The sequence below is a fragment of the Temnothorax curvispinosus genome, unplaced genomic scaffold (assembly GCF_003070985.1).
Source record: "Temnothorax curvispinosus isolate PA1 unplaced genomic scaffold, ASM307098v1 QBEX01015898.1, whole genome shotgun sequence".
In the NCBI taxonomy this organism is placed as follows: Eukaryota; Metazoa; Arthropoda; class Insecta; order Hymenoptera; family Formicidae; genus Temnothorax; species Temnothorax curvispinosus.
Genome location: NW_020225678.1, coordinates 61,938 through 187,937, shown reverse-complemented (window position 1 = coordinate 187,937; position 126,000 = coordinate 61,938). Strand labels below are relative to the sequence as shown.

Sequence of the window (126,000 nt, the reverse complement as noted above, 5' to 3'; positions counted from 1 at the left end):
CCTCTCTCTCTCTCTCTCTCTCTCTCCCTCCCTCCCTCCCTCCCCCTTTCTCCCTCCCTCCCTCCCCCTCTCTCTCTCTCCTTTACTGTCGAAGGACCGCATCAGGAACATTTCATGTTGTCTCAACAAACCTACTGTCCTACGCGCAGATCATATTAATTGGACCGTTCTGTACAATGCTTTCAATCATTGATTTTGAAACATTCGAGAAAGAAATTGAGAAAGAAAGAGAAGCAATAAATATTGTGACCAAAGATATTAGAAAATTGAAAATAATAACATAAAATTACAAAACTGAAAATAATAATGTTTTTAAACATTGTATATATTGTCACATTATTTTTGTGGCATTATTTTATAAAGCATTTTGCAATTATTATTAATAAAATATTCGCGAAACATTTATATGATTTTAATTCATTGATTTTCGCTATATCGTGAACTTAAACAATTTTGATAAACGCTTCAAATATTTGTTGAAAAACTCTGTATTTGTCGACAAATTTTTGAAACGTAAAGCTTCTATTTGTTGGTGTTATTTAAATATTTCTAATTTATCATATATAACATGGTACACATTTCATACAATATACCTAATATTATTTAATTTATATATCGAATAATTTGTAATTTTAATTTGTTATTATTAATTGTTTTTTAATTCTTATATTTATTAATTTATTCTTGTTAATTGATCTGTGCCTTCTAAATAATCCAAAATTAATAGAAAAACAAAACGTTTGCAAATTTATTTTTTATTTCTCTCATAATTTCGTCTACAAGACAGTTATGCGATAAAACTTCTTGTTTAAATCCATGTAAAATGTTTTTTTGTCATGTCTGCGCAACGTGCATAAAAGAGATATCGGATTTAAAACTATACTGCTTTCAGACTCTCTCGATTTTTATATCTCTTCCTCTCTCTCTCTCTCTCTCTCTCTCTCTCTCTCTCCCCCCCTCCCTCCTCAGTTCTTGATAATAAAAATCTTTCTAAGACTCAAGAGCGCGATAGTATACCGGGATATTCTTTGAAAAATACGTCTTGTATTTTTCTCTACTTGTTAAATCTGTCAATATCGCGTAGTATATCAAGTGAAAAATTTACGCATGAGTTCGTGGTTAATGCGTTAGCGTTAGACGCGTGGCAAAGAGATATATGTATATCTAGAAAAACGCACATGCTTCTATTTCTAGGTTAATGGATACTTAATTCTGTATCGTAAATGTATATAGTGAAATAAGAAAATTGTACGTAGTTTAAAGGCCAGTTTTTTAATCTATACATGACGATGTGCACAATTGGCGTACCGTTCGATGCGGGATCGTCTAATAAATGAGTTCGATCATACTGTATGATTAATTTCGCGTAATACGTTCAACTTCGCGGGGAATGTCCAATCCATTAATATAATCATTAAGCAGGCTGTTCAGCACACTTGACAGTGCTGCGAGCTCGCAATTAACAGCATGCACGAGACAAACGGGGCCGCGGTTGACACGCTTACAAATTAACGTGTCAGCCGGGCGCCGAGAAATGCAGCCCGAGTATAAGCAAAATGGGATCGCATGCCTGGGCACGTGACATACAAAAATTTTCAGCGACGCATAACATCCAGTCGTTACGGATATTGTAAATTTTAAGACACACAAGAGAATACAGTGGCATATTATACACGACCGACGGTATATAAGCATCTCGAGAGCAATATTCATCGGATACGTCACTGCGGTTACAGTCGTATAGTTTCGGGAGTTTCAGGAGTTACGGCGTGTACGATTGAATATGAATAGTTCGCATATAGACATTCGATATCGATATCGATTTTTGACATTGATAATGGAAAAGAGTTTAATTTCCTGGATTGAAACGGTCTTCGTGTACGCGACAGTAAGTGAATAAATAACACAAAAATCAAATTTAAGATTTGCGGAAGATAAACACATGAAAAAACATTTTCGATATCATGTAAAATATTTTTTTGATAGTTTTTATAGTTTCTTTTCAGTAATGCAGAAAGAGCTAAAACTAGTAATGGTTTTTCTTTTACTTAAATTAAAACTACATTATGTATTTTGATTCTGAAAAATATAAATATTATATTTACTTTATTATTAAAATTTCCTTTTTTATAAGCAGTTACACATTTACATACATTTTTATTATTATTAAAAACAAAATTTCTCTTTACCGTAATTTGCTTGAAAAAGCATAGATAAATGATTAACAGTTTGTAAAGAGACTAATATATAATTAATCTACTAAACAGCGAAAGACTAATTATTTAATTAATTTTTTTACATTAAAATGTGTTAACAAAAATATATATGCAATATAATCAACGTGCAATTAGACTTATTAAAAATATTAAGCTAATAGCATTAGCAATACCTAAATAGAAAAATGTTTTAACACATTTTATTAATTTCATTATATTTGCAAAAGATAAACAAAAATCAACACAATTACGTATATTGACTTGTAATAATATTTGGTAAAACTCAATTAAAAGTCAGTATAACATTACGAGGTATCATAATAGAATTAGGTCTTCTATCCAACCTATTTTTCCAATGCAATTTCTTATATTATGAAACTAAAAATGGACATTTTGATTTTTATAACAGTCTCTTCTCATATTTATTGTAGTAAACAAGAATCCTCTTAAAAATAAAAGAATTTAAATAATAAATACACCATCGTACATTCCATCACCGTCAGTAGAAATAGTGCAACCAGACAAATCTCGAAGACAACTTTGAATATACGGATTCGACTTGACAAAGCGAATTCTATTTCAATAAAGAACAGAAAGTTCTGTTCAACAATTTTCTCACTTGGAAGTAATAGCGATATTGTTACTTCGCGTGAATCAACCTATACTTTTTCCGAGCTCATATTTTTTGCTTCTTTTATGTATACTGCAAAAAGAATTTCGAAAAATATTTCTATGATGCGTGAAGCTTTGCATGCATATTTTTAATCTCTAACAGTTTTGCCGGAAAAGAGAAATAATATTCTTTGCGTCCATATGCAAATTCGTCGTTTGCGCGATTACGACACTATAGTAAATGAGAGACGACGCGACGCAACAATTTTAATTCGAATAAACACAAATGTAATTTTTTCTCATGTTTACTTTTCGCAACGTATTTCAATAAAAATTGATGCGAAACTAGTTCGCGTTAGCACGTTCGTTACTCTTAAAGAAACTTTTCAGTTATCATTGTAAATTGCAGAATATAATTGTTTCAACTAGTTCGGAGAACAGAAATGAACTTTTTTCAGTGTAATAAGATTCAATAAAAATAAGTCATACATAACAAATCAATAAAAATTTGTTCTGATCTTTAGCTATAATTTATCTAAATGTGCCGCCAAAAATTTTATCTTATATGTATGTAATCCATTATAGCCGTTTCTTCACTAGCATTAAGATCTTTTCACACGTGACATAAAATGTCATTTATGATCATTTGTCTTCGATATTACGATGGTGGAACACGCAATATAACGTGACGTGACATGCTTTGATCAACGGCGCTCTTATACTTTTCAATCATTTACTATTATCTTTTAATGCCTAATTTAATATAATTAGTTCTAAAAATTTAGATAAATATGAACAGAATTAAATTATGATGTATGTACCAGTGTACGGAAAAATCTATAAAGAAATGTATGTAATATATTCAAATACATTATTTAATAATAATATATTGTCATGCATAAGTAACTACAAATTAATATCTTATACAATTTGCTTCAACATAATCGATAGATTAATGTTTTTATAAACATATATGATGTTGATAAAAAAAATAATATCTATCAATAAATAATGAAAAGAAAATATACACTATAATTTGTATTATCACAGAGTGATAATATACGTAATCAAATCACGGAGAAAAATTATAATACATATATAAAAGCTAAGAGATATAACTCCGTTATACTTTATCTTGATAACACATGACAATTAATACAGCTGCAGTGAATTCAATGCAAAGTTGATGAGTATATTCGCGCTTGTAATTACTACCCTCATCAGAATACAATCGATATGTATTCGCACACGATAATAATGCACGTATTGCAATCTACACACCTAATTCATAATAATGCGTCAGCGCCGGCACTGATAAATACAACATTATGATATATAATATCAAATTCAAACACGATGTGATAATCTCTGAATGTAGAAATACATGATCTTCTTTCCAGATTAATTTTCAATGAGTATTGTTCAAATAACACGTGCAAAAATTCCATTGCTTATTTACACATATATCATTGCATGTTGTAAATCATTTGTTATATAGAGAGATTAAGAAATGTCTCTAATATAATTTGTGTACGTTAATTATATTAGAGATAACGGTTTAATTTACAAGTTCGTAATAATATTAAAAATACGAGAAAAATATAAAACTTGCTATAATCACAATTAAAATAAACTGCCTAACTTTCACTATTTACAACGATCATGAACGTAAACTACGTTTGGTATTTGTTCAGTTTAATATGGAATCATTATCAAACAACTTTGATCTCTATATGTATAATTTACTAATAATGTAATAATAATATTTAGTCACGTAATTAGATACCGTTTACACTTTATATGATGTATATGATGATTCTGTAAAACACTATCAAGTATTTTCACATTTCAATCGACATAGACAATTGTCGCTCCAGTATTAGAGTACTTTAATAAATTAAAATTTACACAACATATGTAGAACATAATCTCATTATTATTCTCCTACCATAAAAAGAGCACAGTTATTTTGCCACTTTAAAATTAAAAAAAATTTTTTTTTAATACTTTAATACTTTGATACTTTAATACTTTATTGTAATCTACATGAATTTCTCTTTAATGCTTTTATATATAAAACATTATATATATATCTAAGATATATGTACATTAATGTGTATGTATATATATATATATATATATATATATATATATATAATATGTAAATCAGTATCATAATAAATTTGATATAAATAGACTACTTGAATTTGATCTATCGATTAAACTTTCCGGTAAGCGATAAGCTGTCGTGAAACAGACGCTATTCCGTTAAAGAGTTCTCATCCTTCTTGTAACTTTTACCGTCATCCACAAAAAGATGTCAACCGATAAGTCGTTACGACTTTAAAATTATTTATTATTTATGTAAATAGATCCGTAAATTAGAAACGACTTCATGATATATTTTAATGATTAATTATAATATTTAACTAACTCATCTCGTATCCCTATAAATTAACTTTGTTTTTACATTCTGCCAGGTGGTGTACTGAAATGGTTTACGTTGTTAAAATGTGGAAAGTTGCTTGTAATGCGAAGAGTTACTTAACTGAGTGAAGTAAATGAGTTCAGTCTGTTCTGCATACTTCAGAGAAACAAACGTTCTCAGGTGCAACTGAAGCTCTCATGTAACAATATGTAGAGTCTTTTAGAACAAATCAGTAAGTTTGTAAATATTTAAACTTTTCATCATCAACGTTCACGCATACATGATCTTGCATACACATACGATTGTGTCTGATCGAAATTGAATTGTAGCTTTGTAAGATAAAAATTAAATAATAAATTTTACAAAATTATTATATATACCGTCAATTAAAATTACTGTCGAAGCTTTATGGCCTGTTATGAGAGAATATAAACCACGAATTTTAATCTCAAACATTCAAATCTGCGTGCTACATCATACATATTGTATATATGTATTCTTCAGATTTATTACATCTAAGACGACGATTAAACACGTTAATATTACTAATTAAGTTTTCGCTGATATTAACCGCGGATGATTTGTTTGCTAGACAATATTTCATCGTTTTTTAATATTATAGGCAAAATCATATTTTTTACGTACCTCGAAATTTTGCCTAACTGTTGATAAAAGCATATATGTTATAATATATTATCCAATGAAAATTCCGCAATTCATAGTCTTTGGTGAGAAACCAAAATTTTTTTCATGAAAATATATCTATGCGTCGTGATATATAATTCGGTGTCATACTAAATTTGGGAGCAATGTTTCGTGAGCCATTGCCTTTCCTTTCCCGTAAAAAAATAATTCTACCTATTCCATAAATTCAAGCTGTGTGTAAATTTGTCTATAATTCTGATTTTTAATAATATCAACGCTTATTTAAAGTATACGGACTGATATTATGTAAATTATTATATTTATATATAGATTGGTTAGGTACGTAAAAATCATTGTGATTTCGTTCAAATCTGATCTGCATGGTTGCATTTCATGCATCATGTTACTTTTAATTACGGAATTATAGATATTTACAGATTATAGTTATTAGAAAAAAATATATCAAGTAACATTAGAATAAATTTTTATAACAATTAATAAACAACAAATTTTTAAAACTATCATTAATTATGCTATTTATATGTGTTTATGATTGCGTGCTTCAAATTTAATTTCCCCCTTACGTCTTTTCTTGAATGCAATCATAAACACAGTTCGAAAAATGTTTATATACGCGTACTTGAGTCTATAGAAAACTCGTAGGACTTTACGGTAACACATATAGTACATACGTGCGGGCAGAGAAAGTACACATATGTCGATATAATCTTCTTATTCTAGAACAGACATGTATCGCGAGACTATTCATCGAATCCGCAAACTAACTCACTCTATCGATGCTTTACCTAAAATTTGCATCGACCGGAATTGGTATCGCTCGATACGTCTCGATAAGGATTATCCTCCTAAGTGTAAATTTACACGGGAAACCAAAAGACCGCAGCTGTTCGCGTGAGCTGCGCAACTGTAGTAAGCGAAGATAAACGTATTTGCTATTAAATTGCACGATTCGCAATCCGGTAACATCAGGTAACAGAGATTCCGCCTATTTTACGAAGCAATAGAATCGCATATCTTTTTGCGACAAATGATTTTCGCGCGAAATAACGAAAGTTATACTTTACGATAGCCCTACGATAGCCCTACGCGCGACACCCGCAATGCGTAGAGATACGTATGTATTTCGCGATGTGCTGCAAAGTATCGGGCGCGAAAAGTACGCGCCTAAATATTATTATCGTGTGAACCTGTGATGAGGGTAATTATTTCCGTCTGCAGCACGCTTCCCGCGAAATGAGCCGGCGCCACCGGGGATGACGCTGAAGTTATGTAAGGCATATATACACTACACACCTATATCCAAAAACTTATTTCATTTAAACTTCCCAAGCTAGCGGAATTGATAAGCGTGAAACGTAGCCGTGATGTATTCGTGCATTTCTACTGTTATGTATAAGGATATGAGCGAGTAGCACGAAACTTGCGAGATTACCGACTATAATTACCTCATTCGAGTGGTCTTATGATCAATTTGATAAATACAGATGCACTTTAGGTGTAACTATTTTTTTGTTTCATGCCTATATACGTAAGTTTAAACATGCAATTCGGAAATTTGGAATTAACAGTATAGGGATACGGTCCAATTTTATTTTCAAAGAGACTCAATTTTTCAATTTTATTTAAAATACAATTATCAAAATAATTATAAATTATTTAGACAAAGTATGATCTCTTATTTAAGTTTCTTATCTAAATTTCTGCTAAAAGAAAACGAATTGTAAGAATTTGTGACTAAAACGATACATTTCGAACACCGTATAGAAAAGCACTTAGGTATTTCCAGAGCTCGTTTACGGCTCGTTGATTCACGTAATTATTCCGAATAATTATGCCGCTATTTTCTTAAGGGTGGAAATACTGTCCACTCTTAAGTCAAGTAGCTAATTAAAGTAACGTTCGAAAAAAATATAGGGAGATGTTATCGAGGGAATTCGTACTTCTGCTTACCTTTATGCAAAAGTTTCGGTGAGAAGTAAGTATTTAGAGGTAGAGACTTCTATTCACGGCGTGACTGTTATTAATATCTCCCGACAGTATCCTTCTGAATGTAAATTGATAAAACTTTACAAAAGTTAACGAAAGTTCTGATTGCCGCGAAACAAAGTCCAAAACGAAATTAGTGACAAACTATTTCCGTAACAAAAGCCCCAGTATATAATAGTTCCCTTTCATCGCGAAAAGCGACATGATACTTAGGAGAAGTGATATCATGGTAGTCGCGAAAATATGTGATTTCGTAGTTTATAAACTTAGTTCTATTACAAAGTATTGCATAATAAATTTAATGTTAATTTTAACGCGACAGAATTTACAATCGAAGACACGTTCGCAATCAACAATGAAATATTCCCTTTATAGAAATGTAAAGAATCAATTTTAATTTGATATAAGAATGGAAAAATATAAGAAAAAATTTTTATTTTAGAAATTTAATTCACGCGTATTAACGTACCATTAGATAATAATTTGTTGTATTTGTATATGATTAGTTTTTACTTTTAAGATAATTGTAAAAGTTCAGACACATGATTCTCTTATAATGCTGAGTCTACAATACGAGTCGTGGGTCGTGGAAAATTAACCAATCACAGTCGAATTTGAGGAGAATAATCGGCTGTGATTGGTAAATTTCTTGCGACTCGCGACTTGCGACTCGCATTGTAGACCCCGCATAAGAGTTTGATATAATATTTAATTGCGTCTTACAACTATTTGAATGTTTTACGTTTCCCATTAACATTTAATAATTACCAGCAAAATTTCCCTGAATCACGTCCCTAAATTCCTAGATTTTTCTATATTTTTGCTATATTTGTTATCAAACCGGAAAACTGAAACATATTTCAAAAAAAATATTCATTGTATCTGCAGCTCTTGCTAAACTTGCCAGTTTCCGTGACGATGTAGCATGTTGGTGCGATCGTTCAGAAAATATCAGGAACTTTCCATGCATAGAAAATGTGAAAAAGTATAGAATACATATTACATTCGTATTACGTATGTTTATACATGCAGTATCATCACTTTGATACTTCTTTTGTGTTTCGTTTCTCAAGTCAAAAATATTTACTAAGTTTCATATGCCGGAATTCATAACAATTTACATCATAAATACATAAGATAAATACATTAAACAATGAGGAGAATTTTCTTCGCCAGTGAATAAATAACAGTATAAGAATTCTTTGACTATAACCGGCAATTTAATTAAAAAGTCAACACGACGTTTCGACTCTAATTCGAGTCCTTTTCAAGTGTATAAATATTCTTATAGAGCAATTCATTCGTCACGACAATGTGTATGCTTGTGTGTTGTAAAGAGATAGAACATGGTCAAATATTAAAAATCGATGATAAGTAAACATCGGCTCGAATTAAACCATGATTTTAATTGGCCTGACATAAAAATTTTACATAAAGAAAAACATGTTAAAAAGAGAGAAATTGCCGAGATGTTTTTAATCAAAAAACACAATCAAACGCTCAACCTCCAAAACGACATCGAGAATCTGCCAGCAATGTACGACAAGTTAATAACGGCTATATAGTCAACCTCTATTTGTCTTAAATATAATTATTGTTTATTACTTATTGCTCATTGTGTTGCTCGTCACCGGGGAGTGCAGACGTGTTCCCTGACACAATCGATTTTTAATATTTGACCACGTTCTATCTCTTTACAACGCACAAGCATGCACGTTGTCATCGTGACAAATGAATTGCTCTGTAAGAATATTTATACATTTGAAAAGAACTCGAATTAGAGTCGAAACGTCGTGTTGACTTTTTAATTAAATTGCCAGTTCAATAGTCAAAGAATTCTTATACCGTTATAAATACATTAAATATCTTTTTGTAAAAAAAATCAATCAATATCAAAAGGTTTACTGTTAGAAACTGACATAACTTTGTCCATTAATTGCATAATGTAATGTTGCAAAATAATACGTAGAAAGCCACAAATACAAAGATTATATTTAAATAATAAATTCATTTATTAAATTGTATCGCTACATTTTTATTGATTGTAGCCATTATAAAAATCACATGTGTTGCAACTGCAGTACACGTGCATTAAATACATCCAATTATATGTTATTTTTCTTTGATGTATTTGTTGTATTATTTCTTATTTATTTAAACTGATTTATTTAAATTAATTCAAACAAGTTTAATATTGGAATATTTATATAGCGTAAAGAACAAAATATCCATATCATAATTTTTATAAACAATTAAATCAAATACGTTTTAAATTAAAGCGTTAATAAATAAAATATTATTCAAGTAAAACTCCATAAAACCATCAGCTGCAGCGATTTAGTTTTTAGATAGCAAATATATAAATTTTTAAATAAGCTTATATTTTTTCGCATATATTGAATTATTATATCAAATTATACATATAAAAGGTAAATGTACCAATGTCTGGACACGTACCTATGTATCTGGACATTTTCATCATTTTAATCCTTAAATACCTAAGTTACAACGCGAATTAAAATCAAAGAATCAAAAATAAAAATATTTTTCTTGTATTATATTTTTATCTTTGATTTCAATTCGCGTTATATTTATTTAAAAACTAAAGTGATATAAAGGTGTCCATACATAGGTCTTAAGTGTCCCGGCATTGGTACATTTACCTTATATATTTTTTTTCGGATCTTGACTCCTAATTTTGTACATTGTGAAATAATGTTACTTTTGTAATTTGCATTATTAATTAACACACGTTTGCGTATTATTGCTATGCGGATGCGACATATCGCGTTCCAAACGGTCGTCGCCGCTTTTAGAAAGCTTCTGTTGCACTTACTCCCTTCTGCGTTTGCCTGCACATGCGAACGCGCTTCTCGGCCTACCGTATTATATTTGTTAGTTTCCGAGCAAGCGGCCACACAGATTTAGAACTTGCTTGGGACTTGGCCAACACGTGACGTGCTTTCAGATTACTAGAATTTGAAGCATTTCCGACGTAATTGCGCGCACGATGTGCAAGCGCAATAGGCATGATGTTATATAATCATGCATTTAAAACTTTACTTCAAAACATCATCGCGTAGCAAACTAATTTTATCGAAATGTGATCAAATAATTGTTAGATAAATTTAGAATACCTTATGTGTTTATATTGTTAAAAAATTATGACAAAAATACGCGAATATAATTATATCCGTCAAAATATTTCTTCATTATAAACTTTCTTACAGTCGATAGGTACATTATTATTTTGTAGATTATTTCACTTTCAATTAAGTTTAATTGTGTTTCCTATACATGTAATCTTTTTCTGAACATATCAATGACACGCGATGATATATCGCGCGCATATAATTTCAAATTGTTTCGTGCAACGAAAGTTATGGCACTAACGCCGCAAAACGGCGTTAAGTGATTTTCAGGATGTCGTTTATATGCAAAGATACACATCAGCGACGAAAGCAGCTCGAGACGATTTATACATTTTTTCGCACAAGATAACATCTATGTATGCATCGTGTATAATAGCGTAGATAGGGTCAGCGTAAATTTATTCTCCACGGATATTTAAAGAGCCCGCTCAACGTCATGCAATATATTGATGTACTAGCTGCGTATCGCTATTTTTAAATTCTGATAACATTTCTTTACTATAAACAAAACAATTGATTTTTAGTATAAATAGATAAGTTATCCCAGCATAGTTAACAACAGTACGCGACGTCGTAGGATATATAGTAAAGAGATAATAGATTTCGTGTGAGATCTCAAGAGGGATGGTATCTCGCTCGTAAAGGGTAGTTCGATATTCGCGAAATCTGTAATCTCAGCCCGCACTTTCGCGCAGCGTGAGGTGTAACAACATACATTACAGATTCGAACGTAGAAATACGGCGTACGAAAATATTTTCCATTCTTTCCTCTCGTGATATCGAAATTTGGTGAAGCGCGATCGGGGACAACCTTTTTTCATTCGATACGGGAATTTGATTACGAGCGCGGTGGTGCATGTGATGTATCGAATAACGGGGGTGCATATGTATCGCGGTCGCGGTGAGCGCAATGTATGCGTGCAGCTTGAATTTTTCCCGCAACCCCTCAAGATGTGCAGATACCACGTCTGTTTCTTTCCCTTTCATCTGATTTTCAATGGCCGTGCACACATCCGGGGGCTGTGCGCGACGGGCGGCGGCTATTATTCCGCGGCCTTGAACACGCGAGGCCCCCGTCCTCGTACGGCTCACGCTTAGGAGTTGCAGCAGGGACGCGCGCGAATGTTCGCCACGTTCGTGCAACATTAAAATCTCGTTTCGCTGAATCGCAGGTGGGACAGCCGGACGTTGCTTTTCCACGGGGGAAATTATACTCGCGTACATAAAAGCATTTTTCTCTGAATTTCTGGTCGCTGAGCATTATTGTTTTCCCAACCCGTCGGCCGGATTCCTTCCGCCGAGCTTTTCAACTCTTCAGACAAGCATAAAGAAGTCTGACGCTGCTGTACATTTTCTTATATTTCTGCGGTCATTTTCGCGAATAATTTTGGCGCCATACATAAATTGTTATTTCTATTTTTGCTTTCTACTGGAGTCGTAAACATATTTATTTGAGAATTTGTAATACAAAGACATGTAATAACAAAATATATTTTTAAACAAGTTAAGATTTTGTGATCGATCGTCTCATTGGAATCACTATTAAAAAGAATTATTACGAAAATAAGGTAATAAAAAATTACATCGCGAACAAAAATTTCATATAAAATATAAGATATCTATATATGAAATATCTTATTATTTATACGTAATGTTATATAATTTGATTCCGTTCCCTGTTTTTTTTCGGCGCTATATTACTTTATTATTATTACATGTCAAAATATTCGTGTGAGTATATGCATACAGCAGCCTTCAGTGGTCGAAACTGTGTCGCTAAAAGTGACTAAGCGCTACCAAGAAAACTCTGCTCCGCGAACAGCATCATAGCCATTTACATCCGTTTATTTATGGATGATAGAATAACTTCAAGATAACAAGTTAAGTAGATTTTACGATAAAGTTAATTTTTATATTGTGGCAGATGCCTCGTTTTTCACATCGAGTGCGGTAGTAATTGTTTTATCGCAATTTTTAAAGGGCACGATCTTTATTTTATATAGTAATAAAAGTGAAGCGAGAACTCAATATCGAACAAGTTTCTCTCTCGAGTTTTTTTTTTTACGTTCTCTTCATTCTCAGTACATTAGATTGCACGTTTATATATCACGGTATTCAAGCACGTTCGCTCAAATTGTTTAGACAAGCACCTGTCAGACGCATATGATGCATCACATGTGTAGATGGAACTCTTAGCGATAATCCCGGATTTATTTGCGGACCGATCTCGAGGGAGAAATTTAGGTCGCTGACTCACCCTCGGCTCCGCGTAGGAGGACGAATCCGCCGAGAAACAGGAAGACGACCGCCGCGGCCGCTCGCATTCCCACACTTATGCGGAAGAGATCCTGTCGTCGGTGCATGATCGAGAGGGATCCACCTGGGATGTCGGTACGCCGACGTGTCTAAAACTTTCCTAGAGCATCACATTCATCAAAAGCACTCGTGCGCGTTCACCAAGATAATCACAGTAATCCACAATCACCGTCGAATCAGCGAAATCGGCGGGAACTCACTGTTTCATCAGCACGATCAGCGAGATATATACTCTTACCGGCACCCCGGGATTCGGCGATCGTAAGAAGAAACTCGCGTCTTATCGAAATTGGCGATCGGAATGAAAATAAGGAGCGAATGTTCGAAAAAGGTGAAAAAACTGGATAAACACGTTCAGCACTTCTGACAGGGAAATTGTCTGTCGATGAGGGAGATTCTCCGTAAAAAGGAAGACTGATAGGAAGAAAAGCGAAGAGAAGAACACGTGCGCTCGATAAACTGATGGGTCTTCCGCTGTTCCAGGGCGTTGACAGCCGATGAGATCTAGCGGATGATCCTCTCCACGGTGAGAGGATCCGCGATCGACACCGACGGACGATCTCTCTTCCGGTTACCGATGATTTCGTAAGGGGAGCCAGAAGAAAAACGTTGATGACGAGATTAGCGGGAGCGAACAACCGAATCAAAGACAGAGTCGCGAGCGACTGGCGGGTCGGCTCGTCTCGAAGCGAGGACAGAGCGGCAGAGGCGAATCGTACGCTTACCCGAAACTAAGCGATTCGCGGTCGTCGGCGCGGCGCGCACCTGTCGTTCCGCGGGTCGCTGCGCATGTCCCTAGCCGAGAGAAGCCGACAACCGACTGCCAGAGGAGCTGCTCCGTTCCTGATGGGGGTGCGGGTGGATGCGGCAGGTGGGAGAGACGCGAGGTGGTGCGAGGGAAGGTCGATGGGGGCGGTTGTATGGCATAGTAAGCCGCTCGAGGAGGAAAGAAGGGACGGAAGCAGGGCAAAGACCCGCGGAGACTCAAGGTGCTCGTGTGCGGATGTCAAATTAAGATTTTCCATACGATCCAGTTCTACTCGAGTGCGCAGAGTCTGGTCTCTCCCTTTCTCCCCCCTCTTGTTTCTCCCTTGACGTCAAGCCAGATTCAAGCCGCAAGCCGACTGTGGGGTAGGTCGTTCGCGCGGATATAGGGATTTCGTTAACTCGTACGGGAATGCGATACGAATGTGCGGGCTGAGAGATCGACAAGATAGCAATATATTTAATTTATTCGTGGTCGTATTATTTTTATTTATAACAGGAAAGAGATTTATTTTTAATATTGAAAAGCGAAGAACAATGGAACAAGTTCACGGAGAATTTAATAATTTGAATATTATATGTACACAACAAACTTTTCGAAAAAAAATATAAAAATTTTTAAATTATAGTCTAAATATTTTAATATTCCAAATACTCTAACAAAAAAGTTTTAGGTTTTACGAGATTATTTAGTATATACTTGAAAAGAAACTTTAAACATGTTTCTAATGCCGGAAATGCGTACTGGAGAAAATTTCGCTCTTTGTGTCAAGCTGTATTTTTTAATGATATTCAATGAAATATACGCTGCTTCAAAATGCACAAAAATCTACTCATAATAGAAGATGCGACGAACGAAATTGTATTAGCAAAGTTGCAACGAATTCACCGAATGACAATTCTGAAAGATCGTCTGCAATTCAAAATTTACTTTTCCTAAAGATATTTTGAATTGTAAATATTCTAAATATTACCAATTTTTACCTATCATATTTTGAATAAATATTAATTTACTTTATTTTATATAAATACATAAAGCATCTTTTTTTCTCTCTGTCCACGAATATGAACACTGTGAAAAAACTTAAATAAAAGCTTTATATTCTAAAAATATTATATAAAGCATTCATTTTTATTATAATTATTTTCTTCGTTACAATTTCATTTTATCTCTCTTTTTCTTTATTTTTAACTATTTATTTGTGAGCAATAAGTAAACTGGCAAATTTAATTATTTATAATATATTTGATGTTAAAAATTGATCAAATAACATCATTATTGTGTCATATCTTCATGATCTCTTTTAATTGCGTTTTCTGACCATTTTATCTGCATATAGAGCGCTTAGCAAAAAGAATAAAAAATACTATTTTTATTAGATTTGAAAATCACTATTTTTTGTGAGTATTACTATTATTTAGATATTTTTCTTTATCTTATTCTATCTGTGAGACCTTTCCCATTTTTTCGTTTATATGCCCGTGTGTTTAATTCCGTATCGATCTCACGTAATTGGTGTGTCTCGTAATTATTCTGTTGTACCGCAAGATACCAAACAGTGCTAATAAATAATGCGTCGATACAGTGAGCTCTATTTTATGAGCTCATTACTGTGCTTCCGCCGTACGTAATAAATCGGCGAAATGTTCGAACGTTTCCAGGATTAAATATCGGTTTACTCTAATAATTGTAATTTGTTCTAACCAATTCATCTTAAGAAGGGTGAATCACTCAAGGTGTTACATGCTAATATTTCTGAAACTGGACGAGATATGAAATTCTTATTTTCCAACGACTATTTGGTATCAAAACGGATGAAAAAATGAACTTCGTAATACGATATCCGCTTCGATATCAAACAGTCGCTGAAAAATAAGATTTTCCTATCTCGTTCAGTTTCAAAAGTATTAACATTTTTAGTGATTCACCTTGTATAATAGATCTATAGAATATTATCTGTCTATAACAACCTATCTTTGATATTCTTTTACAGTTTTATTTTATCTCGACTTAAAATAAAAGATAATTTGACTCACCGATACGATGCGCAGCAGCGGAGTTGTAACTACGTTGTAACCTGGTTGATCTGTAAAACACAAATAATATATCCAAATTACAGCAGTGCCAAAAATAATTAACATTTTAGGAAATAATTATTACTCGCGCGTGCATCGAAATTTTTATTCATTTTTCAACTTAAGAGCAATACGCACAATTTTCGAGAAAGTTTTTTCTCCAAGTGTATATTTTCATGAAACTTTATTTAATATATACGTATAAACGCAAAATTCTTTAGCTTTTACACAAGTAATCCAAGTTTCGAATATAACTATAAACAGTTATATATAAATACCTTTTACCCGGGAAATAATATTCAAATGCTTACCCCGTGGATGCTCCGCTGTCGCCCGATGCTTCCTAAGCCGCTTCCTCCTCTCAGGCTCCTCCGAGTTGTCGCTTGCTCGGCAGTCTCGGCACTCATACGTCACGCACTCGCGAAAACACGGTTATGTCAGCTTTGTCGGCCGCTCGCGGGCTCGCGCGCGATGGATATACAAAACGAATGAATCTCACAGCGTATCGATCCGAGACGCGCTACGAATTTACGCTACGCGGTTGATATGTTACAACACGGGATTAATCGCGACTGTAATTTGCTAATTAATCGCGTGCCAACGAGTGCCGACCGACGTGCCGACCCACTCACCCACTCAGCGACACGTTCCGTTAAGCCGTCGCTAGAAAAAAATCCAAATGGAGTAAGTTATACTACCGCGGCAATTCACGCGGTTGACGCCGCGCGATTCAGCGACTACGTATATGTAGTAGTGTATGTATACAATTAAAACGCGATGTTTCGTCTCTGGGTAATAGAAACTCGATATCGCGCGATGCGAAACGTTTATAACTCCCGAAAGTGTACAATCTGTATATTTTATCTCTCCAAACAGCGACGCTGTTATTCGGATACAGATATGTACATACCTTGCGTTTCGTGGCTCACGTTAGTCTCGTCAATTTCGTGTCGACGATGTTCGGCCATTTTCGGATCGAAAGTAATATGAAGTGACGCGCAGAGCACCGCAGCGAGCGATTCAAAAAGAAGGCTTTCTTTTTGAATCGCTCGATTCGGTGCTCTCCGCGTCACTTCGTACTTTTGATCCGAAGATGGCCGAACATCGTCGACACGAGAGTGAGAAGAGACGAGAGTGACGAGACCGAGCAACGGAGCAAGGTAGGATGTACACATCTATACCCGAATAACAGCGTCGCTGTTTGAAGAAACGGTCGTCGTCCACGATTATCGCAATCTACAATTACATATACCCTCGTGTGCGAATCGCGCGCGAGATATATACCTGTCTCGAGAAACGATCGCGTCGCCGCGACACGCTTGCGAGAGGATTAGGCGAGCGCACGGGTGGATAATGTGTTGATTACGTGACGCTTGAGTGAACGCGAGAACGTTCGCGGTCGCCGGTAGGTATCTTATCGCGAGCGCGTCTCGAGTGATAATGAGACGATACGCGCGGAGCCGGGAGCCGTTCGCGTCGGTTGCCCTATAACGAGTGAGTCGTAGGTCGCGGGCGACCTTGTGTACGTAACGCGCGCTGGGCTGGGGTGAGGGGGTGAGCGAGCACCGCCGCCGCGTCACGCCGCGCCGCGCGCTAGCCGAGCCGTTTCTTCGCGCGTCGCAAAATATTTACTACGCGCTTATGAAATAAACGCCCGCCGAGCTGCTGGTTCCGCGAATCAATCTCGACGATGGATTATTATCGTTATCGCTCTGCGTTTCGCGCCTCGTTTCGTGGGCTCGTTAAAGTGGCGCGTTAAAGAATCAACCGTGCAGGCCTTCTCTCTCGTCCGATACCTGCCCGCGGTATTCTTTCATTGCGATATATATTTCTCGTCGCTCGGAATTGAGTGTAGGTATGTGTCTTGCGTCGCGCGTTAAATACGCACATTGTCGTTCTCTTTCAAACTGAAAGCGCGGAATATTACACGAATCGATTCGAATCATCTAATTCTAATTGACGAAAAATCGTGGGACGTATATCGATTAATATAATTTTGTTTATTTCATGTGATTGCAGTTACTGGTCGGGATTATCGTATAAAGTGCCTTGTCTTCGTGAATAAGTGTTATATGAATGCAACGAAGGGATCTGAGGGGAGGAGGAGGCCTGGGAGGTATCTGGCGACGGCGGAGCAACCGTGAGGTAATTTATTACTTATATCTACATTATTTGTCACACCTGCGAAATTAATCGTTTATTTCAATAAATTTGAATTGTTTGAATAAGAAAAAGATTTTGGCTTATACATTTTTATAAAACCTTCTACACAATAATTTCTTCGGAAATTATACAACTATTTTGTTAAATTGACGATCGTTAAATGAATAAATGAGAGAGAAAAATTCTAATTGCGTAATAATTATCTTTATAAACATATATTATTTTATTATTTTATATAAATAATAATTATACTAACTATATTATATTATTTTATAATGATGCATTATTATGTTATTTTTAATATATATTACTTTGAATGTTATTATAAAATTTGAATTTTATTTTTTGTATTTTGCAGACCAACACAGTAACAGCATAATTACTCCACTGCTGCGCATCGTATTGGTGAGTGTCAATCAATTTTTATTTTAATCTGAAGTAATGTATGAATCTGTATTATATATAGTGCAGATCACAAATCCATTGTCTTGAAATGTATGATAACACAAATTAGCGCAAATATTTAATCCTATAATAAATATATCTTTTATTCATCGCACATATAAAATTGCTTACAGTTAAGAAAATTAGAAAAAAACTGACATATTATTGATTCATACTATATTAAACAACAGAATAAAGATTACACAAATTGTTTAAAATTTATAGAAAATTTAAATTTGTTAGTATAAATGAAAAAAAAAAGATAAAAAATATTTTACAATTATGCTTGAAAAAAAGTTAGAATAATTTTTGCAAAAAAAAATTATTTTTTATCTGATAAAAATATTTTACTCTTGAATATTTTACTCTTTATACGTTTTTTTTTTCAAAGAAAAAATTTCAAAAAAATGAGAACACCATGGAGGAATATGATGCATATTATTTTTTTCTCTGTATTAAATGCATTATAATTAATTAAAAAATGTTTTGAATTTAATGTATAGATAAATAGTGACAAATAATGAAGAAGAAATATAGGAATAAAATAAAAAAATGCTAAACACATTCCTGAAACATAAAGGTTTTATTTTCTTTATAGTTTATGTGGTAGAATAAAAAATAAATCGATGTTTATAGAAATAAGTGAAAGTCGTTAAAATACGAACTGATACAAGAAAGCAATTGTCAATTATTATCAGAGAATTTTTTGATGCATATACGTAAGCATAAATAAAAGAAAGACAGAAAATATTTTACAATTATACATAGTATGTTTTAATCAATTTTTGTTTTAAGAAAAACGGGTTAATGATTATTAATTACATTAATTTTTATAACATATTGATTAATATTTCACAGTCTATCTATCCATACTTATTTTGATACTTTAATTTTTTATTGCTTGATTTAAAGTGACGTGAATTGAATAAATATTTTGTTGTAAAATGAAAGAGCTTTTTATACAGATTGTTTTAGAATTGATCAGTCAGTTATATTATCTGTCAGTTATATATTACAATATTTAATATTGTAATAATTTTATGATAATGTATTATATTTGAAAATAATTTTAATATTTTATATAACATTCTATTATTATATTGCCTATTGGTAATATAACGTTAGAATATTTATATATATCGACATGAAAATTTATAAAGACGTATGTATGTTGTGAGAGAAATTCATAAAAAATGCATATTGACATTAATATTGATCATATGAGAAGCTCGTCGTTTTGGATTTTACGCCGTCTCTCATTGAGCCTCATTAACCATGATATTCTAAATTTTCGATCAGTTTTACTTATCGTAAGGTTATCATACCTTTTATGAGTTTGTGGTGCAGAGTTCAAAATATTTTTCTTGGTAATATAGATAGTTATATCTTATTGTTGAATATTTGTCAGTAAAATAATAAAGTAAACATATAAACAAATTCGATATTACCCGAGCAAGCACATCAGTTTTAAGTAGTCGAGTCTTTACATTCGGATTAAGTGTGTACATTTTTCTCCCAAATTTGAATGAAATTTTCGCGCATAATACTAAAGTGTAAAGTTATTTTTTGAAGGTGTATCTCAGCTTGAATGAAATGGTACTCACTTTGCCTGACACACTTTGTGACACTGAAAAATGTTGTTAAAGCAAAAGAAGATCAGGCAGTAACCACACATAAAATAAGTGCATCCAGCCGTGGATACTCTCTTTCTCGACTGTTGCACAAAATAGCGTCTCCATTCTTGCGACACTAACTGTTTTCTGTATTTCAAATGCTTTCACGAAGGTGTATAAACTGTTGAGGTATTATTTGTGGAAGCGTTGAAAGTCCGAAATGAAGATGCTTCTGTATCACACTTGGTAAGAAATGAACGTAAAGCTTTTTATAATTTTCATAAAAAATAGTTCTTAATAATTCACGCATATTTTTAAGAGACAATTCTGCCCACAAGCTTAATATACACAATATATAGAAATACAAAATTTTATTTTATAAAATCTACCTGCTTTTATATTAATAGTATTAAATCGATTATCCGTTATAACGTATGACATTCGTTTTATTTTTGAAATTATTATCTGTCCAGGTCATGATTAAATTTAACTGAGAACAGAATAAAGACGAAATTACTAGATTAAAAGAATATAGGAGACTTGAATGTAGAAATGTAAAAATTGTTAATATAACTATATAATCAATGTTTTACATAAAATTTATTTATTACCTACGTTTTTATATTTTACATTTTTATTTCGTGCATCAAACACAGACAATACATTAGATAGATAGAATTTATAAAAGGAGTTTTATATCTCCAATTTTTATTATTGTATTATTTTAATCCGATTTAGTATTTATTTATAAATAAGGATAATATAAAAATATTAACAATTAAATTATTCTATCATTTCAAGACAACATATATCTTTATAGAGAATATTTAATATTATAAATTAACTATTTTCTCTCTAAAAAAAAAAAGAAAGACAGATAAATAGATAGATAGAGAAAGAGGGGGTTAGTTAAAAATTAAATCTTTTCTCGCATAAAAATTCGATATCGTCATATGAATCGAGACCTTGAAGAAAAAAATTAAAAAAATTGCAGCGAGATATTTTTGGCACAGGAAATAGATATAAGAAGAATCAAGTCAATTATGATGAACAAAAGGCAAGATGACTTTCAAACGCATTTTGTAGTTTCTTTTCATCATTTCATCTTCCACGTCTTTCTCGATTCCATTATTCTATATAAAGTTCTTCGAACGTACAATACAATAGTAGTTGCTACTTGCATTTTTATTGTGAATGGAAGCTGAAACTATTTCACCATAACTCTATGTGTAAACACACATACAATATTTATATAACAATTGTGATAGTTCATAGACAAATTTTTAATCGTTTAGTTGGGTGTCTCGATATTCAATCTTTCTAAACAAATTCCAGCAAGTTTATATGTTGCATATTCAAATTTTATATTAATCTCTTTTATATTAATCATTTTAATGAGTTACATTTAAATCATCGTTGTTTAGTGATTTATTATGCATTACCATGCACATATTTATGTGTGAAACGCTATTATCTTTCCCTAATATTTCTTTAAAACGTAGAATTTGGAAAGATGCGTTTTCTCTTGCTTTTTTATCTTGTCGTATGTCATTATTCAAACAGAGCTAAAAAGCATCGAAACGACGTTTCCAAAATAGTTTGGCCCAGTCTGTTGGCAATGTCTGGTGCGTTTCCTCCTATTCACCTCCGGTTAAAAACGGCAACATTCACGGTCGAGTGATAAAATTTGTAGAAAGAAAATTCGCGCGAAACATTTTATTCGCAACATACAATAGAAGAATTTTATTTTCGGTGTATATCGCTTTAGTTGTATAGAAAATATATACGTGTAACATATGTGACATATTCGACAAGTACCATGGCAGTCGACATACATCAATATTACGTAGATATTTTAATAAATTTGTCAGATATCGCGTTTTACTTTAAATGATGTCGCTTCCTTCGTTGCGACCCAGAAAGAATCTTTTCATTGTTGTCGGCTAAAGAGACTTTTGCAATATGAAACGCGATGGTGAATGGAAATTCCTATGACATCTGTCTATTTCGAGATAATCGTGCTTGTCGAACCAAAAAACGTTGGGAATGATAATTTTATCAACAATTCTCTCATAATAATTAATCAAGTGACTTCAAGTGAACAAAGTACATATATCACGGCATTTCCCCTTCCTTCGGTCGGATGCAATCTTATCAGGGTTCCCGTTTTTCACCGCGGAGAGAACGATTCTATCGAAATACTGTAGCACGTCGACCGTAATCTTTCGAATCAGGGTGATCCTTAGGGAATCCGGAATGGTAGTGGTGTAATTGTCGTCGCCATAGAAGAAATTCTTCTGAAAATGTTCCAATATTCCGATCTTACCGCCAGCAATCAAGGCCGCTGATAAAAAGTTTCGAGCTGTTCATCCGAATAATTTGAATTACCAACAGCATAATGCGGTTTGCGCATGTAATTTACATGCATTTGTTAGGCGTTATTCGCTGCGAGTATCCGCGTAACTCGCCTATGTATTTGGAGAAATAATTATTGGCAAGAACTGGAATATATATAGTACGTTCGGCAAGAAACGTAAATAATTAACGAAATCTCTGTCGAATTTTTCAGAGACAGTATTTTCTTTGTGAATATTTAAACCAAATCTTATTCCAAAGCTTTATGTATGCCATAACGAAAGAATTGAAATTTTGGTAAATGCTTTTTAAAGTAAATGCACATAATGGTGATAACATCGAATAAGTAACGTTGATAAAAACACTTAACATTGTCTTTTAATGATTACCTCTAGTTTGAATGACGATAATAGCATGGCGTGTTTCACTTTCGTGACTTACTCTCTAATGCTATCATACCCTAGGCCGCACGTTTGCGTGACATTGTCGCATAATCCATTAAATATTACACGGAAGAGGGATGCAAATAATTTACTCTAAACGTGTGGTAATCTCTAGCAAAAAATATTCACTTCGGAAAAGCTTAAGGAAATTTTCTCGCTATCACTTCTATATAGGAATTGATTTATACCGTTTCACTATTTGCGTTTCGCATTTACTGCGATATTAAGAGTTGAATAATTTTATTTTTATAGTTACTCTACTAGTGCTTTATTTTGCTATGAAAAAATGTAAATTTTTTATTATAATGCCAATAAAAGAAAATGCCGTCTGCCTTAAAAAGGTGAAGTAACTTACACCTACAATATGATCAGTTCAATTTGTTCCCGCATACATTCAATTAAGTCAAGATTTCATTTATTCAAGATAGCCAAAAGCGGATAATGGTATTGATCCTAATAATCTGCAAGGTAAGAGTAAAATGCGTAAAATGGCCCTTTATCTTGAGTGGAAAGATCCAAGAGACCCAATGACGGAACCTGATAGAAGAATATTCGATCAATGAGAACTGAACAATCTGGTTATCTCGATCCTATAAGAGCCCACCTCTGAAATTGTCGGCTTTTGTCCATCTGAACCAGTCAGCTAACAAGTCTCTACCCTCTTAACCATTCACGCGACCGATTCGATGAAGTTGCGAGAAAAAAACTTTGGCGTCAGCTTTTTCCAGGCTCAGCCGGGTACGCTTTTGTATGGCACATATTTTTCCATTTTCTTGAAAGTTTGGAATTTTTATTGAAACTGTGCAATGGTGATCCAATAACTTTTTATGTTAAATTGTGCAACGCAAATCTCTCATGCGCAAAAACGCCTTGATAAAAAACTTATGAATGTTATTGAAATTAATGGCATGCTTCTGGTCATGGAATTGTCGCTACGCCGTAACGAATGAAAAATGCGAAATGCAAATGGAACATGTCACGCCATTATTTGATCCGAATGCTCATAGAGAGTTTCTTTTTCGGGAGGATGGCGCGTCAGAGTTCTTGCGATAGTAGGGGAATTTAATATCACGCGTCCTAGTTTGCTAAAGCCGAAGTGAATACTTTTTATATGTAAGAATTATTCAACTATATATGTGTATATATAACTTTCGTTATGTACGGAAGTCGAAAAGCGTTTATGCAAGTTGTCACGCAGATGTAACATTAATGAATTTGATGAAAGAAGTTTTAATATGATCGAATTAGACGATTAATAGTTGAATATACATATATGAGTTTTACTCATTTTAAATTTTAATATCAAACATTATAAGCGTTTTTTTTTACATAATCTTTTCATACAGTAATAGATTCAGAAATACATATCAAAGTAGATATACTCGCATATACGCGTAGACCAAATATGGAAAATAATTGATTCAAAATAATCATATTACAATTTCGTAAATATAATACAAAATAATCTATTTCATATTACATTTACAATTTCAATAATCTGTTTTATTTTACAAGCTATATATATATTCTCATGTTGTTGCAGTAGTTTCCATGTACTCCATGTATAGATCAAATAGAACAATTGATTATAAAAATATATGCATGTATGTATTTCTGCCAACGCGTTTGTGACTTATAATTTAACATCGACTGACATTCCTTGAGTCTATCGACAATATGAACAAAACTAAGTGTTATAACTGGGACTCGAATATCTTTTAAAAGACGATAATGGTGCATTTAATGTAGCACATCTGATATGTTGCCACAATACGTCAAGAGCAGTAGAAATGATCAGTGATAAAAAATATATTTTTAACTATGCTCTAATATATATATATATATATATTTTTTTATCATTTTTATATATTTTTTTGCATATATAAAAGATAAAATTAATAAACATAAAAAATAAAGACATTTTTAAAATAAATTAAAAGTTAAAATTTATACGTAATAACATTTTTGATTATTCTTTTATGTACGTGTTTAAAGAAGATTCCTTTTATCAACGCTTACATTTCAAAGAAAAACTATATTTTATATAGGAAATAAACAAAAATTTTTCTTTTAATTGTACTTTTGTGTAACATCAATTTATTTTACGAAAAAATCCCAAGCATTGTGTGAAAAGCATGTGTAAACGAAAACAGTATGTACAAAGAAAGTATTTTTATTTACCGTTACATACATAATAGATACCGTCTACTAGCATTCAAGTCTTTTAGAATAGAGATACTAGATAAAGATACCAGTAAAGCTTCGCTGCACCAAAATCAGATTACTAACGCTGTGAGGTAGAAACTATTGCGAAGCTGCGATTGCCATCGAATTCGGGCAACCGAGAAAATACTTGTGGAGATATTCATTTGTAGAGTAAGCTCCTATAAGAACTATATCCTGGTATTATGTAAGACGCTTGCGATATAAACAAGTTGAAAATTTACTCAGACAAGTTACGATCAAATTGTTTATATTGCGCAATCTATAAATAAAATATATATGTATATATATTATATACACATATATCTTTTAAATATGGTTGAATTCTTTGGCTTTTGGCAATTGAAATATTCGTGCTAGACTTTAATTTGCGAGAGAGATTAATTATTTTTAATCATTAATCGGACGAGTGGGGTCAGCGATTCATAAACTAATATTCTTCATATATCGCACATAAGGCAATTACTTATCTTCCCATGTTGTTGGATGCCACGCAATGTTCTGTTACCGTAATGAAATAATGCGTACTATAGTTTGGTCGCAATTATTCTTACTCATCCTTAAAAAGGAATGTAAAGTAAAGATACTAATTGTTATCTTTTTTCTGTGATGTTAATTATCTAAATACATACATATTGTATGTTACTTTGTGTCATGAGCCGTTGTTATCACGTCTTTTGACAGTTTATATGTCGTGTGTATTGTGTATTAATAGTGCACAAATTTATCAATAATAATATTTATAATTTAAATGTTAATAAGCTCCAAGATTAAAGTTTATTTAAAGTTAAAAAAAGTTATTAAATTTAAAATGTTTAATTCAGAAAATTGTAAATATATTCTTAAACTTATTTTTAATTTTAAAAAATTTAAATTTAAGAAATTTTAAAAATAAAATTAAAGAATTTTGAATTTTAAAATTAAAAATTCAGAATTTTTTAAACTTAAAATTATGAATAAAATAATAAAATTATTAAATTAAAAATTCTATGATAATTTTATTTATTTATTATTTCTAAATTATTTTTAAATCATTAATCTTTTATCTTCTCTTCGAATTTAGCCTGAAAAATTTAATTTTTGTGAAAATATACAATTGATAATCATCACTGCGTTGCCATCTATTGCAAGCTTTACGTATTTGCTGATATAACTTACAATCAATATTGTGAGTGTTTATTTTAACGGGTAGACTTTAAAAAATAAAATGTTATATTCTATAATAATCTTTAGTTAATGTAATTTCAATTTACTTTTGCGTGTAACAATTAAAAAAAAAATTATTACATACAATATATATACATATAATTTTTTTCTCTCTTTTTCTCTTATAGACAAAGTAAATGATTAAAATGATTAAAATTATAATTAAAATTTATGTTGTATATAAAAAGTTTACTGTGATAGAATTTACTAAGAAAAATCTTTATATAGCTCTATCCACATTGAATATTTTAAACATATTTTACCTACAGAATAAATAATAAAAGCTTACCGTGCACTGTTTAGGAAGGGATTTTTTAGAAAAATCGAGAAATACAATTAAACAATCTAATTCAAGTCTACGTTACATGCAGATATATCTTAAATCTTTATTAAATAAATAAAACAAATTATTAAATAACAGTAATGCACTAACAGTTAATAATTTAGCTTTTTTAATATTTACGGTACAATATATCTACCTATGATATCTATCAAGTTACCGGTAACGAAAAATATCAAACATTGACATTCAATTATCAATAAACGATAACATGCAGTACATATGCTGCTTTTTAATTAAGAATTGCCATCAATATATAATAAGTATATGAATTTATCATTTATATCTCTCTCAATCATTAGTTTCGTTTTTGCTGAAAGAAATATTGATTATTCATTTACTACTATTTGAAACTATTGATATTTTGCGTTATCGACGTAATACATGTATTGTACAGTATAAATTATTGTGTAATATAAATTAGTTATTTATAATTTAAATAGTAATATCACAAATTTAAAAGAAATATAATATCTTCTTCTTCTTTAAGAAAAGCGATTTAATATTCTAGTTATGATAGAAGAATATGGAAATAGGAATTTGCATAGAAATATAATGTACTGTAGCTGTTCTGTTTACAAAGCCGTTAGATCGCATAATAAACTCAATTTGTTTACAAATATGTAAATTTTGGTTTTGAACACGAAGCAATTTTATAACGAATATTCATAGACTGTAATTTCATCGGCATTGTAAAGAAATTTTCTACACAAATACGTTGCTAATAATTTTATAGACGTACAAAAAATTTATTTTTTTAGTTTCTTAATATCGTGTTTTGTAAACAAAATTTATTATAAAAATTTATTTTACATTTAAAACTGAAAAGAAATTTATATTGATTGTAAATTTGATGCTCACACATATTACCTACCTACCTACTTCTTTTGCATTGCAATTGATACGATAAAGGTAAAAGTGATACAATAAAGGAAAAGATACGACAAAGAATAAAGTGTTGTTTAAAAAAACAGCTGCTAGAATAACTTTATTAAATCAAAATAAAAATTTAATATTGAATGTAATGTGTCATAACTCGATCGAAAAAAAAATATTATTGCAACACATTTTTTATACCCACTATTAATTTTTTTATTGGTGATGTATATATCATACATGTACATGTATATTTTATTTTATGCGGAATTTATTTCATTTTTTTAATGACATTTAAACAAATTGAATAAATTAATAAGGTAATAATTTCATATTTAGTTTTGTTTCTATTAATGAATAAAATAATTGTGATAACATAATGAATAAAATAACAAATCAGATTCTTATAAGTGTCGAAGAAATAATAATTAGTAATACCTTTCCCTCTTTTTTTTTATCGCAAAAGAAATTTTCCACTACTGGGATTTCTGTTGCCCGGTTTACCCAATAGCCCCAAAAGGGGAAGACTTTCCCTACCTCCGGGGAGAGGCGAGGGGAGTGCTGGATTCTATGCGCGCATATCGCACGCGATAATGCCCGCATAGCCTACCGGCTAAAACTCCTGCGGATGTCCCTCACGGCGCCTGTTGGAGGGGAACCCCGGGAAACGTTGATTTTTTGGGGTCCTCCAGCGCCTGGCCCATGTTTGGGCTTCTATCCAGAAAGCGCTTTCGCGTTTTCCCGCTCAGTTGAGCTGTCTATTGATGCTGCGGCGGAATGGGGGACATCATCCCAAAACCCGCCGCTCCTCCATCAAGGGTGGTCTATAGTGCGGGCGCGTGGTAAACCCCACCCGCGCGCCCGCATCTTTCCCTCTAACGAGAAAAGATCGAACAAAAAGATCTTTGTGTCACAAGAAAACACGATACGAAATATTTGTACAAATATCCAGTTCCAGTTTATAATATTCCATATTTAATTTGCACATATATACTTTAACATTTAATATGTAATAATAATCTTACATGTAACATGTAGTCTAACATGTACTTAACATGTAATAATAATTATTAGATTCTTAATTCTTAGATTCCTTATTTTTGTACATATTATACTAATTAATATAGATATACGCTAATTAATTACAGACACACACCATAAAAATATAATGTATTTGCCGGTGCAGAATTCTTTATTTTTCCCATGTAACAATCGAGATCAATATTGTATCGCTTCATAAACTTGTATAAATAATTTCTTTTTATTTTTTCACTACGCTTTATAATGATTTAAATTATTTGACAATAATTTTGACTTCTACACATATAATTTTCTACAAATAGCAATATACATTCGTTTATAACTATTAATACTTTAATTTATTCGACGGAATGTAATATTTATTGGTCACACACACAGACGATATATCTTATACTAAAATTCTTCATAAAAATTATAGCTAACTTTACTATTATTAATTATTAATGTTTTATGTTCAAATTATAATTCTTTTTTTTGTGCATGATTAAATATAAATGTTTTTTTTTAAATAGAATTTTATTCGCGAAACAGAAATTTATTTGTGCGACATTATCATAAATTGTGTCAAGTAAGCGTGTCACTTTAGTATAATAAATATAATCCAAATATTAACAATTTTAATTATTCGTAACTGGAATATGAAAATTTTTACTACTTTTTGCTTCGAATGTCACGATTAAATATATCAGCAATATCAGCGATTCAATCTGAATCTCGAATTGTAAGAAAATGCCATTAAAATATAAATTTATTTAATCGATATTAAATAACAGAATTATTTTATATTAAATATATACAATATATACAATAATGAAAAATATGACGTTGTTATCGTGTTTAAGTAACTAATCTATCGTGTACTGTTGATTCTGTTGTCGAGATTCGTTGATTCCTTGACGTTGATGACTCGTCAATACCATTTGGATACGCTGATAGAGTGATAGTAGTTTCTTGCTCTTTAATCGGAGTCGTAGATCGTATATCAGCCGGCATGATAGAGAGGCGCTGCACACTTCGTTCGCGACGAGAATCACCCATGTACCTTTTTGAACTGACCAGTGAAAAGCTCTGCCCGCCTCGTCCGCGCGAACTTAGATCTGACGATCGTCGATGTCGTCTCCGCATTCTCTCCGTGGCGCAACACAAGTATCTGACGCAAGTTAAAATTGTTTAGATATGGTCAGTCAACTGAGCGTATCGATTAAGCTATTGTTAGTTTCGGTCAAAATGGAAGGAGCGCGGTTAAATTTAGCCTGATTTTTCGTTAGCCGAAAATACCAATTTTTTGCAGATTATTGAAGCTAATAACACGTAGATTAAGAATATATAACTCCATAAACTTAAGCCTCTTGTGATTTTGAAACAAAATGACCCAAAAGAGTTTCAATTTTCTCAGATGACCTCACGTTTTTGTTTCTTCCCCCTTAGTCTCTAACTTCCTGATGGAGACATCGTGACTGCTCATCAAGTTCTCATGGGAAATGAATTATGAAGTGGTTTCTCGTTACTTTCCTCATGTAGGTAGGGGAGGGGAGGAGGAGAGATTTTTTGCGTGGCGCTATTTTTATTGGAATTGGAACTCTTTTAGGCTATTTTGCTCCAAAACCATAAAAGGCTCAAGTTTATAAGCTACGTATTCTAAATCTGTGTGTTATTAGCTTTTATTAATCCACAAAAAAATTGGCATTTTCGACTAATGAAAAATCAGACTAAAAACCTATATAAAATTGGCAGCACTCTTTTGAAAGGTTTTCACTTACGGTTTAAGAAAAGAAAAAGAAGATTTTGAATTATTTAAGTGAGCTATGATGTGTTACATTTTTAATACAAAGACATAACTAGAGAAAAAAATTCATTAATTTCTTAAAGTTATTTTTGCAAGAAGTTACTATTCGTAATCCGCAACGTTTGACAGAGTTAATCGATTTGTCGCTGCTATGATAGATATTACAACTTTAAATTTACCTGTCAAAGTACTTTCTAAAAGTACCGCTCACGAAGTAGAGAGCGATTGGGTTGATGCAACTATTGGTGTAAGCAAGGCAAAAACCCAAGATACGAAAGTAGTGCCAAAATGCATTGTAATCCTCTAGCGCAGTTGGATGGATATAAAACCACAGCATGAAAACGTGTTGTGGTAAAAAACAAACAGCAAACACAATGACGAAAGCCATCACCATCTTTGCCACCTTTTTACGGGCCTGTATTTGCCTTACCTAAAATACAGTGAACATTAATATCCGCACAAAAAATACACAATGTTTACTGTATAAACTAACTCGAGACTAAAACAATGTAGTAAATCTTGAACTGATATTGCGCACGGATGATAAGACAGAATTTAGAAATAAAGATAGAAATAGATAGATATATATATCTATATCATAAATAGGAAAAGAGGATTTAAATTTTGATGAAACGTCTTAGTATTTTCGCATATAATTAAATTGTAATTAAATGTATGCGAGTTACCTGGCCTTGTACTTCGCCGAGTATATTTCTCGTACTGCGTATAAGATGTCTGGCCATCAATATATAGAAAACGGCGATGATGCTGAGAGGTATAACATAATAGATGAAGAAGCGACATATTAGTATCATTTTTGGATAGTTTGGTCCAAATTCCTCAGGAAACGGATAACAGGCCTGCAATTATATGACATATATGTGGTGTGTGTGTATGTGTTCTATATGTATATATCAAAATTATTAGGTTTTTACTACACAACTTATAAAATAGACAAATAGAGAAGTACATCATTTGTATTAACAATTTACATATAGCTGTCAGTGACAAATTTAAAGGCTAGATCTAAAACAGGATTAGTTACGAGCAGGATAATCCAACTTACGTAAAAGCTTATGTTTTCATTGACCTGGAAGAACCTGAGATACGAAAAGGAAGCCGGAATCGCGCATATTATGGCCAAAACCCAAATTAGTCCCGCAACAATCGCAGTGAAGCGTGTTGCTCGTCTTCCACTACCTGAAATAAATAATCAGATAATTTAATTACAATACTTTATTTCTTATTCTTATTTCTTAAGAATACAAGTTTTATTTGTTTTTATAAAAAATATTCTATTTTATTTAATAATTGGTATTGAGAAAGATATCTGTTATCGTTATAGTTTTATACCTGTCACGTGCAATTTTCTCATTGGATCTACAATTGCGAAGAATCGGTCCGCTGACAGCGCAGTTAATGTAAAAACCGAAACTCCAATCGATATGTCCTTAGCGCATTCGGAAAGTTTACACAATGCTAAACCGAAAGGCCAGGAGTCCAAGATGTATACCGTAAAGGTGAACGGTATGCATGTCACTATTACCTATAACAGAATGCAATGGGAAATTAGATTCGATTACAACTAAAAGCTCGATGTAGATTTTATTCAATTTATATCGTCAATCATCTGTTAAGTTAAAACCTCAAATCGAAATCTGATATTTGAGTAGTCCGTACTGTGACAGAACAGACCGCATTCGTCGATACCAGATTTTCTTGTTAAAAAGCGGCAAATATCTGTCATTGTAAGTTTGTGTAAGCTCATCGCGACACGTACCACATGTAACATTGACGAGATTGTGTAAGCTACTTGTTTGACAAAAAACGAGCATTTTAGACTCTTGGACGGCCAATCATCGAACAGGGAAGCTGTCGTCTGAAATTCCGGGATTGCAGCTATAAGAGCTGGTTAATATTAGAGGCTAAGAACCGTCTTCAGGTCGCGTTAACACTGTATTGTTTGGTATGCATGATGTTACCAAGTGCACTAAATCTGATAATAAACTAACACTTGCTGTCCATTGCAAATGCAAAATGTTATATATATATATATATATATATATATATATATATATAACATTTGTATGTATATATATGTATAACATTTTGCATTTGCAATGGACAGCAAGTGTTAGTTTATTATCAGATTTAGTGCACTTGGTTACATCAGGTAGAAGAGCAAAATCGATCGGTTTCAGTATGACGTCGGTATAGATACATACAGTAGCGTGAGTCGATTCTCGCACCGTCGCTTCACGGCGAATCCTATGTAATGTGGATAGTTCGACTCACGCCTCTCAGCCATGCATACCAAACAATACAGTGTTAACGCGACCTGAAGGCGGTTCTTAGCCTCTAATATTAACCAGCTCTTATATCTGCAATCCTGGAATTTCAGATAACAGCTTCCCTGTTCGATGATTGGCCGTCCCTGAGTTTAAAACGCTCCTTTTTTTTTGTCACACAAACAAGTAGCTTACACGATCTCGTCAATGTTACATGTGGTACGCGTCGCGATGAGCTTACACGAACTTACAATGACAGATATTTGCCGCTTTTTAACGAGAAAATCTGGATTGACGGATGCGGTCTGTTCTGTCACAGTACAAACTGATCAAATATCAGATTTCGATTTGAGATTTTAACTTAACAGATGGTTGACGATATAAATTGAATAAAATGCAGTTTATATGTGTATATAAAAATATGTTACGTACTAATAAATCCCCCAACGCCAGCGAGAGGACGTACGTATTAGGTACGTTTCTCATATTTCTGTGTCGAAGGATCGTAAGAGCCAGTACGCCATTTCCAGTGAGGCCGATTATCAGGATAAAAAAAAAGATGATTGGTACAAAATACGTTTCTGGCCGCTCGCTGAACGGTATATATTTTTCTTCCTCGCTAATATCTTTTGTAGTATTTGCAAAGTCACTGGCTTCCGTGTAATTTGTTATTAATGCCAATGGAGTTAATCCTGTTGTTATCATAAACATTGTAATCGAGGAGGATGGCGAGGCACTTGTCGCATATGGCCACGACATAGCTATTCCGTTCCGATTCAAGCACTTCTTTGCCGCTAATGATTCTCTTTACATTTTGATCTTTCTTATTCGTTATCCAAATAGAGCCTCCAACGTCAATGACAGTTACATGCACTAGCTGTAAAATGAAAAGAAATTAATGATTTTTATGTACAGAAAGCTTGAAACTAATTTATTTATTATTGGTTTATGTTCTGCTAACGCTAAAAAGCTTTATTTTCAATATATAAGCACATAAAAGAGACAATGTTCAAAGTATTATGTTAAAAACACGAAATAACATCATCGATAATAATGTGAATAAATAACGTTAAATACTCCAGAATCGGACATTTATTAAATTGACTGTGTGATTATAATCCTTATAATATTATAATTAAAATTATAAACTCTGGTATTGATTATAATATCTGACGTGATGTTGCAATTTATTACTACTTAATGTATTTTGTGTTGAACGCATAAAACATCAGATATTCCAAGTGTTTTATACACATACAAATAATGTACATATTTAAAACTTAACAGATAATAAATGAGACCAAATGGCATAATATATCTTTCACGTTTTATTCTTTTTAATTTTTTCTCTGCAACATTTTGTACTTTTTGCATATTGAAAGCACATAGTTTGTTAGCTATAAAAAGCAATATTTATTTAAAAATTACAAGATAATAATATTTTATTAGAAATATAAGTTTTTTTGAGAAATATCTAATGAATTAATTGATCCTCTCATCTAGGTAGAATTGCACATGATATGAGATATATATGTCTGGATATTAAGACAAAAAAAGAAAAAATACACACATGAAAAGCAATATTTCAAAATTAACATATTTTACATTTTTAAATTAACATTTACATTTTAAATTACATTTTTAAATTAACATATTTATTAATCCATTTTAATTAATATATTTATTAAAATCCTTCTTTATCACATATTTATTCTTACATGTATTAAGTGGTTTTTGAATTTGTTCTTTTGATTAATTAATACCATATTTATTTCTTCTTTATTTTTTCTAGTTTTTTTTTTAATTGGTAAGTTTATGTAGATCTTTTTACATGTTGTTGTTTTTTTATATATAAATTTAATCTTTTAAAAAATCTTCTTATTTGTGCTAATATCAAAATTAGATTTCTTTGGAACACATATTTAAACCAGAATATAAAAATTTGAAAATTTTGGTAAAATGTAATTAAATAAATACAGTTTTTACAATTGTAATAAAGTACTTAGAATTCTATACATATGAATAATGTAAGACAGTTTACGTGACTGTAAAAATTTACTTTTATTATTACTTATTATTACTTATATTAAATACTAAACTAAACTAATATTATTAAATTTATTTATATTATCAAAAGTTCAACTATAACAATATGTATCCATAATTATCGCTTGCAAACGAATGCAATTTGGATGACACGTGTCAGAAATGAACTCGTGAATTTCTCATTTGCTTTATCGTCTTAAAAAGTTTTTAGAAACTAATCAAAATCTAAATCAACTTTTGACAACTTGTTCCTGTAATCAGCTTTATATCCTTTAAATCCTTATTGGTAGATCGTATTTCGCGCCTGTGAAGTAAAGTGAACTACATAAAGTGAGCTCACAAAGTTGTTTGTGAACGTATTACTCGTAGTGCTCTTTTGAAATTTGTGATCCTGTAAGCACTTTACAGATCGTCGCAATTTTCGATATAGTTTTAAATGTTAAATGAGTGCCGTTACAGCATTTCACGAATCACGGGCATATATCGTTAACCTTTAATCGATTACCAAATATTTCACATAGGAGATATGCCATTGGCTATTGTGCAGGAATATCAGTCAAGCAATGATAAGGTTAATCCTCCGATACGGATTGACAAATTGCTAACTGAACCTTTTGTACAATGTTGTGTTTCAATGTATTACGGCTGTTTCTCTTGATAAAAAAAAGTTGATAAGTCTAACAATAAGATGGAAGACTGAAACAAAATTTACAATAAATTTTAATAAAAGCTAAAATAATAATTATCCTTACAAAGAAATATCAATTATTACAAATAAATTACGAGATGTAGAGTAGAATTATTATTGATTAGGATCGATAAATCATAGCTATATATATGTTTTGCTTCAAAAAGTTCAATTGGCCATGGGCCACGCTATTCTCCGTGTTTTGCTTCACTATATCATTCCCCATTTTTGACCTGTCTTTGCCATGCCATTGTAAACTCTGAGCTTTAGCTTTAGAAAGGATAACTATGACGTAAAGATGGCGAGTTGTGCAAAAAAATAACGTAACAAAAGCAAAAAGGCTTTGTATCAAACATCAATCAGAAATGTTTCCCCCGCATTCATGTGAATCTTTGAATATATATTTATATATATTAAGTAGTTATATTTAACGTTGACATTTCACGAACTTGTTCCACAAAAGCGATGTGACATTAAACATAACTCATCGGATACTGTACATATACACTGTTTCGTTCATGAGTGACAGTGTAGTAGTGTACGGATGAAGGGATTTATAACTTGCCTGCCATAAATCCGATCTAAATTTAAAGGCTGTAAACAAGACTAAGAAGAGTAGGATAAAATAGGATTAGGATCTATGTACCGGCAAATGTACCACTTAAGAGAGTGCCAAAATATTTCGTCGTCTGTAGCGTTAGTGTGTAACTATAATAGCGAATTTGGTTGGACGCACCAATGCGCACTCAGTGCACATTAACGCCATCGTACACCAATTAACCTAAAGTGTATGCTTAATACATAAATGTATTAAAACAGAATAAATTACTTTTACTTCGCCAGTCAAATAATAAACAACAATGGAAATATTAATTGACTCTACTGGCCATTATAATCGCCAAGACAATATAATGGCCAGTAGAGTCGATTAATATTTCCATTGTTGTTTATTATTTGACTGGCAAAGTAAAAGTGATTTATTCTGTTTGAATATACACCTTTGACTTAAACATTTTCGCTGTTTCCATCTTATATATTATGTCTATTAAAAATAATTTACTACGCCAACCAAAATTGTGTTTCAAGTCTGACGATTTCTTTGGCGCACAGTTACTATGGTTGGAATAATATTGTTTAGTTTAATACAGCTTATTGCGATAAATATTACCACATGCCTCACTGGTCGAATTGGTACGACACTCTTCACGAAATGAGGGAGGTTTCATGCAGGTTCAAACCCTGGCTGAGGTAATATTTCTCGCAAGAAATTTAATTATTTAAATGAGATGCTTATATATAAGTATCAAAGATTACATCAATTTATATTGATTAAAAAAGCGTCTTGACGATAATCGAACCAAATCGTGGTCGTATTGTCTTGGCGATTATAATGGCCAGTAGAGTCGATTAATATTTCCATTGTTATAAATGGATTAAGTCACGAAATCCTCAATATTCTTTATTGTACTATTTGGTAAAATATATATTAGGCATTTTATCAGTCGAAATATTTGCATTTTACTTTAAATATTAGAGATTAAATCAGTGTACAACCACTTTAATGTGCATTGAGTGCGCACTGGTGCGTCCAACCGAATTCGTTATAAATAACAAGCAAAATATACAATCGGAAATATGAAACCACATCTTCTTCGAAGTTAGAACTTGAAGAAGCCTTAGGTACGAGATTAATAAAACATTATCGCTCCAAAAATTAAAAATTATTCTTCAATAATTTAGTCTTCACCCTCACTTATGTATACACATATTTTTTCATTGATTCGTAAAAAATGTAGCAGAAATTAAGATGAGGCAAACTCAGCGGATTCGATTCCATTGGAGCATATATGATTTGGCAACATTCCAGTAGTTGTATTGCTGATTCTAATGTATAATACTTATGGATGGATTAGAAAAAGAAAGAGCAGCAGATAGTAGCAAACTGCATGCGTGCTATGATAAAATCTCGCGAGTAGAGAAACTAGCTCTCTAATTCTTACATCGAGCACATTGCATACCTAATGTAGATCCATGAAAGCAATGCATTGTGTATAGGCCTATTGATAATATTACATCTCGTTTGGATACAAATTTCTATGATTATTACATATTAATGATGTTTTCACGACTAATGACACAGTTTACATGCGTATTGAACGCGCGATATACTTCTTTTTCTTTTTAGCTTTAGTTATTCCTAGATATCAGTTTGAAAGAAATTACTTTCTCTATCTGTCATCCGTGATTGCAACCGAATCATTGGAGAAAAATCAGTAATCGAAAAAAAGCGCTACTCGACTTTATGACGCTTGTAAAAAAATGGATGACTGAGCACACTTGCAATGATTCTGAAAATATGCCGCGCTCATGTGTAGATATAAGACCTACGAAAAAATTAATAAAAAAATTAATCAAAAATTAATTTAAAAAACGCCGCTCTAGAAATGCCGAAGTTTTTGTTTAAATTTTAATGCTGTACTTGCGATAAATAATCCATGGCTTCCACGCTTTTTATTTGGAGCATAGGAAAATGTTTGTACGTATGTGTAGGCGTTTTCATCAGAGGAGCGATATTTTCTGTTTTTGCGCGTTTGATTAAATTTTCTATTTCCGTTACCCGTCACTCTATAATCTTCGCTTCTCATTAATTTATCTTTTCCCGACAACTCCACTCTTGAGAATAAAATAATTGGTGCAATGGTAAATGTGACTTTCTGCATTGGCATTTTTCATTGTAATTATAATTCTAAAAATATTTGCATACCTTATATTAACATCAATTTATACGTCAATTTCAAAGAAAATGTAGGGCAAGGATATTTATTTGTACAGCCGCTCTAGAAGAGACGTAATGCAAGGGATCTTGACATGGTCTAATCACATTTCAGACGACTGCACGACTTACGAATACGACTTTAAATTTGAGATGGAAAAAAGTTTGAGAACTCTTCTTTTTGTACAAATAGCTCACAATTGAATAATTATTTAGATTTTTTTATTTAAAACGTTAAATAAAATAGTATATATTTCCTTACATATAGTAAATAATTTCTTAGAGATAATTCAGTAATTGAATACAAAATATATCAAATAAATTAACATACCGCATGAATAAGATTTCTATAGTACTATATTTATAGTACTATATTTTCTCACGGATAAAATAATTTTTCCCGACAGTCGTGGAATATCTGTCGTTGTCGTATTTCTTTCCGAGAACGAAGAACACTTCCACGTGTAAAACGCGAAATCTCGGCTAGTGTCGTAAACATTTTAACGGCCTATGACGAGATTCATTTTAACCGTTTCCCTCTTGGAGAGTATCATGGACCAAATGATGGCTGTTAATTGGGTTGAGAAAATAATCAAATTCAGACACATGGCCTGACGAATTTGCGGTAGGTTGGACTGCCTTCATTGCCGTTTACCCTATAGCGATCAATCATTATTGGAAGTTACATTTCCGTTTACGCTCTAACTCACGAATACAATGTCTACATTTTGTTATCATATTTATAATGCAGAAAAAAATGTTATCGCAATACTAAATGTACTGTGATGTCAACACATCGCGGTATTGAATTAATATTGATATGCTTTCTGCACTCTGCTCACATTATGACATTTATTCGATAATACAGATTTCCGCTCAAGGCTATACTTCGAAAACATTTTTCCTTCTTTTTTAAGATGATATATTGATGATTGGTTCTGCGAAATAGATTATTGCAATTCCATATTGTGTTTTATTTCTTGTTAGCCATTTGCTATTTCTATACGATAAACGTATGCTTATTTTAAGAAAACATAGAAAGGAGTAGAATAATTGTTAAAAAAAATAGTGAGTTATTAGATTATTGTTATATTGAACCGAATGTTTTTTCTGCGAAGACATTAGACAGATTTGCCGTGTGCCGCGCCGTATTGTTCGAACTCGCTCTCGATCGATACGAGGGCTAAAAGAAATTTCTTTTCGTCAGCCCTGAGGGTGATTTCCCTCCATTTACGATCTACCTGACCTCGTAATAACTCAAGTATACCCATACTGTCGCAGGTGGCAAGCCGACGCCGTATTGGCGGTTTCCGTAACTTTTGTAAGTGAAAAAGTTCATGCATTGAAGTTTAATTAACCCTACAATTAAGGAGTGTTAATGATGTAGACAGAATTTTGTTCGGGCATCGAACTTGTTTTAATCGAGTATTGATAGAAAGATATGCACAACAAACAGCACAAAAATATATAAAGAAAGCATATGCAATTCTGTTAGATATTAATAAAAGTATATTCTTCGACAAATTGTTAGTAAGAATTTATTTGATATACGACGGGTAAGAAAAGTATTTTTACACCTTGTTTATTCTGGGATAATGTATATATGTCTTACACGTCAAATTTTTCTTTTCTATATAGCAGTACGAATTCTTATTCTTATGACAATTGATTTAAAAAATGTCAGCTTTGTTTTATCAGAAAAATTATATTATTAAGAAAAAAAATCGATTTTTAACATTATAATATTGTTCTTTATTGTTAAATAATTGTGGTTTTCTAGAAAAATTCTTATTTTAATGGACTTTATGGAAAGACAGAAAATCATGTCAACCGTCCTACACAAGCGCCTGACTCGGTATTTTACCTAGGCATCACATGTGTACAAGTGACACACATACCAAGTGATTAATCTGTAAATTTAATCACAATTTTAAATAGTATTGCATATCAGAGTTTAGCCAATCCAAAAGTGCCCGTGAACGATACTGCGTTGAGTATGTCGAATGAGAAATTACAAGAATTTATATTGCTAATATCTCTAGAGGAGGAAATTTACAGTTTAATTTACAGTTTAAAGAGCTTTTTGACAAGCAATTTATAAAAATTAAATCGTACATCGTAGCAATTACCAGAATTCAAGCCTTTCGGTTTTTTTTTCCAAGATAAAGTTTCAGTTTGTCGATTTAGTTACAATGTTTTTTTTTTTTACGGAACTGGATATTTTTAAATGTTTTTTATATCCCATGCATGTGAATGTATGCCAGATGGCCCCGTCGACAGATATTAGATCGTATAAATCTTTTTCTCAACTAGACACTACACAATTATCAACTAGACACTAGACAAACTTAGAACAAAATTTTAATAGCACCTATTAAAGTTATTAATAACAATTTGTATATGCGCATAAAATAATATTTAAATATCGCAAATATTTTAAATAATTGGCAGCTAATTACTTGCAAAAATGTTGGAACCGTTATTTTCGAATTTAACAGAATATTATGATTTGGATTATATGTATATATTCGATCAATATATGCAGTCATTCATAATTTAGAGTCATGATAAGGATTGATGTTCTCTCGTCGGATTTGTTCGGATGTAATATTTACCAGGAAATGTTTAAGATAGTACCTGAAAATATATTCTCACTAAGTGAATACCAAATATCGTGACCAAATGCATGCGTCAAATATCCGTGCGATCGTATATTCGAGTGCTTCCGAACACGTACGCAAATTCATTCGTGCGTTCTAAATGTCACAGCACATATTGCTGAATGCATATATTCGCTTGTACGCATCATCGCGATGTATATGTCTCGTAGGTGTGGACTAATAAATGCATTTCGGACTTATCACGGATGCGTGTAACATCCGAATGACCAATGGCTATTTCCCTACACCACGGCGCGTAAACGTGCACATCCCGCTATGAAATATTTATGCCGACATTAATCGGTGATGTTAATTGAGCAGTATTTATCGAGTATACACGGCGCGTGCAATCCAGTTTATCAATGGTACGGTCTAGTTCATAAATTAAATCGTTTCGATCACTAACAATAGATACCACACATAGCGAGTAAGAAATATAGGTACGTTAATATTAAAGTCAATTGAAAATACATCATACATGATCGCGATATAGGCATTGTGAGGTAAAGAGAGACTGCGAATCAGAATTCATAATCCCGTGAAGCGATAAGACTTTGATGTAGCTACTTTCATATAAAATATGTAGCGAGCAAAGTGTTAGCTCAAGATATTTGAGAAAAGAGGAAGTGAGGCCATTATCACGTTTTGAATATATTGTCGAATATAGGGGAGACCGGGATTGGTAGGCTATAGGGGCAGGTAGACTATAAAGTCCGTATCAGACTACGCATTGGGATTGGGATTGGATTGATATATATTTAATCAGTTGTTAATAACTTTACATAAATGCGCTCCCGATCGCGCCGAAATTTATCGTAGAAACAAGCATTCCTTCCCTTCAATTGCGCTAGACGCGACGTCACGGTCACATGTTGTTACAAAATGATAGGTTTATTGAAAAGTTGACTACAAAAGTAAATTTTTTTTCTCAAAAATTTTTTGTTTTTACACTTTATGTAGCTACAAAAGAATAAATGTCATAGCACTATTTTAGAATTTGTTAGACAAGTGATTGGAATCAGTTTTGTTTAGATCCATAAATATTTAAAGATTAGGTAAAGGATTGAAATAAAAATGGCTGTTTGCGGCAGGTTGACTTTTAATTTACTTTCCTACAAATGTAAAAATTATGTTTGGTTATAGGACGAAAACAATGAGTGACTTAAAAACAATCTTTTTGCTTCCTCATAGAGGAAGCTTTGTTTTATATAATGTTTTTGTTTTTAATGTAGAAGAATTGTCAGAATTGTTATTTTGTTTTTAGAAAAAAATAAATTTTTATATTTTACTTTAAAATTACTTTTTATGATGATTATTTTAGAATTTAATTCTACGTGAACGTGACAATGATATTCTTTTTATATATGTATTTTATTAAAAATTAAAAAACTGAAAAACTGGCCTACCCCCCCCCACAGCCCCAATCTTCCCTACATACTTTATCGTGTGCATGCGAATAATTGCTTTTGTCGTAACAGTAATTGCGGAAATATTTTATATAGGGAGGGGGGCGCTTTCAAAACTTTGAGAGATCAATGCTTACATTATAATTAACATACTAATATTAAATTCCATGAACTTGAGATAGACATATTGCTTGTGCTGTTCTCTCAATCGGTTTTCCCAGCGCTGACAAATATTGTTTCTCAATACAATAATGCCAAAAACAATACACCGTATTACATACGCGGTACGATGATAGATTTCTCTTGCATAATTTGACTAATTAATGTTGCAAGCATCAATGTAAACAAAAGCTAAAGAATGTTTTACGAAGGTCATAATTGCTAATTAAGCAAGCTTCAATTCAAATACTTGTTAAAACATCCATTTGAAGCGAGATAGAAAATAAGATTATGTCATTCATCCTTATCCCTGACGTATCTTGCTTTAATATTCAACATTTTACACCATTATATAAAAAGCATTTGCACAAACTATCTTATCTGAAATAATTTTACATAAAGCAAAAAGATATTATTGGAAAATATTCCTGTCAGAGTGCATTTTTTCTTTGCATTGGAACATTTAATAAAGTGCATTAGTAATATGATTTTTCCTTCTAGGTAGAAGTTATTATAAACAAACTTGATTATTTTGGGCGGTAAAAAATTGAAGAAAAACAATAATTTAAAAGAATAAAACGATCCGTTATAATATGTGTATGATCGGAGAATTTATACGTTTTACATATTAAATCGTTATCATCCTTAAGAGGCTATAGAATTATCTTCTATCTCAGGAGAGTTCTTTAAATTATTTCTTGAAATAATTATGATCCTTTAAATTATTTGTTGGAATTAAATAAATTATAACATGAAGGGTAAGCTGATCCACCCGTGATATACGATCAAATTCGATATCTCTTTTATCTATACTAATAAAATATTTTTAAACGTTATTCTTTTAATATAATTCAATTCCTTTCAATATGTCTAAAAAAAATACGGTTCTAAAGAAAGAGAACTAAAATTATATTCCTTTTTTTAGAGATATCCCTATTATGTCTTTGCATATTATAAATATCTTCATAGACTTTATATTTTTCAAATTAGTGTTATAAAGCTAGCAATTTATTTTGTCCCAGAGGCGATACAAGCGTAATTAAGCGAAGCTAGAATTCCAGAGAAGTTTTCATAAAATATTACTCATTTAAATTACGTGACAAACATGATAGTAATGTTATATACATAAACTAATGTTAACAGAAACAGCAAGTGTACTCATAATCGGATTACATTCTCATTCTGCTTTCTTGTTATCTCTTCGAAGGCAAATTTTCCAAGCCGCTCACCAGAATTGTCGCTGCTCGTTTATTGATTTATATTTCTGCAATAGACAACGACGTTCATGCATTCATGAAGCTGCTACATAATAAGGACTTGCATAATTAGAGTTAAAGATTGAGATATAAAGATTCTACGTTAATCGTGTCTCTCTTACAGTAATTAAAAACTTCATTACGTTTTTTATATTACAGCATCTTGCTACAAAAAGATCATAAGTGCAACAAGTATGCATAATTACAAGGGTTTTAGTATTTATATAAAGTCTTAATACGTTCCATGCTGACACAGGTCCTTTGACATAGTTCCTTTTTAAAACCTTGTCTCAAATATTTTCCTGTTATTTTTTCCGGTTACTCACAATATAAAAGAAGAAAATAAAACTTTATACAAGCACATTTATGTATTTGCATTGGAGCGTACGAATATTATGCTGCGACCGGAAATTTAATTTTAGAAAAAAAATATCCATAGATTTATTGACAAATTTTGAGATAAAACTCGCGATCAAAAATTTATTTAAAAATATAAAAATATAAAAATTTATACTAATAAAATATAAAACTTACTTGTCTACTAGTAATATGTCTACTAGTAAGTCTACACTGAGAGAAATGTTTTGTTGAGTTTGGTTGTTGCAACAAAACATTTCTCTCAGTGTACTAGTATATTAATAAGGAAAAAGAATTATTACTAAAACGTAGAAGTATCAAACCATTTACCTCGACAAATTAGAGACTTGTTGAAGAATTAGGTTCTAATGGTAAAAATTTTACAAAAAAAATTTTGGAATTAGCTGTATATATTTTGTATATTGCCATAAGTATTACATAATAAAACATAAAATATAAATAAATTTATGAAGTTTTTGCTTGAGAAAAAACCAGAGAAAATAACCACGTATCATTTGCATATTTTTTGTATCGCGTATACTTTTCTTCTATATAAGAATCTAATTATGTAGTAATGTAGTACGCATGATATAAATGTAAAAGTGCAAACTATAAAAGATGAAACTAATGTATATCTGTGTACACACACATACATACATACTACACATAAAGAATGTGATAATTTTATTGTAAAATAAGTTTTATTATCTACTGCTTAAATACACACACACATACGCGCGCGCGCGTGCATGCGTATACACGAAAACTAACTCTCTTTAAGATAAAATTGTCACTTTGTTTAAAAATAATAATTTTTATACAATTTTTAAAGTTTTTTTTACAAACATTTGCACGTCTATTTTTACCTCTAATGCAAAATGCTTAAAATAATTAAGTTAGATACGAGAGTTGTGTATTGCCATTAAAAGTGATACCCGGCTCATTGCCACGAATAAAATGAACGGTTTAATTAGAAGTGAAATGCGTTTCGCGTCCGACGTAAAAAAAATCGACATAAACCACGTGGATGAGAACTAGCAATAGAAAATAGTGTCTGTCATTGGCACAATGTGGTTTTAATAATTGCTCTCCTGCGGCAACCGTCACATCGACTTTAATCTATTCGCACAGTGTAACCAAGAGCATAGGTCAGGCATATAAACCATTGAGTGTAAATTTCTCTCTCAAAGGGACTAGCGTAATTCTCCTTCTCCTCTTCGCTAGCATCTGCTGTCATAGGGCATAGGGGCTACTATAAAAGTAAAAAAATACTTGCTTTTTTTTGCCGTTATGTCTTGTGTTATCCTTTAGATATCCTTTAAAACATCTATCTACCCACTCTTCGCATTATCACGTCAGGAATAATGTCGCGATAAAAGTTTTCATGGCCTCGACGGCACGTGTTCAAGCTATGCTGATTAAAAGTATTATTTCTGTAATAAGACATCCATGTCTAGACATGTATAACCTAAGTTTTCTGATGTTTTGACGAGCTCGTAGCATTTTAGTAGCTCAAAATAAAGGACACATATGTACTTTATTGTAGAGTTAGGGATCAAAATAACAGTTATTGTGGAGACTATAGGAGTGTCGTGTATAATCCTAAACATGTGACGACAAAACTCATAAAATATATATACATATAAAAGAAAATTTGATTAAAAATTTTTTTAGTATTAAAAGCATTTTATATTATAACTATATCGCTCATTTGTTACAACAACGACATGATTTAAAAAACAAAGTCAGTGAATAAGTTTAAATGTTTTAAATCATTAAAATTTTGTAATATTGTTTTTAAATATGATTTTTGTGTAATAATAACTAATTGTAAAAGAATAAAAGTATCTCTCTAGCTTTGTATTAGCTTTGTATTAGCTTTTTATTCAATATATTGAATTTTCTTTCATTCTTTAGCAAACAATTAAAAAATGACAATTTTTTTTAATTATGTCGTTGTAGCAAATAAGCGATATATGACTTTAAATCTTACAAACAAATTTAAATTACTTTAAAATTTAAAATTAAAAAGTTTTGAATAACATAAATATATAAAATAGCATTTTTAAAAATAAAAATAAATTTAAAAATAAAAAATGTTTTTATCTTTTTGCTTTCTCGTAGAGGAAGCTTTGTTTCATTGTTTAAAATAATATCTATACTAATTTCTAAAGAAATATAATTTGGTACAAACATAAGTATTTTAAATGTTTTTTAAAACACTTCAGAGAAGAAATAATTGTTCCTTCTTTTCAGATAACTATTATATAATTTTTTCAAGAAATAAAATAAGATTTTTTTGCAAATTGATAACTTAATAATTTTTACACGTATATTTAACTTGATTATTTTGAACGCAAATATTTGAAACAAAATCTGCATATGTATCAAATGCACAGCAAAATTAAAGATTAAGTCTAGAAACTGCATGAGAGAGCACTGCAACATATTAATGGCTTACGAGCTTTTTCATTGCCAGTCTGTCAATTTGCCTTTATTTATTACTGCCTTTTTCGCTGTATGTTCTATTTACCTCTGAATTTTACATACTCTTACATGATTAAAGTTAGATGTAATTTATCTTCTATATAATAAATAAAGTAACTTTTGCATAACTTTTATACTAGATTTCATTGTTTCGAGCGTTATTGCTTTATTCTATTTATAAATATTATAATGTAAAATTTATAATATTTTAAATATCTATATTACAGTAAATCTGACAAATTAAAATATTGCAGTCCAATAAAGGAAAAATAATTTTAATTGCATTTAATGAATGACAGATATAAATATGTTAATATTAATTTCATGATAATTATAATTTGCTGTAGCGATATCGATACAGTAGTATATAGTATTAAATTCTCTAGCTTGTGTGAATAAAAAATAAAAAATAAAATTTAATTAATACAAATGTTAAATTATTTAATTGTTTTTGTTTTATATAATGTATATTTGTCCATTATCTTCTATTGCATATTATATTCATATAATATTCTGTATATAATATCTCATAATTAAACATTTATAATTTACTAGCTTAAACTACTCGGCGTTGCCCGGGTTCCTTTTATCTGGAACAACTGTATTTGCGATAATGCGAAAATTAAACAATAACATATTGAAATTAGTTCATAATGATATATGTATAATTTTAACTTTATATAGTATTTCTCTTTGTTCTACCGTACTAATTGTAAGTATATATAACATGTAAGTAGATAGATAGAATAGAAGATGCACTAAACTAAATTACCACATGAAATCAGGGACATAGAGTAGAATGCCTAGATTTCATGGTAGCCTATATTTTGCGCAGAGGTCTAGAGAATAGCTATTAGTAACTATGCCAAAATTGGTCCAGATTGGTCAAAGAATTTAGGAATGTACAGAGAACATACATGCAGGCATACAGACATTCTATTTCATACATATAGAAGATTTTATATATATATAGAAAATAAATAATAATATTATATCCACATAAATTTTAGAGGCAAAAATTAATTTTAATATTGATGTTTTTCATAAACAAATGCAATGAACAACACTCGTATGTATCAAGTTAAAGAAAAATAACTTACAATTAGAGAAACAGTTTTACGTTGTGTAAATATTTCTTTCTTTATCCTTCGTTCCGGCAATACATTATTGAAAGTTCGAAGTATGTTTTGTACTATAAGGTTTTGTTCTTGATATTTGACGTTATAATATATTGTTTAAAAATATATATACATATATACATATATACGTTATCAGAATTTTTAATTCTTCTGAATTTATATTTTCTCTCTTTTATTTTTAATGTTATAATTTTAATATATATTAAAATTAATACAATTAATGATAACATGAAAAATTAACGATCAAACTGAAAAGAAATAAAAATATAATTATGCATTGAAATTACATTATAATCAAACAGATTAAATTATAAAAAAGTATTATTTTGAAATTTATTGTCAAAATTGTTTTGTTAATATTGTTGCTTTAAAATAAAATTTCTTTAATCTAACATAATTAACGAAAAGTAAGTAAATTGCGATCTCTTAAGGAATAATTTTATATTATTATTTCATTCCTTCGCAATTTTATATTATTATTAAACAAGTTTCTTAAACTTTTACTTAAATTTCAACTTTGTAATTATAAGATATTAATAATAAATAAAGTAGATTATTAAATTACAAAGAAGGATAAGATATATACATATTAGGGGTATTCAAATAAGTTAGAGTTTAACGGTTTGACAGGTTATGTCGGGTTAAAGTTGGGTAAAAAGTTAATTTTTACACTTTTAACCCAAAGATTAATGTGATAGGTTAATGAGTTACTTATGTATTTTGCATAACCTTAAAGAGTAGCGCGCCCAAAGTTAATTAATTAACTTTTTACTCGACTTTAACCCGACATAATCTGTCAAACCGTTAAACTTTAACTTATTTGAATACCTCTATTGTTATAAAAAGAATCGGTTTAAATATAAAATATACTTAAAGTAACTTTTAATTCTTCATTTATTGTCTTTCTACGTAGTAGATTAAAAAACCTTTTCCACTTTTATAAAAGTATGAAAACTTTAGACAAGGATTACAGTTCAATGGAAATGGTGTTTTACATGCTGTGTGATGATTTGATAAATAATGCATTATTAACTTTTAATTGCTTAAACAATTGATGTGCATTTATTTAAATTGCATATTTTACAAACAAGAGAAAATTAGTAATTTTATTACGCTAGTTTACATTTGCTTAATACAAGCCGTTTAAACATGTCATGTAAAAAAAAATCCATGCAGCAAAACATCATTATCCGTATCTCAATGCTACTGTGTGCTCGTTTAATCCTCTTAAGTATTTGTTATTTGTAGAGGAAGATTAATTGTCTAGAGTAATTAATTTTTTTTTCCAATTTCTTATTCTGTCAAGTATACGACAGTAAATAAGTTACTTAAATTCTATATTACAAACAATTAAAATATATCGTATATTGTGCAGCATTATTAAATAAGTGTTTTTTTTTCTAATTCTAATGTAATACTTAATAGGAGCGAAATTATTTATATAAATAGTCAAGATATAATTTATAGAATAGAATTGAATTTAAATTGTTTTTTTTCTAGTACAGTGTAAATTTTGATTCTACAGTTTTCTATCTTTTTCTTTCAAATAATACGTGATGAAAATAACAATAGCGGAGATCCATCTGAAACTTATACGCCGTGGGAAAGTCACAAAATATTAATTCAATATTTAATATACATTTTTACGAGTGTAATAAAAGTGCTTTTTATGTGCATCGATCCGTCTTAATATGATTCTCGTATTAATTTTATTTTTTATTATTATACAACATAACATATGTATCTATCATACGTCAAGTTTAGTATTGCATAATTATATTTTTTTCCATAAAAATATCAAGCTTTTAAATCTCAAGTTTATGTGTATTTGCTTCCTATATTTTTATATATTTTAATTCTGTTTTTTAATAATAAGGATTTTTATCCTTTTTTACTGTAATCTTACACAGATTGCCATCATCAAATTACTAAATATTTATGTTAATTTAGCGTTAGCATTTATTTAAAGGGTAAACGTTATCATAAAACTTTATAATTGGAAATTTTTTCATAAAACTATGAATGTGCAAAGCCGGTTGTTGAGAATTATATTTTCAAACTAGGAGCTGTGATGTTTATCATATGCTACCACTAGATATCAATAACTATAAACGAGTAAAGCAATAGAGATTTTTTATTTAATTGCACAAAGTGATTCTATCACTTTTTATAATTATTTAAAAGAATAATGTTTAAATTCCTAAACTGTTGACTTAATACACATGCAGTAAAATTGTGAGATGTATAAAACTATGCTATATGTTATAAGTGCTTTGATCAAATATTTAATCGTATATAGGCACGCATCACTGTTAAATGGATTGCTCTAAATAAATAAAATGTAAATCCAAAATCGTGTGAGAAAAACAAATTTTTTTATTTCTTTGATTTCGGCACAAAACGTGCTATAATACATTAAAGTACAGATAAAAATAAAAACTTGCGTAATTATTACATATTAGGTACATAAAAAAGTAAATTATTCCTATATTTTTTTCTTTTTCAGTTAAATATTTTATTATTATAAAATGCAACAGAATCTGCATACATTTATTCTAAAGAGCAAATCACGTGACGGCCGGACATTTTGATAGAACAGTGCCTCGCGCTGTGATGGATCTAATGCATAAATCAGATTCCATAATACTAAAATTCGCATTACTAACTAAAAAGGATGGCAGGAATTTTGAAGATTGAAAACGCAAATGAAATCAGCCGGCGAAATAAAAGATCTGTAATCTTTAAAGTAATTACACTAATAACACGATGATACAACCGTAAAAAATACAAGATAATATTTAAATTTTTGAAACTGAATTAATTTTTAAACGTTTACCTCTCTTTTCATTGACTAGAGAAAGAATTCAAATTCCAGAAATCTGTCGAGGCATGTTTGTATATTCAAATTGATTTCGTGAATTCTATGTGACTGTAGAATCCATTCCGCGAATTTAAGAGAGTTTATTGGAATATATCATGCATGTGCTACCAACTGAACAGATTCCGAACTTTTATTGAGGACTATCGTTTGCGAATTTGGAATAATGTGCGCTCATATATGACCAACGTTTGAGCCAATATATTACTTAAAAAAAAAACAAGTAGAATGCAATCCGAAGCGGAACGAATGATAAAGAGACTAATTTAAAGTCAGTTTTACAATTAGAAAGTAAATTATTGAAGTTAAAACGCAATATAAATATTGCGTGAAAAATATTATTGTCGATTTTGTATCAATAACGATCAGCAAAAACATTGTTTCCGCAATAACACACAATATATTTAGAAACGATAACTCTTCTTATACTGTCTTGCCATAAAGGTATTGTCAGCAACTTAGAATTCATAACGGTTCATGCTATCATCAACTCTTTATTTACACAAAAATATCAGTGGTCTTTTAAATCAAATGTAAATAGCGTCTTGCAAACGTTATTTACAGTCTTTTTCGTGCAGCAATTCCGTTCTTGGAAAATTGATCGAACATGATGCACGTGTTTTATACTCGTAATGTTTTCGGTATATCATATAAATAGAGAATTGTGATATTTTTCTTACTATGGAAATTCATTCGCATATCGTTGCATGCAATATATTTGCTTTTCTTCCGGTTCGATTTGCAGTTAATATTTGTGGCCGATATTTGAAATTCTATCAGTAAACAGTATAAGTTACCTCAATTTTATGTTTGTTCAAATTCTCCCTTCAAAAGAAAAAACCATTGAAAATAGCACGGATTTCTATTGTAAATCAACGACAGCAAAAGTTTGCTTTTCTTTAGACACATTTGCAATAATACACACTCCCCGTTATTGATTATAAACCGCGGTACTTTATACTACGCTTTTTACATTTGATTTAAAAGACCACTGATATTTCTGTGTAAATAAAGAGTTGATGATAGCATGAACCGTTATGAATTCTAAGTTGCTGACAGTACCTTTATGGTTTTGGTGGTTACAAAGTAATTCTCAGTGCTGTCCGCACTCTATTGATACACGACGCATTTCCGATATTGATTTACACAGAACAATATTGAAACAGAAATATTTTATTTCTTAATTTTACGATAAAAGTTTTGAATCTTATTTGGCGCGTTCTATTTGGCACTGCAGGAAAATGTCGTGTGCATCCGAGAATTAGTGAATTTGACAGGAAGTTAGTGTTAATTTGTTAGTGTTAATTTCCTTGACGTTTGTTCATTCCAAGGTTCATTTTATGCCCCCGACGGATCAACAGACTATATAACGTTGAGGGAAGTTACGCATAAGAGGATGTGCACCAGATATTAAAATTCATAATTAAGACAAAGTATTCTTTCTTCACACGTTATAGACGTTGTGGCGATTAGAAACTAAATTGAAACTGATGCGTAATCACCGTAGATTATACGCGGGAAAAATTAAATTTATTTATTCTCATTTTTCAATGCGTTTCGATCTTTAACTTTTGCACGTGAGATTGATGTCGACAATAAACCACAAACTCAACGAGGAACTCGATGCCATTCACTCTCATTAGATTTTGTGTCAATATATCTTACGGTTTCACCATTATGATCCTCGTTACTGTTATTGTCGTCATTAATCCCGACAACGTCAACGTCGTTTTCCTTCCTGTACGATTTGTGACTTTCCGTGCTATATGGAGCAATAATTGTTCTATGTCATATTGGCTTACGTCAGAAGCTGACCGATTTACGATAAGAAGTAGATCCAGATTCGGAAAATATTGTTAAGATATTAAAACAAAAGCGAACAAATTACATATTTGTTAGCACAAAAGATTCATTATTTTTCTATTAAATTTTGTATCAAATAAAGCTAGAAAATCGAAGTTTTTTGGAAAAAGAAATCGAAAAATTTTCCCCTAAATGAAAAAAAACATTATATTGTTGTCCGTGGTGACCATTTTGTTTCAATTTTGTTAAAATATTATTTTTAACCCTTCGTCCGCATAGATGGGTCGTTTTCGTCCGGGCGAAAATCAAATGTAGTTGTAACTTTTGCAAACGCGTAGAAATGGCGCCACTGCGCATCCGTAAAAAAAGTTATGCTCCCCGAGAACCCGCCTACCGAGTTTCAAGGCGCCAGACCCCCTCCAGCCGTCACAGGAGACACGTAATTCTTGAAAAAACGAGGTTGGCGACGAACACTTAAGCACTTCATTTCAAAATAATTGCATGCAATATTTTTTTTATGAAAGGTACGTTTTTCCCCTTCAATTTCTTTTTTTATTCATTTCGATATCTTTATTTGTCTTAAAGTTATGATTTTTTTAGTAAAAGATGATTTTACAAGTTGTAGTTGTAGTTGCTCCATTTCTTAAATAAAAAATATGTGAAAAAATTAAATTGCTTATAATTTTATGATTGATACTTCAAATTGAAGGTTTGAATTACCTCCATATGAATTTTTTCAGATTTTTTGTAACACTTTAACACTTAAAAAAAAAACGTCAAGACGAAAACGACCCACCTATGCGGCGTAAAGGTGCCAAAAAAACGTATGCGGACGAAGGGTTAACTTTATTTGACAAATAAATCTTTTACACCGACTGTTTTTCATTACAGTATATCTATGTTTTCTCTTGAACGTATTATACATTATTCATAAATTTTGGCATACATCTCAACATTTGGCAAACATACCGCTTGTTTCCGCTAAATATCGATTCGCTTTTTCACTTGAAACAATTTGGTTGCATCACGCATTTATGACAAGAGGATAGTAACTGATAACAGCTCATCATAACGTTAACCTTCGAACTTTTTATCCGGTGGATCAATCCATTATCCCCCATAGTTATGTCTATGAATAGAGGGTACGTTTAAAGTTTTATCATGCGTTGGCGGTACATGCTGCTAAATTGCGATACGAAGTTCCGTAACAGTGCAAGATGATGGAGGTGCGAATGATGGTTGCAACCCAGTAAGCAAGAAACATCAAGAAACATTTTAACTACATTGCAGCAACGTTGTAACGTTAATGCAATATAGTTAAAATGTTTCTTGACGTTTCTTGCTTATTATACTGGAAAATTTCCGATTAGAATGTGAACTGTGAACACGCGTCGGCAAAAGTTCTCGCGTTAAATTGGCGCACTCTCTTGGGATTTGCGTGCAAATTCGTTCGACGCGCGTGATTTTCCTGAAATATTCGAGGAGCACGAACGCGCGTTACTAGGTTTTTCGAGAGCTACGCGTCGACTATTCTCACATCAGAATATTAATGAAAGGTAATAGATTCTCAAAGTAGCGCGTGTTCGAATCGTTTCTGGATTTACGAAAGTCGTTCGTAATACTCGATCTTAATCGGATATCAGCTGAAAATACGCTGAATCGATGTGCTTTCGTTGATGGGAACGCGAAAAAATCGAGCGTTAATTTCCACACACCACATTTCGTACATTTTCTAACCATCCGCGTTATTTTCGCAAATAAACGATAGCTATGTTCCGTTACATGAACACACATCTCACAAGCAATTTATGATCCAAGTGTACTTGGCTTTTTTAATTAATCGTATATTCCATGTATTTAACGCGTTTCGTTAATGTTACGATCCATCAATAAATACTCTAAATTGCTTCATTGCGGGAATGTATCAATGCAGCTTGCATAATATTTAATCAACGTATGCATATGTATATATAGCATATTAGTACGATCTGTAATATGATTATTATATATGTGAGTCTTCTGTCTTCATAATCGCGTATTACATGATTTTCCGTTACGTTTTATTCGGATACAAGATATTTAAACGAAAAAAGGAGAAATACATTATTATCGTTGCGGGTTTCATATTAACTTAAAAGTAACGAAACATTTTTTACTGCGTCGCATGTCGACATTTAGTGGATTGTGACAATGAGCCAGATATATGTTAACGAAGAGAAAATATCACGAAGCTTGTGCATTTATATAGATTTAAGGCGTTAAGTTTTATAAAACGAGATGATTTAGAATAATCTATAAAAATTGTTAAATATTATTTTTAAATATAATTTCTAAATATTAAATATATATTATGAAGGGAATAACAAGCACATATAATGTTATATTCGATTGAGTATACCGTAATTTGTATGAAGTGCATCGAAAGATAGAAACTTAAACGCACCCCTGAGTACTGCACAACAAGAAATAGAACTCGGTTACAACATCGAAGAGAGATTGTTGTTATGGAATCACCTCGAAAAAATGTCCTTTATGCACGGAAAGCTTTATAGAAGTCTTGCAATTTAGAGCTGATTTAGCTTTTGCGAGAACTTAGCATTATGTTATTAACTTGTCTCTCTCTCTCTCTCTCTCTCTCTCTAACTATAGTATTTTAATAACTGCCATCTTAATTAAACCGCCTCGATTTAAAAGGAAAGTTTGAAGCATATTGCAGAGAATATATATTCAGTGTAAGAGCCCTCTCACACAAAATGACGTAACCGCATATGCGTAGCATAAAACTGTCTGGACCAATGAGCATCTAGCTAAAAGTCTTGACTAAACTTGATGCCAGATAGCTAGATGCTCATTAGTCCAGACAGTCTTAAGCTATGCATATTAAACTATGCTATTTTGTATAAAAGGGCCCTAATCGTTCAGTTACTTAATTATTCGTGATACGTAAACTAATATTTTACAGAGTTTATTAATTTTTATTAAATCTAAATTTTTAAATGTTTTTATCCGTTTTAAATATGATAAAATAATTTTTTTTAAAATTGCATACTGGACAAATGTTTAACGATATCCTACCTATCCTGCAACTAAATCGAGGTCTCTGTTTAGCAATCTACGGTTAATTGAAGATTATGGTAGGGATAAAGTAAGTTGATACATTTGCGGTAAAGACACTATTCTAGTATTCTCATTATTTCATAGAATATAATAAAATAAAAAGTATGATTTTTGCCTAGCAAGGCTAATAAGAATAATGGAAAGGATATAATGTATAATATAATTTCATGCATTTTTTGCGATAAATTTTTGTAAAAAAGAAGGTGTAAAGTAAAGCAAAAATCGTGCTAATGTTGTTACATACCTCTGTTTTCAAGTTGAATTTTATTACAGCGAAGTTGAAGTAATGGTATTACAGCATGCTTTAATTAGTGAAATGTCCTAATAATAAAATCTATAGAAAATATCAAAAAATAAAAAAGTTTTTAGGGTGGTAAATTAAAATGACGCCCTGTCTAATTATAAACATATACGAAATCTTTTTGATTGTATTGTAAAAGCAAGGTAAAACTAATTCAACTAAAACAACTTATCAGAGATAGTTAGCAAATTTTTGTCACGCAAGAAACAGATTGCGTTTAAAAATTTGTTTTTAAATTTTTTATGATAATGTTATATTCTTTTTTAAGAATTATGCATAAAAATAATTAGTTGAACATAGATAATGAGTAGAAACACGAGACTGACTGAAATAATGAGAATAGTGTCTATTACCGCAAATGTATCAACTTACTTTATCCCCATTATAATCTTCAATTAACCGTAGATTGCTAAGCAGAGGCCTTGATTTAGTTGCAGGATAGGTAGAATATCGTGTTAAACGTTTGTCCAGTATGCAATTTTTTAAAAAATTGTTTTAACATATTTGAAACCAATAAAAACATTTAAAAATTAGATTTAATAAAAATTAATAAACTCTACTGTGAAATATGAGTTTACGTATAACAGAAATAACAAAAATACAGAAATACAAAAATACATATAATAAAAGAATAAGTATGTTATAATTAGTATAAACAGTTTTATTAATAATTCTTTAAAACAGATTTTGTATCCTCTCCGATATCTCATTGGAAAAATATTTAGAAATAAAGTATTTATAGTTATTGAATTTTAAAAAACTTTACCCGTGCAAATTATAATATTCAAAATTGTAATTAAAAGATGTAATTTTTTTACTAATTCCTTTCTCCATTTTGATACCGATGATGCGTACTATTGTAATTGGTAATATGATGTACAGATGTTTTAATTAAATTAACAATTTCGTTTGGTTAACGACAAACAAATCGCATGAATTAATATATAGTCTCACTGTTTGGTGATAAAATTGCATTATCTGTATTCGCCAATCGTGGAAATGAAAATTTGTGGGAATCAAAATTTGATGCTAAAGCAAGATACAAATACTGTTGCGGTAGTATTATATCTGTGAGATGTTTAATTATTTAGATGCAAGTCTTTGTAACGAAATCGTTGACATTCTTAAAGCACATTTGATTATAAAAAATATAGTTCAACAAACATAAACTTAAAGCGCCTACATCCTAAAACAAAATGTAAGTTATGTAAATAAAAGGTTCCTTATGTGCAGTATATATCTCTGCTTGCTGCAAGAAAATCTGGTCGTCTGTATGTTTCGTGAAAAGAGGCTGTTATGAAATTACGGGAGAGGCTCTTACCTTAACAAGAAATTTCTATCGACCGAATTTCAATCTTTTCAATGTTGTCAAAGCGGATAACGTGAACAAATACTTAGTTGAGCAAAGCTACTGACGGAAATAGTGGCGGTTGTTACACATTGTATAGTAACATTTTTTAAATACATTTATGTTATATGTGTTATGTATTATGTTACTTTTGTTTTCAATTATCCTCATAAATTTATATTTTTATATTAATTTATATACTGTTTTTTATAATTACTGAGAGAATCTCAGTGAGATATCTGGTTTGAAAATAACCGCATTTCTCTCTCTGCCATTTAAAGACTTACGCGGAATGTTTTCTAGAAGTTATGAATTGCCAGAGCATCAGTCTTCGTTCACGCAAAATTTTTTTTTATCCAATTCTATTCGTATTTTCAATTCAATTTCACATTTTGTTGAACCGTGCTCACGTTTCTTCTCTGCGCACATAAACACGATATCGAAACTGTCATACCGTATAGGATGAAGTACAATAGAAACAGCATTTTCCACGTAACTTGGATCTCTACGTGAATAACACATCACTATTTTCAACAATTTTTCAGTAGTGTATATGAACGTTTTGAGCGATAACATGCTAGGATTATGTTTGCATGGAAAACTGCAGAAGAAACAGTCAAATAATGAATCGATCAATGTAATACGCTAGATTTTGATACGATGTGATTTACTTGATTCATAACTATGTGGCTATGAAATTTAATTTAATGCACATGTACCTTTTTTTCTTAATCATAATATTAATTTAGAAAATTATTGATATGCATTGTCTATATTATAGAAATTATACGTGTTATGTGTCATCTATTAATTATATTTAGATATATAACATAACTACGTGATGCACATTATCTTCATCATTATATATGTGATATGATTATTTTATTATTTATAATATTATATTAATTATATGCATTAATAATTCATAAGTCATTAGAAAAAAGTATGTTAGTAAAATAAGTACTAATATGAGCCAATGTAGTTATAGGTGTGTAATTATTTATAATAACCGTAAGTATATTAACACTCAATTAACAAACATCATTTTTTAATTTATTAAACATTTTTTAAATAATATTGTATTTAATTTAAAGAATTTATGATATAATTTTTTTTAATAATATATAATAGATCGGCAAAGTCATACGTACGTATCCCTTATGTACAAAAATTACTCTTTTTATCATTTTTTATGTAATCATATGTACAGATCTTCTTATAATGTGTTTAAGTTAATATGCGCTCGCATAATTATAAAATTATTTTATGAGGCCAATAAGTTACAATATACGTAGTAGATTAGTATAAAAATTCTAATACGCAGGATTTATATGAATAAATATTGCAAAATATTGTGAACAAATTTAATAAAATGGTTTACGAAAGCGAGCGATTGTAAATTTTGTTTGACGTATTTGATATTTTGTGTCGATATCAAACATTGATAGTATTTAAATGCCACAGACATACGTGAATTTTTGAGGGCGTATAGCTGTACATTTTTTAACTATACATTTATATAACATATTTATATAACAGAAAATTGACACATTTTACTGTGATGCAAATGTAAAGAATTTGAATAACAATTTTAAATACTTAATGTATTATCAATTAAATTTTAAAATACACATTATTTTACAAATACAAACATTTTAAAATTATAATTAAATATGCAAAAATTAAATACTTTATGTTATTTTATGTTAGGAATATACGTTATATATGTATATTTATAAAAAATTACAAAATATATATATTTCTTTTTAATTTGTTATGATATATATATATTTATATTTATATATATATTTATATTTATTACATATCTCTATATATTTATTCATATAAATCCTGTGTATTAGAATTTTCATACTAATCTACTACATACTTATATCAGAATTTATTGACTTCATAAAATAATTTTATAATTATGCCATTACATATTAACTTAAACACATTATAAAGGGATCTGTACATATGATTACATAAGAGATGATAACAAAGAGAGTACTTTGTACATAAGAGATGTATACGTATGACTTTGCCGGTCTGTTGTATTATATTATTAAGAAAAATTTTATCACCGAGTTTAGTTTTTATATTTATTTTACGTGTCATTGCACGGCTTATTCAAAAAGTTAATTCTTTAATTTTGTATTTAAAAAAAAATCTGGTTATAGCACTTCTTTTAATGCAATTTGCGAGTTAAAAACCTCAATATTAGAATAGAAAAGAAAAAAAGGGAGCAGTGAGTGAGTGAGTGAGTGAGAAAGAGAGAGAGAGAGAGAGAGAGAGAGACGCAGAGAAAAGAGAAAATAGAGAATGTAGAATTAGAAAATAATCTTTATTTTATATTCAAGTATTTAAATAAATGGCAAGTTTAGGGTTTATTGTAATATTTGAAAATTAATTACATAAATGTTTAATATTATGTGACTTTGATATTAAATTCATTAATGTTAAATTAATTTAATGTTAAACATATATGTATAACATAACAACGATTAATCAAACTTTGGCTAACAAAATCAATTCTTTTATTAAACTATTTGTAAGTGAAAGAAAAAAAAGTTTGGAAATCCTATATAAACTATCCTATATATATATATGTGTATGCATATAGGACTACTATTTAAACATATTGAATCGTTTTATATCCATGATTGAACGGATAGCGGAAATACAGTACAAACAATCATCACATGAATAGTGAGTAACTCGTGCATAAATCCATTTTAATGGCAAATGTTTATATTGCTAAAATTTCTACCACGGAAATTTTGAAAACGACAAGCATATATTGCGAAGCCACAAAATATGTATATTGATTTATATTAAGTTTTTGTTTTCTCTTTTATACAAAAAATTTGTATAAATAAATAAAGAAATAAGCGATAACAACATTAATTTGACAATTAAAAACGGGAAGCTAAATTTTTTTTTTTGTATTTGAGAGATAGATGTGTATCTTATTTTTTTATCATTTTTACGTATTGCATTATCATGCAACTTTTACACTCGTTTTAATCTTACCTTTATGGATGTTCTAAGTTTGAAGCTGATGAACACGTTATAATACACGAAATAGATAACATTTGTTAATCGCATCACACATTCATCGTACTTTTCGCGAAGTTTACTCTATGAACTTTTAACAATCAAGTTTATCCCGTCGTAAAGTTCAATGGCGCGCGAACAGAAATTTCGATCTGTGTAAAAAAGAAAACAAATGTCTTTAAAGTCAGTTGTGTTGAAAGTCGATGTAATCTCAGTGAATTCAGACGTCGATACTATTGACGTAAAAGCAATCTGTATATTGTCACGTAATAAAACGCGACAATGCACATAAAGTATTCTTGCGGCAAAATCTCTGATTCTCTGCAAAATCTTGAAGATTGAATTCACTGTAAATATATATCGATTTTAATGTGCTTTTGGTCCTTCAAAAATCCATTATCTACCACGTATTTGCGGATATTGATGTTCGCGATCGGAGTCGAAAATAGAACAAACACGGAGAGAGCAATGAGACCGGAAGGAGAGACCAACCGCGTCGACTCGACACCGCGATGCTACTGGCGACCGCGGCTTCATCCGCGCAAGAACGCATCGTCTGCCCTGTGCGATCCACCACCCCCCGGACACAGAATCAACCCTTGCCCAACGATTTACTCCTTCTCTCTCTTTCTCTCCCCCCCCTTCTCTCTCTTTCTCTCTCTCTCCCTCTTTCTCTCTTTCTCTCTTGCTCTATGCAAAGTACAGATCGAGAAATCCTTTATCTGAACCAATATCCTGTTCACTTATGACTTTGTAGTCATTGAAGCGCATCATGCGACGCGTCCGGCACAGGAATCAATATTAGTTCACTAAACTAAAGATCGTTTATTATCGCAACAACTTGAACTTAGAACTTGGAATTTTATTCGAAAAGCTAAGAAGTAAGAACAATCAATCTAGACTTGCCTGCTCTTTCACTTGCTTATATCTACCTTATTATACGATTGCGCACTGATTTCAATATTAAAAAATTGGACGATATCGAGAAATATACACTTTTATATTTTCCATATTAAGTTTTTTACTTTTTAGATATATTTTTAGCAAATAATTGTCTTTGTATTTAAGAAACTATATCAAAGCTAAAATAAAAATTAATATAGAAAGAACAAACGTTGTTACAAAATAATTGAAAGTAATTTAAAAAAGTATGGAAGTTATCTGATTTCTTTATTTTACGAAATTCGAATTGTATATAAAACTATTTTATTTTATAATACATAACGTGAAATTTACAGATAACTTCTATTATAATTTTATTATAATAGAATAATTATAACATTTTTTCAAATCAAATAATATAATTAATAATAATTATGATTTTTATTTAAACTTTTATATAGAGTTTTTTTATTACAAAAAGACAATTAATAAAAAAATATATATATATTTTCACTAATCAAATAAATGTGATAAAATATTATATAGATTAAATAAGTTTTATATTATACAAAAGAAATTTTTATTTTAAAGGTCTTTGATTTTAAACATTTAATGTTGCCTGCTCTTCTTTCTTGAAAAGTTTTGTAGACTTAACTGTTTGTATCCTTTTTGTTTGTACTTTTCAATTATATGTATAAAGAATCAGCTTAATGTCATTACAAGTTTATATTAATCAGCTCAAGACAAAAAGCAAATTAATACTACGATTGAAGCGTGAACATTTCAATTATGATATTTTGAGTAAAAAGTGCCATTATTATGCATATCAATAAAGTGTCAAATAATGCATATTGCATCTAGGGTGTTCAATAAAAAGATTGTAATGCTTGACAACAGAGTCAAATCAATAAAAGAACACATCGTCGATAAGAGGACAATAAATGTATTTGGTTCATTATTAATTTTAAGACAATCAAATATGTAGGTTGACATCCATAGCTCATATAATTATAGTAATTTATTAATAATTATTAATTGTATTACTGCAATATGCTAATATTTTTCTTGGTAATTATATTTAGTCATAGTAATCACATTTAGTCATATTATAAAAGTGCACAAATATTATGCATTATATCATCTCAAATTCCGTTTAATTCTTTTTTTGTCATTTATCGTTACAATATAAGATTTCTAATAGTACCTATCGACTGTCCTAACACTAATAATTTATAATAACGTATTGCTTATCTTTATATCCGATATGATTATATATTTACGAAACTTCGTATTCTGTTCTACATTTTCCATTAATTTACGATCAATGTGACAAATTAATTAACGAAGCATGCTTCAATATTACATTTAATAGAAAGTTTATTGGGAACTTGAGTTGCCTAAGTGAAATTTCTTGAAAATTAATACATTCATAACGTAGTTCTATGAATAACATACATATTCATACACTGATAGAGAAGACAGTACGCTTGTAATAAAGTTTTGCAAATTTCTTTATAAAAATACATAAATATAGCTTGTGAAAAAAAATTAGTGTTAAATAATATGAAGATATTACATTAAATGTTATTTATTTATAATTTTCTTTTATTACAATAATTTAATTTTGAGAAAGGAAATAAAAGAGAAAGAGAGAGATTCAATTAGCAATTTTTTGTAATTTTAGAAAAGTATATGTATTTGTTTTTCCAATAAATAAATAAACGAGAAAGACTCTATTTTTATATTCGACAAGGTTTGGCTAATGTCGTGACAATTTGACCATTGGTTTTGGTGAATTTAAAAAAAAAGACCAAAACCCATGGTCGAAAAAGTCTTGACGATTAATCTGACCAAAACCAATGGTCGAATTGTCACGATATTAGCCAAACGTTGTCGAATATAAAAATAGAGTCTTTCTCGTTTTTGTAATTTATTATCATGTTTTAAGAAAATATATATTTCTTGCGACAGAATTTTAATTATCATTTTAATACATGAAAAAATAAATATCATATTGTTGTGTGTGTAATTAGTTGGAAAGAAAGGATTTATATTCCTGTAGCATCACTTTTTTTATAATGACATGTCCTCGTTAGAAAATTTTTCTATCTTGATATTTTTTCTATCTCGTCTTGACATTTTTCCATTATAAATATGATACAAGGTGAAATAATATATTTTTATCTTAATTCTTGGCGGTAATATTTGGAGTTGTTACGTGAAGTCGATTATATTCAAGAAAATATGTTTGAAAACGAAAAGTTTATTTCGCGATCGATACAATACAATTAAATAAGCAAATTTTATTGATTTTTTATCTATTTTAAATGTATATTTACTACACCAAACACGTATTTATCTCCGCGGTGTAAAAAAGTTAAAAATTTTAACCTACGTATTTTTACGTGTGTTACAATTTTGCGATAACGTAAGATAATGTGCAACTAAAATGTATGTACGCACGTGCCTACGTAAAGTGATTATTACATTGCAAATATTTCATTATAATAATATGCTACTTCTCTCGTGTCTATATTTGGCATATGGTTACAACATTACAATGTTGTGTACTAAGTAAACATGCAACACGTTCGTACATAACACACAAGCAATATGAATTCTCGCGCTATTCATATAACAGCAAGAGTTATAACAATAATTTCATGCACTATATTGTCCGACAGTAACAAAAGATTAAAAAAAAATTTTTATTATCTAGAGCATTCTTTTGTCTTTAATAACAATATAACATTTTTTTATCTCTCTACTCTGATTAATTAATCCTCATCTAATTTTATTATATGCGTCTGCAAAATTTCCTTTCAAGTTTAATATCTTTTAGCTGTTTATATTACTGCATTGAGAAAAAGTAGATTTAATTACTAATATTATCTTCTCTAATAGAAGACAATTAAAACTGCTTTTCGAGATATTATAATTAATGATGTTGAAATTTATTCTCGAAAATTTAAGTCAATATTGCGAAGATAAAGGAACGTTCTCTATGTGAATTTCCTATTGTACTTGTGCAAATTAATATAATTTAATGCAAGAAAAATTACCGTTTTATTAGCAGATATCGTTAATTATTTTTAATTGTAATTTATATGTCACATATTGGGTTGGCAAATAAGTTCGTTCGGTTTTTTGACTGGTTTTGACTGGAAAAAACCGAACGAACTTATTTGCCAACAGATTTTATTAATCCTATTTTCAGCTTTTTCATATTTTATTATAATGTATATTAACTTTTTTACAATTAATTTTATATCTGTAATATTATGTAATATAAATATAAGAGATTATTGTTTATTATATAAAAATCCAATACTTTTTTAAAGATACAAATTACATCAAGTTAATTTATATGATTATAAATACGATTTTGTATATATATAATTTGGTTCTATCTTTATAAAAATCTGATTTTCAAAACTTTCATAATAATATTTGAAATAAAATATAATAATAGTCATAAATGACATATTTTCATAAAAAGAGATAACTAATTTCAACATCGTGTCGGATATATTATTTCTGAGAAGCAAATGTCATAAATGTCGAGATTCTAAAATACATTGAATGAATCTTTCTATTTATAGATCAATAACATGAAAAATAGCTCTTAATATAACAGCCTCGGTATAATATCATATTGATAGAAGTTTTTATATTATAAAAAAGTTATACATTAATTGATTCTGTTCTTATATTACCACTATAAAGAGATCTCAGCGGAATTGGTTGCTAAGAGAAACACGTAACGAATCGTTATCCTTTACTCCTACGTTTTTCTCGCGAGTTTCGACAGAACAGGTATAACTCTTTTAAATACATAAAATACTAATACAGTGATGGATAAAAAGAGACACTTTGAAATAACAAGTTATGTGATGTTAAAAGATAAAAAATATATTTTATACCATTAAAAGCGTAATATATCTCGTATATTAATAATATGTACATAAATAAATTTTAAAGTTTATGCTCAAATAAACATACAATTTCTTTCAAATTTTTAAGTATGTAAAAGAAGAATTGCAAAAAACAAATCATTCATTTTGGATAAATGTGAAAATGTATACTAGGAAAGATTATAATCTTTCCGAAAGATTATATGTATGTGACAGATTAAAGTCTTGTGAAATACCGACTGTTTGAAATTAAGCTATAAAATTGACATTTCTATTTAACATTACGTTTTAAAACATGAAAATATCAGGCTATTTGTCATCTCTGAAATTATTGCAGACACGAAAAATCAATAAAAGTTATGCGATGATAATTGCTCAACTTCTATATTTCGTACATTTTGTTGATATTCTTTATAACTCGATAATGCAATTTTATGGTCTAGTTGCTTCACGGTATTCTCGTGCCTGGATAAGTTCAACCAATTAACACGTTGAATGTCGGACCTACATAATTCGCTTGTTCCTCCGTCGATGCCGGAGTGAAATTTTCCCCATTATTAGATCCATATCTTGATAAGATATTATATTATGTAATTAAGTTATGCATAATTACCATGTTTAGTGTATTTATTACTTTAGAATATTACTTTAATATTGATTATATTTACAGAACTACCACAAATGTTACTTTTTACGAGTTTGATATGCATTTTGAGTTTGGTAGCCCCGGTCCTGGTGCGATAAGCACATTTAGGGCCGATTGTTCCAACCTATTGATAAGCTAACTAATAGTTAAATCATATGTCTATCTTTGTTTAATGTAAAGGATAAACAAAGACATATATATGATTTAACTATTAGTTTACCAATAGGTTGGAACAAAACCGGCCCTTAATATGTTAATATTATTGGCTAATATAAATATATAATCGGAAGCTGAATTATTCTCTGAGGTTGCCATGCATAGCATGTTTAATGAGATAGTTAATAAAAATTTAAAAGCAGGAAAGAAAACAGTGTCTAATAAAACATTTATTGAGAAAAAATATTGATTCAGCGCTATTAAAAGGAAATCTGAACTTATTTCTTCTAGATTTTTTATTTTATATTACGTACATATTTTCTCTTTTCAAAACAGTAAGGAAGTCTCTCAACCTTAACTTGACATTTGTATATTTTCATTTGCTCCTTTTTCGTGCTATTTATCCGCATTCGTATATTTAGCTTCAATTTACCAAGGGTAGAAGAATCGTGAAAAAACTTACCTAGCGTCCTAATTAAGTTTTATACGCATAACATTGCGTTCATTTTGTCTCGACCTTTCCTTTACCGTATCACAAACATGTTTACGTAAAATATTTTATGTGTAATGCGTTCACTTTTAAAATATGCTCTCTTTAATCACTGTAATACTGCAAACGGAGAAGCACTATATACAACGTTCGGTTAAGTATTCCGATAAAACTGCGCTCATTATCCCCGGCCGCTCTTATCTGAAAGTAAATGTACACGTGGATTCGCTACACATAGGCCATCGTGCTAATCGTTCTACGCCGGAACTCGCACTCGAAATTAATATACGTCTATACATCGAAAAAATACCTGAAGCTTTTTAAAGCTAAAAAGCAGCTATTTATATCATATCATTTAAACAGATATGACATGACTCACATAAAGATTTCCGGGATAAACGAATACACGTAATATGTAAAGATAAAATAAAAATTTATTCATAAATTACAAAATAATTGTACTTGTTGGATGCTTAAATTAAAATAAAATGTATTTTGTTGAAGAAGCCAGCTTGACAAAAAATCGATAGAAAAGTTGCTATAAAAATTAGTTTTTAAATAAAGATTTTATTAAATTTTAAAATAATTATTATAATAAAACTAAATAATTATGTTCTTAATTTTATTTGTACGAATGCTTGTTAGTTTCAATTCAATACAATTTAGTATTATTAAGACATATATAGTATTAATAAGACAAACGAGAGTTTTATGTTGAAGGATAATAATGAGTTTTTGCAATACCGTCTTTCAGATACCGTAACCGTGTCTGAATTGTTCAGATACATTCACTATGTATATAGCTGAACAATTCGAGATACGGTTATTGTATCTGAAAGACGGTATTGCAAAAACTCCCTAATCTTAATGAATTCGCTTTTATCTCTTACGTTAATATTGTGCTATTATTATAACTGCATATATATATAAAGAATGCGTTTGTTTCTTACCCCACTCACGTATTACCCCACTACAATACGGTATCATACACAAATGTCTTAGCAAAGGTATTTTAATAAAAAGTACGTAAATATACATTTAACTTAAAGATTTAGTGGTAAAAACGTAATAAAAAATGATGTCTAGAAAATTTTGGATCTAGATTGTATATACCATAAGTAGAGCAAGAAACATTTGAATTTATCGAATGGCATTTTGTACAAGCTCTTCTAAGCCGGCTGCGTCGCCATTATCGATCGTTCCCATTTGGTTACAGCTGCAATGCTTTTTTCACAGCGGATAAAGTAGTACTTGAGTTACTAAAAACAATATCTTATTATTATTTTAACAACGACATTAATAACGTATTATTACTAATAGATATAATGTTATTTTATAGATTGTCTAATTAAATATCAATATCTGTAAACAAAAAAATTCGAAAAATATTTTATTATCTGACTAATGTATATATTTTGTTTATGTATATATTTTATTATGTTGAAATGCAATAATATTTATTCTTTTGTTATTTATACTTAACTTCATTAATAATAATTTATAGAAACCTAAATATTCTTCAAGTTTTCTTCTTAGTCAGAGATACATCCTACAGGTGGCAACATTAACTATTCCTAAGATTTCCTGTATTAATGATTAATCCGAATAGTCATATACACCTTCATACACATATTCTTAAGTGGTAAAAATTTCAGAAAAAGTTAAAGCAAGACACAATCTAATTTAAAAATGATAAAAAGAATAAGAATTACAGACGTATACATGTATAATATAGATTGAGCAAGATTAAAAAAGCTAAAGCTAATTTTTAATTTATATTTTTTAATTAAAAAAGATCAAAGATTCTTCACACATTAAAATATTAAATCATTAGACAATTTTTTTTTCTTAATTGTGAAGTAGTTTTTTTATTAAGTTGGAACTCTGATGAAACAGTTTTTTTTATGAAAATGCTAATATTTTATTAGGTTGATTTAATTGGGGTAATACCCAATGTATAAATATAAAAACAGTTGTATTTTGTTTGTGTTTATATAATAGCTTTATATTTTATTTTACAATAAAATAATGCGAAGCCATACACAAGTTTAAAAATTATTTTTTACGGAAAAAATACTTTTTTGTTATATGTATTAAGCGCGAGAGATCTAATTTTAATTAACTAGCATGCAAGGGAAACCAGTGTAATTTTAGGATATTAAATTTATTGTGTATTTATATAAGAACTTAATAATTATCGATATTATTTCGTAATTTTCCTTTTTGCAGATAATAAGCTAATAAAGAGCTAATGAATCTGTTTCAGATAACATGGAAATCAAAATATCTACTTGGTGTTAAATTCGATAAACTCTTATAACATGTCTTAGCTTTAAAAATTAATTGAATAAAAATATTTTTAATGTACTTGATGTTTTTTCTATATTTTATTTTACACAATAAAAAAATGCAAAGCCATACACAAGAGTTATTATAAAAAAGTATTTAAAACTTTTAAATACTTAAAATTAGCTTTTGGAAAGAAAGATTATCATAAATAATTGAGGTATTATATTGAATGCATTAAATAAGTTTGATATCCTGGAAATGTATTAATTTCCTTCGTTAGTTAATTAAAATACCAAATTTTTTAACAAATCTTTCCTCTTGTTTTATTTTTTGTGAGAATATGTCTAATTAACTGCATGAGTATAAAATAGTTATTTATTTAGTTTTGTTATTAGTACATATATTTCGTTCATGTGCGTCTGTACGTATGTTCATGTATATGACCCTTTTGGAATTGTAGTTATGAACAGCTCTGGTGAACAGATTTTTCTACGCAAAATGTTTTTACTCAATGCAAGATACAATTTATTGTACATTCTACGCTTTTAACGTAAATTCAGTTTTATTCGGCATTGTAAATGTTGCATTATTTAAATATTATTTTCTTGCGTTCTATTATTCTCTTACTTTTACTTTCTTGTATTATTTTATAAAATGCAGCGCACACAATAAATTTTATATACTGGCATACAGATTACATAACGTGTTTTTATTAACTTGGATTTTATTGTCAATGACAATAAATGATAATTTTTCAAAACTCGGGCACGTGATACGTAGTAATATGGCACGTAAACTTGTGGCTGCATTTATATACGTAAAACTCGATAAACTATTTGTTGCACCTGGTTATAAATTAGAGTTAAGGGGCTGGATAAAAATGTGTTTTTTAACGAAACGAGTTATATCTATTGTCAAATTTATTTCCATCAGATTTAAGCGAAATGCCTAGATATTTTTATATATATTATGGTGCTCTACACTTGTTAAATAGTCTCAAAAAAATAGAATATCTTAATAAGAATAATGGAGAAAATCCACAAAAATAATTGATGAAGATTAATGAGATCATACTATAATTTTTATATTTTTGACAATATTGAATAAATATTCATTTGATTTGTTTACTGTAATATATTACTCTTTTAGCATCGATAATACTATTGCAGAAAATTAGAAAATAATTGAAAACTAATTTGTAATTCTCAAAGAGGTAAAGCGTTGAAATATTTAAGCAATCGTTACTAAAACAAAGAAACTGCAGGTTGCCGATTGAATATCGCAGGTTAAGTGCGCGATCCTATGATTGTATATACCGTGTACCGTATAAAATTGTACGCAGCGCGTTGAAACGGTATCTATTTACATGAACGCTTTACCATTTTCGCGATCCTTCGTCCAACTAGTTTCTCGATATGCCCGAGGATACGTGACCATTTTATTCTCTCCCACACCTCTTTTTCGTCGTATATTATAACGCTTTGAAGCCTCCGAAAACTAGGATAGCAAAATGATTGCGTTCTCTGCATCACGGTACGTTTTATGCAATAGATGTATCTTTTACGAACAAAACTATATATATATATATATATATATAGACAAAACGTACATTTTAAATCGTTAATCATTAAGTTGCCTTACAATATTTCTTTCAAAAATAGTTAAAAAAAAATTTTATTATATTATCCAATTTTTTACTTCTCAACATTATATCAACACTACTTTACTTTTATCATTCACATCATCACGAGTCATAACTGACTTTAACTAGAAACATTTAAAAACATAGCATGCTCTTTATCGATGATCAGTTAGACATTTAACGCCTTTCATAACTTAACTTTTAAGTTCTATGAAAATAAATTGCGAATTAAGCTGCATTAGTAAGCCTCGTTTTTTACTTTGCTTTCTTAACTGTAAGGTACTGTGATATCAGAAATGAGAAATCTTTCGTACTAATTTTTCTGAAGACAATTCTTTGTTGAAGAATAGATAACAATTATGGAAATTGAAGTATTGTTTGCTATTGTTGTCGCAGGTTTACATATGCATCTGTTTGATTGCATCTGTTTGATTGCTCAATATTTAGTTAATACAAATTGCATCAATAAATTAAATACTTTGTCGATATCGAATGACTTTCAATTGAAACACAGTACATTCGTAAATTTAAATCGTAAAACATTTCTATTCGTAAATTTGTCTTGCAAATTGTTTGCTATTTTTATTTGAAAAGTTAATAACACCATTAAAATTACAGTGAAAATAAGTGCAAAGTAAAAATAAAAGTGCCTTTGTCAAGAAGACAACGTTATATAACATTTTAATATATTAGTTGCTTTTAAAAGGTTAATTATATGGCCGTTTCAATAAATAATCATAAGACTATTAATAATTATTTTGTACTCTTTGGCAATGATAAAAATTATACTTAGAAAATGTTTTCAAGAGACTTATTTTATTTAATTATCTATTTATTTAATCAAAATTTTCAATATTTAGTATTCGAATAGTGTGTGAAATTAGTTTTTATTTTAAATTTTTATTGAAAAAGACATCGTCAACGCGTATTTAGAGACTATAATATTACGTCTGTAAAAATTTTACACACAGTAATAATCCAATCTATTTTAAATTAAATACCTATCCAAATAAGAACGTTCGATTTGATGCGTAATATCTAATTGTCAGATCCAAGTGATACATTTTATACTGATTTATTTTCGAGATGAACTTTATAAAGTGCTATTATACGCCGGGCACAGTATCTGACACATACGAATTGATATTTTAATAGTCCGACTTTTTGTCACTTTAAACTATGAGCGAAACTAAAGTGTAAGTTTTCATGGTTAAAGCAAATAATAGAGTACCGCTATATACATGTATGGACATATATAGTTCTTCCTAGTTTAGGTCATATAGTCTCGAGACCTAAAGAAGCCGAAGTAAACAGGACGTTCTTCCAAGAAAGAAATCTCTGCGTAAAATCTTTATTGTTGTAACTTTTTTGCTTTTACTGACAACAAGCTAATCATAAGGTACCTAATTAAATACTTGTGAAAGGTACTACATACACTCGCGTAAAAATGTAAGAAACACATAAAAGATTTTATATTTTTTAAACTTTGATTGGAAAGGACATCAGTAATTGTAAATAAACAAACTAATCATTGTGTGAAAAATACAGATCTGGAAAACATTATACACAAGCATAAAAATAGAACATGCAAAGAAAACTATTTGCTACAAAAAATAAATGTAAGAAAATATATTTAATCCCTAATTATATCATGAGACTATAGTGAATTAAATTAAGAAATTAATTTGTATTCTGTAAATTTTAATGTAAGATATTACAATATTAACTTTATTTATAAAATTACAGAAGTTTTTTAATTTAAGTGAAAGAATATGATTTTTTAAAGAATGTGGAACGAGAATCTCCGAGACCAATCGTTTACAGAAAATATGAAACAGGGTATAAATTAAAAATTCAATTATAAATTGATCAGTTGCATAAAGAAGCATGCTTCTACATAGTGAATATTTTACCTCATGTTTTCCTACGTAAAACAGATTTTATAAATGATTGGAAGCAATAACACATTTAATACGGTTTATCCCGTATAATCTCTTTGTTAAAATAGCTTAGGAAAGAATTTACAAGAGAAAATACTATGAAAAGGAAAAAGAATAAAAATACTGGGAACAAAATGTTTGTTATTACAGCTTAAAGTTTAATATGCATGATTAATATGCATTATTCCACATTTCATAATTTCTTTAACTTTCTGATGAAATGCCCCCCGCCTCAAGTTTACAAAATATTTATATACATAAAAACAACTAACAGAAGTAATTAATTTAGAGGAGTGTTCTCTGCTGAAAATATAAAGTATATAGCGTGCAAATCCAATAAGAAAGGCTTTTTAATCTCATTCCATTTTTCTTCATTTTCCAGTTAATCTATATGTATACATACATATATATATATAAGTAACAAAATTACGTCAAAATGATTTTTAAAGAATAATTGACGCATATATTGTTTTCTAGGTGTAATAAAAAAATCATCATATATTATGTCCGCCGATAAATTTAAATTTAAACTTTAATAAATTTTCAACGTTTTGTAGAAAGCTTATTTGTATTTTGCATCTTTTCCTGAAACACAAGAATTTAGAGAGGTTATTTATTATATAAAACAATTCTTTTATGACATTAATCAACGTTAATCTTACGATACATACTCGTTAATTAATAGTTTACACGATGATATAGAAGAAAAACGCTACTGTTGCTGTTGTGTTTTTTTTTTGTAATTACAGAGGCTTTGATGAATTTAAAGTTATGCGTTTATTAGCGAAAATTTAATAGCTCTTCTAATTATTGATTTATTCGGAATTAAAGCAAATTATACATGCTGCAGACACGTAAATCGATGATAACATTTAATTTTTCAGTTAATTTTAAAACGGATGTTATTCGCTCGTTATTCACTTGAGCATATGTCGTAAACGTAACTCAAAGTATGGAAAAGTTTGTTCAAACTTGTTGCCCTTTGACTTTTCACACGTGATAAATCTGAGGTGAGACGTACGTTAATGCACGTTAATATACTGCGTTCTCAATTTCTCGACGTTTTGCTTTCATGGCAAGGTCTCGCAAGTTGGGTAAATAGCACATTATGGTTTGTTTCATATTTAAGAGAACCAGCATTTGCATACACAAACGTCGCTAAATAACATCTCTTTCAGAAAATATAACTTGTTTCCTGGGCAATGGATATTATATTTTTGAAATAAAATGTTAATGAATTGTATAAAAAAAGTCTCTTCAAATTGCTTTAAAGATATTATATAAAATCTTTCGAACTATCCAAATAATTTAAATAAACATGCATTAAACTATTTTCTCAAATAATATTTGTCCGTCTCTTTGTGTGTTTCTTGCAAATATTCTATCACAACAATTATTAAGAAAGAATTTTATTTATATCGTAAAAGTTGGCGTAATAAAAACCATCATTCCGCGTTAACTATCTTTTTATTTCATTGATTGATACTATGATGATTGTGCGAATAGCATGTTCTTATTAACTTTTAATAGACTATATCGTTATTGGAACATCACAAAGTATAGGTACACAACGTCTTACGATTACACGCCGCTCAGGCACCATGCCACAGCTAAAATGCCTTGTTTGTTTTATGCCCGCTTCTATCTGACCAAACGGCCGTAACGATCCGCAAATAACTCACCGAAATCCTTTTACTTTTTACTCAAACTAGACTAATACACTTTAGTTGTTGCATTCTCTTTAGTTATCGTTTCTCAAACAAGTTATTGTAATAGAAAGAATAATAAAAATAATTTTACATTTTTTATGATATAACTACGTGCATTTGACAAAATGTTAAAGTTTGATTAATTGTAAAATTGCAAACATTGTGATAATTAATTGTCAATTTACAATATGATAAAGCGCTTAATATGTATGGTAGTCTGAAGCTACCAGTTCTCTTGTGCATGAGCACACATAATCATATTTGTTCAAGTTGATAAATACATACAAATTGTAAAATACATACATACACACCAAAGGCAATATATATTTAAAATAAAATTCCGATACAAGTACACTACAATGTACACAGATAGTTTACGTCAACTTGTTAAACAACATTGACCATTCTTGTGCAGAAGAATCGATTTAATTTACCAAGACACGTGTTAGAGCTTAGCATGTGTTTTAGCAAATTGATTCCAAGTCCAATTGAATTGATTCCAAGTCCAATTTTAATAAAACTATTTTAACTCAACTAATACTTTAATTTTTAAATCTGCATATTCCATTTAATTATTATTTTCAATTTTTGACGGAAAATGGATATTGAAATCTACGCCAATCAATTACGCAAACTCTATTATTGATCGATCTCACTTATTAAAACTCATGGATACTCTCTGACGTGAAAAATAAATATAGCCAATGGAAAAAGACCAATTCGCAAAAAAAGAAACGTACCTACGCATGGTTTGCCTTCACGTCCTCTCGCTTCTATTCTTGTCTATTTCCAATGGTTCAACGTGTAAATAATCAATCACGAGCAATCAAGGAAATCTCGAACTAAATCTGAAAACCAGGACGTTCAAAAAATCAGGATAAAAAACAAGTATGGAACACTGATGTGCACGATTGCAAAATAAAGCAGCGAAGAAGACTATGTGCTTTGATATTCTACACTTGAAGATTGAGACTGAAAGAAAAAAAAATTGGCGACGATACTGGGAAAGTATAAGTGCATATGAGGACTCGATGTAAGTACGACTGATTCGTTAGCTGTTTCACTTACCATGGGAATTCTAATTGAATTCCAAGTGGATTTGCAAATGAAACGCCAAACGGCCAAGAGCAGTAGTTTAGCGACAGCTGATCGCGTTTCTAGAATATCTTCGCCGATGTCCCTCGAGTCAAGGGAAAACTTTACGATTGCAGAGTTTAATATGAATAATTTGTCATTGACGATACGGATTATTCAACAAGTGGGATCAACGCAAAAATGTCATTATCGGGGGTGAAACTTATTCTCATCTGAAACAAGATGCAAATTATATTAATTGATAATTTAAAAAATTATTTTTTAGCAACTTAATCCTGATTCCGTCCGAAAAACGCAATATTTAAACTATCTGCGTAAAAACTTACAAGAAAAAATTCGGGATAAAAATACTTTGATTAATAAAATACTTTATAACTACTTTATAAATACTTTATAATGTGTACTCTACGATAATCAAAATAATCAATGTATATAAAAAATAATGTTCCTATTGTTCAGTAAAAAACTACAAAAATGGATCTACAAATTTTATCTAAAACTATTAATCAGATTGCAATTGCAGATTGACATTTCAAAATTAAATTATAATTCTTGTGTGATATATCCTTTTTCATACATGCACTCTCTAGATTAATATTTTTAATATAGTATAATATTTTTACACAAATAAAATATAAATTATAATTTTTATTTCTCTCTTTTATACGGGTAGAAGTATGTGAAGAATATGTTATAATTAATTCATAAAATTTTTATAAAATTCATAAAATTTTATACAATATCATTGTAAATTATACAAAACTTAATATGTCTACGATGTTTGCATTTAAAATTAATAAAACTAAAAGAATTTTTTGTTACATTAATAAAAGTATTTTAGAAAAAGTTAATTTTTCTCAGACTTAAGTCAGAGAAAGATTTCTCAATTCTATTAAAAAGGAGCTTTTTAGTAAAGCTTGCTACTTACTTATGTAAATTCGATTTATCGTTTTATCCTGATAAATAGTTTAACCAAAATTACACAAATCAACTAACTAATGACACATGCAGTTTAGTAATAATAATTATATTGCATACGTCAGATTCTTTTTGTTAATTGCTTTTCCCAGAAAGCAGGATTTTCTACGCCCTGAAGACTGGTAAAGCGGGAAATATGTAGAGTATGATGAGATGAAGAGAGAAAGATGGAAGCTTGGTTGCACCGTATTTTGCGACTGCGTCGAATGGACGTGGATCCTCCGTGAACTCCAGATTCCCTTCAGTTTACGCTGCGCACCCGATCTGATATCCCGAATTGATACCCCGTTGCTATACTTTACAAATTCATATTATACTTTCCTCTGTGGCGTGAAACTTTTATCGTGTGTTTGATTAACATTTACTGAAGAGATACTTTCTTTTTAAATAGATACAAAATTTCCGATCTCCAAAATTGAAATTAAAGTATCAGTGCGGAACTTCTTCTTGGAAAGAATCTCTCGATTGCTCAGGTATATGTTACTAAACATTATAAACTAATATTTTATTAAAATTTAACACAGTGATTACGTTCTCTATTTTGTGTATAATTTATAGTATGTATAATTTATACTATGATAGTGATAATTCCTAGTTCGAGTTTGTTAATCTAATTTCTTAATTGTATTTGCAATTGTAATCTCAACGACATAAAATAATAAAATAATTAAAAACAAGAAAATATAGAATAATTGTTGCAGAGACATAATCAAGAAAATCGTGTTTTAATAATAACCGCTAAAACTTAAGTTAGTTTTCTTTCGAAAAAATGCTTTAGTTTTACAAAATGAAAGATTGAAGAAGAAACTTGGAAAGTAAATATATTTTAAAAATTACTTTTTGTTCTTAATATCTAAATTATTGATAAGATATTCGAGCAAACAAGATAACTGCTCCTTAAACGAAATTTTGATTTTACTTAAATTTTAATCATGTTTGTATCAAATGCAAAAAAACTTATAAGATCAACGATAGTGTGAACAGTGCGCTCAAATCGATTTTTTTTTCTTACGTCAGATTATATGATTTTTATAAATTCTTAACAAATTTTTCTAACTTCTAATTTTTTATTTGTGTATGCATGTATATATTTTTACAAGTACGATCTATAATATCATGATACTTTTTGTGGAAATATACCTTATAAGAATTTGATTTTTCTATTGTATTCGTAAGAAACAATATTATACATTTTAATATATACTGCTGTTGCTTTGTTACGTATAATTGTTTTAATTTACTCTCTTAAGTAAATTATAATAAAATATAATTAATAAGGAAATGTCATTATTTGGAGTTAAATTTTCAAATATCCGTTACAATTTAATATAATGCATTTGATGATGTATCTATACAGTGTCAATTTCAAGCTTCCAGTTTTTAATTGCTAGTAAAATATTTCTTAATTGCTACGATTTTAACAGACAAATAAACTTTGCTTAATTATGAATAGCTAAATTAAGTATTGATTGACATTTCGAGTTTATGTATCATTTTCATTATGTTGGTAGACTGAAGATAGAACGAAGTGTGCGATAAGATTATATCAAAATCTGCTACATTTACGGATATTAAAAGCACATAGTTATGTTACGTGTCCGCACGTTTTTTGATATCCGCATTTTTATATTTTTTAACATCGTTTTGATATCGTTTCTATCTCTGATTTTATATACTCGCGTGAGATTTTTGAAATAAGTGTTTGTTTAAGGATATCTGCATATATACGCAATGAAAAAAAAAAAAGAATTCAAATAATGGTTTTGAATTTGTTCAAAATACGTATCATTATTATTATTCTTTACAATTTAATTCGTGCTAATACCCTAGTATGCTCATCTGGATGAAACAATTAATGCAGCAGCGAATTTATTGTCGTTTTAAGTTATAACGATGTAAATAAATAAAGTCTTTGTCTTTTTCTATCAGATAATAATATATATAAAAGGAATTGAAATAAGAAATTGAAAAGAAATTATCCAAATAATTTAAATATTTTTTTTTACTTTCTCGCGCACATAATTTTTCCAATTTTCCAATATTGAACATCTTCATATATAATTGCAGCTTTTGAGAAATTCCTTATTCAAAACAGTACAACAAATATTGTCTCAAATATTGAATTTCTTAATTACTTTTAGAAACAAAACATTATAAGTTTTTTAAAGATTTAGTAACTTAAAATTAGTCATTTATTATATCAAATAATTATTTATTGACTAATTTACTGATTAATTACTTATCAAATAATGCAGAAATATGATAAAATCGTATTCAAATTAAAGCTTTAATTAATTAAACAATTAATTAAAGACTAATAAAGATAAGTATATTAATTTATCTCTAGATTTTCCTGCGCTAGTATATATAGAATGAGGAAAAGTATAAATATTTGCTATAAATACCCACAGGTACGATATCAGTAACTAGTTCAATATTAAGCAACTTTAGTGATGCTTTCAAGTCAGTTGCAACGATCACTAGGTATATGGTGCCTGACAAACAGAAAGTTTCGATAGACCCAAGACAACATAGTTAAATGAATAGTTGCTATCACTGTTTGATACATGCAATTTTCTTTTGATCGTTGTTACGCGAGAGTTTCGATTGTTCTATTACTCTGTTCTACCACTTTCTTTATAGATTCCGCAGCACGTTCTTGCACGTCTCAGCACATTTTGAAACGCAATTTAAAACAAAGGTTTTAACGCTCTTTATTATTAAAAAATCCTCAAAATATCACACGCTTAAATTCTTCAATTGATTTTTAGAAACAAATTAAGAAAAGATAACATGAATTATGAAGAAACATTCAGTTTTTTAAAGATTTAGTATAAATGAAAGATTAGTATCCATAAATAAAAGATTTAGTATAAATTAATAATTAATTACTTATTAAATTAGTTATATCTTTTGATAACAAATGACATTAATTATATAAATAAAATGTGTTATATTTTTAACAGTAAATAATATCATACTTAATAAATATTATTGAGATTGTTAACTTAATTTCTAATTTTTAATACTTAATATTTTAATAATCTCAAAAATATGATTATTTTTTGCTTGCATTTATGACTACGAATTAATCTCGCGAGATTCAGTCAGCGGATTAAGCGCGTTAATTGCGAAGACATTCTCAACACTTTGTTGAATTTTTGTTGCTGCATTTTTCTACTGTACTAGATGGGTCTAGGGGTCACTGGGGTCCTCAGGGAGACCGTAAATATTTAATATTGTTACATTTATTTGGCACTCTTGTGTTATAAAGTGAATTTGAAAAAGAAATAGTAGATATAGTAGCAAAACAGAGAAAGTTGTAAAACAAAAGAGAATGGCATTATGATAAGTGACTTAGGACACTGCTCGAGTGACTTCATACTAGGAGAATTTAGTTTAGGTTTACATAATAGGAACGTGACGTGTAAAGCAAATTCATATTCTGAGACTTCGGTAGGTAGTACACATTAAATGCTGCTCGCTATCTTAACAGAGAATACGTTATTAATGTTATTAATGACAGAGTGTTCTGTTGCATCCTAGAGAATGTATCTAATCTTCTCTCAAATTTCTAACGATACTTAAAGGTAAAGCTATCGACCGGCGGTCATTACAATAAAATATTATAATTTTAGATAAATATGATCTTTAATAATAATTAATACATTCTAATTATAACATGTAGCCAGCGATCCTAATTATCTGCGATTTAATAATGTTATTTGAATTACATTAAAAAATGTGATAAGATATACAAGAAATATCTCTCAATACACTTAAAATTTAATTTTATTTGCAGATTAAATTTTTTTAACACGAAATGGTTTCACTTTGCTTTAAAATTTTAATATTGCTTAATGAAAATAGCTAAAATATTTTTTTAATTATATATGATAATTAATTATTTAAACAAATGTGAGTAAAAGGATATTAGGAAAAGAATGTTTAATCGGGCAATAATAAAACTATTTAATTGGTAATTAATTGCATGATATAAATGTATTTTAAGAAAGTAAAATGTTTTGCGTATTTATATGCGCGTATACCTACAAGAATGAAGAAAATGTATCAAGTAGCATATGGAAATCTCGCGGAATCGAGGTTACGCGGTTTTTTATTGTTCGCAGTTGAGAGTTTGATCCGACTTTGTATTATGAAAATACCGTTGGATTTCTGCTCGTATCATTAGTTTTCATATAATTTCGATTGTAAAGTCTAGAAATAATTGTACGTAATTCCTTCAGAATAGAACGGAGTTCTCTAACATATAAGATGGTTTCTGATAATAGAAAATGAACTTGTGAGCATATATTTATTTATACACATGTATACATCCTTTATTTTCATCATATATATCGTGCTACGGAGGTACTAACTTTTGATTTGTCGCTCTCGTTGCAGATTCAATCTTTGTTTGAGAATGTTTCTTACTAAAATAGAGTTCAGTTTTCTTATTGAAATAATAGAGTTTTTCTTATTATATCTTTATTAGAGTATCACATATTTTTACGCTTTACGTTGTATATCGTTTTGTTGCACAATTTTTCTTCCTGTTACAAATATTTCGTACAAAGTAACAAATTTTAACTGTCAGAGAAATTTTAAAAACATGTCACAGTAAATTTTAAATTGTTGTTTGAAGTGATGCTAATAATATTGCCTGATGTTTGCATATCTTGCTTTGAAACATTATGGAGAACGCAATTAGCTATTTCTTTTATATAGATGCGATTTGCATTTTTTTTAAACGCATTGCATTTATAACGCAACGGATGTCTGCGTATGTAAAATTATTTTTTAAAATACGATTAAAATGCAACCACCGCTTGCATGAGTACATAAATTACGCTGTAATTTGATAATGGAAATTGTCTCGTTGTGCATATGTTTAGCAACTCTTGCAAAATGTATACAAAGCTCCTTCACTAAAGCGCGAATAGTATGCAAATTGAATGATTTGAGAGATTCTCCAGTTGCCAAGTGACTAATGGATAATGGAAAATGCTATTTAAGACCACATATTATTGCATATCAAATTTTTATTCTTTATCAAAAGCGCATGGCATAATCAAGAAGAGGGAAAATGATTTAATTAAATGTAAGGAAAGTCTATTATAATATTATTATATTTGCTATCTTCAATAATATAATGAAACACATACAAAAGAAATTTATATTATATTTACAACATCTTGTGTTTACAAATATGTGCTATACAAATATAATTCGTAAGAAATTATACCATATTGTACTGCGTTCTCTAGGGTGTATAGCCAACTAAACTACAATAGAAAAAGAAGTTATATCGTTGAAAATGGTCTCTTATACCGTTGCTATAAGCGGTTCTCTATTACATTTCTTTTAACTGAGCGACCTTATATGTCCCTACGCAATCTCTGTGCGCACAATCAATATAACGCAACATGTGTGAAAGCTGTTCTTTCATTTCTATCACAACTTTTAGAAATTCTATTTGTCATCTTTTGTTAATATTTTCTAAATTTCTTTCTTAATGTAATCTTTGCGCACACGTGGGGTTTTTGCATCGTGAGTAACATTTTTGATATTATATAGAACATTTTATATACAAATCTAAAGAGAGAAACTCTATCTATAATATATAAGACGTATTTCATTTCTTTTTCATCAAAAAGTTTGACACATGACGACATATTGCAATTGGCTCACGTATTGTTTGACTGCGAATACTAGATGAGCTTCATATATGTTACTGTTATTAAAAGCGACAATGCAGCATTGACAAACAAAATGAAATAACATCTCGTTGCCATGTTGATCAGTGCGTTTTAACAGAATTGCCATCGGCACGATACACTTCGATCGAAACCATTGGAACGCAATGTCACCTTTGAGTCGATTGCACTTCATATCGCAGCAAACTGAATTAAAAAATTCGAAAACATCGCGTCTTTATTTCCTATTACAATACTTTACAAAGGAAATGAAAATATAAAGTAAAAGTACAGATTAAAGACATCGAGGATCGACTCCGAGTTTATATTAAGCAGAAATTTATATCAAATTGGTCACAGAATTTATATATATAAAAAACTGCAATGGGATGTGTATTCTTATTCACTGGAAATACCATTCTCAATTTATCTTTCCAGAAAAAAAGGAGAATCTGTTCGTGAAGTTACGGAAAGATTCCTCTTTAAATTCGTATCTCTTTCTTTCAAATATTATAATAATTCCGATGGATTTCTCGGCAGAGAATTGAATACCTATATACTCGATGCTTTTTTTGCGCCTCTTACTTATACATTTTATCCAATAAAATTTCATTATCTATTGAGCTCGAATTCTCACGGTTTTCGTGCCATTGAAAGACGATACGCTCGTATCAATGACGTTCATGCTGGTTAACCACTGAGCTCAGTTTGGAATTGGTTCCTCGTCGATTCTGTCTTGATAGACATAAACCGTAATTCTAGCAAGAAAGTGGCTTGATATGTATTGAGTTACCATTGTTGTGTGCACAAATTAGAACAATAGCATTAAATCACAGTGTCCTGCAAACCTTTGACAAAGCGATGTGGGGTTCACCGATGCATATATTTAACTCATTGTTTACAGTAAACATATAAACAGCTTGCTCTTGAATTTGACTGAGGTGATATCGCTGCCGGTCCGTTTGTGCAATTTGCGTTACAAATACAAAGATATGTTTATACATATACCATATTGTAAATAAATAATGCAGAGAATTACAAATATGTTAGAGATTCCAATCCAATTAAGAGAATGATAATTATATAATTATTAAATGAGCATATAAATGTGAAAATGTTGAAAATGCAAATTAAGAGACAAATAAACGAACGTATATTTATTACTATTTAAATTTGTCTTACATCTACATATACATTTCATATTTTCTTTCTGTGATGCAAAACGGTTTATAGTGTCTTATGGTAATTTTTAACAATTTCTTTCAACGTTTTACAATTCTTTTATGAGAATTGCGTCACATTGCATTAATTTAACGAATCTTTGTGTTAAAGGTAGTTAAAAATAACAAAATGTTATTTAACTTAATGTATTGATTTGAATTTTATCCTTTAATAACGTAACAGTGTAATTCAGTTAACTGCTTTCAATAACGCCTACACGAAATAATGTTATTAGATTTAACATAATTTTCCAAGAAATATTCTGATAATAAATTGTAATTATATATATAATTATTTCCTCCGTGAGAAAATATATCCCAACATTTCACAGATTAAATTAATTAATCAGAAATATGACAAGAATTAATATTAAATTACTACAACGGGTAATATAAGCACGTAGAAATAAAAAAATAGGAAATTGTTACCATATATTTTAAATTGTTTCCTTAATAGTATCTGGGCTGCGTTCGGAAACTTTACTTGGGTGCACACCAGCGTCGTTCTGTCTTTGTTCCACTTTGAATAAATAACAAAGATATAGAACGACGCGGTGTGCACCCGAGTAAAGTTTCTGAACGCAGCCTTGGTAAGGTTTTTTCATGGGATTACAAATATTTGTTTGTAATTTAAATTTGCGAAGTCTGATTCTTGATATAAGTTTTGCTAAACAAGCTATTTAACGAATAACAACAGAATACTCATCTTTAGACCCAAGTCTTTCAATATTATTTTTGCCTAACCGGACAAGAAGAAAAAGAGACTTATTGATCATGACCTCATTATCTCGGATGACTTGCCGTACATAACAAACGTGATTAATAAGACTGCGCTCAGATATTGTCAGTACTGAAAATCTGTATTGTACGTCACGTAAACTATTATAGATTTTCAGTACTGACAATGAATATCGGAACACAGTCTAATTGTAAGTCAGATCAGTCATCTCATATGTAATTCAATATTTAAAACATTAGACTAAAAATATTAAACAAAAAAATTTCATTGTAAAATAATTAAGTATATTGTTAAAATAAAACCAATATAGACACATTGCTAATGTTTCGATTACAAGACAGATTTTTAATTAATAAATAATTAATTAATTAATCGAATATAATTAACTAATACTTCATTTTTCAGCGAACAATGGTTTCAGAGAACACAAAGAAGAAAAGCTTTTAAAAATATCACGTCTAACAAAAGCCGTAAGCGATAACAATATAGAGTGACTTTAAATTCTCTGTGATCTTTAAATTGTCGATGACACACAGCGATAAAAGATACAAAGATTGCATTGCTGTCTTTGATGTGATATAAACGAATGAAAATATTTCTGTTTACCCGGAGGTGGGAAATAAATTTAAATATTTTAAAATGAATGCAATATAACATTGCACTGAATTAAATTATCATTATCAGTATAATATTCTTGTAATAAGCAGACTATTATAATTTACTTTTTATTATATTTTTGGCAATTTCTTTAATTAAAAAGAATCTATCTTAAGTTTCTGTAAGCATGAAAGATAATTTAGCGATGCAGCTTTACATATTTACAGCAGCGATATAAATTCTAGTAGTTACTACATCACTAAATCACTTCTTTATCCGACAATAATCTCGTAAATCTTTTGCGGATTAAATAAGTAACAGTTTGCATGTTCAGACACGATCTGAAAAATCACGGTTATAAACATTCCGCAGAAAGCTTTTATATTGTAGAATTATGCTATTTAATCTTATAGATAATTGATATATTTAAATATTAATCTGCATTTAATCAACTAAAAAAATATCTAATGTATATAGTGCGAAGTACGGTACAATTACCCATAAAATGTTTTATTTTATTTTAGCAGATTCAATAAGACGTGATTTATCGATTTAACTTGATTTACGTAGTTGTAGTTAAAAGAAAGTTCAACTAAAGTACGAAAAAGAGAAAAATAGAAAAGCTTCATACATCCATAAGAAGCTTAAGGTAAGTTTCTGGACGAATTACGCTGCTATTCTCAGAGTTAAAATTGATTCGTAGTTCGCAAGTAGTTGGCATGTAACTTATTGATAGACCGTAACTTATGTGATGGTGCTTTGGCTAATGAAAGCTCGGGTGCACATAATAAAAGCCATGAGAGGCGAAACTGAGAGGTGAAATTGGTGAACGATGTACGAATATGCCAAAGTTTCGTAAATAATTCAAAAGTTATATTAAACTCACGTCGGTGGCTGAAAGTACATTTCCGGCTTTTACTCTTTGAATAGCAACTTCTCCATTAGCAGAACACTTTTTTGAACATTTGCAATTCGGTATGGTATAAACAAATTATTCTTCCAATAAATGTCCATTTGGAAGTTTCCCCCTTCTAAAAATTGATTACAATCAAATTTTAAATGTACCCCTAGATTAAAATTGTAGGTCAATGAACATATGAATATGCTAATTGGATCAATTATTCGGCGACAATTTGGCGGTGTAGGGTAGAATAACGGGGGAAAAGCTTTAGATGTTTACTTCAGCAGTGCACACTGTCGATATCAATGAAGATGATTCTCATTATGCTGCATGGTGTTGTTACAAATTAAATGAATGTGAAAACTACTGTATAACTTTAAAAAAATAAATATATTAATATAGCAAGATAAAAATTTATGCATATAAAATTTATACACATAGAAACAGTTGTGTTATATAGTTAAAATAGTACAAATTATAATATATCGATTATAATGTAGAAAATGTTTATCATATAAAATTTTAAGAATTTCAGCAGATTAATTTATAATTTACATTACATTATGTGCAGGGTAACAGATTGCTAACATTTCTAACAATTGGTATTGAATTGCACGCTTGACATATATAATGTCTCTCCTAAGAGATGAGAAAATTTCATACGGAAGTGTATGAGCGACCTACTGAAAAATAAACGCTTTCAAGGTTCCTTTGGAACTATTTGGAAGCATCGATTTTCAGTTAGAAACGTCAAGTAGCACTGCTGAAAACATTTTCTAAATGGTTATTAGATAAGATAAAGTCTCAAGAGACTTTACAACTCTAGAAAAGTCAGACGATAAAAAACAAGGATAAAAAACAATAATGATGGTCAATAATATTCGTGGTATTAGATTACAAAATATTACAAATAACGTTGAAATATAAGAATTAATTTTATTGCGATGATAATTGATTATTTGATTTTTTAATTAAACACATTATTCTTTGCTTATCAAATATTTCATACTTTATTATAAGAAATATATGGCTTCAATAAATATGGGAGAATAATTAGTATAAATATTATTAATCTAAATAATATATCATGTCAAAACAAAGTTAATCCCAATTTCAACAATGAAAGCGATTCTCGAATGTAATTTGTCAATATGCAACGTTATATAAGGTGGGAAGTGCTTTGCCACGTTGTCGTCGTGGGCAAACACGGATCAATATTTTTTTCAGGTCTTTCGCTGAAACTTCTCGAAATTGTGTTAATTGTCGAAGGCGGTTTTCGTTAAGATAAAATGACCGTGACCGGATTACTTTTATCTTTTTATTTTTACAATTTGTCAATCAGTGTCTTTTAATTTTGAATGTCTGTCTCCGAAAAGATGCTAGCTCTATGGTAGCAAGTAACAGAGAGAAGCGTAAGAGAAAATTATAGGCAGTTGGATGCTGGTAACAGGATAAGGGGTAAATATGGCGACGATGCACGATAGTGGTTATCCGCATCTATATATCTTTGATCGAGGAACATCGGAAGTTCCTTAGGTTGTGCTATTTCCGCGAAACATTATGTTCCTCGAGGGATTACTTGCATCCCATATTTATCTTCGCCTCTTTGCGAGCGATTAATATTTTTTTTCGAGCACGTACGTCAAGCCTTTCGTATAAGGCTAGAAATTTATATCGCAGGCGCTTGTAAAAAACAGTTGAGTGTCGCGTTTAACGTAAAATTTTTCTGGAAATATGAAACGAGAGATGTGAAATTATAAACTGCAGCAAGAGTATAAAATATATGAATAATGGCGAGTGTGCGATAAGATTTTTTGTAATCTTTAATGTAACCATTTTTATACATATTCTTTTTCCGAATAATATATATGTTCGACATTTTTATTGTAATTTTACGCGTCCTTTACGCGTATCATCTCTGAACTCAATGATCTACAGAATTTATGAAGAGATTCCACTGTAATGGTATTTCTCATGTATAAATCAATATATTGATCTCACGTTTCTATCGATTTTCTTCGGTTTGAATATTCTATTATTGTATCTACTTGTTGTAGCCACGTATTGTGTCCAGACTTAATAGTCTCCAGCTTCTGATTTCTGAAGCTATTATATACAGCTTCAAAAGCTATAGAATATATATATGTATAGCGATTACATGTTTTGAGATTATAATTATACCGGAACATAAATTTTGAAACTATGTCAGCATTAATTTATCACTCTTCTTTGCGTGTAGTATCCTCAACTGATCTTTCAGTATTTTTCTCTGGAATCAGTTACATCATAGCACGACCATGAAATGCCATTAATGCTTGTCTAAGGGTTCTAAAGAATACGCGACAACGACATGAAAAAAGAACAGAAAAAAGATACTGTGAAGAATGGATCAAAGTCATTTTATCTTAGATGGATTTTGGAAGGAGAAATTTGAAACAGCGTTTTCACATTCTCGTTTGGTTAGGTATCTACTCGCTTGCTAATTTTTTGAAATTAGGTTACATTAACTATTTGTCAGGCAACATTGTCTTATTATTACGGACGTCAATTTTTTAATGAAGGAAAATTTAATAGATTTTTAGATTGAACAGAGATGATTAGATTGTACAAAGTGCGTAACATCATTTTTCAAATTTAATATGTAGGTACCTACTATGTACTGTAATGATTTAATGTAATATGCATGGAGTATGCATGAGATATTAAAATATTCATTTCATTTTTTCTCTTGATCCTTCGTATCTCACTTTGACGCTCTTTGTAAAATTAAATCAGAAAGATAAATTAAATAGCGTAAATTAAGTAAATTAAATATATATATATAATTGTTACAAATAAATGATAATAAAATACTCGCGAAAATACTTGGAAACTCCCTTTCATTTTTTATTAACAAAAATTTATGAAATACAAATTAAAAATAAGCTTAAAATAATTTAAAAAGTCTTTATCTGTTTATCTTAAAAACCGAAATAAAAATAATTCTTTTACTTAAAAACACTTTTACTTGAAAAAACAAGTAATAAAATTTTATCATAGATTACTATTTATAATTTGCATGCAAAATTTGCAAATTTCTAATAACTTTGTTCTATTTATCAGGAAATTGAAGTCCCAGAGTATCAAATAGAATAAAATAGCTATGTAATCGTTAGAAAAACTGTGCTAGTATAAGTGTTATAAAAACTCTACGTATATTTTTTGTAATTATGAGAAGAAAACATTTAACCATTTAACCGTTCAAACTTTTTTATTATTTTTAACTGAATTTGTTCTAGGTGTGTACGTTGTACATTATTAGTATTACAAAATAACTGAATGATGTGCAATACTTCTGTATTTTGTTCTATATTTAGAATAACTAATTTGATCAATCAAATCACTTTTAATCGATCGCGAGCTATAGCTATTCTTGAACATCGAAGAAATACTGTCACACATTCTCAACCTATTTAAAAAATGCATATTTTATTACAGTATTCTTATTTGACTATTTTTATCTCTTGTTAAAAGTTGAAAACTTTTAAAGATAGTAAAACCGAATAAACAAGTAAATAAAAATATTTTAAAAGATAGAAATTATAAATAATTTTATGTTATTTGTGTGTGTTTCCTTTAATCTCTAAATATTCTTCAAAATGCATGAGAAGTATATCATATTTTGCTGAACAAACAGTTGCTTCAAAACGTGTCTGGCAAGAAAACATGCCTTTTAGAGAGAAACCGCTTCTCGTAGTTGCTTTCCGAAAGAAAATCTTTCCGCGAGCAAGTTTACGTTCGTCAAAGCAACTTTATCAATTACTTTAAATATTTTCAAAGAACTTTTATATAAAAATCTAAGATGCGTTGATTCGTGTTTGAGTTTATGTTTAAATAACTAAACTCGCACTTTACAAGATATATCCTCCTTTGAAATATATCAAATGACAGAATTAGCAGTAGCTTAACTGTGTTCTCAAGAGAAATTCCACGAAAACGGAGTAAGAAGGGTTGCCACGAGGACAGTAGTTCGACTGTTGCCTTAAACTTAGCGTCACACATATCGCTCGTAGCGATTAAACAAAATCTAGATAAAAGGATTCACGCGCAAAATACTACCCTTTTACTACTCTCAGTTTTTATCGTTTGGCGTCCCATGGAGAAGATCCGTTATTAAAAACTCTACTAAATACGTGCGATTTCCAGCTGTTGACGATGCGAAAGCACGATTATTCAGATTATTACGAGAGTGTTTTCGTCTAAATGTAGAGGATTATATACAATGGCTGCACCATTGCTATATTTTACTACGTTCAAATTGCACGAGGTATTGTACCCAATAAATATCAATGCGCTGTTATATAATAGTGTGTGTCGGATATGTGTACTCAAGAACGTGTATTTCATCCCATTCTCTTGAGTATATTACTCGTATGTCGAGCGTGCCCTATGCACCATGTACAAAATTAATAGTCGACAATATATATATTAAGTTGACATAACGACAACGTGGGCGATGGATGTCTCACGACTGTTGTTCTATAATAAAGAAATGAACGTTGATTTTCTGTCGTTTCATCAAGCGACAACACGGTTCAACGCACGTAGCTTTCATTCCGTTTCTCTTAATAATTCACTACCGTAGCTTTTCAGCGGTGCGTTCGTTTCCAGCAATCCGCTCTGCTTTAGTCGTTGTTACTCTTTTAGACTTATTTGAAATAAATTGTTTTTTCATTTCGTTCACGCTTCTTGAAGCGTGGATAAAGTAAATGTTCGAGCAAATGCTTCAAAAGCATACGCCTTTTTCCTGTAACAACTTGCAGAATGTGATGACTGTCACATCTTCGTTTTTCTCGAAATTCCCGTTCCCTATTAACCATTATTTTACAAGAAAGTAGAACAATAAAAACGTAGCCACTTTATTTGTATCGCGTATTTTTTATCGCGCTCCAGCTTCTGGAAAATTAATCTGCCATAACCAAAATTAAGTAACATTATATGCAATTTGTAAACTGATCTATTTATCGATAATATTTTTTATCGAATTCAACAGCCGTTTCTTTTGCTACATTTGAATATTTCTGCTTTAATGTCTATATCTTACGTGTCTTCTTTGACGTTTTTATTGTTCTACTTTCTTGTAAAATAATGGTTAATAGGGAACGGGAATTTCGAGAAAAACGAAGATGTGACAGTCATCACATTCTGCAAGTTGTTACAGGAAAAAGGCGTATGCTTCTGAAGCATTTGCTCGAACATTTACTTTTCCACGCTAAACATCAATCTTCTTTTTGTGGCTTTATATAAGATCTTTTACTAAACTGGAAGTTTATCGTTTAACACAGTGAAGTCGAGTCTGACAATAACAATATATAATATAAAAAACCATGAATTTTTGTATCTTTTAAACAAATAATTTTTACGACTTATCGGATTCAAACATTAAAATACGAACGTTTAAATCAGCAATTCGAGCGGCTTCCGAAATATTGTGCATAGGAGGAATATTACGAAGTATAATTTAATATCTCTGTAAATCGCACAACCAATCGCGTGATAATCAATAAATGAAAGCTTATAATAGAATATGGAATTTGAGATCCTTTTCACATGGATTACTTCGACAAGTGTTCATATAGTTGCGGATTAATGGAACGTGACGTCATTGGGGATCCGTGCACTTCTTGCGATAAACAGAATAAAATTGTAGCCAGAGATCCGTGCAATATGTCGGTCATTCGGGCACACTCGTGTTGTTCGTCTTTTAAAACAAATTACAATTTCCATTTCTACTAACTTTATATTTCGAACGAGTTTTCTGCATTGCACGCAAGAAGCAATTCGAAAATATCATAATGAAAAAGCTGTCAGCAGCAGTGGCGGTAAGACCAATTCTCTGAGAAACAATGGAATAAATTATTGGATCCGCCAGTCTGTAGATAAAAATAATCGAGATTAAGCGACCTAACTGGCCAATTTCTATTTATTCGTCTCACAACGTTTCGACCCCGATTGGGTCTTTCTCAAGTGAGATTATACTTAATTACGCAACAATAAATCATGCGTCGCAAGACGTTGCGCCCAAACCACATCATGCGAACGCCACGCTAGAACGAATAAAATATGTCAATATAAGTATGTCAGATATAAATTATGAAAAAGTGGGAGACATATCGCAAGTACATCGTAAGAACTTACATGTTAGTTTCGACCCCCAATCGGGGTCGAAACGTTGTGAGACGAATAAATAGAAATTGGCCAGTTGGGTCGCTTAATCTTGATTATCTCTGAGAAACGTTGTCTTTCCTTAAGTATATGTTTAACGCTTGATATAAACAGCCAAAAATGTATACGGAAACAATCAAATACTATTCTTACAAATAATACATATATGTATATATAAATACATGTAAAATCCTGTACCATAACCAGTATGTTTATAATTGATAAATTAAAAAAAACTACTTGCTGTTAATTGTTATTTCTTAATCAATATTTTTATTAACCAGTTTAAGTAATAGAATTAATTAAAAATATTATTTATATACTTGAAAATAAATATTAGTCAAAATCGATTATTGTATATTAAATGATATTTTAAAAGTGAAGTCTTTGTGTTATATGAACATACGTCATACTCTCGTCATCACATAAAATGTCATAAAATGTAATGAGATATTTTTATCTATGAAAAATAGGTCATAGGTTACTGAGATTTTGTGTGGGTTATTAAACGGATATTACACCGAATATTTCGAAATTTCGAGATTGACGTTAGCTCCCGGTCATTCTTTTGACTTTTACCGTTATCACGCACAATCTCTGTTACAAACAAAAATAGGTTTTCAAATGTTATCAGTTTATATCTAGCATGAATAATAAGATTAAATTCTAAACGTTTTGAAAGGATTCAGTGCAATTCATCAATGCCAATGTCAGCTTTATTGATTACGATTCGATAACAATTAAGAATCCTAATTTTTTAGAATCTCAATTCTGGAAATAGTGGAATAAATAATAAATAATCGCGGATATACGGGATGAATGCAAAACCCAATCTTTTAGCTTTTTTTATACGTGTCAGAACCAGAGAAGCGTGCGCGTAGCTTTTATCAATAGCATACACATTTTATCGGCAATTGAACCGAATCTAATATCCAAAAAGCTACGTCGTCAATATATTGTCACATACCTTTGCTTCGACATTTATCCACGTTTCTATGGCGTCATCATTTTTGAACTCTCTACCAACTCACATATCTCACGTATTCCCGAGCCCGTTGTCCGCCGAAACTCGCTTCTTTGTTCACCGAGTGCGATCATAGGACTAGGTCATGCGGATTTCCATGTCATTTCAACTCCTTAAGGCACGCGGAATGAAATTGCAAGTTGTACCTTTTGAGCTGCAGTTTCGCATAGAGCTATGTGAAATTCCTCGCTAACACACGTCGAAGAAGTAGCCTGCATAGAAAGAAGAAACTTATATGTCATAGGTACGTGCTAAAAGCGATACATTGCAATTCTCAAAGGCATCCTTTCGTCTCTATACATATTCACAGCACATAAATTGATGCATACAATGACAAATAGTAAGTTAGCTCGGTAGTATACTCAGTCCTGTCATAATGCTCATTCTGGATTCGTCTATTGCGTCTTGGTGAAAAGCGGCGTGACAAAGATGTTAGCTGCTGAGAACTGTTATATAGTTGTGTAGCAATTTACTATGCGCTACTCTGAAAGGTCATACGCTTTACGTCAAAGTCTTGATCTTCGAGGCGTGATTATTTGAACTAGATACGCTCGAAACTTCGTAGTTCATAATCGTTACGTAAATAGTATAACTATCGGTTTAATACTTTGTCGACCACTTGGAATTGTCAAATGATAGTTTTATTACAATCTATAACTTATGAACGATTTATTAATATAAAGTCGACAGGTGACAATTAAACTCACAAAAAATTGTAATAAATAAAACGACATTAACCATGATTTTATCTTTTTATCAAGTTGAAAGATCTTTGAAGGTACTGATTCCCTTGAAAAATATATACTATCGTAAGATATTAAAGTTTGATTGATTAACTAGTTTTATACTCTCTTAAACGGATACTATCGATCACCGCGCACTTGGTTGAATAGAAAGTAAGTAAGAGGCAGCCGATACAGGCAAAGTTAATGACAAGTTAATGACCCTTCTAATCCAGATTACGATACAGCAAAATTAATTACGAGTGAATAATATTGATTGAAACGTCATGGAATAACGAAGATTGAAATGACTACAAGTGTCGCCAAGTATACGTAATGCAATTAGCTCAATTGCATTTATTTTTATTTAAAAAAAACTGTGTGAGTAAGTGGTTAACTTATAAAAGGATCAAGAAACATCTCGACATCTCGAAATCTTTTCTGTAGAGGCAATATCCATGATAAATCCGCAAGAGCTTTATACTGCTACAAATGGCGTCATGCTTCGTGAGAAAAATTTTGCACGAAATTTCACGAGAAGAATGAAAGATTGAGCTTCTGTATATTATATAACTAAAGTTGCATACAAATATAAATTTTGTAGTACACACACAATACGCTTGCATTTTTTAAATAGGGAAATCCAAAGTCTATTTGAAAATACGGTTTAAAGTGTAAAGATACGGTACTTATAAACTATAAAAGTATACAGAATGTGCATTTTTTAAAATATAATTAAAATAATGACTACTTTAAAGTTACAGCTGTACTGCTGTGCGATAAAAAGGTAAACTCAAGAATGCATCCTACAATTGCACACTATAACATTGATATAAACAATTTAAATAAAAACTGCGAAATCAAGTAATTAGTCATTTCTCAGTTTAAATGAGTAAAAAATATAGAAATGAGTAAAGAATAGAAATAGAATATATATGTATATATAGAGGGGTAAAAACCGCAATGGTGTAAGTCAAATTTTAAAAACTATTTAATTTACACCACTGTGGTTTTTACCCCTCCATATGTAGCAGATATAATAAAAAATTAATAAAAATCTGCCTAACTCATTTTTAAAAAAAAAACTATAAAAAGCATATCTCTCACTGCGAAATTTATGTTATTTTTGCCAACATTTCAGAATAAATATTAATTTTAAAATAAAATTTTAAAGTGATTCCTTTCGAAACAGATGTAATCGTTATTTAATGTGAGTAAAGCAGAGATTTTATACGTTACAATAAATACGATGAAAAATTGTACATAATATATTTATCCGGGTGTAAAAATTTGGTAACGTACGTTGCATCGCATAAAGGCATAAAGATATAGTCAACAAAACATTTATTATTATTTACTTATATCACTTATACATATATAATATTTTATTCTTATTACGTTATTTTTGAACTTAAAATTTACTCTATTTTATTAGTTTAGATCGAATAATTGTAGTTCTTTACGCAACTGATTAGCTATTAAAATTATCTATAATATATTCCAGAGATTTCTTTCTACTTTTCTTGAAAGTTGATCTATAATTTTAAAGAAGATATGTACAATTGCACAACTTGTATAAAATCTTTTTAATTGTAAACCTCGATAACTGTAACATGTTTAATGCAAGTTTGTGGCTAACGCAATTAGAATATCGATCGTGTCGTAATTACCTATAAATTAAAGTAGCCCTTTGTCATTTGCTAATATTGATAGCAAATTGCAAGCACTGATTGCGTCATGAAAGTAACAAACAATTCGATTTTAACGTGGCCTATATTGTCATGATCGATTTCTGATTTGCCCCACTATCATACCTATCTCCATATGTGGATAAATGAGATATTTCCTTTGAAAATGGCACAAATAAAATATTGAATTCTTTTCTAAACTGGATATGTGCAGACATTTTATTTATATTTGGATTTGACTTAAATTTATCATCATTCAATATTTACTGACGTTCAAATATATCTCGAATTTACGTCAGCTTTACAAACTCGTTGACTGCAAAAATAGTTTTTTATTAAAACAGACACAGAGATAAATATATATATATACACATCTTCATATCGTTTTGTTTCCAGAATAATTCACTTTAATAAATTCTTTATACCCTTTATAGATGTGTGCTTTAAAGGTTACATGTTAATAAACTATGTCATGAACTTTGTGGCATAAATTCACAGATATTTTATGCGTATCAAGTTCCAATGTCGACATTATAGTTTCATATGCGTTTTCTTCCGCAGCACGTGATAACAGTGCTATCGATGTAACGCGAATTTGGATGGCACGTCGGAATTTACGTTAAACTTTGTAAACGAAACACATTCCTCCCGGGGCAAAATCGATGAGAATTGCGTTTGATTCGACGAAATTACCGTGGAAATTGAAGTTGTCGAGAATACCTATGCCAAGAATATTGAGCGCTGTGGAAGAGAAGTGAATTAATTTCGAAAAGCGACAAATCGTTAAATCGTGCCGTCCTCGCGATATTGCGTTTATCCTCAACTAAACGAAAATATTTCGTTATTACTTTCGACTTCACTTACTCAAAGAGATATACAACTTCAAAGCTATCAGAAGAGCAATGAAGAATATCTTTAATGTGTTGAAGAAAAAGTATAATTAATTGATTAAAGTTACTTTTTTTATGTTATATTGTACGGGTGTGTGCATGTAACTCTTTATTAAAGTAATTTAATAGATTTAGCTAACAATTAAAATAATTAGACTAAGCAATTTAATATAAGTATAAAATATATTTAACACAGTTGTAATTAAATTCCTAATTATAATAATTATTCTGAAATCGTATTTACAATTATTTTAGGGCAAAAAAACCATAATTGAAGAACTTAATAGCAGATAATAGGTAATAGGTAATAATAAGTTTCTTATAAAAATGTCATGACAGATTAACATTAATTTTACACAATAACACATTTTTATTATTAGATGTGTTTATTCCTGCAGTATATACAATTCTTTTAGTGCAAAAATATATTTACACAAGCTGCAGAAGATAGATAATAAAATATGTTAGTTATGTGGATGTGTTTCTTCAAAGTTCAATTTCGCTTTTGTATAGTGACATTTGCATGAACTGAGCAAGGTCAGACAGAGATAAACGTGAAATTCCCTCTTGGCGAAGTCTTCCGTCAATCGGAAAAGTTATGTCATTCTGTCGAAGTCGAATGAAATTTCTCATTAGGTTTCAAGTAGCTGCCTACATTCGCCATGGCATAATGATGTTAAAACTTTCGACGACGATTAAATAAAGTACAGGTGCAATGAGAAAAAAGAAAGGTACACTAGAGCAGATACTTATGAGGAATATGAATATTGTATATATTATATATTGGAATTTTTGCTATATAATTACTAAAATCTGTATGCCTTTATCTACTTAGGGCCAGTTTCACCAACGTCGATTAACTGTGACTTTCGATTCTCGAGACGAAACTCTTCGTCTCTTTCTAATTGTCCCCCTTAGAAACAGTTAATCGACTTTGGTGAAACTCGCCCTTAGTAGGTACGGCTCATGTATGTTAGTTCAATCTCTTTTGCTACGTTTAATTAGCATATACATTATCGATTGGCACTGTCAATTGACACAAACGTAATTAAACGGACCTAGAAAGAGCTGTAATCCGCTTTAACAACTGCTGAACCGTTTACGTGGAGGCGCAATATCGACTAATGTGAAATCGCAATTGCTTTGTAATTCTGGTGGAAAGATGTGGCTTTACGAAGAGTTTACACTTACAATTGGATCTGATTCACGGATAAATATTATAAACAATCATTTATATACACTGCTTGATTGGTACAGTATTCGCAATTATCTTTAGGTTAAACAAAACCTACGTGAGAATGATAAGTTAGAAAGATGCGACATAAAATAAAGCTCGTATGTAAAATTGTTAATAAAACAAACTAATGTAAAAATAAAATAAATTATAAATGGAGGGTTAAAAACCACAGTGGTGTAAGTCAAATTATATTTTCTCGTGTGCATAGATGCAATCTGTACAATATATAAATTGCATCTATGCGAACGAAAAAAATTTTTTTTTAATTTGACTTACACCACTGTGGTTTTTACCCCTCCAAATATTAATAAGTAACAAAATATTAATAAAAAGTTCTTCTGAATAGAAGTGCAATAGTAGTATACTCTAAAATATATACATAAAAATGACAATTTTAACAATAATAAAAATAGGATAATCTTTTCTTATTGTTTAGAATTAATTGTTAATTATTTAATTGTTTTGCATAATTTAGTTAATAAGTAATAACATTATTTACTATTAATGTAGCTCTTATAATTGTGCTATCTTATATATATCTTTTATAAAATTATTCTATAAGAAACCTTATATAATATCCAAACTTGCCTAAAGTTTACTGTACTTACGACAAAGTAAAAAAAAAAGAGACAGATGGTTGCAAAGCTCTCGCCTGTAAACAAACTGGGAAAAGTCCAACAACGTAGCGTAATGCATTATTCTAATTAATTAATGTTTGCAAGACGACGTCAATCAAAGTGAGGTGTAAATATTTCCGCACGATAAAAGCAGTAACCGAAGATTATGTCAACGGAAGCTGCGCTGTATATAGAATGCACTTTCTCCATTTGACGCATTATCTTTATTAGGAGAGAGAATAAACTAATTATATAAATCGAAAATCATTTTCCTAATTAAAGACGAGTGTGGAAATCCCACAATTGACAGTGTACAGGTTGACGTACTGCGTGTTACCACGTAAGTGCAAACCGCAATCATGTGCACGTTCAACGCAGTTACTGCTAGAATTAATAAACACGAAATAGCTCACGCTATAATTCCACTATATTTATCGCGTAACCGTAACGCATCAGCGAATGTATTGAAATCAAATTCGCCACGGACTTTAGTCTCGTAACAGTAATTTAAACAAACTAGCAAAATTTGATTTTCGCGTTCCATTACGCCATTAATTACTTCTGGCAGATAACAATATATTGATCAATCAGTATATCGTGCCGGTGAAATATATTGCACGTCATATATGAATTGCATGCATGTTAAATATTACATTTTGCATACTTTTTTGAAATATGAATTTTACATAGTACTGATCTACTGTCATCACAATCCCAATCAGCAATTGCAACTAATATATATATATAAACAAAACCTATGTCCTGACTGACTGACTGACTCATCAACACCCAGCCCAAACCCTTAAACTTAGAAACATGAAATTCGGGGAGTATATTCCATGACGTATGCACCCACTAATAAGGGAAATTTAACCCCCAACGGATGAAAAGGGGTAAAATGTGTTTTTAATGCGGATTCCTCGACGGGCAACGCCGGATAGAAGCTAGTTTCTATAATAAAGCTATTTAATTATGTAATTAATTTACTTTGTTCCACGCAATAATAGAATGTATAGCTTCGCACGTAATCCTCAATTTGAATATAAAAGTTAACTGATGTCAAATTATAATCAAAATATTTAAAATATATTATTTATAGCTATATTTTATTGTTAGCTACATTTGTATAATTATAACGTATTTTATCATAGCATGGCGTAATTTGTTGAAAAAATAATCTTAACAGATAAATATCAATAAAAATTTTATTTTAAAAATTGTTTATAGAAATAATTTTGCAAAATTATATAATACATATGCATTTTTCTAATTAAAAAATTATGTTCATTAATCTTCTTCAAATATACTAGAAAATTTTTAAAGCGTTAAATCTGATGCAGTTTTAATATTAAATTTTCCGGATTTTAAACATCAGAGTTCTCTCTCTTTGCTTCCGACTAAAGTGATGTTTGACGTTTTCCAGCATGCGTTTTGATAGAGTTTCCTATTTATAATCATACGTGTGTTAAGCGTTAAAGTTTCGGCGCAAAGAGGAGGAAGTTATCATAAAATTGATCGTAAGTCTTATTATCGGCAGATGCTTTCATGCAATTTGCCTGCCAGATATGTATAAGCGAACTGAATATTTCTCGCTGAGCTCCAGCCGGATTAAACAGAATTTAAGTAGTTCATAAATAATAAAAGTACATGTTCAACTGTTTAATCACGATTTTTATCGAGAATGCAGGAAGTTTATTAATAGCCGCATATATATGGGGATTGATCGGGGAGAATCTCCTTCTAAAAGTAAATTAGCTTGGGTCTTGCGACGCGAAGAATTCAATAGAAGAAATGAATAAAAGATGACGAGACAAATACGTCGTATGTAGTTGTCTTATTCTTTGGCCTAAATTCAAAAGTCCGAAGTTTAAACTTCATTGGTTAAACAATATGCTAATGGAACACGTTTTCTAGATATTTTTAAACAATGTATTTTTAAACACCTCTTGAATCAGAGTTTTCTTTTTTTCTATTGTAATACTTGTTTGATTTAAATAAAACTTTGGGAAAAGTACCTATGTCATAAAAAAGATATTTTGTGATAACTTTTCAATTGTTTTTTTTTTCACTATAAATACATAAACGGAACGCATTGCCAACTTGCCTCTTGTGCCAACGAGCCCCGGTCTCTCCTATATCTGCAACGCCGATTTTAATGGTTTAACTTTGATCTTGTCATCGCGTATAAAGTTTACTTTTAGAACTTTCGAAACTTTCGAAAATACATATAACTTAGTCGATATATCGCAAACTTATATAATACAAGCTTAAGGGAATTTAATCTGCGATGTGAGGTAAAAAAATATAACGACATCGTGAAAGCTAGTTTCACAAAAAATTAAGAGAGACATTTTAATAATACGTGCAATCAATTATGAGTTTTAAACAGATGTAAAAAATATTTTTTTTAATGGCAAAGGTTAATCGCTGGGGATGAGAATATTTTTATTAACAGCGTATCTCGTTTAAATAAGACTACACGAACATATACATGCATGCACATATTTTCGTGTACTCTGATACGATCGTTATTATATATTACTACATCAGGATTAATGAGAATTTACATTTATCGTCATTATAGTAGATAGACGCAAATTAATATTTTATTATTGCATTCTTCAACAGTACTTAAATTTTGTTAGTTATTATTTAATCATAGTTACTTAAACAAAAAGAAGAGAAGAGTTATTTTTTTTTAAGATTCCTTTAAGAAAAACTAAACAATATAAATCTAAAAATAAAAGTTTGTTTTATATTTATTCCACTAGGATCGTTTCACTTTTTAATGCTATCTAATTTATATTTCACGTGTGTTCGACAGTATTACGTTAGAAAATACAAATAATTTGGAATGATATGATAGTTCAACAGCCTTTATTATCAACGAGATGTTATTACAATTTCCGAAATATTTTTCTCTCTGTATCTCGAGCGTTAGTCAATTTATTTAGAGAATTATAAGTCATTCGCTCGTAAAAATCAAAGTTGCGTTTCATTACACTTCATCCGATCGTGAGTTTGAGTGCCTATTGAAGCATTATTAATATATCCGATAATATACAACACATTTTGAGTTTTAAAAGATTAATTACATTTTTACATATTGATGTAAACATGATTTTTAATGCATATTAAAAGCTATTAAAATGTATACGAGGTTATATTATTATGCTATACACACAAATACATAAACATACATTCAAGGAATTTTTTTCGAAAAGTGAATAAATAATATACTTGTATCTATGTATATTTTATTAACTAACTTGATCAGTGATGTGAATTTATATTTATATGTATGCATATATTAACAAGATCGATACCTACCTACAATTAGAGATGTGTAAGCGCGCTACTAGAATATGTAATAAATAATCATCGAATTATTCTACCATACATCAGTCGAAATTATCCATTTAAATTGATTCGCAAATGTCGCACTTTAAAACTTTAGTACTTTGAAATTTGAGGTGGAATAATTTTGAATGTTCTATTATGCACACACTGACGCTAAGGTGTAGAGAATCAAATAACCGTGTCTTAAAGTTTAACTATTTATAACAAACTTATATAATAATGAAATGGAACGTTTCGCGCGCAGATGGCATAACAGAAGCGAATTAAATTATTAAATTTACATCAACTTTAGATTAAAAGACCGCCATTGATCGGAAATAAATTTTGCGAGTTATATCAGAAAATAAATTTTTCTTGTGCGGTTGATTATATACTCGATGTACAATAAGATCAATATTTTCTGTAAGTATTTTTCATTCTTGTAATGTAATACATTACAGGCTCATTTCATATTATTTACGCGAAAATTTATAATCGGGAAGAGGTGCGATTCACGGACTCCAGTGAATGTCGTCGTATTGTATAAATTTGCAACTCCTATAATTAAATCATCTAATACAATTAAAACTTCTAATCATATTTTCAAAGTAATGAATCTCCTTACACGATATTCGCAATCAACCTGAATAAGCAAACTCAAAGCCTCTTGCATCATGTGCATTTAGCTGGTTGATTTTATAGCGTATGTAACATTATCTAAATGAACACGTACGATATATGTATGTACACATACATGGCACAAATGTACAACTCCAGTCCGTTCTACAAACTAATCCCTTTTATAAACAATATAATGACTGCCTAATTGGGCCTATAAATATAATAGACTGATAATTAGATTAATTTTGTGCTCATACTGATTTATATTTAAACGCGCGAGCTAATATGTGAACATTATGTCAGATTTTTCTATTCTTTTTTTCTAAAGATTATTTATAAAAAGGCACAAACATTTTTTAGTTTAAAACATTTTCCTTAATTTAATGAAATAAAATCAGGAAAATATACGGTCTTTATATTCTATTACAGATTTACGCAATATAATCTAATGCAGACGTAGACCTTATCTTTAATCGATTCTATCATTCTATCTGCGATAACCATATGCGATTACATCTGGGATAAAAAACATCACGACAAGGTATAAATTGCAACAAAAAATCCATTTGTCGTATTTTTAGAAAAAAAACTGCATGCAACCGATAAGAGATTGTAAAACATTTATCGTGTTCATCATTGTCGGTTCAATCTAGATGTATTTTATTACGTTGTATTTCAGACTGATTGTATCGTTTCGTGCAATCTAAATTTTCCGTTGCCATTTATGGTGCGGAAGATAAGCTATACCTATATTTATAAAACGCTATTAATAGCGTCTCGTGTTTTAATTCATAGGAATATTTTTTTACGATTAATTGCAGGAAAGAAAGGCAAGTCACATATTATAGATAAAATGGTGCATTAATTTTTCTTATCACAATATTTTATATGTTTGCATGTAACATAATGTGATTATATCTCCTAATTCAATACGCAGTAAAAATCGTTTGTTATAATTATTCTGTTTTCTTTTTACTTGAATGCGATATATGATTTAAACGCAATATTGCTCCTTTTTTTTATTCTGCAGTCGCGCTCCGATTTCTTCCTTTTATATCAAGAGCATCAGCAATGTCAGAAGCAACAAGAATATTTCCTTCGTTACAGATGGTGATACCAGGTGACGTTTTTAATATAAATGCAAGCTCCATAATGGAGTACGAATATGATGATTATGTACCATATTCTCAAAGAGCTGAAACTTACATCGTACCCGCAATATTTTCGTTAATTCTGATCGTGGGCGTAACAGGAAACGGTATCTTGGTTCTCATTTTGCTATGTCATACCAGTATGAGAAATGTACCAAACACGTACGTGCTGTCTTTAGCTCTGGGCGATCTGCTGGTGAGCACACAGCTTTGCGCTTGCGCTTTCTTTGCTCTCGAAATTCTCTCCGGTTCAAGAAGAGTAAAAATTGTTTGAGATAAATAATTCTTTATCTTAAATATAAGAGAATTGTATAAAAGAATAATAAAAATATTTTTTTTTTCGAAGATAAAAGCAAGACATACCTTTTCCGAGAAATAAATTTTTCTAGAAAAAATATTACCAATTAAAAAAATATATATATTTATTATAATATATTTTAATATTTAATATATTTAATATAATTATATATAGCTGTTATATGTTCAACAGTTTCTGTCCTCAAATAATCTTTACTCACAAGAGAGAAAATATAATATGTCTTCTCAGTATATTTATGATCATTCTGACCTTCCTGGATAATTTATCATATCTTTTATGATAAATTATTTGATGGCAAAATATCATCTGAATCGAATTTAGGAATAATTCATTGTTACAGGTGATTGTGACTAGCGTACCTTTCACATCGATTCTTTACACGATCGAATCATGGCCATGGGGTTTAACTATCTGCAAACTATCTGAATGTGCTAAAGATATTTCGATTGGCGTGTCGGTATTTACTTTAGCTGCTTTGTCAGCCGAAAGGTAAATACCTGAACTAAGAGCCTTATCGTGTCGTGCAAATTAACTCAAGAAATTAAACAAAATTTTACTTAGCTGGATGGCACTACGAATATCCGTAGCTTAATTTAGTTCTTAGTCAAGAGAAGATTAAACTGCAACTTCGCTCATAATATGTCCAAGTGTAAAGTCTGCTCCTGAAGCTAATTAACGTATGCCGTGTAACTCATTTCGATGGACGTGCAGCATTACTGTTGGACATTGATGCAGATATCGTTGAATATTCTACCGTTAATGATCGACCATAAATTTTTAATAAAGTTAAATATGTTTCATGAAAATAATTTCAATTACCTTCACGACATTCTTTTCTAATATTAAAATTTTATCTACGTTAAATGAAAGTTTAATTTACGTAAAATCGATAAGGCACGACGATCAAAGATATGCAAATTATTATACATATATTAATTATTTTGTTTGTGTCTTGAGTAATTTATCATTGAAGTGAACGAGCTTCTGCCGCTTATGATATAATCCATTGCCGCATCTTCTCACGTTCTCATAGATATTGCGCCATCGTGAACCCTATTCGTCGCCACATGGCGGGTTTAAGCGCAAAACCACTTACCATTTTAACGGCATCCCTTATTTGGGTCTTAGCGATTGTCTTAGCTATGCCCGCCGCGCTCTTCTCCTACGTATCATCTATACCATTAAGTGGAAACCACAGCATTTTAATCTGCAACCCTTTCCCCGAAGAATTTGGTAAGCCATAACGCAATTCTTTTGGACATAATCCCGAATGTCACGAAACCATTATTAGAAATATGTATATGCATATGTAAATTGTAAAATTTATAATGAAACTTTGAACGATCTCTATGATGTCATTTTATCTCCTAGAAAAAAAAAATCAAACTTTTTCAGATACAAATTATTAATGGCAAAATATTAGTTAATAACTTTCACATTTTTGTCATTTTTGATGTTGAATATAGCTCCCTCTATAGATTTGGAGCCTTCATCTGATATTCTGAGCCTACATATCATTGCATATACATATACATAATATTTTATCTCAATTCATTGAACGATGTTAAAACTAAATATGTGAGAAAATATAAATTTTGTAACACTAAGGTTACGCAAAGACAGACACCGCGTTATGTGCTTTTATATTACAGGGGACGCCTATGAAAAAGGGATGGTACTATTTAAATTTTTGACATATTACGTGATACCGTTATGCGTGATAGCTGGTTTTTATTTGGGTATGGCGTGGCATCTAGCATTATCAACCAAAAACATCCCAGGCGAACTTCCCTGCGGTAATCTTCACGTTGAACAAATAAAGGCGCGCAGAAGGGTATGTACATGAAAATATAATTCATAAAAATTCAAAATGTTAAACTCATGCTTCGCGCGTATATACCATTAAACAGTTTTTATAATTTAATTGCTCTTTATTGGATGATATTGTACTGATGATTTCGTTTATTCCTGCAATTTAACAGGTGGGCAAAATGGTAGTGTGTTTCATAATCGTTTTCGTGATATGTTTTCTACCGTATCACATATTTATGCTGTGGTTCCACTTTTGTCCCACGGCCCGTGACGACTATGATGATTATTGGCATGTCTTCAGGATAATTGGTTTTTGCCTCAGTTTCAGCAATAGCTGCATCAATCCTATAGCTCTCTACTTAATTAGCCGCACGTTTCGTCGACGGTAAGTATATGATGTTTTTGCCCAATGTTTTTTGACTTATAAATAACAAATATCAGTAAATGTTAATTATAATTACAGATACATTATTAAGAAATCAGCTTCTTTTAAATTTGATATAACAATTGAAAACGTTGAGGAACAAAGTCGCGTAGCATTACGCGAAACTTACTTTACCACATAAAACTTACCATTTTTAATTCTGAAATAATCTCATTAACTAAACTTATTATGTTAATAGAAGAACATTAATTTTTCATTGTAATGTTTCGTAAAAACTTGTCAAAAGTTCTTAGCAAACTTTTCAGCAGGAAGATTGTATACATATATATTTTTTATCTTTTTCTCTAGCAGGATATAACTTTTTTCTGCTTATAAAATATATGTAGTATTACCCTTCTTTATTTATATTAACATATGAAAGTGTCATATATTTAAATAAAAAATATATATATATTATAAATTTGGAAAAATAAACACACTATCCAGAAATCTATTTTATTTTTTAATATATCATGGTAATGTGTTTTTAATCTACTCCACTTCTATTTTTCTGCCATAGGTTTAATAATTATTTATGCTTCTGCCTACCGGGTGGCTCCGCTATCTGCGGTAGAAATCGAATGGAAAGTAGTACAATTCGCAAACACGGTGCTTTTTCACAAAGAAGTCGGCGCATGTTTTACGAGACCAGTTTCGGTTCCACCTTCCGAAGACGTACTCAAGAATTTAATTCAACCGGGGTATTTGAAAGGGCCAGCATAGACACGACTAACAGTAAACCCACCGTCGGCGATCGAGAATTGCTCTCGTAAGTCATTTGATATAGATATACATATACATAATATATAATATTAATATAAAGTACATAGTATAAATAAACAGATCGCGGATATCAATGTAAATTGCAGTGCAAATACCATAGTCGATGGACAAAAGCTTCATTAGGATGGTTGCATCTACCGTAATACTTAATGCTACAAGTTTCTCATTACAAGGATAAAAAGAAATGCAATGACAGATCTCAGAGATTTTTATCCAAATCAATATTTCCATAATAACCATTTCAAAGATTATGGACGACCGCTTGTAATCTCTTTACTTAAAAAAATATTGGTTTGAGAATACATGTATGTTGCAATTTTTCACTTTACACTGTACATCTTTGAAACGTTCTTCTTCAAATAATATTTGCGAACTCAAACTGCAATTCTTTTTGTCGAAAGACTTCTGCCAAGCAACTAATATACTTTTTATAGCGTCAAACTTTTCTTTAAAGATTGGTGATGTGATCAAATAGAATACCGGAAGGTAATGACTTGTTAAGACTGTAACACGCGTTTAAAAATAATTTCTTATATTTGCAAAATAAAATCTTTCTTTACTTTGGCCTAATTTATAAAAAATAATAATAAAGAACCAATAATACTCATCTTTTTATACGTGTTCCTGTTTTTGAATGATTGCAGAAATATATTAGCATGTATGAATTTATTCTTTTTCATAAAAAACATAATGTGTGTAAAGCAGTATTGTAGATATACCTATGTATGTGCATATTTCTTGCTCAATCTGCAACTTATCAGGGTTAATAAGCTTTATATGTTTCTCTTATTTAATAGAATCACAAAATTTTTTATCTTTCTGTGAAATTGAAAGATTAAGGATTAGTCTCGCAGAATCATTAATTTTTAATAAATAAATAAATAAATTATTATTTAATAAATTCAATAAAATTGTATGAGCAATGAGAATACTTTCGTTTATTACGCGATAAATAAGTGAGCCATAGAAAAGTGATTAAACAAAGTACAATGAGATACGATCCGATAGTTATTCGTTTTATTATCTCTTTTGTGGCGGTAATTGGCTCGCCGAGTTAAATTAGATCTTGCTGCAGACATTTTACGAGAAGAAAAGCGTGAAAACAGCGTGAAAAACACACGGAACAGATGACATGAAACAAAACTCATTTTAAATCTTGATAGCTCAATTAAACTGTACGTGTATAAGTACCCAGCATTAGTTATATATTTATACATGTATACAAATATAAATATAAATATTTTCTAAGTACACTCATTAAATAAAATATTTTCTTCTACGCTCGAAAGTTTGTAGTACCTATAATATATTGATGGGACTACATGAGAGAGAGATAGAGAGAGAGAGAGAGAGAGAGAGAGAGATGCGAATCGATGCTGTGAACTTATAGAACAGTAAAATTCTGTACTGTATCAAGCTTTTTATTGTCGTTTTGCTTATATTTAAATTAGATTTATAATGCGATCACTTAGTTGATAATGCATAAGTATTTTGCAAAATAATCTGAGTAACAAGAACATTCATCAACGTCTAAAATGGTTATATACATTGTATATTATATAAGATATTTCAAAACTGATCCATTATATTTTCAGATATATAAATATTTCGCTTAGAAGTATCGCATACATTTTGCAAAAGGACCCAATTATAGGATATTTTGTATGTTTTTCACATATTTTATGTTCATGTGGCTAAACTGTATACTAATAAAGATAACTCGCTATATATAATTTAATATAACAACATAAAATAATCATGTTTTTTCTTTTGCGTGAAAAAATTTTATGAGAACGTGCACATGCAAAGATCACTCGGTCATTCCCAAGTCGAATAAGAATAATCGATGCGAGACTCCTCGGCACGGCGCGGCGCGTGTAACGTACCCACTCGCACGTGCCACTCGTCGTCCATTCCCTTTAACGGGGCACGCGCAGGGTAGAGAGAGAGGAGAAAGGGGGTGTCTTGCATCTGCCGTTCGTTCGGACCTTTATACGACGGTTGAACAGCCGGATTTCGAAGGGGGCTGGGTGATAAACAGACTCCCTCGCGTGACCCCCCCTTATTCGACAACGGTCGTGAAAATAAGGGGGTTGGTAGTACGGGAGGATCGACGTTAGTCAACAGTCGTGTCCACTGACAGTCCACCGTAGCGCGCAGCGTATAACTAATAACAGGGGTACCGTTTTCTCGTGACAAAAAGGACGCAAAAAAGGTGTTTCTTTTTTTTTACGAAAAAGAGTTTACTGGAAAAACTTTGCGCGGCACGAAAGAACAATTAGTGGGCCTGCAAGCACGGAGAACCTCTCAATACCTCCGGCAGCACTAAATAACAAAGCTGATACGACGGATAACCGATACGAAGTTAAGGGACAAACTTGTAAAAGCGCACGTTTCTACTCGAAGGCAGAAGCGCGTAAGTAACACGAGGTATCATTACTTCCAGACGATAACACAATAAGACGATAATCCAAACAGATACCAACTTTGTAGCTTTTATTACGAGTCGAGTCCATATGCGTTCACATTTCATGTTAATTTTTTTATGAAGAGTACAATATTGTTATTGCATAAAAGTTTGACGAAACATGTTAAATTGGTTGCTGCTACAAAGTCACGTATTAAAAAAATTAAAAAAAAATATTTTAAGTAATATTAATTCTTACAATTAATTAATACAATATACTGTTTTCAATATTATTTGGCGTAATAGATATTAAAATCGGAGAACAACTGATTAATTTGATGCAACCTTATAATGGATAAAAACAGTTATGTTCGAATATAACGGATATTATACGGATATGAGTAATACATTATCTCTCAAATAGCGTTTACAATGCATTATCGACATGCACAACCTGTAGCTATTATTACATGTATTAAATTTCCGTTGGTTATAGTACTGATAGTATATCATACAAAATTATGAGGAAAATTAATGTGGTCGGATGTTCAATTTTTAATATAAATAAAACAAAACAGATATTTTAATTAAAAATAACGTTGAACATTATTATGGTTTTATGAAATTTTCGAAGTTTTTCAGTAGACATTTATTTATTACAATTAATCACGAACACAATTTCTAAGGCTTCTTAGTTTCTCAAATTTATTGAATTACAGATGGACAAGCGCTGAGTCACAGATCATAATGAAGAGATATTCATCGGTAAGATACTTTTAGAATAAAGATGATATATACTTTTGTGTAAAATAATACAGAATGCGTACAGAATAATATTACTATATATATGTGCAGTACATTTCTAATAAGACAGAAATAGCGATGTGCATGTTTAAAATTATAAAAATTTATAAGTTATAAAGAAAAATTTTTTAATACATTATTCAACGCAGGCACCTTGTTTAGAAGACGTTGGCAATGACGTTAAAAGAACAAAAGGAATGAAAGAATACACAGTAAGTTAAGGTTATTAATTATCTGATTATATAGATATATATATTACCAATAATATATAATTGTAAGTACGAGTTATAGCTTGATTAAAAATATGAATAGATATCGATAATATTGTTTTAATAAATCAATAAATCAATAAATAAAGAAGCTATTTGTCAGCATTTATTGAGACACTTAACAAAGTTAGACAATGCTTCTTGTGTTCTTCTTTGTTCGCAATTATTACATTTAATAAGCAGTATAATTGTTCATCTTGAAAAATTATTTTATTTTAGTATATGAAATAAAAATTGTATTCATTTTCAAGTTGTATTTATCTTCTTACAAAATCATGAAGGCATATAGCAATTTATTATACCAGAGACAAATATGATCTAAAGTTTCCTATTTCTCTCTTTCTCTTTACGCCTGTCGATCACGAAGTCATTTTTGCGATAAATGAGGTAAAATTTTTTCTATATAAATTTTACCAATATTCGAAGTTTTATGAAATTTATAAAGCTTTAAATAGTTTAAATAATGGAATTTTATTATATTTTGCGTTTAATCAATTAAAAAAGTTTGTAAAACATTTTAAATCTTTTTTCATTTTGTCACACACATATATCAAATCGCAATATAATTGTATTTGATAGTTTATCTTTTAATATAATATAGTATAGATCGTTCTGGCCAATTAATTTATCTGTAACAAAAGCTTTTCAATTGTGACAGAGGCCGGTGTATTATACATATAAAGCAATATATACGCTTACTATATTTTTGTTAGATTTCCACACGGAATGCGTAAATTAGAAAAAAATTTTACATATTTTAGATTATTAACACAATGCAAAGGCTTATTTTTCTTTATATTTTAAATGATTAATTAATGAAGTATTATAGGCAGTTAATAAATTATTTAATAAGTATAAATTATCAGTTATATAGTAGATAAAGATCGATATCTGACGTATTAAAGATAAAATGAAATAATATTGTAAAAACTAATTTTTAACGTGGCTAGAAATGTGTCCCATATAGTATTCGAGTGTATATGTATCTCATCTTTCTACAGGATCCAAATACAAGAGAATATCTCCAGTTGGCTTTAGCCAGAGTTCTAGAATTACAACGAGAGATCAGGGAAGGCGCATACATCGCAGAAACTGATAATGGTGATCAAGGTAATGCAAAACTCTTCTCGTACTTTATATCCTTTCATGCATTGCGTAACTTGTACACTCGAAATCACCGGCAAAAACTTTTGCAACATTGTGCAATGGAATAAGATGACATTCCAGACCTTCCTTACAAAGTTTTGAACAAAGCTCGTTTCCTTTGCCCAATATATTACGACAAACTTTTTATGTCAAAATGACTTATTTGAACAATTAGTTGTCATAATGAAATGACATTTTTATAAAACAACATTTATTTCTCTATTGCTGATAATGGGAACAAGTAAAGATTGGAGTATCCATAGGGCTTATATCAATTGTCACAGATATCTTGAAAAGTTCTGCATGAAATTAAATTCCGTGCAGTATAAGAATCATATGGAACGACGTCAATCCGTGTGCAACTAGGTGGAAACCATTTTCGTATGATATCTTAGCAATCTCGTCAAATTCACGCATGACTCTCAATGCGACATGACGGCATTTCCGTGTCGTACGCGTGATATATAGAATAAAATGTGACTTGTTTTATTTTCCAAAAAATTTTGACGACTTATAGACAAGGCAAATTATAATATCTCATAGATATGCGAAGAAATTTTTTGATAAAAATTTACAAATTAAAAATTTAATTTTTGATTGTTAAATACCTTTATTTATTTTTTTTGTTCTTTCTATCTCCCAAATCTAAAATGCAATTAACCGTAATACAAATAAATATTTTGGCAAGACATTTTATGCTTTCGTGTACGTATGAGTTAATATTTAATCCTTATGATCACAAACTAGCAATCGTCAAATTTATTAAAATATTTCTGTTATTTTAGACGCATCGGGCAGTGATGAAGATTTAACAAAAGAAATCCTTAGTAAAGTATTTCAAGATCTACCCGGGACACCCAATTCTCTTGCTAAAATAATAGACAGGGAAACACGCTGCAGAAATCACCGTATGGATGCCGTTCACAGTAAAAGGATACAATTACTGGGTTTCGATACTTGTCGGAGAATGGCCCTTGAGTTCATGAAAACCATCATGCAGGAATCACGAAATAAATCCTCCTCGTTAAATACGATCGGACTCGACAATCTTCAACGAAACGAACCGTTGCATTCGGAAGGTAGAATTCTAGCGAGTGATTTTCATAAACGGGAATCGAACGCGCAAGAAATTCGAGCGAGAATGTTGAGAAGTTTGGATTTGCATTTGGCCGCTAAACAAAGAGACTATACGTCCAAATTAATGAGATCGGCTATTTAATATTGCGTACGATACGTTCAAGTGAAAGCGGATTGTTGAGTGCGGAAATTTCCAAATTCAATATATTCTTCAATATATGCCGTGTTATTGGCATTATTAATATAATGAAAATTCAGCGTGTATGTTCATACGATATCTCTCTCTTTACTCATTAAAATGGTATCAATATTTCCTTCATTCGTGATAATTAAATAGGATAAGAATTATAAATGTGCATTTATTCAATTTTGTTTAAAAAATTGTTTTAATTTTTAATATTTTTTTATTTATTAAATTATTTCGAGATTTATATACGAAATCTCTAAATGAAATCAATATTTTAATTTTAGAAAAATAGCTGATCTCAGTTACTCACTTGCAGTATTTATGAAAACCTATCTAGTCATATGTGTGAAATTTGCTAGTCATAAACTTACATGATTATTCTGCAAAGTTATTTAATTATTTTATATAGTTATATCTATATACAATTGTATATCTATATACAATTATATATTTATGCTTATATGTATACCAGCGGTACTATTGGTCTTTAATATTATAAGAAAATTATGAGAGAGTACGATCGTAGTTCCCTTTGCTTATGATAGATATTAATAAAAGAAAGAAGTAATAAAAATGTGACTTTTGGAATTGAAATAATTGTAGTTGTGATTTGATTCACATTATATCTAATTATATTCTTTGCCGATTTTCAAAGAGTTCCGCAATATTTAAAACTTAAAGTTCATGAAATTCTCGGAATCGCGTTTTTTTTTTAATTCTTGGAAATTTCCATTTTTTTTAATACTATACGAATCTAAATAAATCAATAATTTTTAATAAACAACATTTTAATTATAATTATTTATAATTTCTACTTGAATTTTCCTTGTTTTGTATTTACCTTTTTAAATACAGAATATAAATTTATCAATTTCTAAGAATCGATTTTAACAGATTAGAAACTTATGCTGCCTTATTATAATAAATATAACCATAATTTTTTTTATATTAAGGATATTAAATATTTTCCTAATACTTATGTTTGATAAATGATTAAACAAGAAATGTAAAGGACAAATTTTGTAAAAAAAAGTTTATTCAGAGTGTACAAATAAAAAATTCTAAAGTTTTCAAACTATGAATAAAATACATCTTAACCATATACATATTACAAATTATAATTTACCTCTCGCGGCGTTCAAGCGTGTATAGAGTCACAAAATGTGTAGTAGTCGAAACATCGGAAGATCGACTAGATCGACTTGTTATTCAAAGGCTGCGGTCGAAAACGTCACCCGAGTGCACACAAGTATACTCCCTTCTCTTTCTATCTCAGCGAGTTAGAAGGAGAAGGGAGTATACCCGGGTGACGTTTCCGAACGCAGCCAAAAAAAGGAAGATATACATAGCACACGTAAATTGTTTTCCCTAAAGCAAGCAAATTATCGAACTAATCCTCGGAAGCGCGAATGTCAGATTCGTAGCTTAGCATCGCGTTGAATCCTGAAGAACTTCGTGTTCACGTCTAAACAAATATTATGCGTGTTTATGCAATAAACTATCCTAAAATACAACGATAAAATATCAATGGATCAACGACCTTTAAGGATTAATTTGTGTACGTTAGTTCGCGAAGTTTCCCTTGTTTAGCCGGAGTAACGTTTTAGTTACGTAGGAAATTATAGCAAACTCACAGCAGGACTTTGAATTCTACTTCACGAATTTAATACAACCCTTGATTTAAATCATCCAAAATGCATGTCCGCTTTCCTGCGTATATTATATTGCATTTATAAATATATGCTAAAAATAACAAGTCATTTTAACAAGTCTGTAAAATAATATACCGAATTTAAATAGACGTAATTTACAAATGTATATGCAACAGAAGAATTCGTTTCGATAAAAAGATTTAGTAGTAAGGATAAAATTCTCTATCAACACGTTTGAATCATTGTATACAATAATCGCAATAATCATCTCGCAAAAAGTTTATAAAGTTTCGCAAAAGATAATAAGCTCTCTTTCTCATTGTTTGAAGATAGCCATAATTCATAACAGTTTTAGCTAATAAACTAGTTTATGTCTCCGACAGTGATGATAAGTGATTTCGGTGTTAAGATTCTTTTTCGATCATTCATTTCGTTGCAAAGAGTTCATCTATAATTAAATATCTGTATATTTGTTTATATATAAAATAATATATTGAATATTTATAGATTATTAGAAATTATGAATAATTATAAACATACTGCATTGCTGGTCAAAATACAAAACGAATTAGTCGCTATAAAGAAAGTAAATATAATTACATCTAATATCTCTATCGTTTATAAAAATATAAGTTCTTAGAGTACCCAGATAAATTTTTTACTGTTTTGATCGTATCATGTAAAAGGCCGGATAATTAAGGCTCAAAATCAATCGATATATGCAAATTATATTTGTCGATGCGCATATATCCGAACGTGTCTATTACTTTTTACGTCTTTCGATATAATCGTTAATTCGATGACACTCAAGCGATAAAACGTGACGATAAAAAAGATTGTTCAATTTGATAAAAATGATCACACCACGGAATAAAAGTTTCGTAATATATTTTGAGAGAAAAAGAAATTTTAAAAATGCTGAGATACGAAAAGATACGGTAATTTATATGCGCGTCAACCACGGTGACAGTATCTACGCGCTACTATTTCTCTATCACAAACAGTTTTCAACATCAACTCCCCATTTCGTTCTATATACAAATCTGTGCGTATGTTTAGCACAACAGGTAATATGTCTCAATCTATGAGCTACCATGAGCGTACTATGGTTCGAATAATGCTATAAACTATCGACAAAACTATGAGTCCCGCGATACGTAGAGGGCTCGAGTCATGGGCTTCCAATTGCTAGCTATCAAAAAGGGGTATATTATCCTACCGGGATATCATAGACCTATTGTCAACGTCGGTCCGGGCGTACACATAATATTGTCGACTAAGTATCAAAGACATTTATGCCATAAAATCTGCGAGTTTCTCTATTACATAAAAGAACTCTTGAAATCAGTACAGACTTTTGCATTCGCACTTTGATGTAAGTAAAATTAAGTCAAAACGCATCGTGCCTTTGCGAGATACTACGCGTGAAGATGAACAAAATCGTCTCATGTAGTTGCCATTACGAACATCAATGACGACAGTGGTCTAATTTTCCTTCATAATAATAGTAAATTCCAGAATTACAAACAAGTAAATAATCTTTTATAGCGCCGCGAGTATACAGCTAATTATTAGGGTAATTAAGCGAAGAAGAATGCCTTGTTTCAATTGTGACGTAAATCAACTCTTGAAGATCTTATCAATCCTTAATCTCAAAAAATATATTATAAATAAGATTTATTTATATAAATTGATAATATATTACCTTTTTTATTTTATTTCCTTCAACCGATTGTAAAATTCTCTGATACCCCATACATAAAATCATGTATCGATCGATTTGTACTACTGTTCTCTTCAGGGCTCAAACTCGCGTCGTGTTTCAAAATTTGATTTACGTCACTTTCGAAACGGGTCGCTCGCGGTTCTCTTAGTGCTGCTGCACGAGAGTAGGCCCGTTGCCGGGGTTTCTCCAGGGGTCCGGTATATCGAAGTGCGCTGGAACGGTGAGCAGAGCGTCGGCAGCTGTACGGTCGCCGCTGCAGTTCTTCGGCTTGACGCGAGTCGTGTTCACGCACTCGATCGGCAGCTTGAAGAACTCGAGCTTGTAATTGTAACCCTGGCTGGTGATGCAGATTATCGTGTGCAGCGGCACGTCCATGTAGGGCAGCTCCTCGGGCTTCTTATCGAGGAAGAATCCGATGATGCAGCGCAATATCGCCTGATGTGACACCACGAGAACGTTGTTGGAGCGTTGCAGCTCGGCAATTACCGGCTCGACGCGTTGCATTGCGTCGATGTAACTCTCGCCCCACGGATAACGATAACGCAACTTGTCCTGATCGCGCCAAGCGAACTCCTGTTACAAAATTAAACGTAAGACATAAGAGACAGCGTTGTTATTATGTCACGGTTGTTTCCTACGATCAACGGCTATTGTTGATAAAAATTAAATTGCTCGAACTTAATTCCGAATTTAACGTATGATTCGAAGCTGGAATATTTTTAACTGGCAATCAATATTTTATTGCTCCATTAGGTTTACTTAAAGATGACAATTACCTGCGGATATTGCTCCTGCATCTCTTCGTAAGAGAGGCCCTCGCACACCCCCGCGTGAAGTTCATTCAAAGCGGCCACGTGCTCTTGAGGGGCTTCGATACCGCGCGCCGTTGCGATCGTTCTGCGAAGGCGGCTGGTGAGAACCCGAAGATCGGGAATATGCATGGCATTGAACTTGTTTGACAACGCTTGAGCGTAACGTTCACCTCTGGCGCTTAATACCGTGTCGCCGCCGATTTTACCGACCACGTTGTACTCGCTTTCGCCGTGCTGCAATATACAATACAAAAATGTATAGTAAAAGAATGTATAGAACGCGAAGAAAAATAGAAAACGAAATGAGCAACAACGGCAAAATATAATTATGGGATATTCTATTTTTCTTTTTCGGCAATTTATATGTCACAATGTAGAAAAACGCTACAACTGCTTACTCTCGAGAAGTAAAGAGTGTGGGGTTTGAGGGAGATGTCTCCGAGGTATCCAAGCACGTTGGTTTCAATATGACCGGACACTTTACAAGTCTCGATATCCATAGTACCGGTGTCGATCTTGATCCTGGGATAAGTTCTGTCATTCATAGGTTCATATAACCCAGCGTAAAAAGCAATTTTTGAACGCAGATCCTCCGCGGCCAGAGCGGCGTCCACTCCCGCGTAGTCAGCGCAATGTCTCACGATTTCTTGTTGGTTGTACTCGAGGACTTCGGCGTCGTCGCAGACACATTCGATGAAGAGAACGCGGTAACCGAGCTGGCCTGAGAAGTAATCGTAGACCTCCGCGCGTTGCGCTCGTGTAATCAGCATAGCGTCCAGGATCTTAATACAGGGAGAAAGAATAACTGTGTGATATACAATGTCATCTGTGAAGCTACCCAAATAACAATTTACTTAATTAACTGCCATGCAATTTTCTGCGATACTTATAAGTGCAGTAAAATAATCATGAATATTATCCTCGAATAATGCTAACAGAGAGGTAGCATTATTCGAGATATTGCTGTTTACAAGCGTAATCTCGTGAAGAAACTACCAATATTCTTCTAGATACTTACCGCTACGGTATTTCCAGATGTAAGCCATGCCGCGCAATCCTGCATGGCATCTCTCTGAGCGAGAGCAATTAACGCATTGTTTGCCGCATTATCCGGCCGGAAATATTCGTGTGATATATGGGGTTCGAATCGTTTCCTACGGTAATCACTCACGCGGAATACTGAAACAAGATTTAGGGAATATTGATTTAATCTCTTGTATACGTATATACGTTTAATCAAGATAAAAAATTAAGCATATGGCTGCAATAAATCTCTTTACATCGTATAATAGATTTAATAAATGCTTGCCTTAAGATATGTCATTAAGTATACATTCTTACCTTTTGTGGTTACACCATTCCAAATGAGTCTGCGAGCAAGGCTCTGCCCGATTTGGCTTTTTCCGCGAGCCGGTAAACCGCAAATGGCTACGACAACTCCCACAAATTTGCGCGATGACTTCGCTGGTCCTGAGATTCTCCCTGCGACCTTCTCTTTGCCGGGATCTAAATGCAGACAATAAAGCATTCAGTACTCTATTAACGCTTAGGTAATTTATGCAAGTACTCTTTCTCGGATTTAATACATTAACGACTGAAAATTATTTTACGGCGACTATAATGTAAATTTCAAACATATTTTTCTCATTAATGTACACAATTGTAAGCATTTATTATTATTCTGATCTATTGCATATCATATATTTATAATCTTTAATATAATTAAAACAAAATTGAATTACATATATATTAGTATTTGCTTTAGTAATATTAAAATTTCTGTAACTTTATGCGAATTGCATAATACGCAATGGATAAAGAAGTCAAATTTTCTTTTCTTCCGAATAAAAAATTTATCCCGAAACAATATTATACACATATTTGTAAAATGGGTTTTCCCGTCTCCAATGTTTGCCTCAAAATGTCGTCAGTAAAATTTTTAAAAATCACAGGATAAAAACTAAATATAATGCTGTTAGTCAGAGTTCCTTTGAATGAGACATTTTGTTATATACTAGTGCGAATATTTTGGCAATATATATCTGAACACGCGTCATGCTTATAGGCACGAGCAGTAGTAACATGAGAATGGTATATACAGACAACGTGACTTTGGACTTGCAGCAACACTACTAAAATCCTCTTGAAAATATCAGTGATCGTAAAATGTTTAAGTCAGATATGCTACCGAGAGTTATAAAAATACATTCAAACTGCAAAGCGTGGAATAATATTGCATTATTCATGAATTTTTATACTACATTATACATTTGCAAAAGCAATAATTTGTGTGAAGTATATACTTCATAAGCATGCCGTATGTTATGAAATACACATTATAATATGCAGAGAAACAATTTCGCACTATGACTATCCATTTCCCATTGACAAAAACTGCACGTGTTTGTAAAGAAGACTACAATTGATTCAATGATCGGGAACTAAAACATTCATGCAGTATTTTTTATAAAAACTCACGAGAAAATCACAAGTTTTTTACCAATAATATGTATGGTAATTAAATCAATTAGTCACGATAAAAACTCAATTCAAGTTTCTAAGCATTTAATGTGTGTGTAAACAGATCACATAAAGATTTGTTGCGTATCAAAAAACAAGAAACAATTATAGTTTACAAAAATATGTGTAATCTTATATTAATTGAAATTTATAGAAAACAGATATTCTAAAAATTAATTGTATAATTGTTAAATATTAAAAGTGCATTCTTAAAATTTTGTAACATTTCTTTCACGCCATATTTTTCAAAATTAATCAATTTTATAACAAATTTTAAAATTAGCAGATGAGTATAATATCAATATTTAATTAATTCACTTCTTTTACGTATGAAAAGCACGTGTAAATTATCTTATCTAGCTTATATCTGTCTACAGAAGTATACGGATTAAAGATTGACGAGAGCGATATTCGAGAAAAGAATTAAAATTTGATTGTTCTAGAGAAACTTTACATATATTTAATAAATACTACGACGTCGAGTGAGCGGGCAATCAAATATATATGATGCCTCATGCCCCACTAGAAACACAGGGTTTTATATTTAGATTCTAAATGCGCGTACACTGGGCTTTGTTTCGGCTTCTCCACACGTTACCGAAGCCAACAATAATTTACCCTTTAAACGCAGTAAAATTACATTTTATTTTCGACAAAAATAAAATATTTATTTCTCTTCCCATAGATTTTGCGAATATGTAGTGAATATTCGCTATCAAGTATTTTTTGAATTTACATAAATATTAAAAAACATCAATCATCATATTAATTAAACCACAAAAATGTAATTAATACACTTGATATAGCTTTATAAATATTATTAATTTTTGTTATGGTTCGCGGGTTCCACGAAACGGAAATAACAGCTTGAGATTCTTGAGAACCTTTATGTTCCAAAAATAAAAAGCATTACCTGTTCATATATGATAAGCTTATCTCTCATATCTGAATTCAAGATGATAACGCACATGCATAATGACTATCCCTTCTATTCGGAATAATATTATCTAATCAATGCTATCAATAGATTAAAATGTACCACTTCAGATTATTATACGCGTAGTGTGTGAAATAATTTATTATTCTTGTACATGTTGAAAAACGTTCTATTATATATATTTTTATTTCGTATAATGTGACTAAAATTATTTATTATTAATTAAAAATAATTGATATTAAGTTAATATTATAATATTAAAAAGTTTAATTTTTAACTGATATAAGGAACAATCTTCTTTATATTGAAAAACTTCAGAAATTTTTCTTTTACAGTATTTAACATTTAAAAAATATTATTTATTTAAGTGTAAAAAATAGAAATAATTTTATAAATAAAAATCTTGGTATTACATATTTGGTTTGAAATTATATTTTAGCAGAAATTTTATTCAAAATTTTAGTATGTTTCATGAGATTTAATATTATTCGTTTAAAAATTTACGACGTTTAATTCCATCGATTTGTTTCCTTAGTCTCTCTTATATTCGCAAAAGAATTTTTGAATGTAAGAATTCGTAACAATTTGGAAATTCCCTGTACTTGCAAAACTTAAGAGATAAGACACGAATACGATTTGGTGGTGTCTGACGACGTAGTGATAAGTTATCGATTCCTCAATGCCAGAATGATAAATTACAGACACATTTTAACATGTAGGTATTTATCGTATATTTTCAGATAATATTTATACATAATATTTGGCTTATAGAGGAATAAAAGTTTCTCGATGTCATGTCTTTTTCGCGCAATTCAATGCAAAAATATATTATTTAATATGTAAATCTCAGTGTTTTATGTATCTTGTAGAAACGTTGTTACGTATCTAATGGTTTACATATGTATTAAAATTTTAATTAACATAAACATATATATAATATACGACACAAAGTAAATCATTTGTATCAAAAATTCTTTTATGAATTATTTTATATTTATATTATGTTTATTATATTTCTTGTAACAGTACACATTCTCGCGTTAATTTTTTTATTTAATATGGATAATTTTAATGAAAAGTATATTGTTGCATATATAAAAATTGAATGTCATGAAGTAGGATGTGACGTACGCGTATAAAAAGGAGGAATTACCAGTCAATCAATGCTTACACACACATTCGCATTTATTTATTAAAAATATCTTTTGTAATATATTTTAAGTGCATTCAATTTCCTCTTCGATACGTTATGCCGATTGTTTCACAGAATTATATTCCAAGACGGAATCGTAAGAATCCGATACTTGCGTATAACAATGACGTTTGTAACGTGAGAACAATGTCGCAAATAAAAGTACGGATGTTGTAATAAAAGTCAAGCACACATTGATGGGACAATAACTGCTTGCACATCCTCAAGTTTGTATTAATGCGTTTGAAAAAAGATAAGCAAAATATTAATTATTCTTTCATGTATCGATGATCTGTCCAAGCTGTTGTGTGTAAGGTAATGAAAATGATGACGATTAAATCCGATCGCATTCATATGTTTATTTATACCCTTCATAATTTTAGCCAGCCACCTTCTTTCGTACACAGTACAATATATAATTTTAAGGATATACTTTCCACATTTGAAAGACATGAAATATTCGCTGCCGTTAATTTTACGTCGAAAATAACGAGTAAAGAAGCACAAATGCAATATAAGACGAGCAAGACCGACATTGCGATATACCGAAGACGCGGCGACCTCAATACTCGAGTCGGTGTTTTCCTTTCACTTTTCATTTCCTTTGAATTTTATTATAAACCGGCTTCTAACACAATATCAGAATAATTCGTAGGATTCTATAGAGAGTATATTATTTACAAGATATACGTGTTGTGAGCGTGTTTATTTTTTTTACAAACGAAAATTGAGAAAGAATGAAAGGCATGAATTACAAGTTTTTCTTTTTCTATCTTGACATGCGGTGAGCGTAGGTTTTTTTCAAATGCTGTTAAAACGAGTCAGTTAATGTTGATTGTAATAGTAAGCAGCGAGTAATAAATGCACATGCATAAGATACAATAAAGGTTACTAAAAATGCAAACCTACACTAGTTAACAAAATAAATATTAAAACAATCATGTTAATTATACATTGCACAACTCATTTAAACAGAAAATCTATAAATTACTATTATTTTTAAGGAAATTATGCTAGCTTTCTACAAGACAATTGTAACATAAAACGGACAGACAAAAGTTGTAATTGATAATTATTTTAAGAGCACGCTTACTCTTTATAATAAATATTTCCCTAGACTTTAGACTTTTTACAATGTAAATTTAAGATAAGTAATACAATGACATCTTGACATTTTGAGTATACGCTACAGGTTTATTCAAAATTCTTTTCTTCGGAGATTACGTAAGTTAGATGGTGCCATGCAACGAAAAAGTGACTGATAAATTATGTATCCTATTTTGTGTATATATGTTCGCCATACAAAGCACTTTGACACCTTAGTTACATTAATCGCGTAGATAAGCACCTTTCCATGATAAGCAGATAAGCTCCGCAATATGAAAGCAAAGTGTTCAAAAGTAGTGATGTAAAAGAAGACACACATATTACGTAAGCAGACGTCTCACACCCCTTTGGCATCAAGCGACTCACCCCGCGCGGAACTTTACCTTGACGCTCTTCCGCGTTGGGGGCCATGATGGTGTTGGTGGTGATGGTGGTGTCAGCGTTCAAGGGTATCTCCGTGTTAGGCGTCTGCCTCACGGCGAGATCGCTTTTTTTCTCCTGCAGAAGACCGGCTTGCAGGGCCAGTTTCCTGATCGTGAGACAGTAACCCAGTAAGGGAGCCGCCAGCAGATCGAAACATGCGGCGACCCAGGGCATAACCGAGAAACCCGTATTACGTAGAACAATCGGTCTTCCGGGTATTCGGCTCTCCCTTTCCTCTTCTTTCGACGACGACAACAACGAAATTATGATCGATTTGAAAATAATACCGAGGACCATCGGAGCAAATAGGAAGCCCGATTTACGTGGAGCCGCAGCCGCTCCAAATAAAAAGAAACCCGCCAACGAGAGCGAGAGCCGCCTCTACTCTATCGCGCGGATCAGCCGCGAATTGTCGCCTCCAAGCCTGGGCTCGGCTCGCCGCGTCTCTACTTCCTGGGTCAAGCTCCCGGCTAAAGCTCTTCCGAGAAGTGGTCGCTGCTCGTGTGCCGTATTATAGATAGCAGGTCCTCCCTCATTCCAATTTGCTTTATCCTCACTTCCGGAGCCAGTTTGCGGGCTTCCTTGGAATTTGTCAGAGAAAAGACCGGGTCTCTACTTTGCGGCGTGCCGTGCGATTCCCTCTCGCTCGTGCCCGTGCCTCCCGATACTATCGACGACGATGTTGCTGCTGCCGTAGCTGCTTAATGTCGTTGCTCGTTGGCGACAGTGCGCGCGCGCGCAAACAAATACGCCCGCTGAAAATTTACATAGTAATAGCGGCCACCTCGCTCCGATTTCACCAACCTCGCGTTTCTGCTCTGCGAGATGCGCTTAGAATTTGAGCCGAGGTCACTGTTGCTCAGATCGCCCTTCATATACTTTTCTCTTTTCTATCTCGATTTCTCTTTCTCCCGCGCAGTCCTACTCCTCTTCGACGGAGACTCCGATCGGCGTGCGCTATCGATGTAGGCGTTCAAGCAGCCGAGGGCCAGAAAAATGTCAGCTGATGCTCACCGCGACTTCTCGGTAGAACTCGTCGATTCTTTTCAGCTACGGTTTCTCGGCTTCCTCCTCGGGGAACGCGCTCTATCACGTGAACGATGCAAATATGCCCGACGTACGGACGAGAATAGACTCGGGTTCTCCGCAGGATGCGACCGGTCGATACGCACTTCTCTCGGCTCTCCGACGACTAGTAGGTCTCGTTCCGACGCGGCTTTTAGCAGCATCGACCAGAACCCACGAGCGAACAACTACGTTGTGCGGGCCAATGGAGAAACGGCTGGCCCCTCTACCCACGATAGCGGATAAACTTGCCCGCGATGGGCGAATATCCGTTTTTCCTCAATCGCGGATATTTATCGCAAAAATCACGCGAACAATGAAAATTTTACGCTTTCCGCAAGATCATAAAAAATGGGAAAAAGTCTTATCTCCTATCTGTCAAGCTAGTTCTGTTGACCTTTTGTCATTGATGACGTCTTACTCCTACAACTATTTTACTGATAATGCCCTGCTATCGTGTGCGATACGAATTTCCAACTGGCGGAAGTAACGGTTTTCGGAGATTTAAGCGGCATTTCCTTTATCAATTTTTGTTCAGCGTTACCACACCGTAAACTCGACAGCTCACGCGACTGATGATTGCTCTAATACATATGTTTGATTAGCATCATAAATTGTATACGTTGCGCCTGATGAAACCGGCTCTCCGCATTTTTCTTGGCGGCTCACGCGTCCAAAGTCCACGGTTGTTTTTCCTATTTTCACGTAATCGTTTGGCAAACGACAATCCAGGCGCGTGTATTCGGCGTCATTGAGTTAAATGAAGAGATGCCGGATCAGTAATGTCCTGACCTGCCGGGTTACATCACGTGTACGCCAATATATGGAGCAGCTTCTTCGTATAGACGAAACGTGAACTTTGGAACCTGTTTTGGTGACGCGTCGAAATAACGTCAATCTAACTGAAGAAAAATGGCTCTTACTGAGAAATCCTTTATGTATGTACTGTGGATTAATATTAACACGGAAGTATATAAATAATGCAACTGTGTGCACGTGTTTACCTAATTCTAAAAAGATACATCATTTTCGTGAATATTCTCATAAAATAATTAATCGAAAAATTGTTAAAGAATAAATTATTAAGTACTATAAATTTATAAATGTATATATAGTTATATTTCATATTTTATTATATTTTTTAGATATATTATATATTTCAGTACGTACGTTTTTCTTCTAAATTTTTCTAAAATCTAGAAGTCAATACATATTTTTCGTACATATTCTCGTAAAGTATAAAAACTTTGGGAAATAAATAAATATCTATAGATATATCTTGTTTACAATGTTTACAATAAGCTACTCGCGCGCGTAAATAATGACGCCAAAGACACCAAATTTTTCTCGTTACACCACGTAAGTAAACGTCACATTCTTATAGTAATTATAATTTATTACATGTGATAAGGGGAAAGTACATCAAATGTGTATCTGCACGTGATAAACGCATCTCAGTTACGTGATAGAGGTCACACATGATCTAGTGAAGTTCACAAAATAAATTTATAAAACTGCAAACCGTCAACTTATTCCAGAATGTTCCGTTGTTATTCATTAACATATTGCAGAAATGTAAAATTTAATCTTCTATGCATATAAATGCAATTTTTTATTTTAAAAACAATTTTTAAAAAAATTGTTATATTTTATTCCCGCAAAAAATTCCCGGAAATAATGTGATAAAAATGCGGTCAATATAAGTTCTATACATTGGTTGAAATAAAATTCTATAAACGGAATGACATCACAAGAGAAGTCGCAATAATTTTATTTGTACATATAAACATACAGATTCTCGTGAACCTTTATGAGAATTTATTGATATAATGTGCGTTATTAGTTAATGGTCAATTTGAATTCCAGCATTGTCAACGATGCCAGACTAACTGGAGAGATGGTTAGCAGGTCTGTAGACAGATCTGTCATGTCCCTGAGCAGATTCTTAAATTACATATTTGAGGAAATACTAATTACATACTTGAAGAAGGGGAAAAGACTTGGTTTTATTATGAATCATTGGTTTAGGTCCGTTATTTAGACACGTTATTAAAACAAGGAAAGTTTATATACTTCTAACGCATCTACAATGAATTTTACAATTAGTAATCGGAATGGAAATCCCACTGTGTAACTCTTTCTGAGATGAATCTAACGTCAACAATATAAAGGAAATACTCTTCTTCAGCGATTTATACATTTTAGAGAATTAGCAAAATTAATAAACTATTATATCTTTCAAAGGATTCTAATCCAGCATATTTTTGAATCAAGTTATATATAAAATATTACAAATATATTTTTTCATCTATAGTTATTTTGATTAATTGTCAGTGTATATCTAGTACCTATATTTTAAACACAAATTAGATGTGTAACATCCAGATATTGAAACTAGCAAAATATTGTTGCAAATTTATCATAAAATTAATTAACAATAGCTAACAGAATAGGTTTAATTTCTTTCGAAGAGATATTTAT

General features: G+C 30.7%; 4 protein-coding genes and 1 long non-coding RNA gene across 12 annotated transcripts in view; 1 reads left to right on the top strand and 4 right to left on the bottom strand.

Annotated features, from left to right (window-relative positions):
• LOC112466113 (hemicentin-1) overlaps window positions 1-14,184 on the bottom strand; it is a 163,369-nt gene extending 149,185 nt beyond the window's left edge. For all 7 annotated transcript variants that reach the window (XM_025034009.1, XM_025034002.1, XM_025034006.1 and 4 more), the window contains exon 1: window positions 13,318-14,184. In XM_025034009.1, coding sequence (XP_024889777.1) covers window positions 13,318-13,423 — 106 coding nt within the window. In that variant the 5' untranslated portion in view covers window positions 13,424-14,184. The remainder of the gene's footprint in view (window positions 1-13,317) is intronic.
• A 1,993-nt stretch (window positions 14,185-16,177) lies between these two features.
• Window positions 16,178-17,616, bottom strand: LOC112466121. The gene is made up of 3 exons (XR_003042105.1): window positions 17,502-17,616; window positions 16,529-16,880; window positions 16,178-16,228 (listed from the first exon to the last, which is right to left on the bottom strand). It is a non-coding gene; the product is annotated as an uncharacterized LOC112466121 (long non-coding RNA).
• An 11,830-nt stretch (window positions 17,617-29,446) lies between these two features.
• On the bottom strand, window positions 29,447-93,455 carry LOC112466115 (neuropeptide CCHamide-1 receptor-like). Of its 2 annotated transcripts, XM_025034011.1 has the most exons (12): window positions 93,441-93,455; window positions 92,922-93,076; window positions 92,536-92,804; window positions 75,207-75,445; window positions 74,883-74,986; window positions 66,532-66,759; window positions 33,428-33,872; window positions 32,061-32,253; window positions 31,774-31,907; window positions 31,394-31,567; window positions 30,887-31,137; window positions 29,447-30,071 (listed from the first exon to the last, which is right to left on the bottom strand). In XM_025034011.1, the coding sequence occupies exons 7-12, from the start codon at window positions 33,752-33,754 to the stop codon at window positions 29,759-29,761; spliced, it is 1,392 nt and encodes a 463-aa protein (XP_024889779.1). In that variant the 5' UTR covers window positions 33,755-33,872; window positions 66,532-66,759; window positions 74,883-74,986; window positions 75,207-75,445; window positions 92,536-92,804; window positions 92,922-93,076; window positions 93,441-93,455; the 3' UTR covers window positions 29,447-29,758. The 2 variants fall into 2 exon arrangements, with proteins under 2 accessions (XP_024889779.1, XP_024889780.1); XM_025034012.1 differs by lacking the exons at window positions 66,532-66,759; window positions 74,883-74,986; window positions 75,207-75,445; ... (1 more) ...; window positions 92,922-93,076; window positions 93,441-93,455 and adding an exon at window positions 60,447-60,970.
• LOC112466130 (neuropeptide CCHamide-1 receptor-like) lies at window positions 76,380-112,777 on the top strand. Its single transcript, XM_025034032.1, has 13 exons — window positions 76,380-76,684; window positions 102,136-102,247; window positions 102,814-103,053; window positions 103,517-103,665; window positions 104,210-104,409; window positions 104,829-105,010; window positions 105,159-105,373; window positions 105,933-106,181; window positions 108,524-108,625; window positions 109,322-109,367; window positions 109,556-109,618; window positions 110,677-110,785; window positions 111,607-112,777. The coding sequence occupies exons 3-13, from the start codon at window positions 102,814-102,816 to the stop codon at window positions 112,038-112,040; spliced, it is 1,989 nt and encodes a 662-aa protein (XP_024889800.1). The 5' UTR covers window positions 76,380-76,684; window positions 102,136-102,247; the 3' UTR covers window positions 112,041-112,777.
• A 326-nt stretch (window positions 112,778-113,103) lies between these two features.
• LOC112466114 (6-phosphofructo-2-kinase/fructose-2,6-bisphosphatase-like) lies at window positions 113,104-123,654 on the bottom strand. The gene is made up of 6 exons (XM_025034010.1): window positions 122,415-123,654; window positions 117,617-117,781; window positions 117,294-117,454; window positions 116,674-117,057; window positions 116,240-116,509; window positions 113,104-116,036 (listed from the first exon to the last, which is right to left on the bottom strand). The coding sequence occupies exons 1-6, from the start codon at window positions 122,749-122,751 to the stop codon at window positions 115,608-115,610; spliced, it is 1,746 nt and encodes a 581-aa protein (XP_024889778.1). The 5' UTR covers window positions 122,752-123,654; the 3' UTR covers window positions 113,104-115,607.
• Between the last annotated feature and the right edge of the window lie 2,346 nt (window positions 123,655-126,000).

Coding starts and splice junctions, on each gene's coding strand:
- LOC112466130 (XM_025034032.1), top strand. CDS start 102,814: ATGGTGATACCAGGTGACGTTTTTAATATAAATGCAAGCTCCATAATG. Junction 103,054..103,516: donor TAGCTCTGGGCGATCTGCTG/GTGAGCACACAG, acceptor TCATTGTTACAG/GTGATTGTGACTAGCGTACC. Junction 105,011..105,158: donor AAATAAAGGCGCGCAGAAGG/GTATGTACATGA, acceptor GCAATTTAACAG/GTGGGCAAAATGGTAGTGTG.
- LOC112466115 (XM_025034011.1), bottom strand. CDS start 33,754: ATGTCGTGGCCATATGCGACAAGTGCCTCGCCATCCTCCTCGATTACA. Junction 31,568..31,773: donor ATGAAAACATAAGCTTTTAC/GTAAGTTGGATT, acceptor ATATAATTGCAG/GCCTGTTATCCGTTTCCTGA. Junction 30,072..30,886: donor TTTAGAAAGTACTTTGACAG/GTAAATTTAAAG, acceptor AACTTGCGTCAG/ATACTTGTGTTGCGCCACGG.
- LOC112466114 (XM_025034010.1), bottom strand. CDS start 122,751: ATGGTCCTCGGTATTATTTTCAAATCGATCATAATTTCGTTGTTGTCG. Junction 117,455..117,616: donor GAATGGTGTAACCACAAAAG/GTAAGAATGTAT, acceptor ATCTTGTTTCAG/TATTCCGCGTGAGTGATTAC. Junction 116,037..116,239: donor TGCAGGAGCAATATCCGCAG/GTAATTGTCATC, acceptor ATTTTGTAACAG/GAGTTCGCTTGGCGCGATCA.